Source organism: Scyliorhinus torazame, chromosome 10 (assembly GCF_047496885.1).
Source record: "Scyliorhinus torazame isolate Kashiwa2021f chromosome 10, sScyTor2.1, whole genome shotgun sequence".
In the NCBI taxonomy this organism is placed as follows: domain Eukaryota; kingdom Metazoa; phylum Chordata; class Chondrichthyes; order Carcharhiniformes; family Scyliorhinidae; genus Scyliorhinus; species Scyliorhinus torazame.
This window is the reverse complement of record NC_092716.1, coordinates 201,743,217-201,887,395: the sequence shown is the minus strand read 5'-3', so window position 1 is coordinate 201,887,395 and position 144,179 is coordinate 201,743,217. Positions and strand designations below refer to the sequence as shown.

The 144,179-nt window shown below is 47.2% G+C and overlaps 1 protein-coding gene across 4 annotated transcripts; it reads left to right on the top strand.

Annotated features, from left to right (window-relative positions):
* Positions 1 to 33,827: 33,827 nt before the first annotated feature.
* wt1a (WT1 transcription factor a) lies at positions 33,828 to 137,507 on the top strand. Of its 4 annotated transcripts, none has more exons than XM_072466263.1 (8): positions 33,828 to 34,512; positions 48,690 to 48,812; positions 52,814 to 52,916; positions 81,836 to 81,938; positions 87,397 to 87,547; positions 126,564 to 126,653; positions 129,860 to 129,943; positions 130,145 to 136,135. In XM_072466263.1, exons 1-8 carry the CDS (start codon positions 34,113 to 34,115, stop codon positions 130,237 to 130,239), a joined length of 1,149 nt encoding a protein of 382 aa, XP_072322364.1. In that variant the 5' UTR covers positions 33,828 to 34,112; the 3' UTR covers positions 130,240 to 136,135. The 4 variants fall into 4 exon arrangements, with proteins under 4 accessions (XP_072322364.1, XP_072322363.1, XP_072322362.1 ...); XM_072466262.1 differs by having other exon boundaries at positions 129,860 to 129,952; XM_072466261.1 differs by lacking the exon at positions 130,145 to 136,135 and adding an exon at positions 136,142 to 137,507 and having other exon boundaries at positions 33,829 to 34,512.
* The last annotated feature ends 6,672 nt before the right edge of the window (positions 137,508 to 144,179 follow it).

The following is a 144,179-nucleotide window of genomic DNA, read 5'->3' as shown; positions in this document are numbered from 1 at the left end:
GGGATATTACTCCCGCCACACCTCTCCAGAACCCCTCCAATGCCGGGCATGACCAAAACATATGGACATGGTTCGTCGGGCTCCCTGAACATCTTTCACATCTATCCTCTATCCCAAAGGACCTACTCAGCCTCGCCCTCGTCAAATGCGCTCTGTGAACCACCTTAAATTGTATCAGACTGAGCCTGGCACACGAGGAGGAGGTATTAACCCTACCCAGGGCATCCGCCCATAGCCCTTCCTCAATCTCCTCCCCCAGCTCCTCCTCCCATTTACCTTTCAATTCTTCTACTAGCGCTTCCCCCTCTTCTTTCATCTCTTGGTATATTTCCGACACCTTGCCCTCCCGACCCATGCCCCCGAGATCACCCTATCTTGAACTTCTTGTGCCGGGAGCAACGGAAATTCCCTCACCTGTGGCCTCACAAAAGCCCTCACCTGCATATATCTAAATGCATTCCCCGGGGGTAACTCAAATTTCTCCTCCAGTGCCCCTAGGCTCGCAAATGTCCCGTCAATGAACAGGTCCCCCATTCTTCTTATCCCCGCCCGATGCCAGCCTTGGAAACCCCCGTCCATCTTCCCCGGGACAAACCGGTGGTTACCCCTGATCGGGGACCACACCGATGCTCCCATTGCACCCCGGTGTCTTCTCCACTGGCCCCAGATCCTTAGTGTTGCCGCCACCACCGGGTTTGTGGTGTATTTTGTCGGCGAGAGCGGCAGTGGTGCCGTTACCAACGCCCCCAGGCTCGTTCCTTTACAGGATGCCATCTCCATCCTCTTCCATGCCGCCCCCTCTCCCTCCATGACCCACTTGCGGATCATCGCCACGTTTGCTGCCCAGTAGTAACTCTCTAGGTTTGGCAAAGCCAACCCTCCTCGGTCCCTGTTGCGTTCCAAGAACCCTCTCCTAACCCTCGGGGTCTTATTTGCCCACACATACCCCATAATACTCCTACCTACTCTCTTGAAAAAGCCCTTGGTGATCACGATGGGGAGGCACTGAAATACGAACAAAAACCTTGGAAGGACCACCATTTTGACCGACTGCACCCTACCCGCCAACGAGAGCGGGAGCATGTCCCATCTTTTAAAATCCTCCTCCATTTGCTCCACCACCCTCGTCAAATTCAGTTTATTTAGGGCCCCCCAACTTCTGGCTATCTGGATCCCCAGATACTGAAAACTCCTCTCCGCCCTCCTCAGCGGTAGGTCCCCTATCCCTCTTTCTTGGTCCCCTGCCTGTAATACAAAAAGCTCACTCTTCTCTACATTAAGCTTGCAGCCCGAGAACTCTCCAAACTCCTTCAGAGTCTGCATGACCGCCACCAGCCCCTCCGTTGGGTCCGCCACGTATAGCAGCAGGTCATCCACATATAGCGATACCCGATGCTCCTCTCCCCCGCGGTCTATCCCCCTCCATTTCTGAGACTTCCTAAGTGATATGGCCAAGGGTTCGATCGCCAATGCAAACAACAGGGGGGGCAGGGGGCACCCCTGTCTCGTCCCTCGGTACAGCCGAAAGTACTCCGACCTCCGCCGGTTCGTCACTACGCTCGCCACCGGGGCGCTGTAAAGGAGCTTAACCCATCTAATAAACTCTCCCCCGAACCCAAACCTGCGCAATACCTCCCAGAGGTACTCCCACTCTACTCGGTCAAAGGCTTTTTCCGCGTCCATAGCTGCCACTATCTCCGCCTGTCCCTCCTCCAATGTCATCGTTATCACGTTTAAGAGCCGCCGCACATTGGTATTTAACTGCCTGCCCTTTACGAATCCCGTTTGGTCCTCGTGAATCACCCCCGGGACACAGTCCTCAATCCTAGTGGCCAGTACCTTCGCCAATAGCTTAGCATCCACATTGAGGAGTGAAATCGGCCTGTACGATCCACATTGCAGTGGATCCTTGTCTCGCTTTAAAATCAAGGAGATTGTCGCCTCCGACATTGTCTGGGGCAGGGTTCCCTCCTCTCTTGCCTCGTTGAAGGTCCTCACTAGTAGCGGGGCCAGCAGGTCCACATATTTTCTATAGAATTCCACCGGGAACCCGTCCGGCCCCGGGGCCTTCCCCGCCTGCATGCTCCCCAAACCCTTACTCAACTCCTCCAATCCAATTGGTGCCCCCAAACCAACCGCCTCCTGCTCCTCCACCCTCGGTAACCCCAGCTGGTCCAGGAATCGCCTCATCCCCCCTTCCCCCCCTGGGGGCTGGGATCTGTACAGCTCTTCATAGAAGTCCTTGAATACCTTATTTATTTTTGTTGCACTTCGAACCGTGGCATCTTTCATTCCCCCTATTTCCCTCGCTGCCGCCCTCTTACGGAGCTGGTGCGCCAGCATCCGACTAGCCTTTTCCCCGTACTCGTAAGTCGCCCCTTGCGCCTTCCGCCACTGTGCCTCCGCCTTGCCCGTAGTCAGCAGGTCAAACACCGTCTGGAGCCGTCGCCTTTCCCCAAGTAATCTTTCCTCCGGGGCCTCTGCGTATCTCCTGTCCACTCGCAAGATCCCCCCACTAACCTCTCCCTTTCCATTCCCTCTATCTTCTCCCTATGAGCCCTGATGGAGATCAGCTCTCCCCTGATCACCGCCTTCAACGCCTCCCATACCACCCCCACTCGCACCTCCCCGTTGTCGTTGGCCTCCAAGTACCTTTCAATACACCCCCTCACCTTCCCACACACCATCTCATTGGCCAGCAGTCCCACATGCAGCCGTCACAGCGGGCGTTGATCCCTCTCCTCTCCCAGCTCCAGTTCCACCCAGTGCGGGGCATGGTCCAAAACGGCTATGGCCGAATACTCCGTCCCCTCCACCCTCGGGATGAGCGCCCTGCCCAGAACAAAGAAATCTATCCGGGAGTAAGCCTTATGCACGTGGGAGAAAAAAGAAAATTCCCTGTCCTGCGGTCTTGCAAACCTCCATGGGTCCACTCCCCCCATCTGATCCATAAACCCCCTAAGTACCTTTGCCGCCGCCGGCCTCCTTCCCGTCCTAGATCTGGAGCGGTCCAGTGCTGGGTCCAGCACCGTATTGAAGTCCCCTCCCATTATCAGTTCTCCTACCTCCAGGTCCGGAATGCGCCCCAACATGCGCTTCATAAATCCCGCATCATCCCAGTTCGGGGTGTATACATTTACCAACACCACCCACGTCCCTTGCAACCTACCACTCACCATCACATATCTCCCTCCATTATCCGCTACGATAGTCTTGGCCTCAAATGACACATGCTTTCCCACCAGAATTGCCACCCCTCTATTTTTTGCATCCAATCCCGAGTGAAATACCTGTCCTACCCATCCCTTTCTTAACCTGACCTGGTCCGCCACCTTCAGGTGTGTCTCTTGGAGCATTGCCACGTCTGCCTTCAGTCCCTTCAAGTGCGCGAATACTCGAGCCCGCTTCACCGGCCCATTCAGGCCCCTCACGTTCCACATTATCAGCCGGATTGGAGGGACTCTCACCCCCCCCCCCCCGCTGCCTGGCCATCTCCTTTTCCGGGCCAGTCCCTTGTCCGCGTCTCCCTCACTCTCCGGTCCCCCAGCCCCGGAGACCCCCGTCCCAGCCACCTCTTCTGTGTCCCGTTCTCTTTCGGCCAGTGCAGCAGCAACCCTTCCCCCCTCCCCCCCCTCCCCCCCCATCCCCCCCCGCTAGATCCCCGCCTAGCTTTTTTGCTCCCCCATATCCCTCCCGTAAGTCAGCTGACACCTGTTGACCCCGGCTTCCCCCGCCATCCCTTTAACCCCCCCCCCCCGTGTGGGAATCTCCCAATCAATGTACATTCCTTTGTTCCCCTTCCCGCCTTTTTTGCCGCGCCTGCCCCGCCCCCCATGGCGCAGCTCCTGTCGTGGCCTTGTCCCTCTCCCCCAGCCCATATGGCATTTCCTGCACGTGGTTGACCCCCTATGTACAACAACCATCATACTTCAACCCTCAAACACCCCCCTCCCACACAAACCCTCAATTAGGGTCCAATTTTTCAGCTAGTATAATGGTCCATGCCTCTTCGGGCGTTTCGAAGTAGTGGTGTTGGCCATTATGTGTAACCCACAGTCGCGCTGGCTGCAACATTCCAAATTTCACTCCTTTCCGATGCAGCACCGCTTTGGCCCGGTTGAAACCCGCTCTCCGCTTAGCGACCTCTGTGCTCCAGTCCGGGTATATTCTGATCTCCGCATTGTCCCACTTGCTGCTCCATTCCTTCTTGGCCCATTTCAGGACCCTCTCTCTCTCTGTCCGTAAACCGGTGAAATCTCACCACCATCGCCCTTGGCGGCTCTTTTGCCTTGGGCTTCCTTGCTAGCACTCGGTGCGCCCCATTCAGCTCCAGCAATCCCGGGGGGTCCTCCGCACCCATCAGCGTCCCGATCATTGTGCCCGCATATGCCGCGGCATCGGCCCCCTCCACTCCTTCTGGGAGACCCAGGATCCTCAAGTTGTTTCTCCTTGATCTGTTCTCCAGGTCTTCGAGTCTTCCCGCCCACGTCCTGTGCAGCGCCTCGTGCCGCTCCACTCTCTCCGCCAGGCCCACAAGCTCGTCATCCTTCTCACTCACTTTTTCCTGGATCTCCTGGATCTTCACCTCTTGGGCTTTCTGGGTTGCTCCAAGTCTTTCAACCATTGCCAGTATAGGCGCCACCACCTCCTTACGCAGCTCCTCGAAGCTGCACTTGATGAACTCTTTCATCTCCTCTCTGTCCGTGGGCGCCGCCATTTTGTTTTTTCCTTCTTTTTCTTCTTTCTTCTCCCGCTGCTCCAGGGCCATTTTTTTCGCCGTTTCGCTGCGGGTCCGATCCATGCAGGTCTGTAGGGGACTTTCTCCTTCCTTCCCCACGGGTTGTTTTTTTTTTTCAAGTGCCGTTGGGGCTCCGTTAGCGGGCCCAAAAGTCCGTTTTCGCGGGAGCTGCCGAATCGCGCGGCTTAGCTCTGCATCGCCGCAACCCGGAAGTCCCTGGCGTGTTTTCTGAGTAGGACGGGCCCCGGTGTCTTCAGCCAGGATGGAAGCAAAGCCCCTGAGGTGGACCTCCTGGGGAAAACAAACAAAAACATGAGGGGTCTCGTTTGTGGCCGTGCAAAGTAGGGACCTAATAGACTGGAGTGCATCGGGGAGGACCTCCTGCCAGTGGGAAACTGGGAGATTCCTGGTCCGCAGGGTCAGTAGGACGGTCTTCCAGACCATCGCGTTCTCCCTCTCCACCTTGCCCGTTTCCCCTGGGGTTATAACTGGTAGTCCTGCTCGAGGCGATGCCCTTGCTGAGCAGGTACTGACGCAGTTCGTTGCTCATGAACGACGAGCCCCGGTCACTGTGGACATAATTGGGGAAACCAAACAGGGTGAAGACACTATGTAGGGCTTTAATGACGGTGGACGTGGTCATGTCGGGGAAAGGGATTGCAAAGGGGAAGCGGGAGAACTCATCAATAATATTGAGGAAATATGTATTCCGGTTATTGGAGGGGGGGGCCCTTTGAACTCGAGACTGAGGCGCTCAAAGGGCCGGGATGCCTTCAACAGGTGGGCCTTATCTGGTCGATAAAGTGCGGTTTACATTCTGCACAGATCTGGCAGTCCCTGGTCATAGCTCCTCGGTGGAGTAGGGCAGGTTGTGGGCCTTGATATAGTGGATAAGCCGGGTGACCCCCGGCTGACAGAGGTCATCGTGGATAGCCCGTAGTCGGTCATCTTGTGCGCTGGCGCATGTGCCGCGGGACAGGACATCTGGGGGCTCGTTGAGCTTCCCAGGATGATATACTATATCATAATTATAGATGGAGAGTTCGATCCTCCACCTCAAGATCTTATCATTCTTGATTTTTTTCCCGCTGCGTTTTATCGAACATGAAGGCTACCGATTGTTGGTCGTTGACGAGGGTAAACCTCCTACCAGTGAGGTAGTGCCTCCTGTGCCGTACAGCTTCCACAATGGCTTGGGCCTCCTTTTCGACTGAGGAGTGCCGGATTTCGGAGGTGGTGAGTGTGCGCGAAAAAAACGCTACCGGTCTGCCTGCTTGATTGAGGGTAGTGGCGAGAGCGACCTCTGATGTGTTGCTCTCCACCTGAAAGGGGAAGGACTCGTCCACCGCGTGCATCGCGGCTTTGCCGATGTCTGACTTGATGCAGTTGAGGGCCTGGCGGGCCTCAGTTGCCAGTGGGAAGATGGTGGCCTTGATTAGTGGGCGGGCTTTGACGCATTGTTGGGGACCCACTGGGCATAATGTGAAAAGAACCCGAGGCACCTCTTCAGGGCCTTGGGGCAGTGGGGAAGGGGGAGTTGCAGGAGGGGGCGCATGCGGTCAGGGTCGGGTCCTAGAACCCCGTTTTCCACGACGTAGCCGAGGATGGCTAGTCTGGTTGTGCGGGAAACGCATTTCTCCTTGTTGTACGTGAGGTTTAGGGTTTGGGCGGTTTGGAGAAATCTGTGGAGGTTGGCGTCATGTTCGGTCCATTGTTCGTTGGAACACTGAAACCCCGTTTGTGACGCCAAAGGGGACCCGGAGGAAGTGGAAAAGACGGCCATCTGCCTCAACAGCCGTGTAGTGGCGGTCCTCTGGGCGGATTGGGAGCTGGTGGTATGCAGACTTCAGATCCACCGTGGAGAACACCCGGTAGTGTGCGATCTGGTTTACCATGTCTGCAAATCAGGGAAGGGGGTACGCATCGAGCTGCGTATACCGGTTAATGGTCTGGCTGTAATCTACAACCATCCGGTTCTTTTCCCTGGTCTTGACAACCACCACCTGAGCTCTCCAGGGGCTATTGCTGGCCTCGATGACCCCCTCCCGCAAGAGATGCTGGACCTCGGACCTGATAAAAGTCCTGTCCTCTATGCTATACCGCCTGCTTCTGGTGGCGACTGGTTTGCAGTCGGCGGTGAGGTTTGTGAAGAGTGGGGGAGGGTCGACTTTTAGGGTCACGAGGCTGCATATGGTGAGTGGGGGTAGGGGCCCCCCGAACTTCAGAGTTAAGCTCCTGAGGTTGCATTGCAAATCTAGTCCCAATAGGAGAGGAGCACAGAGGTCTGGGAGCACATATAATTTAAAATTGGTGTACTCGGCTCCATGTATTGCTAGGGTTGCGGTAGTGCACCCTCGGATTTGCACCAGATGGGACCCAGAGGCGAGGGAGATGGTTTGGTGCGCCGGGAAAATTGGGAGCGAGCAGAGTCTTACCATGTCCGGATGAATTAAGCTCTCTGTGCTCCCAGAGTCGAAAAGGCAAGGCGTCTCGTGTCCGTTTACCCAGACGGTCATCATGGAGCTCCGGAGGTGCTTGGGTCGCAACTGGTCCAGGGTGACGGCGCTGAATTGCGGGTAGCCGGCGTGGTCGGAGGTACTGGGGCGGTTCCGCGATGGCTGCCCTTGTTGATCGTACGCGTTGAGCGGTGTAGCAGATGGCAGCCAAGATGGCGGCCCCACTTGGACAAGCGAGATGGGCGGTGAGGAAGATGGCGCCCAAGAGGATCGCACGTGGCCGGCCGCGAGGGGGAGGATGGCCAAGATGACGGCCCCCGTGAGTCGCACGTGCTGTGAGGGCTGGAAGATGGCTGCCCCACAGATAGCACGAGGCTGATGACGCGTCTACAGGGGGCGGAGTCGGCAGACACGCTGCCACACTGCGGGGTCTGCGGGCCTGTGAGTCTGAGGATTGGGCCTGTGAGTTAGAGTTCTTGGACCTGGCCAGGCAAACTTTGGCGAAATGTCCTTTTCTCCCACAGCTGCTGCAGTTCGCGTTACGGGCCGGGCAGTGCTGCCGGGGGTGTTGGGACTGGCCGCGGAAATAGCAGGGTAGCCCCCCGTGGTGGGCGGACGGCCGCGCGGCACAGACCTGGGGTAGTCTTTGGTCGGGGGTCCACGAGGGGGTCGCGTGGTCAGCCGGGAACGCGTTAAGGCTCTGGAACGCTACTTCCAGAGAGGAGGCTAACTTTACCGTCTGATCCAGGTCCAGGGCCCCCTTTTCGAGTAGGCGCTGTCTCACATAGTTGGACAAGACGGCGAGTTCCATATGTTGAGTGGCCGTAACGGCCTCGTAGTTGCAGCTGCGTGCGAGGACTTTGAGGTAGCGTAGGTAGTCTTCCAGCGATTCCCCGGGATACTGGTGACAAGTGGTGAGGATGTGTCACGCATAGATCTCGTTCACAGGCCGTACATAGAGGCGTTCGAGCATTGCGAGGGCGTCTGCGTAGGAGGAGGCCTTGTCGAGTTGAACAGAGATTCGATGGCTCACCCATGCGTGGAGGAGGCTCAGCTTCCTACGTCGGTGATGGAAGGCGTGGCGGAGGCTGAGAGTAAGGCCTTGAAGCAGCGGAGCCAGTGCAGAAAAAATTATTTCGCCTCCGCGGCCTGCGGATTGAGTTCCAGTCAGTTAGATTTGAGGGCCGATTCCATAGTTGCGTTTAAGTTGATTAAATTGATGTGACCATCAATTCACTCGCGTCAAGAGTAGAAGTAAACCGTGGCTTTAATCAACTTAGAACAGTGCCTGCCTGCGACTGATCCAATACTGAGAACCGCCTACAGGTCGACTGCTCTTTATACCTCCCTTCAAGGGGAGGAGCCATACAGGCCCCAACATGTTCCCTTATGGATAATGCCATACAATGGCCCATAGGTGGAGCCCACAAGGGCAACAGCATAGCACAGATACAAGTACAATGGCAAAGCATGGTACAGATACAATGGTGGATTATTGGTATAATACATTCACCACAAGGGGGGTGCCCAGCATATCAGTGCAAAAGACACAGCTGAAGCATTTTCAAGCATCTACAGCCAGAAGTGCTGAGTGAATGATCCATTTTAACCTCTTTCCAAGGTCTCCAGCGCCACAGATGCCAGTATTCAGACAATTCAATTCACTCCACGTGTTATCAAGTAACAGCTGAGGACACGAGACAGTGCAATGGCTAGGGGCCCTGACAACGTTCCGGCACTAATACTGAAGACCTGTGTTCCAGAACTAGCCACGTTCCTAAGCCAAACTTCCAGTACAGCTACAACATTGGCATTTACCCAACAGTGTGGAAAATTGCCCAGGTCCACAGAAAGCAGGACAAATTCAACCCAGCCAATTACCACCCCCTTAGTCTCCTCTCGCTCATCAACAAAGTGATGAAAAGTGCCATTGCCAGTGACATCAAAGTGGCCCTTTTGCCAGGCCACTCAGCTCATGTGTGCCATGGACATTTAAATAGAAAGCAAAATCCTCAAAAGACAGTGGAAGCAGAATCTTTGAATATTTTTAATATAGAGCTAGATAGATTCTTGATTACCAAGGGGGTGAAAGGTTATCGGAGGTAGGCAGCAATATGGGGTTGAGGTTACAATCAGGTCAGCCAGGATCTTATTGAATGGCAAAGCAGGCTCAAGGGATCGAGTGGCCTACTCCTAATCCTAATATATATGTTTGTATGTTCAGATGATTAGAAGAACAGATAGGGCAGAAAGAGAGAATTTATTTTTGTTGGTGGAGGAGTCCAAGAAAAGCGGACATAGACTTCAATTTAGAATAAGATGGTCAAAGGTGATGTCCACAATCACTTCTTCACACACAATGTAATAGAAATGTGGAACAATCCTCTAAATAGCTGTTGGAGCGGGGGGGAGGGGTGCAATTAACATTTTCAAACCTGAGTTTGACAGATTTTGATTAGGCCAGGGTATTAAAGATTCTAGAACTGAGGTAGATTAATAGAGTTAAGATACAAATCAACCATGATCTAATTGAATGGTGGGATAGAGTAGACAGACTGAATGGTCTCATCCTGTTCCTTTTTCTTTTAAGCAAATTGACATACACATAAATCCCAGTGCTGAAAAAGAAACTTCTTCCATTTAAATCCTTGATATTATTGATAAATTATTTTCAATAATAAATCATTTAATAAACTCCAAATATAAACATTGTTGTTAATTAATATTAATCCTATTAATCATCATTCCAGTGATCACAACAAGCAGTTATTTTCAAAGCAGCAAGAATTTGCCTCATTAAAACGTTCCATGACGCGGAAAAACTTGAATCTTTCACATGACTTAGTCTAACAAAAAAGTGACTGCTTGGAAAAGAAAAATGGATTTTATGTAAACAATGTCTGGTGATTGCGGCATGTCATCCACAGGATAATGCACAATCAAACTGTCACTAACTTCCTGCTTCAAAAAGAGATAAATTCTTGGGAGATTCATAAAAGCTTTAGTTCAGACATGTGACCTGTTAGATGCCTCACTTCCGATGCACCTAAGAAGGTTCTTAATCGTAGATGTGAAATTTACTGCACAACTGCGACTGTGGCACATAGGAGTCCTTAGCTAAATCCTTTCTGGACTCAGATTGACGCATGGGTTTTCACATCCTGGACTGACTGTCAGACCTGCTAGCCGACTCCTAGCAGGATGTGCATCTTTGGATTTCAGTGTTATTGCAGAGTAATAATCAGTGTTTCTCTAAAACTTATGGAGAACTCTTGTATATTTTCTCTTGGGGAGTGGGGCAAGAGAGAGGCTGGGTGATCTATTTTGGGGCATTGAAATGTGGATTAGAGAGAGGGTTAGATCAAGGACTCAACTAATAAAATCCCATTATGCCCTGGAGCAGAAGGACTAGAGATGCTTGCAGGTTGAAGATTAGCAGTATACAATTCTATTTATTGGGCTAGGGTGGATAGTTGGTTGGGCAGGGGTGTGTGTTGTGGGGGTTGATGTTGTGTAAGTTGATTCGTGTAAGTATTTGGCCTGATTACAACTTTACTTGCTTGTCTTTCCTATAGGCTTGTTACTGCCTATACTGCAGCCTCTTCCACACCAGAATGGGCAGCAAAATATTAGGTGGTGTGCTCTCGTTTGCAAATGAAATTGATTATGGATGCCAAATAGCTAGGATTGTATTTTAGTTCTTCCACTATCTGTTTGCAAAATCCCTGTCTCAATTAAAGGAAGACAAGAAACTCAGTCTTACTGCCAGACAAGCCGACATCAATCATCGCAGCACCCCCCCCCCACCCGCCCCCAACCCCCCCACCTCTGGGCCATCAAACTTCTGCCACACCTGGAGAAAATTTAGTAAATTGGTTTGAGATGTCCAGCTCAAGCAGATGCAGAGATTTAAAGCTTTTTTTAAACAATAAAGTATAGATGCAGAATAATGGATACCAGGAGTAAGTTACAAGGCTGTAATTCATTTGAGATCCTGATGATATCATAAACTGTGAGCGCATCATTCAAGTGGTTCATGAATGCCAGTGGAGTCTTTTGATTGAATTATAACCTGAAAGTGGAATTAAAGACACTATTGGTGGGTAATTCATTTCATTCCTCATTCCTGTGCGTCTACTCACTGTGAAATGTGTTTCAGCTGCTTTTTTATTCTTCACGAGTTCTGTACTCACCTATTTAAATCGACGTGAGATGCCACTGTCAAATTTGTTTGCTAAGAATTATAGTGAAATCGGGTAGCTTTGAACTGGCATTTTCATTGTGAAACTCACCTCTATAACATCAGCTTACTCCAAAGTGGTATTATTCACTTGCATCTAGGCTTTACACAGGAGCTGTAAGTCTGGGGTGTACTCATGTACTCATTATACTTGATGAATGACAGAAGTGAGTTGTTTTGCTTTTACATCCTCCCGATGTCTGAAAGTGTTTTACCATCAATTACTTTCTGAAGTGTACCAACTGTTGTAATATAGGCAAATGTAGCAGCCAATTTGTGCAAAGCAAGATCCCACACGCAGAAAAAGAGATAAATGACCAGTTAATCTTTTTGGCATGGGTCCAGGATACTGCTCTTCAAAATAGTGCCACAAGGTCTTATGTGTACACCTAAACAAGCAGATGGAGTGTCTGCTTAACATCTCATCTGAAGGTTAGTACCTCAGTACATCAGTACATCATTCCTTTACTGAAGTGTCAACTTACACTGTGTGCTTCAGTTCTGGAATAGAGTTTGGACCCGTAGTCTTCGTGAATCAAATCCAAAAGTACAACCAGCCTGAAACTTGTGCTCACAAAATTGTTTGAGTACAGGTTGAGAAAAAGTTGAAAAACTTTACATTAACTTACTGGAGGGAGACTTTGCTTTACCATGCTTCACATTTTATATGAGAAACTAACGATGAACTTTAAACTCAGATAATAAGGGATATGCAGAGAATGGCACAATGTTACCTGGAGGAAGGTACAGCAGCTCCTAATGCAGGGGGCTTAAATGGCCAAAGAACCTAACTGTTTTACTGCAACTTTCAAATGGAAATCACACAGATAATCTGTGACTGAATATTAGCTGAAATTTTGGTGTGTGTATTTATTAATCATACATAAGGAAAAATAAATAAAACCAATCTATCTTGTTTACTACTTTAACATTAGGACTCATTCACACTTCCTCTTGGTTTAACCTGCTCTTTTCCGAAGGATCTTCCTTACTCCCCCTCAGACTTCTCTCAATGTAGCATCCAGTCTTGATTGTCCCAAGGGAGCAAGACACAGAGGCAGGCCTCAAGAGCAATGTCAGTCAGGGTAGGGGTTAAACCCATGCTGTTGGTTTTATTCTGCATCATACTTTAGCCATCTAGTTAACTGAGCTAATGAATTCCCCCTCAGACTGCACATTCCCTTAAAACCCCATGTTTAAGGTGATTAAATCGGCTAATTCTCTAACTTACAGGTTTTTATTTTGATGGTGTACTACGCTTTAGGAACATAGGAATGGGAGGAGACCATTTTGCCCCTCAAGTCTGTTCTGCCTTTCAATTAGATCATGACTGACCTGTGACTTAATTCCATAAAGCTGCTGTTACCTCATATCCTTTCATACCTTGGGCCAGCGAAAATCCATCAATCTCAGATTTAAAATTAACAGCATCAATTGCTGTTTGCAGAAGAGAGTTCCAAATTTCTATCACCCTTTTTGTGACAAAGTGTTTGCTCATTTCGCTCCTGAAAGGTGTGGTTCAAACTTTTTTAATTATACGTTCTAGTCCTAGACTCCCCAGTTAGTGGAAATAGTTTTTTTGACCAACGTTATGTCTTCCCCTTGACATGTTCTCCACAATACAAAAAATCAGTAGGGGAACATTTGAAAACTTAATAATAGTAGCAGGTATCAACCTTGGCTCAGTGATAGTACTTATGCCTCTGAGTCAGAAAGGCTTGAGTTCAAGCCCCATTTCAATGTTTGAGCAGAGAATCTAGGCAAGCACTTCAGTGCAGAATCAGGGAATGTTGTGCTGTCCAAGTTGCAGTTATTCTGCTGAGATGTTAACTGAGCATCTCCTCTTCTTTCTCAGATGGATGTCAAATATCACATTGTCATAATATCTACTCATGTATATAATGAGATGCAGACAGGCAGTGACTGACACATAGGATCACCAGTAATCATTCAACACAGCGCAGCCAATCACCAGACAGGACACTACCACTATAAAGCCAGAGGGCACTAGGTTTCCTGCTCACTCGGGACCCAGCTACTGAGACAGTCAGAGTCCACAAGCTAGCAAGTGCAAACACCATGCGGTAGCTAGTAAGTCTGGTCAGGCTACTACAAGGTCACTCATCAGATCAGTATAGTGTCGACCCACAGCTGAATATGTACAGCAGTTCATCTAGTTGAATAAAACAGTGTTGGATCTTCTCCTGTGTTAGACGTCTGTTTCTAACTTCCCTGCATCGAGTGCAGTCCACATCGAACCAACCTGCCTAAGACATCATGGTACCAGAGTGATATTGATCTTGACGAACCTACCTCGAGTGAATCAGCATCGACCAGCAAGCAGCCATCCAGCGAAATGGAAAACATCCAGCCTCCTCCGCAACTCCGCATCTCTGGCAACCTCGGCGCAAACTGGAAAATCTTCAAGCAAAACTTCCTCTTGTACATCGAGGCCTCCGACCTCGAGGCAGCATTGGATGCCAGGAAGATCACGCTATTTCTCTCCCCTGCGGGGGACCACGCCATCCATATCTACAATTCGCCGACGGCGAAGACAAAACTAAATTCAAAACAGTCCTGCTGAAGTTCGACAGCCACTGCGACATTGAGGTGAATGAGAGCTTTGAATGGTACATCTTCCAGCAGAGGCTTCAGGGAAGGATGAACCTTTTCAGTCCTTCTTGACCCATCTCCGCATCCTAGCGCAGTCATGTAACTATGACTCGACGGCTGATTCCATGATCCGGGATCAGATCGTTTTCGGGGTCCACTCCGACTCCCTGCGGCAGCAGCTCCTTAAAATCAAACAGTTGACCCTCTCTGTCGCTATCGAGACGTGCGTTGTCCATGAGCATGCCAAGAATCATTACTCCCACATCAGGGCTTCAGAAACCGCAAAGCTGGCCTCCCACAAGGCAGAAAGGGTGCAGGCCATTGCACAGATGCAGGGCCTGAGCATCGAGGAGAGTGGCCGTTTCACGCGCTTTTCTCGGATCCCTGCGCCTGCGCGCCACGACCGAGTGGACGATGAGACCGAAAACCCGACTGCGCAGGTGCGTACGTCGGCCGACCACACTGCGCATGCGCGATGGCGCACGGATCGCGCTGACGTCAGCGTCATGACGTGTCCAAATTGTGACTCCGCCCTCTTAAAGCGGCAATGTCCGGCAAAAGGACGCGGATATCTCCAGTGTGGCAAGCTTGGCCACTACGCAGCCCTCTGCAGATCTGCTCTACCGCTCAGCAGCTAGCGATCCCAGCTGCGGCGCAGAAGTATCCGCTCAATACAACAAGGCATGCCAGATTCTGATCCCGACAGCCCAACGGACCCTGATGCTGACTACCTCAAGTCTCCATGTCGGGTGGGCATCATAACCACACATGAGCTGGCCTCCACCACACCTGCGCAACGCCTCTCAATCCTCAATGTGAATCCCGACGACGAGTGGTGTTCTGTCCTCACAGTTAACAAGGCTCGCATCCGATTTAAATTGGACACCGGCGCGTCTGCGAACCTCATCTCACAATCCGACCTTGACACCATCCGGGCCCGACCAAGCATTCTTCCAACGGCCTGCCAGCTCCTTGTCTACAATGGCAATGCCATAGCTGCCAGAGGCTCGTGTCAACTAGGGGTATCCAACAAGGCGATCAAGGCAACGTTACGATTGGAAATCGTCAGGCCTGACAGGACGTCCCTGCTCGGTGCTCGCGCCTGCAAGCTCCTGAACCTGGTTCAGCGAGTCCACACCATGTCATCGTCACCGGCGACGGCCTCGCCCGATGGAAATTTGCACGCCGACATAGACGACATTATCACGCAGTACCACAGTGTATTCGATGGATTGGGCACGCTCCCGTACCGATACAAAATACTGCTCAAGCCGAACGCCACCCCTGTAATCCATGCACCACGCCGGGTGCCAGCGCCCCTCAAGGATCGTCTGAAAAAGCAACTACAGGACCTCCAAGATCAGGGCATCATCTCGAAGGTCACGGAGCCAACAGACTGGGTCAGCTCCATGGTCTGCGTACAAAGGCCATCAGGGGAGCTCCGCATTTGCATTGATCCCAAGGATCTAAACCGTAACATCATGTGGGAACACTACCCGATCCCAAAGCATGAAGAGTTAACCAGTGAGATGGCTCATGCCAAATTCTTCACTAAGCTGCACGCCTCCCAGGGTTTTTGGCAAATACAACTGAATGCGTCCAGTCGCAAGCTGTGCACGTTCAACACCCCGTTCGGCCGCTACTGTTACAACCGCATGCCTTTCGGTATCATATCTGCCTCTGAAGTGTTTCATCGCATCATGGAGCAGATGATGGAGGGCATCGAGGGGGTATGAGTATACGTGGACAACGTGATCATCTGGTCCACAACGCCCCAGGAACACATCACTCGCCTCAAGCAGGTCTTCTAGCGAATTCATGAACATGGTCTCCAGCTCAACAGGGCCAAGTGCTCATTTGGTCAATCTGATATAAAGCTTCTAGGCGACCACATCTCGCGGCAGGGTGTGCGGCCAGACGCCGACAAGGTCTTGGCGGAACGCCATGAAGACCCCGGAGAACAAGAAGGCGGTCCTCCGCTTCCTCAGGATGGTCAACTTTCTCGGGAAATTCATTCCCAATATGGCATCCGACACCACGGCCCTCCGCCATCTCGTCAAGAAGTCAACGGAATTCCAGTGGCTGCCCACACTTGAAGCGGAATGGTGTGAGCTGAAGGCAAAGCTCACCACAGCCCCAGTTCTAGAGTTCTTCAACCCAACCAAGGAAACCAAGATATCAACTGATGCAAGCCAGGACGGCATTGGGGCAGTGCTCCTTCAGCGAGATGACTCCTCGTCCTGGGCTCCACTGGCATATGCCTCCAGAGCCATGACGCCCACTGAACAACGGTATGCCCAGATTGAAAAGGAGTGTCTGGGTCTCCTGACAGGAATAGTCAAGTTTCATGACTATGTTTACGGCCTGCCGAAATTCACGGTGGAAACGGACCACAGGCCTCTAGTCCACATAATCCAGAAGGATTTAAATGACATGACACCTCAGTTACAGCGAATTCTTCTTCGACTCCGCTGCTATGACTTCGAATTTGTCTACACGCCAGGCAAAGAGCTGATCATTGCAAATGCCCTATCCCGGTCCATCACCTCACCGTGTGAACAAGGTGACTTCATCTGCCACATAGAAGCGCAAGTGCAATTGTGTGCCACCAACCTTCCGGCCTCTGACGAACGGGTGGTCCAAATTCGTGAGGAAACGGCCAAGGATCCTTTACTGCAGCGTGTGATGCAGCACCTTACCAATGGCTGGCAGAAGGGACAATGTCCCCAATTCTTTAATGTTAAAGACGAGCTGATGGTTGTGGAGGGAATCTTTCTGAAACTCGACAGGATCGTTATTCCTCAAAGCATGCAGGCTATGGTGCTGGGTCAACTCCATGAGGGTCACCTTGGAGTCGAGAAATGCTGACGCAGAGCTCGGGAGTCGGTTTACTGGCCGGGCATTAACCAGGATATTGACAACACGGTCCTCAACTGCCCCACCTGTCACAAGTTTCAACCGGCTCAACCCAAGGAAACACTGCAACAGCACGAGATTGTGACCTCTCCGTGGCCCAAAGTAGGTGTCGACCTTTTTCACGCCAAGGGGCGTGACTACGTACTCCTGGTCGACTACTTCTCCAATTACCCAGAAGTGGTGAAACTGTCCGATCTCACGTCAAAGGCGGTCATCAAAGCCTGCAAAGGAACGTTCGCCAGGCACGGGATACCGCTCACGGCAATGAGCGACAACAGTCCATGCTTTTACAGCCAAGAATGGTCTGATTTTGCACAGTCCTTCCGTCATGTTACCTCCAGTCCCCAATACCCGCAATCAAACGGGAAGGCCGAGAAAGGGGTCCATATTGTCAAGCGGTTGCTGTGCAAAGCTGCAGACTCAGGCTCCGACTTCAACCTGGCAATGCTGGCATACAGGGCAACCCCACTGTCCACTGGGTTGTCTCCAGCGCAGATGCTCATGAATCGCACTCTGAGGACCACAGTTCCAGCCATCCATGTTCCCGACCTTGACCACCTCACGGTACTACAAAAAATGCAGCTGTCCCGGGCCCAACAGAAGGCCACATATGATGCTCATGCCACGGATTTACCTGAGCTGGCAGCAGCTGTCCAGATGCCTGAGGGCGGTTGGTCAGCCACAGCTGTTGTTGTCAAACAAGTTGCCCTGAGGTCTTTCATTGTTCGCATGGCTGATGGCTCCCTGCTACGGCGCAACAGACGGGCATTGCGAAGCATTCCATGCCCACTACCTGACCGCAATGCTCCGCTGGCTATCATACTTCCTCCTGACGTACCCTGCCACGAGGCCACCGATCTGCCAGCGATCCTGCCGGCCCACGCGGCCACCGCAATGGCAGTGATCCCACCTCTCCACGTGCAGGCGGCTCCTGATCCACCTCTGCGGCGATCGACAAGAATTCGTCGCCTGCCACAAAGACTGAATCTGTAGACTTAACTTTTGTCAATTTTTGTGACTGAATCCATCGACTTAACTCTTGTAAATATTGCTTAGTTTGCCATGTACCTGCACTATCGACACCTTCCCATGTATATACGTTTGTTCAATCACCGTTTGTATATCGTCAGGTATATATATATATATATATATACGCACCTCAGTATTTATTTAACTCAAAAAAAAAGGGGAGATGTCATAATATCCACTCATGTATATAATGAGATGCAGACAGGCAGTGATTGACACATAGGATGACAGTAAGCATACAACACAGCACAGCCAATCACCAGATAGGACACTACCACTATAAAGCCAGAGGGCACTAGGTTTCCCGCTCTCTCGGGACCCAGCTACTGAGACAGTCAGAGTCCACGAGCTAGCAAGCGCAAACACCATGCGGTAGCTAGTAAGTCTGGTCAGGCTACTATAAGGTCACTAGTCAGATCAGTATAGTGTCGACCCACAGCTGAATATGTACAGCAGTTCATCTAGTTGAAAAGAACAGTGCTGGATCTTATCCTGTGTTAGACGTCTGTTTCTAACTTCCCTGCATCGAGTGCAGTCCACATCGAACCAACCTGCCTAACACATCACACTATTCAAAGAAGCCAGGGAGCTATCCTCAGCATGCTGGACAATATTTATCCCACAACCAATGCTGAAATAATATATGATCCGGTCATTTATCTCATTGCTGTTTTGAAAGCTTGCTGTGTGCAACTTGGTTGTCGCATTTCATATAGTTCGGCAGTGACAATGTTTCATTTAAAATAAAAGGTACTTCAATGGCTGCAAAGCACTTTGGGATGTCCTGAGGTTGTGAAAGGCTCTATATAAATGCCAGGGGCTGGTTTAGCTCAGTAGGCTAGACAATTTGTTTGTGATGCAGAGTAAGGCCAACAGCGCAGGTTCCATTCCCGTACCAGCTGAGGTTATTCATGAAGGCCCCGCCTTCTCAATCTTGCCTCTCACCTGAGGTGTGGTGATCCTCAGGTTAAATCACTACCATCAGATCTCCTCCTCAAAGGGGAATATAGCCTATGGTCATCTGGGATTATGGCTACTTTAATATTTAATGCAAGTTTTTTTTCTTTAGGTAGGAAACACTCCCTATTCTTCAGAATCAAAGAATGTAGGGAACTTTAGTTACACCTTACTTTAATTTCACAAGGTATGTACCTAATGTACCTAATATGTACCTAATATAATACTGTGGGCACCTTTTAAATTCTACATGAGAAGATTATTACTGAACTACTTTAAGCACTGAACAGCAATAATGCAGAGGGTATGTAGTAACTCATCTAGCAAAGCAGAAAACATCATCAAACCTTCTTGGATTAAGTTGATTTGTTAAAAGCACACATTGTGTTACCAATGTGCAGTCCAGCACAGAGAATTCTAAAGAACAGACTAAGATCAGTTTACATTACTGATAGATTTCAATCGTTATATTAAACCAAAGCTGGATAGCTTGCAAATACTTTTGTCAAAGGTTTATTTCATGTATTGCAGAAGATAACCAGTGAGAATGGAGGAGTTGGAGATACTTTTATAGCTGGTTTGTGGATTTGTTTGATGCTCTGAACAACAGTTCAACTACAGTCAATTCTGATATCATCTGAATCCCTAGCGTTGTGTCTCATAACAGTCTATTATTTTATATTTGACACTGTTCAAATTAAACTAATTCAAAAACTAGATATCAATTTAATGTAACAAGCAGCTTGGAAATCAGAGTCCTGTTTAATGCAGTTTTTACCTGTCGATGGGTATAAGTAAATAAATGTTGGGTTCTGTGTTAAAGGTATTAGCTTGAATCAGAAGGTCATAGGTTTGTGCTTTACTACAAAGATTTGAGCACATAAGCAAAGATAACGCCACTGGAGCACTGAGGGAGTGGTGCACTGTTGGAGCGCCATCTTTTACATGAGATCTTAAACCCTCTGTGTTGTAAAATTGCATGACAATGTTTGAAAAAGATAAGGAGATTTGTCCCTGTTTCCGGACCAACATTTAATTATCAACCAATATCATTAAAGCAGATTACCGGTCATCTATTGCTGTTTGTGAGAGTTTGCTGCGTACAATTTGGTTGCTGTGTTTCTACATTATAACAGCGTCAGGTCAGGTGTCAGATGTCTCGGTAGGAAAGCATTTCGGTGACAGTGACCACAACTGCTTGACCTTTACCATAGTCATGGAGAGGGATAGGAACACACAGTATGGGAAGGTATTTAATTGGGGGGAGGGGAAATTATACTGCTATTAGACAGGAGCTGAGGAGCATAAAGTGGGAACAATTGTTCTTGGGGAAATGCATAACAGTAATGTGGGGATTGTTTAAGGAGCACTTTCTGTGAGTGCTGAATAGTTTTGTCCCACTGAGATGAGGAAGGAATGGTAAGGTGAAGGAGCCTTGGGTGACAAGAGAAGTGGAGCTTCTAGTCAAGAGGAAGAAGGAAGTTTACGTAAGGTGGAGGAAGCAAGGATCTGACTTGGCTCTAGAGGGTTACAAGATAGCCAGGAAGGAACTCAAAAATGGACTGAGGAGAGCTAGAAGGGGGCATGAAAAAGCCCTGGCGGGAAGGATTAGGGAAAACCCCAAGGCTCACTTATGTGAGAAATAAGAGGATGATCAAAGTGAGAGTAGGGCCGATCAGGGATAGTGGAGGGAACTTGTGCCTAGAGTCTGAGGAGATGAGGGAGGCCCTCAATGAATACTTTGCTTCAATATTCACTAAAGAGAGGGACCATGTTGCTCATGAGAACAGTGTGAACCAGGTTAATAGACTCGAACAGGTTGATATTAAGAAGGAGGTTGTGCTGGAAATTTTGAAAAGCATCAGGATAGATAGGTCCCCTGGGCCTGACGGGATATACCCAACGTTACTACGGTAAGTGAGGGAGGAGATTTCTGCGTCGTTGGCAATGGTATTTGCGTCCTCACTCTCCACTGGAGTAGTACCGGCCGATCGGAGGGAGGCAAATGTTGTTCCCCTGTCAAGAAAGGTAATCGGGAAATCCCTGGGAATTACAGACCCATCAGTCTTATGTCTGTGGTGAGCAAAATATTGGAAAGGATTCTGAGAAATAGGATTTATGATTATTTATAAAAACATAGTTTGATTAAAGATAGTCGGCATAGCTTTGTGAGGGGCAGGTCATGCCTCACAAGCCTCATTGAATTCTTTGAGGATGTGACGAGACACATTGATGAAGGTCGGGCAGTGGATGTGGTGTATATGGATTTCAGTAAGGCATTTGATAAGGCTCCCCATTGTAGGCTCATTCAGAAAGTTAGGGGCATGGGATACAGGGAAATTTTGCTGTCTGGATACAGAATTGGCTGGCCGAAAGAAGACAGCAAGTAGTAGTGGATGGAAAGTATTCCGCCTGGAGGTCGGTGACCAGTGGTGTCCCGCAAGAATCTGTTCTGGGACCTCTGCTCTTTGTGGTTTTTATAAATGACTTGGATGAGGAAGTGGAAGGGTGGGTTAGTAAGTTTGCCGATGGCACGAAGGTTGGGGGAGTTGTAGATAGTGTTGAGGGTTGTTGCAGGTGACAGCAGGACATTGACAGGATGCAGAGCTGGGCTGAGAAGTGGCAGATGGAGTTCAACCTTGATAAATGTGAAGTGATTCATTTTGCAAGGTTGAATTTCAATGCTAAATACAGGCTTAAAGGCAGGATCCTTGGAAGTGTGGAGAACAGAGGGATCTTGGGGTCCACGTACATAGATCCCTCAAAGTTGCCACCCAGGTTGATAGGGTTGTTAAGAAGGCGTATGGTGTGTTGGCTTTCATTAGCAGGGGGATTGAGTTTAAGAGCTGCGAGGTTTTGCTGCAGCTTTATAAAACTCTAGTTAGACCACACTTGGAATATTGTGTCCAGTTCTGGTCGCCTCATTATAGGAAGGATGTGGATGCTTTGGAGAGGGTACAGAGGAGATTTACCAGGATGCTGCCTGGACTGGACGGCATGTCTTCTGAAGAAAGGTTGAGGGAGTTAGTGCTTTTCTCACTGGAGCGAAGAAGGCAGAGAGGTGACTTGATAGAGGTGTACAAGGTGATGAGAGGCATGGATAGAGTGGATAGCCAGAGACTTTTCCCCAGGGTGGAAATGGCTGTCACGAGGGGACATAATTTTCAGGTGATTGGAGGAAGGTATAGGGGAGATGTCAGAGGTAGGTTCTTTACACAGGGAGTGGTGGGTGTGTGGAATGCACTGCCAGCAGGGGTGGTGGAGTCAGAGTCATTCAGGACATTTAAGCGACTCTTAGACAGGCACATGGACAGCAGTAAATTGAAGGGGCGTAGGTTAGGTTGATCTTAGATTAGAATAAATGGTTGGCACAGCATCGTGGGCTGAAGAGCCTGTACTGTGCTGTACTGTTCTATGTTCTATGTTCAGTGACCATGCTTCAAAAGTGCTTAATTTGTTGTAAAGCCCTTTGAGATGCCCTGTAGTTGTGAAAGGCGCAATATAAATACCAATTATTTTCTTTGACAAATGGAGTGGCATTGTCAGAAAATGTCTGTGAATAGACCTGACAGTCTCCCTTTCAAAGGTTTTATCTTCACTGCTAGAAATATTTTTTGAGAGGAAGTTAATTTTACCGAGCAGGAGTGGCAGAAATCCTCTTGGTCCTTGCTACCAATAATGGATTTGGATTTGTTTATTGTCTCGTGTACCGAGATACAATTAAAAGTATTGTTCTATGTGCAGTCCAGGCAGATCATTCCATACATGAAAAAAAAACATGGGGCATACATAAATATACAATGCAAATACATAGACACAGGCACGGGTGAAGCATACAGGAGTGCAGTACTAGTCAGTAGAGAAGATGGCTGACACTGGCATACATCTCTGGCAATGAAAGTTGTTACTGTGGTTGGGCAGGGATGAAGAGGGCGCCATTCATTCAGGTGTCCACTTCTTTCATTGCCACTGCTATTGCTTCAGGCATTGATGCTGCTTCTATTGGTGTGAAAACAAAGTCAGGTGTTCAGACTCTCACCTCCAATATTGAGAAAACCACCTTTGTAAGCATTTTCTGATAAACTGAATAAAATAAAATTACTATGTTTAAAATAGTTTGCAAACAAAGTGCAAATTATACTTCTGCTTGCATTGTACCATAACTAAATTTCAATCGTCTGCCAAACATGAACTAATTCAGAAATTAACATCTTGTACTGCTGTGGGCAGTTTTTTTTTAAACATAGCAGATTTGTGCTCTGCGACATTCATTTAAAATGAAGGCAAGATCATTAAGATGTGGTTTTGTTAAAGTTTTTAAGATTATTAAAAGATTCAATGGGGTAGATATATGGAAAGTATTTTCTCTGAGCCCAGTACAAGTTGATAACCCTCAATACCAAGGCCCCCTACTATACTCCCTACACACACACGATTGTGTGGCAAAATTTGACTCCAACTCCATGTGCAAGTTTGCTAATGATATGATCGTAGTGGGTCGGATCTCGAACAACGATGAGTCAGAATACAGGAAGGAGATAGAGAACCTAGTGACGAAGTGTAACGACAACAATCGCTCCCTCAATGTCAGCAAAACTAAGGAGCTGGTCATTGACTTCAGGAAGCAAAGTATCGTACATACCCCTGTCAGCAACAACGGGGCCGAGGTGCATATGGTTGACAGCTTCAAATTCCTAGGTGTGCACATCACCAATAACCTGTACTGGTCCACCCACGTTGACGCTACGACCAAGAAAGCACAGCAGCACATATAATTCCTCAAGAAACTAAGGGAATTCGGCACGTCCACCTTGACTCTTAACCAATTTTTACAGATGCACCATAGAAAGCATCCTATCTGGCTGCATCACAGCCTGGTATGGCAACTGCTCGGCCCACCACCATAGGAAACTACAGAGAGTTGTGAACACAACACAGTTCATCAGACGAACCCACCTCCCATCCATTTACTCTGTCTACACCTCCCACTGCCTTGGGAAAGTGGGCAGCATCATCAAAGACTCCTCCCATGGGCAGCACGGTGGTGCAGTGGTTAGCAGTGCTGCCTCACGGCACCGAGGTCCCAGGTTCGTTCCCGGCTCTGGGTCACTGTCCGTGTGGAGCTTGCACATTCTCCCCGTGTTTGCGTGGGCTTCGCCCCCACAACCCAAAGATGTGCAGGATAAGTGGATTGGCCACGCTAAATTGCCCCTTAATTGGAAAAAATGAATTTGTACTCTAAATTTATTTTTAAAAATGACCACTCCCACCTGGGTTATTCACTCTTCCAACTTCTTCCATCGGCCAGGAGATACAAAAGTCTGAGAAAATGCACGAACGGATTCAAAAACAGCTTCTTCCCAGCTGTTCCTAGACTCCTGAATGACCCTCGTATGGACTGATCTGATCTCTTCACACATCTTCCCTACTGAGTAGTACTGCACTCCGTATGCTTCACCCATTGCCTGTGTCTATGTATTTACATTTGTATTTATGAATGTCCTATGTTTTTTAATCATGTATGGAATGGTCTGTCTCGACTGTACTCGGTAAATATGACAATAAAACTAATCCAAATAACCTTAAAATTAGAGCTAGGTTGTTCAAGGGCGACATCAGAAAGGGTAGTGGAAGTCTGCAATTCTTTCCTTCAAAAAACTGATGAGACAAAACCACTGAATATTTCAAAGCTGAGATTGGTAGACTTTTGTTAATCAACAGTATTAAAGGATACGGAACCAAGTTGGGTAAATGGTGATAGAGCTGAGCCATGATGTAACTGAAAAACAGAATAGTCTCCAGGGCTTGAATGATTTACCCCTGTTTCTGTACTCCCAGCAAGCTTTTAGGTACAGCAACAACCACAACTTGTAGTTTTATAGTATGTTAACAAAGTAAAATGTCTTCACAGGATTATCCAACAGAATTTGACATTGAGTCACATGAAATAATCAGGATGACGAAAAGCCTGGTCAAAGAGTAAGGAGCATCTTACAGAGGACATAAAGGTAGAGAAAGTTGGCGATGTTTAACAAGGGAATTCCAGACATTAGGTCCTTGGCAGCTGGAAGTCTGGCTGCCAATGGTAGAGCAATTAAAATCAGAGCTGTGCAAGGTGCCAGAATTTAGGAATGCAGGTATTGATGATTATTGTAGGACTGCAGGAGTTTACAGAGATAGGGAGGGGCACGGCTATGGACAGATTTGAAAACTAGGTTGAGAGTTGTAAAATCAAGACATTTTTCAACTAGGAGTCAATGTATGTCAGTGAATGCAGGGGTGATGGGTAAATGGTAATTGGTGCAAGTTAGAATCCAGCAAAAGAGTTTTAGATGAACTCAAGTTTATGCAGGATAGAAAATGGGAGTTCAACCATGAATGCAATGGAACAGTCAAATCCAAACTTAACAAAGTGCATGGATGAAACTTTTACCAGGGGTGTGGAAGGGAGGTCTATTTGGGTGATGTTATAGAGGTAGAAGTGAGCAACCTCAGTGCAGATGTGAAGTCAGATACTCGTCTCCAGGTCAAGTGCAGTTAGATGTATCCATCCATCACTTAAAACTGCCAGGCCTATAAACACTCATTCATTTCTTTAAAGGCGTTGTTGTGTATCAAAGTCATAACTTAAATATTGTAATAAAATTGCTTTTTTAAATCTATTGATATAAAAAAGCATAAAAATAAATGACATTTTGTATTTATTATCAAAAGCAAAGATTCCACCATAACTATTTAATCTTAACCCATAGACTATTCAAGAAAGCTAAACATACAATCTGTACACATTTTAAAAACAAATGGATGGTGGATATAGCAAACACCGATGTAATGTGATACAATCTACCATAACTATCAGGCTGGATTCAGCTAAGAAATACTTCAAATTCAATGTAGCATAAGTTCTAAGTTGTTCAAAAATAAATTGATTCTAAATTGCAATGCTTCTTCTATGCATTAAGATTGGCTCCGTGTAACCCCAGAGAGAAAACGGAGACCTACAAAGCTGATGCCAGTAGTAGGGAAAATGTTAGAACCTATAACAAAGACATGAAACCTGGACAATTACAAAATAATGATATGATTGGGCACAGTCAATGTGGATTTATGAAAAGGAAGTCATATTTGACAAACCTTTGATTTGTTTTGATTTATTATTGTCACGTGTATTAGTATACAGTGAAAAGTAGTGTTTCTTGCATGCTGTACAAACAATGCATACCATACATAGGGAAGGAAGGAGAGACTGCAGAATATAATGTTACAGTTATAGCAAGGTGCAGAGAAAAGATCAACTTAGTACGAGGTAAAAGAGTTAGAATGAAGTTTTAGAAGCAGAGAACGAGAGTAAAAGATAGAATTAGAGGGTATGCTGGGCACAGCTTGCAAGATGTCGCCTCGCTCTGGCGCCATCTTGGATTTTTTGTTGTTGGAGTCTTCTGATGATCTTACTTGTATCATAGATAAAGAAGAACCAGTGGAGGTTAGTAAACAAAATTAGAGCACGTGGAATTGGGAGTAGTATATTCCTAAGGATTGGGAATTAGTTAATAGACAGAAAACAGAATTGGAATAACTGATTCATTCTCAGGGTGGCAGGCTGTTACAAGTGGGTACCACAATGATCAATGCTTGGGGCACAGCAGGTCATAATCTATATAAATGATTTGAATGAGGGGGCCAAATGTAACATTTCCAAATTTGCTGATGACACAAAACAAGGTCATAATGTGAGTTGTGAAGAGGATGCTTCAAGGGGATTTTGAGGGGGCAAGACCAATGGCAGTTGGAATATAATGTGAATAAGTGCTAAGTTATCAACTTTGGATGAAAACATTTAAAGGTAGAGTATTTCTTCAATGGTAAGAGATTGGGACGTGTTGATGGCCTAAAGGTGTCCTTGTTCATGAGTCACTAAAAGTTGTCATGCAGATGCAGCAAGCAATTCAAAAGGCAAATGGTAAGTTGGAATTCATCACAAGGGGATTTGAGTACTGGAGTAAGGATGTCTGACTGCAATTGTGCAGAACATTGATGAGACCACACCTGGAGTATTGGGTACAGTTCCTTATCTAAGGATGAATGTACTTACCAACAGAGGTTCACCAGACAGGGATAAGGGGATTGTCTTATGAGTCAAGATTGAGGGAAATGGGCCTGTATTCTCTAGGGTCTTGAATAATGAAAGATGATCTCAGTCGAACTTACAAAATTCTAACAAGGTATAATGAGACAGATGTGGATAGGATATTTCCCCCAGATATTGAGTCCAGAGGCAATGGGCACAGTCTCAGAATAAGGGGCAGGCCATTTAAGACTGAGATTTGGAGACATTTCTTCACTCAGAGAATGATAAATCTTTGGAGTTCTTCTTTGGAGAACTTTGGAGTTATTTGCTGTGGAAGCTCAATCATTGAGCATGTTCAAGGCAGAAATCAATAGATTTCTGTATATTAATGACATCAAGTGATTTGGGGATAGTGGGGGAAAATGGCATAAAGGTAGATGACCAGCCATGATCTGTTTGAATGGTGGAGCAGGCTCAATGGGCCAAATGGTCTACTGCGCCTATTTCCTATGTTCCAATGGTAGCATTCTCAGCTGAGTCAGCCATTTGTAGATTCCTATTCTAAGTACTTGAGTATACAAATCTAGGTGGACATGCCAATGCAGTACTGGGGAAATCCTGCAGTGTTGGAAATGCATTCCTTTAGTTGGGGGATGTTTAACTAAGGCTCTGTGTTCTTGTAGTGCTGTGAAAAACATCTCAGGTCGCTATTTTAAATAAGAGCAGTTGCCAATAGTTATCCTTCAACCACCACAAGTGAAAAAGCAAATTATGTGATCATTATGGAACCTTGCCATGCACAAATTGTTCCTGTATTTCCAAAGTTAACAGCAATGGCATATCAAAAGTACTTAATTGGCTGCAAAGCACTTTGGCATTTCTTGACAGCATGAAAGATGCTATGTAAATGCAAGTCTTTATTGTGTTTTAGTGAGTACTATTCTGCCCAGAAACGATCAGGACCATAGCTGTGAATTGCATATATTCTTACTTGTGTGACAGATGAAGCAGACTGTGTTGAAATGAAGAACTTTTTCATCAGGAGGGCCTGGGGTATATCCTTTTACTTCTAACATTTGGGCTTGAACATTGCTCAGACTGAGGCAATGTGCTACTCTCTGATGCCTCTGTCCCTCTTGACCCTGTTAGTTGATTTATTGCACTTATCTCAGTGAAACTCAATCTTACTTGAATTATCCTGTGTCTGAATATCTTCATAAACAGTGTGCTGGGAAAGAATCCACCTGTAAAGTGGTTTTCAAACAGACCGGTCCTAAATCAGTGCCAATATGAAGTGGCAGCTTTTGGCGAAATGTGAAATGGTGGTTTAAAGAATCAAGTGCAATCTTGTTCATACACATCCAAACACCTAACATCACAGATAAACTGGGATTGAAATTGATCTTGAGGTAAATTGCAGATCTAACTGGACACTGTTTCATTTTTTTCCTTTTGCAGCCTCTGCCTCCCTCATTAATCCCCAGAATTCTAAACCATCGGTTTCAGTGTTGGAATTATATTGTGTCCTTCTTTAATTAAACCAGGGGATTCCGGGTTTGGAACCAAGGCCTATAGATAGAGCTAAGCTACAGGTCCGCCATGATCCAATTGAATGGTGGTAAAGGCTGGAGGGACTGAATGGCTTATTCCCATTCCTGTATAAGTTTGCTTGCTGCCTGATGCTGGGCTTCAGTAATATAAATCAGGCTTCACGCTCAACTTGCCTCTGGAGAGGAACAACCCCTCAGGGAAGGCTCACCAGCATCCCTAAGTCTGTAATGAGGTTGTATTTAACATGAACTCCAGTGCCGGTGAAAAAACTCTTGACAATGCAACTGAAGTATAATGTGCCCTAGACAGTGACGTTTTCCGTCGTGACAGACAGTGATTCGCTGTGGAATGAAGTGGGCGAATAGAGAGCTGGGAGAAACGTCTGCACTGATATGCCCCATCTGAGCCTTTGGGCGGTAACTACTGGCGAGGAACTCCGCGGACCGCACGATACTCTCTCCTGGTCTGGGCAATTGGGATTCGAACCAAATAGAAGCCAAAGGGAAGTAAATAAAGTACAATGGCAAAACACCGTGGGTGCTGGAACTCTTGAATCTGATTCCTGAAGCGTTAACTCTGGTTCTCCCCGCCCCCCCCCCCCCCCCGCCCCGCCCCGTCTTCCCCTCTCGCGCACACAGATGTTGCCCAGTATTCCCAGCAATTCCTGCTGTTGTAACATTGATACAGAACTCCCTGGTTGGAACCCATTCTCCAGTTGTTTGACTGAGGGTCGCCGAAGCTCGATTTGGGTAACCCCAGAGAGAAATGGTTGAAGTGGAGCTATTCTGCAGTTGCACTGAAAATACCAACTTTGCATCATTGGGCATTGTGATAGAGCCTGACTTTGCCACAGTCATTTGTCAAAGTCGCGAAAGGTTGCAAATTGGTACTCGGCAAACTGGACAACTTTGCATCACGCTTGACTGTCAGAGAGAGGCGCAAGTGTTGATCAAGAAGCACATAGAGAACCATGTCCATTGGCCAGAATAATCAAGCCAGCGCAGCACTGTAGCACAGCGGTCCAAATCAACTTTTTGTTTTGCTGAATAAGAACAGGAGTAGGGGATAATTACTTGTCCGGCTGTTTGATGGACAGCTTCCGGCAACAATGTGCAAATGAATAATCTTCAACGCCTTGCCCTTGGTGTGTTGTTTTTTCATTTGCCGGGTTAATGCTATTGCTGATCGGCATTGGGGGCTGCACAAATAACCAAGTTGCTGATCCGGGGGGTGGGGGAAACAACCTGCCTTAGACCACTAACCCCACCCACCGCGTGCCCTAAAATAAAGTAGCCAGGCCCACTGGAAAACCCGAATCACAACCCGAAACGAACACATTTGTCAATTTCGAAACGAAATAAAGTTCACTTCCAAAAGCAGTAAGAAGTGATTAGCGGATTCTTCCAGTCAAGAAAAGAACATGTCAATCTGCACAGAGAGGTTCAATTCTCCGCCATTAATGGCTTGTTGTACTTGTTAAAAAATATATTTATTCCTCATTCGAGTAAAGTTTGGGACGTCAGAGGAAACTCGTTATAAATATTGAAAGTTAACATACGGAATTGGGGATGGGGTTAAATAGTTAATTGAACATTTTCCAGTTAAAAGGAAAACTAGCCACTGTCCTTCTATCTCACCGAGGAAGGTGTCTATAGTCAGAGGACGTTAAGTTAGTTGCAGTGATATTGAGTGACACAGGGTAGGGAACTAGCTACATGAAGGTGATAGAAGATGGCCGGTCCTCCCAAATACCCAACAGAGGTCGGAGCGGAGGGGTGGGGGTGGGGGTGAAATTAAACGAAGAATGCTGTTTAGGAAGGGAATTGAAATGACTTGAAATGACAAACTTCGTTCAATGTTTGTGCAGTTTCATTAAAGACCCTGAAACTAATTAGCGACATTTAAACCAAAACTTCCAGACTTGGCAGGAGAGACTCGAGGATGAGGAGGGGGAGGGGGGAGGGGAGTTCAAACTGGGAACGTCCCTTCCAATGGCTTCGCGATTTCTTCCGTCTTCCGACGCGTATGCGAAATTCGCAATCTTGACAATCAACCAGTGGAGAAGCCCAGACAACAGGTCAATTTTCCGGGACGCAAGCTATTTTCATAGCTGTTACTTAACGGCAAATACACGCCAAACTCTAGCCGTTTTATCATTCCCCCAAAGTACAGAATGACTGGGGCAAACTAATTTGAATTACTAATTTACTTTGCTATTTACTAATTTATATTTACCAAGTATTTCTCTCTCCCGACACTATTTATTTCACTATGGTATTTTTGAAACATGATTACATTTAAATGCGCACCCTTGTCAAGACCAGCTTTCTGCTCTTACACCTATCTTTCAAATAAACCTCTTGACCGCACCATGATTTTCCTCTTCCTGTGAGCCCCGGTCTTAATCTTCAGTTCCATTCCCTTTTAAACTTCAAATGATTTCAAAAGTTTCTAAATGTTACTTTATAATTTGCTTATATCCCGCCCCCCCCCCTTTCTTTTGAAAGACCGGACTTTTTTTAAATTCAGAAGTTCAACTGATTAACTTCATCTGAAACTTTCGGAATGTTCAACTTTTCGTTGCAAGCGTTGCTGCCGAGAGGAAATTGTAATTTCCATACACACAAAAAAAATCCTGACCTGCACATACTCGGATACTTTTGATAAAAACATGTAACAGCTCCAACACCTGAGCAACTCCTTCCTCTCATTCCATATTTCCCTCTATTGCCTGTCTTTGAGCTCTTTCTTAAAGTGACCCTACATCGAGTCATGTTACACCTCGTAGGAACTTTGTCAAGAAACGTGCGGTGTAACTAGCTTGGGGGGGGGGGGGGTAAATCATATCAATTAAAACAAAAACGCATGTATATTCCTTCCACATTGGCAATGCCTAACTGGGTTTGAAAGTTCAGAGTTACGGCTGGAACAGAGCATATAATGACCAGAAACAAATCAATGTTTTCTTCCCCTTCATCATTTGGCGAAAAACATGATGGTCGCCTTTAGACAATAGAAAATTACATCATATATAATGTGTTATTGTGGACTATATACAAAACCACTGTGGAAAGCACATCGATATCATATATAATAAAATGTAAAGATAATATAATAAAATAAACGATGCTATTTCAAATGATTGCAGTATCCCAGTAAATATTCTTCATCTTTGCTGATTAATTGACTGTTCCCAAACTTTTCATGTGACAATTTTGAACTTCAGATATGGATATAAAGTTTCAGAACTTAAGGGATAAAAAGGAACAATGCATCATGTTATTTGAGCCGGTCTCCTACCTTTCCTGGAACATTTCCTGCTAAATGTGCTAGGAAGGCGTTGATAGTGGGATGGGAGTTGGGAGGGGAGGGGGTAGTTTTGCACAAATATTTACCATTATTCTATTTCCACCTACACACTGATACTTAGGAAATCTTAAAGATGCAATTAAACAGGGCGAAAGTTCACACGTCATCGGCCACAATCCCAAACCATCCCAGCAATTGGAAAATACAATTTGCCGTGCCGAGATTGTCATCTATGAAGCTAAGGGGGGAAATAAATGCATATATATCCATGCTTCTCAAGAGGCAGCCTGGGGTGAACAATTAATAGAATTATTTCGCACACTGTAACCGCGCGCGACTTTACTCTTCTCATGCTGGGACTTTGAAAGGATGGTGTTTGCGAATGGAACTGCGGCAATATATTTTGATCGAGTGTCATTTACAGCTCAATATATTTCAGTTTCCACATTACAAGCAAACATGTTCAGTAAATTACTGACACAGCATCTGCATTGGTCTCCCATTACTCAGAAAGAAAAGTAATTTGGCTGGTTGTAGACCTTTTCAGCAGATTAAAACTTGGAAATGAAATACTAGCAAGTTTCACAGCAACTGTTTGCTTCCAGGTCTCGCTGTGAGGTTGCCCTCCTGACATTCGCTTTACTTTAGCTTGTCACCTGCTGGAATGAAAGCAGATCTCGGCCGTCCCCAGATATATATATTTAAATAAAGCAAATTAACGAGATCGCTGCTTAACTGACCGTCGGATTCCTGGACCGTGTGAAAATTAAAAGGAAAACATGTCAGGCAAAAATTAATCGTCTGCGAGGGGAAAGTTCATTAACGTTTTAAATGGCCGTTTATGTGCCTCTCGCTGCTTTAATGGATTGCGCGGTCTGTCACTTCGGAGCTGATGTCTCTCTCCTGTTGCCCTCGTGTTTTATTTTTGTTTGCAAAGCTAATAAATTCATAGTTGTAGAATATATTTCCTGGCCGCAAATTTTACCTGGACATCCATCAGTTACCGCAGAGCGTGCGTTCATGAATAAGATGATCTGATGACATTTTGTGGACTAATATTCCCTGAAGAAGAACACTATTTCACTAGTCCGGCTATGCTGCACAACCCGTGTACAAATCAACGCCCAACTGATATCCAACTCTGTCCGGACATTAGAATGACAACCGACTCTTCTTAGAGCGCCGCTTTTTAAAATTTACGCCAGGATTTCACCCCACTCAATTTCGGTCAATTGAAGTGTTACGGCGACAGAGGCTGGACTGATTGATGGCTGAAATCAAACCGGAGATGTCACGTTTGTTTATAGTGAGGGGGGGGGGGGGGGGAATCAAGCAACCATTTAGATTCTGCCCTGGAAGGGCTGCGGCAGATTGTATTGAGAATTAAATCTCTGACAATTACTCCGATTATAAAGCAAGTGTTTTCCTGCCACCGCAAACATAGCCCCACCGCGTTCCGTTTCAAATGATTGCAATCATTTGAATCAATTTCGTTCCCATCCCACAAATATAAGTGCAGATTGCGGCTTATTCTATACTTCATTTCGACTTACTGATCTGATCCGCGGCCGTCATTATTGGAGGAAAAAAAGAGGGAAGAAAACTCTGCTTAGATTCGCACTGACGTTTTGGTTAGAGTCGAATGATAGCTACATATGGAATTAGGGATGAATTACCCCCACTTCAACCCCCTCCCCCCCCTCCCCCCCACACACACACATCACCCCCCCTCCCTCACCCCCCACCCCCACCCTCCCTCACCCCCCCCCCCCCCACACCATCCCCTCCCTCACCCCCCACCCCCAGTTTACACTCTTCTCTCGCCAACTAATCGACGGCTAAAGCACTATGGGGGGGGGGGGGGGGGGGGGTTGTTCCTGTCATGAGGGAGGACGGATCTGTGCAGAGTTTGCAGACTCCACCTCCTCCCCGTATTTGAAGCTGGGAGTCGCCAATCCGATCGGACACATGTGCCATAGTGTTGCCGCTGCTACAACACGCACATCTCGCCACCCCATTCAATTGACAGACACCCCACTCTCCCCAACAAAAGACAACACGATAACCCTTCAGACCTCTCCATTGTGAACAAGCTGGAAGTTTGACCAAGAGAGGAGACTGAGATTCGCAGCCCTTGGGAATATTGTGCTGGAGGGGTGGAACCGATTCTATTTAGCCAGGAGATAAAGAAATAAAACGATTGATTCGTTGTGGTTGAAAGAGTGTGCGGATACCATGGGTTCCGACGTGCGGGACCTGAATGCTTTGCTGCCGGCCGTCTCCACTCTGACCCCGGGGAACAGCGGCTGTGCCATGCCGGTGAGCAGCGCTCCCCAATGGGCTCCGGTGCTGGATTTTCACCCGGGGGCTTCTGCTTACAGCGCTCCCATCGGCCACCCGTCCTTCATCAAGCAAGAGCCGAGCTGGAGCGCCAGCGAGCCGCACGACGACCACCTCCTGAGCGCCTTCACCGTCCACTTCTCCGGCCAGTTCACCGGCACGGCCGGAGCCTGTCGCTACGGAGCGTTCGGGGCTCCTCCGCCCGCTCAGGCGCCTCCCAGCCAGGCGAGAATGTTCAGCAACGGCGGCTACCTCAACCATTGCATGGACACGCAACCAGCAGCCAGGAACCAGGGTAAGAGAATCACTAAACCGGGAGGGGGGGGGGATAAAACATTTCCTCCTCCACTCCCCTCCCGCAAACTTTTCAATTAAATCCGAACCCAAACTCCGTGAAAGTACAACTCGAAGCGTTAACTGTAAGTCTGTCAATAAAGAATCCTTAAAAGTGTGCTCTGGGAGGGCGGGGGGGATTTCACTTGTTAAACGTGTCTCAATCTCCACCATGGAAGTGACAAAGATATTAAACCAGGGTGGATTTATTCAGAGATATATTCCAAATGCCTTGTGTTGCAGTGATGACGGGGGGTTTAGCTCCAGCAATGTAATGGCTAATGATGTGTGTGGCAGGACATTTATTTTAAAGTTGAGATCAGCATCACACAGACCGGGAGATCCATTACAAAGTGTGTTTTGAGTGAAAAATGCAAAGAGGGTTGAAAACTCGATGTTAGAGACACACTTTGCAGTTCCTAGTCATGTCTCTCAAGACGCTTCAGGCAGCCAGTTAGTTTGTGAAGCGCCGCCACCCTCACTGGACAGGCATTGTGTACGTCCACTTCTAAAATCAGATCTGGGCACATTATTGAAAGCAAAGTCATTTTCTCAGGCCACATTCTGACGGATTGGATAGCTGTCGCCCTAACTCGGCCCACCTTGATTAATCACACTCTGAGCCGAGCATCGTTCCTTGTTTGCAGACTGTTAAAGGATTTGTCCAATTAACAGAGGACAATTAGATTGGATGGGGGGGGGGGGGGGGGGGGGGTTGAAAGTTAATTGCCAGGAAGAACAACGTCCTTGTGTGTGATTGTAAACTTCAATGAGATGTTCACTGAGTTGTCCAGACGTTTGCTATCAAAGGGAAAACAGGCAAAATATTCCTCCGTCAACGCGAAGGAGCAAATTGTGAGAGTGTTTTCTGCAGTAGCAGGAGAATTTGGGGAGAATGAACTGAATTGCCTCCTTTCTGGTCTCCCCCAGTTACGCCGTATTAAATAGTCGCCCGTGTTTCACGCCTTGGCCTGGCGGCTCGTTTCCAACGCAAAGTGGGGCAGATGGGGCGAAGTGGCATTAGCTGAAACACTGGGGTGACGGGGCAGGAAGGGCACACAGTCCCCGTTGTGTGAAAACGTGTATGTTGTATGGAGATCTAACTGGAACATCTGATGTACTTTGATTTCCTAATACACGCATTGACCTCAGACAATAGCAGCGCTTTAATGGGATTAGTCTATTAAAATAAATCTGCCCAATCTTGGCTTTTAATGCGGGACATAACCTGTCGCAGTTTGTGTTGACAGGCCAGTGCGTGAAATCAAGTCATGATTGGAAACTGCAACCAACTGAAATGGGAAATTAGTTTAAAACTTAATTTAAAAACCCAAAGCGTTAGTTTTAACGAAAGAATCTCAACCCCTGTTTGCACAGGGCCATTGGACAGTAGCGACTGCCCCATTGTGATCATTACTACATTGAAAAGCTTCCCATGTTGAAGAGAGGAGGGCGGCACCGTGACCATTAAAGGGAGTCTGTCCCCAAATAAACTGTGTATGTTGTTTCTGAAACCTTGTACACACTGTCATGGTTAATATCGGGAGGGGGGGTGTTGGATAGAGTATCTTTATCGAAATGCCGTTCGGTTTCTTTTTGAAAACTGACACATTTTGCAAATTAATCTTCCATTTTCTTTGTAAATCAATAGAAAATGTTTTTTCTTACTGAATACAATAAAAGGCGGCCTCCGTTCGCCGCTTTCAAAGGGAAAGAAATGTCCAGAATTATGATGTTTCCTTTCGCGTGAATATTGCCCTTAAATCGATCGGGGGAATCTTCCTTAGAGGAGGCCGAAATAAATAGCAAGTCATCAAGAATCTGACTTGGCTGAACGGACGTGAAAGGAAATAACACCCAGATAATTTTTGCAGTCGGCACAGCAAGGTGCAACAACTCACTGCCCAGAATCGGTGACCCCCGGATTATCTCGAACACCGGGTTCATTGAGAAATCGGGGAGCCCCCCCCCCCCCCCCCACCCCCTTAAGGAGGGATTATTGTGTATTATATGGGATTCTGGTCTGAAACGTGGATATATTGTGCAGTTATTTAGTGGCCTGCGAGTTCACAGGGGGAGACTCGCGTGGAGCAACATTGGCGGTATTGACGAGTTGGGCCGTGCAGTGTGGACTCTTGTTACAAGAGTAAGATGCAGCGTGTTGAACAGAGGAGGGGGGGGGGGGGGGACCTTTGGTGTAAACTATCTCAAGGCTGCAAGTTGAGCAGTCTGGCTAGAATTCTGATCGTGGGAAAGGCGCTACCTTGGCTCAAAGATTAATTTCTGCCAAGTCTAGGCAGAGAAATATCCAGACGGGGCATCTCAAACACCAGCTGTGCCTCTCTCAAGGAGAGTCTCCTCCATGTGCACACCGCTGGAGAGCGGACTGCCGAATTGAATTTCAGCACATGCTTATCGATTCCATTTGCTTTTTCTTTGACATCCCCGATAAGACCCTTAATTGAAAAGGACCTTAACTATCAAATATTTTGTTCAGAACCGAGAAAGGGGGGGAGTAACAAAGGGACGTTATCACATTCCAAAACCACGGGTTCCAGTAATACCGGAAGACCCGTAACCTCAACAACAACAAAAATGCGTTTGCTTTCAACAAATGTGAAGGTCATGGACTGATTCGCTATCGCCGCAAGTGAATAGCCTGTGTATTCGGTGCTGTATTTTCGAATACAATGAAGTGGGAAAAATGATGCTACAATTATTCCCCAAGCAGTAGACTAGATAAAACAGTCGTTGAAAACACACACATATGGCCACTAAACAAAGCTGTGTTGTCTATCAAACCGTGATACTTGTTGAATGATTCATTACACAGGAAGGTTCAAAAGCTCGTCTTCAACCCATTCAAGTATTATCTCCTAAAACTGCATTGTTAAATCCTGAAATACCTTTTGGGGAAAGTATCATGTCCCATTTAATCTTGGCCTGTTGCTGAGCGAAATGATGGCGAAACTTTAAGGATTATTTACCAATATAACCCCAACCCCCCGACTTTGCACATCGGATTCGCCTGCAGTGTTTGAGATAATGTCCCACCTGACATTCCAACTGGGGGTGAAAGTTGGTTTAAAAGGACGCGCCCTGGACATCACTCGTTAACCAAAGTCTGTTGAGAAACAGTGTAGTTACCTTGAATTAGGGTAGCTTGATTTTTTTAAGTCGCCAATTATTTACGTTCTATTTGAAAGGATTTTCACAGCGCGGAAATAAAAGCCATTCAATGTGTACCCGAACCACATTGGAGTGTAATCTGGTTCTCTGAGTCCAAACAAACGGTGGTAGATTTTGGTGCTGTGACGCCGATATTCTGGGATGCCCAGAAGCTCATTAATTGGTCTTGGTGAACTTCACTGTTGCTGTATATTTTTCTCATTCCGATATATACTCAATTTAATTTTAAAAAACCCATCGAAACCGGCGGAGAATTCCCGGTCGCCTATGATGGAGACTCCTGTGTTTCAGCCGGCTCAGACCGAGCGGATCTGTGCACACCTGCATTTCAAAAATGCACATCTCCGCCTCCCATGGCTTCACAACGCTGTACATCTGGAATCGTTGTTCAATCGTCTCCGGCACCCATTTACAATATTATCGTTGTGCAGCTTTGGAAATGACTTTCTCTTAGGGCCCGCAATGGGATTAGGACGATGCGGGGGGGGGGGGGGGGGGGGATTCTGATTTTAAAAAAATGTATTGCGATTAAAGTTACAAATTAATTGAGTTACTGTGGCGGGTGACAGGATCAGTTTGCGCTATAATTAGCGTTTGCAGGTAGTGCTAATAGACAGAATGAAAGCTGAATCTTAAATAAGGACTTAGCAGCCCAATATTTCGAACTGTAAATAGCCCTGGAAGATTCGCTGATAGCAGGAATCCTGCGGGCCACTGCGCTGCTTCTCCAGTTAAAGTTCATGCGCTAGGTTGAAAATATTTGGAATCGAGATTTCAAAGTAACCGTAGTGTCAACATTTAGGGATCTGAATTCTAACAAGGGGTGTTTCATGCACTCGAAATAGATTCAAGAACGAATCCAGAATGTGGGTTCTGAGAACTGATTCTATCAATGAAACCGTCCATTTAACTTTGCCACCGAAAAGTCGATTTTAACCATGTCCACATAATGTGGAATGACTGCGTGTGAAGTCTTTGCGATGTGTCTGGAAAACCCGAGTTTAGAACTCGAGACAATTGAGCCGTCTCCAATTCGCGCGAAAATGGATCAGATTGAGACTTTGAATGGACGCAAGCTGCCCGCCAGCCGATCTTATTAACGAAAGGGACACTCCTCGGGAAACAAATGATGACTTTTTAATTAGATCAGGAATCCGGTCTGTGTTTTAAAACAAAATAGTCCCGCTAATTGAAAATCGGCGTTGGAAAGGTTGATTTACGGTTCTCCAGGCTGGTGGGGTCAAACGCAGACGCGGAACTTTTTACTGTCCTTTCGGGGTTTCGCCCTCAGCCGTGTTTGTTTATTTATTTATTGATAGAGGTAATTTGTTTTCTGTGGTGGGAGGCCATTTAATTTGGTGTGGAAGTTGGGGCGCTAATTAGCCAGGGCCATGGAAACGGGAGCAGAGAAAATTCCCCCACTGCACAGCTGGAGATTGTCTTCCACGGGATAAATGTTATTAGAATAACAAACCAATAGGCACTCGACTCACGCACTATCAAAGCAACATAAGTCAAGCCTTCCTGTTGTACATGACCCATTCATTCGGTTAGAATCCATGCTCCTTTTGAGTTTCTGTTGAAACCAGTGAAAAAATGCTGGGTTTGCGGTATTTTGAGGAGTATGATTGATTTTGTTTTAGTCTATAACATGCCTCCCCAGCTAACCCGTGCGGCAGTGCTCTGGGGAGGGTTTCAATATTGCAACAGCGTGTGATCATTGCTCATTGCGATCCCCCACCTCTCATATGCGGAGCTTAGGACTTTTTAGTACCGCCGATTTAAACAATTATAAAATGTGACCTGCTTCCCAAACACTGTGGCGTTACTACCCCATGGTTGTATATGAATTGGTGATCTCCCTACCCTAAGATAGAAAGAAAGTAGACCGCGCCCGCGATGCTCAATGTGAACATTTTACTCAAATGTTTAGAAATCGGGAGATAAGTTCATTGCTGGAAAACACAAGGCGGAAAGGATGCTTCCACACGGAAATAGCCCCACTTCTTGGGAACATTCCCCTTGCTAGCTTTCCGTCCAATTTTTATTTTGCTCGCAATATTCGGAGCATCGCCCATTTTTCTTTGTTACATCAAATTAAACTTTACAGAAAATTGAGCCTGCCCCAAACCGCTTTGCGATTTACGAATGTGCAATCCCGGTTTCCCTTTCGAATATTTTCAAATACACTACTTCTTATTTCTAGAAGGGGGAAGTTAAACAAATCCGATTTTAACAAAAAGTTTACGTTTCACGAAACAGAAGTGTTCCGAAAGCAGCGCCGCAAATTGTCTTCAACTTCGCCCAGCAATAAATAGAACTTTAATGTTTTCGTTTTTAAAACAATGCAGATTCAATACTCAGCATTAACTCACATTCCACAATTTACACAGGTCCTTAAAATAACATCACTCAGCTGCAGGATTTTAAAAAAAATGCAACTTGTATTAGTGATGAGAAAATGTAATGGATAGACAGAGAGATATTAATGGGCAGTAAATTCACAATTCACCCGAAATAACCACAAATATCATGTACTGTTATATGCATATGGTGCTACATAATTATGCATTGGGAGGATTGAAATCCAGACCTGAAATGCTGCAATAGTAATTCTACTGAATAACCCCAGGGCATTCTTATTTAAAATTGTTCCCTATAACCTATTACTAGTCTTGTGTCTTTTGTTCCACGATGTTTGTTGTTCAATATAAGGCAGCAACTCAAGATTTATTAAAATGTATTGTAGTTGCATATTTGCTGAACAATTCACAATCCGATGGGACTCGGTCCATCAGTTCCGTGGAAAGAGTTAGGAATTTCGCCAGCAGCGGAGGAACAGCGCATGGAGTTTGTTTCCAGGCGCAACGATCAAACACCAACAACACATGCTCTACCCGGGCTGTTTACAACGGGCTCAGCTATTCACAACTCTGATTGATTTAACAGCACCCTTCGTGTTTTGTGAACTTCAGTGTGTATATTTTGTCCCGGTTACTTACGACGAATCTTGGCGCTCAATTTATTTCAAAAGCTCGTATGAATCCTAGCGCGCTTTCTTTTCGATTTTCTGCAGTCAATTCAGTTGGGCCTTTTATGTTTCCTGTCATCGATTTCAAATAAAATCCTCAGCCAATTCCAAACTCAAAGATGCAAAAGATCTGTAATGGTCGTACCCTGTCCCTGGATTCGTAAATTTGTGTTAATAATAAACACAAATTATGTAACAAGGATAGAGACAGAATCTCAGTGTCACCCCCACCCCCCCTCGCAGTTTTGAAACCTGAAACAAGACAGAGAGGGACAAATCACTGGACTGCAACCCTTGGATCAATTGTAAAACTACTTGGATTTGATTTACCACCGATATTATGAACATAACATTTGTGACCCAAAATGTGTAATGTTCTACAGGGGAGTGGAGGGGGGGACACAAGCATGTCTCCAGGACAGGTTTGGCCTGTTCTGCGAAGTCCCAAGCGAATCTCGCCGAAATTCTGGGATGAAATGAAGCAGCTGAGATGATGATCAGAAACGAAGCGCATTACAGATTGATCACTACGAAAGTAGAGGGCAAAAAATATCTAGTGATGTTTCTTTCCCAGAATAAAACTGGGGAATTTACCTACTGCATGCTTACTTGGGAGTTTATTTCAACGCATTCTGAAAACCATTTACTGAAAATAATAATAATGCAATAATAATATAATAATAATCTTTATTGTCACAAGTAGACCTACATTAACACCGCAATGAAGTTACTGTGAAACTCGAGTATATTAAAGAGTGGGGAAATAACTCTCTGGTATTAAGGTCGGTGTACTTAATAACGGATACTGTCAAGTTTCCAATGGCAGAAATTGTTTTAGATAGAGATAATTTAAGTCAGTTTGGTTGTAATATTTTAATTATAAGAAAACAGAGAAAGATCAAGGGTCATCTTCGGGAGTCTATTTATTGTTTCATTCTTCAGAATCTCATCCCAGTCTTCCGGATGACTGGGGTACCAGGCAGTGCAACGATGTCTCGTCATTTATACCCAGTTGCCTTCACTTCTGAGGGACTGAGTCTCTCCAATAACATTTTAACATCTGACTCATTACTTAATGCCAGATTGGAACTTGAATTCCTTCTTGTAAAAAACTTTCTTTTTTATATGGATCTAGTTTTTATTGTGCGGCGGGGTGTGGGGGGGGGGGGGGGGAGAGGGGGGGGGGAAGCTGCTGGAGCATGCTTTTACTGCAAGAGATGGCATTTAAAACAATGTTTAAACATCTCTGGAGCTCTGCGATAACTGTTGCCATTCTCTCCAATTTTGGAGATGGTTTCTGTGTTGGGTGTTAATCAGAATTGTTATGACATCCAACTCATTCCAATTTTTGCCCAAATCCTTATCTATCTTAGATATTTAACCTGAGCTCCATTAATCCGCTTCCATAACATACACTTTCAGGGTTCTGACTGTTCCATTACGCTTCTCTCTATCTGTTCTAAGCACAAATATGCTTCTGAAGACTATTAACGTAGATTAATATCACTACCTTGGAATAATAATCAATACTTCTAGCCAAACGCTGAATTATTCTATTTGTATTATTAATTGCCTTGCTACACTGTGGGAAAGGTTTTAGTGAAGATACCATGCATAAATTATTTTATTTTTTTGCTTTTATTAAAAAGGATTTTCTTCATGCCCAGTGTAACTCCTTATTAGATTGCATCAATGGGGCAAGTTGATCTTCTGATCTAAACCAATGTGTGATCTCATCAGTTTTTCCTTTTCTCACCAAATACCTGGAGACAAAATTGGATTTTGTTGTGTGAAAAAAAGTGATTTATATATTACCTAATGAGCCATTGGGTTTTGACTAAGTAAAGAATAACAGAGCGATCTGGGAGTGGAGCTGAAAGCTGTAACACAACTGAATGCCTCTGACAACATCAGTGAAGACATGAGTTCACCCCAACTAACTATGGTTTATAAATTCATCAAAACCTAAAGATTTTATTACATCTCGTCACATATTCCCAGGCAGCTATTGTTTTATGTATTTACAGGTAGCATCGGTACAAATCTCCTGGAGTGCAGACATAGGAAGAGTTATTGTGGAGCAGGAACACAGGGTTATAGGACAAATGGTTCTTTTGGCACAAGAACTATCTGAGCAGAAATATTCATGCACGCAATTCACAAACTAATTGGTGGCTGGACTTTCTATGGACATACGATAAATCATCACGAGATTACTTTGTTTCAAATAGTATTCCTGTTATGTGGACCTATCATTGATAGATAGCCTTCCACTTAAATTAATTTTATGCAGTATTAATGAGTAACCAATAACCAGGAGCAGAGCCATTTGATTGACTGATTACTTTTCTGATTTGCAATATATTTTCTCCCCATTTTACAATTGCAATTGTCGATGGGCTTCATATAGTTCAGTCTTACAGGTTAACACATTTTAGCTCGAAAGGCTGCCACCAAATTTTATCATTTTGAGTTCTTGACAAACTTCACACCAAGTTTGCTGATTGGATTCTCAGTTCTACTTATTGTCAGCAGATGGATTCTTCCACTCTGTTTTCAAGGTCAAGATATTTTTAAGCTGATGAGAGATTGAAACAAGAACTATAACACAGATTATCAAAGGGAATATAGAATATAATGCAGAAAAGCAAGATGAACAGTGACTGTGATGTACGCAAATGCAATGGACACAAAAATAAATCACCTGAGGATGTAAGCACATTACAAGGTTACATTCATAGAAACAGAACAATATGACATGGAAGGAGGTCATGCAGCCCATCATGCTAGTATTGATATTTGAAAGAGTGTTGCATTAGACCATGCCCCTGATTTTTCCAAAACAATCCTGCATTTTCCTCCTTCACGCATATATTCAATTCCTCTTTAAATGTTACAATTGGATGTGCTTCAAACACTATTTCAGGCAGCCATTCGAAATCATTACAACTTTCTGAACAAACAAAATCTCTTAATTTCCCTTCTGGTTCTTTTGCCAATTATTTTAAATGTCTTCCTGTATGTTGCTTAATGTTTACTTTGTCAAGTGTGTACATGTATGGTTCTGCTTCCAATGTTTGCCACACATGTATGGAACATGAACCTGAACATGAACGATTACTTGCTCATCATTAAAGTGCCAAGATTCTCTAAATCCTTTGGAATACCAATTTCTGCAACATAAAATGTGGTTTTGTGCATATTTAGTTTTACAAATGTAGATGTCCAGCTAGTATAATCCTGGGGTCATATTAGGAGTGGAAAAAGAAAATGGTGGCGTACCGCTATTTGTGGAACTCTAAAAACACATGCTTCTTGTGTGAAAATGCTGTGTTTATGCTCTGTGAATGTAAGTCAAACACTTCAAGGGGTGACAATTTAAACCCATAAATATACATATTACATATATAAACGACACTTTGTTTTCTATTTTCTAGTCATCTCACAGTTTTCTATCCAGTTTTCAACTCTGCTCATGTTTTCACAAACAACTAAAGTTGCAGTTTTACTACAGTGACGAATCTCAGAGCTGGATCTGCAGTGTTCAATCCTCGAGTAGCAAATTGTTGCTATATTATCCTCTGAACCTTGCACTGAGTTCCACCAGCTGGGAATTCTGCACTTGCATGTTAGACAGATATACACAGTTCTTTTCCCTAGTTGGTATTTTTTATGATACCAAGTAGCAATGGGAACATCTCATTTTTCATTACATTGACAAAAGTCAAAAGTAAAGTTATGAAGTTCCCAAGAGGTCCAATGGATTGACTAGATATGTTTACATTGAGGCTTAACATTAATTTCTTCTGAGAAACCTTAGCAGGTGTATAATTAAAGAAATTATAATGTATAAAAGTCCCAACGTTGTTGGTTCTTTAGTGATATCTCTACAGTCGCAAAACTAATACAATTACAATTATCCTTTATACTCAGCTCTTTTTGCCTTCTCTTTTTAAAATACTGACACATTGTTGCAGTAGTCTTGAAGTATTCCAATACATTAACCATTACTATGTCTTGATAGGTTTCAGTAGACTGTTCCACTATGGGACTTCACATTTGAGCTCATTCCTGTCCATATTCAACACTGATCTAAATTGTGTCACTGAACTGGGATTAGGAAATGAATGAAATGAAAATTGCTTATTGTCACAAGTAGGCTTCAATGAAGTTACTGTGAAAAGCCCCTAGTTGCCACATTCCGGCGCCTGTTTGGGGAGGATGGTACGGGAATTGAACCGTGCTGCTGGCCTGCTTGGTCTGCTTTAAAAGCCAGCAATTTAGCCCAGTGTGCTAAACCAGCCCCTAGGATCTGTACAGATTTTGTTTCTGGCCTGTTGTATTAAGGCTCTTGCAGTGCAATACTTGTGATCCAGATTAAATCAACTAATTAAATGGTCTACTGATTGATTGTGGGGCATTCCTGGTTACACAGGAATGGCAATTTACCCAATGGGCCACTGGGGAGGCCATATAATTAATTTAGATATGTTGCACAACAAAAAACAAAATTGTTGGAAATACTCAGCAGATCAGACAGCATCTGTTGAGGGAGAGCCAGAATTAACATTTCAGGACAATGAGATTTTGGGGTGTAACCATTCTTCATATCATGCCCCAGGGCAGACTTTAGTGGGTTATTTTCTAGCCTTGTGATGGCTATTCTGTTTTTAGTGATAGGAGATCTTTACTCAAGTTCACCCCCTGCCCACCTGTTGCTCTCGATTTGTTCCATATTCTTTCCTGAGTTTAGTATTTTGATAATTAGAAATATTAAAAACTTACTTTGCATCTTTTGACAAAGACCTCCCCTGAAAACCCGAGGGTGAATGTGTTATTTAATTCCGTAATTAAAACGAAAAAAAAAACAATATTTAAAATGTTAGCCATCCAGAAGTCTACAAATAAATTGGTCTACCCATCATCCAGCACTTGGTCTTTGGTGGATTAGTGAATCCAGGAGTACGTATTTTCTATTCATTTCGATCTATTTTTGAGTGTCTAATTTTCTCTTTGGTTGCTCCCCAAATTGTCTTACTCTGCCTTATCATAGTGATCATACTAAACATTCTAGGATGTGTTGAAGTTATGAAAGGTGCTGTATAAATGCAAATTCATTCTTTTGCTTTTAACCTGCCTTCTTTCCTCCCTGACTCCATCAAATCTACAAAATACTTTATTTATTTCAATTTGTCATTGCAAGTTATTGCATCTGGTGATGCCAGCTCTGCAATACAATTTTTAGGTCTCCAATCTTCCCCAAAGCCAAAGAGGAAACCTACCGCAATTGTTACTCTCAGCTCCCCAAGTGTTTTGTCTTCCTATTGTATTTGTGATTCCCCCTTCCTCCGATTTCCACCAGTAAGCGTCCATAGGACCAGGTTTGGCAATTGAATTCCCCGTCATATCCAATGTGCCCTAGCAATTGCTTCCCATTTCTGAAAATAGCCCGTCATTCAGCTAAACCTACAGTTTTCCTCACGCGAGATAGTATTTTCTTACAAGCTTCGGCAATGTCAGTAGCAATGAAACATGTACTGTGGAGGGACGGGAAATGATGCGCCATTTAACTTACATTGGTTTGATTATTTACCCATGAAATAATCTTTAGTTACCCATTTGACCACTTGAATATATACCTTGCATTCGTTTTGTGGTGCGGTTAAAACGGTATATCATCTTGCATTTGTTTTATTGTTATATCCGTCAAAATTGCCGCTAAATCGTTTTTACTTCTGTAGTTCTGAGTTCTGGCGGTTTAGCAGTTCGGTGTTCTATGTTACCAATGTGTAACTCCAATTTTGCGACAATTTATAGAAAGTATTTCAATGCCCCGGAACTAAGACCTATTCCAGCATCTCTGCCGATGGCACACTCTCAAATTGTGTGATGCATTGGCTCCGCACTTGTTCTCCCAATGTAACGTCTTTCTGATCAACAGTCAACTTTGCGTTGCCTTGTCCATTTCCTCAAACCTGTTCACCTATCCCAGTGGACTTTGCCAACCCGTTTAGCAGGATTTTTTTCAGCCAACTCTGAATCATTTCGATCACAAATGTGCATTTAGGGGTGGCGAACACCTATTCGCTGCTCTCGACTTGAACACCGAGACTGGCTACTTAGAAATCTTCATGTAAGTCACTTAATTTCAAGTAACCTTTAGTTGCCTCATTCTGAGCATTCATTCGTTGTCTATAAATAAGGTTCTTTACTTATATTTAAGCTTTATTTAGAGCGTTCATTCTGAAACTGAGTAGAAACATTTCCATTGGCATTGCCAGATAACTTTATCCAATGTACTCATTTTCTTACACCTCGTTCATATGCTGTTCTGTTTTGTTTCAACTTCCTTCCGCCTTTTATATTGGCTTTTGCCGTTCGTGGTTTCCTTCCAATGACTCATATCTCCCGTTTTTAGCATTGTCCCATCATCCTCCTTAACCACATTGGTCCTAGGCCCAAAATCCACGTTGACCGTCGCTCCCCCCACTTTCCCGACCTTCCACTTTCTGAATCTCCTTGTTATTTCTAATGGAGGGAGCGCTATTCCGTCTTTCCACGGTTATGCAGTCGAGATGGTGCAATACAAATCAAATATATAGACTCAGTTTTATAACAACGCTGGTGACTTTTTATTTATCAGTTGAACGTAAACAGTGAACATGACTGCTTCATGTAACCAAATACGTGTATTTATACAGCGCCTCATCACGTTCATGAGAAGTATCCTTCTCTGCGCTGTTGAATGGCAGTGAGAATTATTTTGTGAGGCCGAATGTAATATTCAGTCTTCAATATTCATGGACATCCTTCTGGGCTCAGTACTTTGATATTTAGAAAACAATTACATTTGCACTGCACCTTTTGGCAAAAACGTCCCCTGAAATCTGATTAGGAGTGCGATTATGACTTTAATTCTGCAATGCGGATGGAATTAAAATCTGCGCCGGTTTTAGTCCTGTGTTGAGTGAGGTAGATTTTGACTGTGTAGCATGATGCAAAATGGCGGATAGATTCAGCATTCTGTTTTCTATCTCTCACTGTTCCCCTTTGGCTTCAATGCGAGCGATGGAAATGTGTTGCGAAATCGCTATCCCTCGATTTACATCATTGAGCCGAGTCCGGGTTTAACCCACGGGGCATTTAACGTGATCAACCCACACTTCAGCATTTTGCATTTCTGTCAGGTTGAAATGTAATCCCTATCACTGGTCCGTTGGGTATAAACGATCCTGTGGTTCTATTGGACGAGGTTTTGGTATTCTGGTCAAAATGTCTCCCTCGCCCAAAGCCATTAAAAAGCACAGGTTGCGGGGACATGTCTCATTTGCTGTTTGTGTGATCTTGCTGCGCGGGAAAAAACGCTGGTTTGCATGAAAGATGTTTGGGACTCCCCAAGGAAGCGGAAGGTACTTCATAAACATGTGCAGAAGGAGGCCATTCGGCCCATCGAGTCTGAACCAACCCTCCGAAAGATTACTCCACCCAGGTCCACTACCCCGTTCACCCTGCCCTACCCCCCTAACCCAACCTGCACATCCCTGGACACCAAGGGTCAATTTATCATGGCCAATCCACCTAACCTTCACATCTTTGGACTGTGAGACTGAACCAGAGCACCAGGAGAAAACCCACGCAGACACAGGGAGAATGTGCAAACTCCACACAGTCACCTGAGACCGGAATTGGCCCGGTCCCTGAGGCAGCAGTGCTAACCACTGTGCCACCCCCATAAAAACAATTGCACCCAACGTCGGGCTCGAACTCAGGACGTTGAGATTAAAGAGGCTCATGCCATACCGACTGATCTAGCCGTTCAGGCTTAGCTAGTACTTGATTTACTAGCATTTAGGTCAGTCACTATGCATTTTATGAGCTTGTCTAACTACTTGTTGATGCAACTTTTGTGTTTGTTTCAGGTTACAGCGCTGTGGCTTTCGACGGGACTCCAGGTTATGGTCACACTCCCAGCCATCACACGCCTCAGTTCCCGAACCATGCCTTCAAACATGAAGACCCCATCAACCAGCAGAGCAGTATAGGTAACATTTTAGTACTCCAGATGTGAAAGCAAAGTTTACCTTGAAAGAAAACACCATTCCAATTGTTTCTCCAGTCTAATAATTCGAACTATTGAAATACTAATTCCTATTTTTTGCGAAAAATAGCTAGTTGCCATTGCAAAAACTTTTTTCTTAATGCAGTTTGGTTCGGGAAATAGCATCGCGATGTTTAAATGTTGCTGGAGCTGGAAGTGTGTTGGTCAGTGTTGTGTAAACATGTTTTTGAGACGCCATCAGTCAGAGTGACAAAACACTTCTAAAGGTGGGACAAACACTGATCAAATGTACCTTGCTAATGCAATTAAACGTACCACTATTATGCTTTTCAACGCCTTCAGTATTGTGACATTGGAGATCAGCAGCACCAAACGTCTAGTTTGATGAGCATATTTGCTGAAACTGTCTTAATATCGCTGAACATCCCCATTTTAGTCGATTGCAGGCAGCAGGCCGGTGTAAGATTTAACTACAGTGCGGCAAAAGAGCATAAAGTTCATGTATTTTAGTTTATGTCGAAAAATGTATACTTCTCTAATTACCCGGTGGGATATTATTGGCAGTTAGAAGCTCACTGAGCTTGCCTGAAATGTCACCGGACTGTACCTAGTGGATATGTTATTTAAATAGATGGATGGTCGTGTTAATAGAGCCCAGAGAGGAATATCGCATGGGTCTGTTCGCCATTCACATTCCAATATCCCACTGTGTAATTTCAGGGTGTGCATTTATACACTAATACACCGAGCCACCGAGCCCTTTTTTGTTAGTTTTAACTATAATAATCCATTTTTTAAACAATTTATAGCTACACTTGTTGACTCCATTGGTAAGCACAGGGACAACGTTTAATGTCTATTGAATGTCGGAGAAAACAAAAACATTTAATGTGAGTAATTGAGCAGAAAGAGCCTAATCACTTAAATCAGCGGCGGGATCCCATTTATTATCCTGTCGGATCAATATTTTTCCACGTTGGTTTGAAGACTGTCGGTGGGTGCAACTGATGTTAAGGCTGCAATAAATTATTGTGCTATCTCTGCAATTAGCTGCTTTAATGTTCAGGAGAGATCTATTGATTTTCGAACAGTCCAGACAGCGTTCGTGAGGGAACGCGTTTGGCATTATATTGTTAGAATCTGCCTTGGAATTCGTCACACTCCTTAATCCTTTCGACATTTTCATTGAACCGCCATTTTCACAAAACTGCGGTAGCAAACGTGAATGTTATATACCGTGTTAACGAGGGCAATAACCCGCCTCTCTCCCAGAGTGACATAACATAAGCTGCATTGTTAACTGCAAGCAGCGTTACCGTGTGCGGGACTTTATCATGTTGGCGGGGTCTTCTGAAAGTCAGTAAGTAGAAAAATAGGGATTTATAACCAGCATCCTATTTGCCATCCGCTGAATTCAGAAGTTCCACCTTTTATCTTTTATTTTACACCTGTTCTAACAGTGTCAAACAGCGCTGCATCTGCAGTATGTTCGTTAATTCGCCTGTGCGAGTTTTTATTTGCTCCCTGCAAGGATCGTCTGCAATAGTAGCGCCTGCTAGAAATGTGAAAGGCCTGGACAGCAGTGTCTTGTTACAGCTCTGTGGGAGTAAATGGGTTACAACAGCAAAGTACCGTCTAGGTTTGACGAGACTTCAGCGATGTAACATACTCTAACCGTAGGTTAAATGTTGCCATACACATTAGTTGACACCTTCAACTTCTCCCTTTTGGACAGTTAAAAAAAAAACCGAAAGCAGTGCCGCTTTATTACTGTTGCATATTTGGACTGGGGCAATGATTCCCTCGATCAATATAATGGAAACGTTGCGGCGAGACTTCTATCAAAAGGAGCACATTTATTTGAATATATGGACACACTTACTACCGCTTAATCTGTCTTCCAGCCTGTCTGTTAAATAATACAGCAGGGCCTTCATCACAGTGTCTCTCAAATATGCAACACTTTAATCTGAAGTCGCAATTAATTTAATAAAGAGGAAAGTTGGCAAGGGTCTCTCGCGGGCGAAGCTGCAAAAGCAGATCTAATTTCTTCAGGGCTTATTGAATTGTATTGGTGACTTTTAGGTAAAATTCCATTGCATGTTCAGCACAGGAATAGATCATTCGGTTTAGCAGGGCTATGCTGCTTTTTATGCTCCACAAGAACCCCCTTCCCCCCAACTCCATCTCACCCTATCAGTATTTCCTTCCCTGTGTAATTTTATTTTAATTAAAATTTGGCGACGGACAAATACGTAGCTGGCATACAAAACTATTGCATAATAATCAAAGCAAATACTATCTTAGAAACTAATCAGACACATCCCAATTGAGGCTCAATGCCATCTCCACAGTTATGTGAATATTATTATGTGGCCGATTCTAACTCACTGAAAACGCATTCACTTAACAGAGTTAAATCGGGTCCATATGTGTATGTATGTGAAATATATCATTTAAAGAAATGTAATTTGCTGTGATATTCTAATTCTCCCAGCGATGTGGGAACTATGGGAAGCAAAATTAGTGGACGGGATACGCATACAAATGTGTCAACTAATTTCACAAAGACAGCTAGACTGCTCTGAAAGTGGGGCAGTAACCGTGCTTAGCAAGCTCATCTTTAATAGAATCCCTACAGTGCAGAAGGAGGCCATGTGGCCCATTGAGCCTGCACCGATCTTCTGAAAGAGCACCCTACCTAGGTCCACTCCCCCGCCTAACCTGCACATCTTTGGACACAAAAGGGTAATTTTAGCATAGCCAATCCACCTAACCTGGACTGTGGGTAGAAGCCGGAGCACCCAGAGGAAACCCACTCAGACACGGGGGGAATATACAAACTCCACAGTCACCCAATGTCGTAATTGAACCTGGGTCCCTGGCGCTGTGAGGCAACAGTGCTAACCGCTGTCACCCACTTCAATAAGTTATCATTTGGTTTTACAATATTTGAACCTTGTGTAAGCACCCAACTGACATGTCAGACCGCTAACCATGGACTTTGAGTGACCAATATTAAAATATCAATGTTAGTTCATAAGATCATAAAACATAAGAGCAGGAGCGAGCCGCCGGCCATTCAGCCTATCAGCCTGGTTCTCCACTCAATAGGATCATGGATGATCTGATTGTGGCCTTAACTCCACTTTCCTGCTTGTCCCCCAATACTTCTGACTCCCTTGTCTATCGATAATCTGTTTAACTCAGCCTTAAACATATTCAATGATCCAGCCTTCACTGCTTTGGATGAGAATTCCAATGGCTAAGGACCCTCGGAGAGGCAAAATTCCTCCCCATCTCCTTCTTACATCGGAGATCCCTTATTCTTAAACTGTGAAAGATTGATTTGAATAAGTGCAGACTTTGGAAAATGTAAAATAATGTTTCCTTTGTGTGTAGCTGGTTATATACTCAATAAAAGGCAAAACAACAGCAATATTAAATGATACATGAGCTTGGGAAATTTCAAATTTATAAGATACCAGGAATCTGTACAATGGTTAGTTCAGAGATTATTGTAAGAGTTTTGGAAAATCACACAGTAGAAGAGCTGGATGGAATCTGAATAAAGGAGGTTTCTTAAACCTTTAGCCTCCACACATGGTCCTCTATGCCAAGAGGTGTAAGGCTAATCGTATTCACAATGATCATTAATCACTTGATAGTTAGTGACTGTTTCAGCTCTTGGCTTTTGTAAGAGTACATTAAAATACATCTATGTTGACTGAACCTGGACACAGATAAAGTGTAATCAAACTTGGCCAAGCTTGCTTTAATGAAGGTACTGACAATAAGAACAAAAATGTTTTGCGTGTGTTAAATCCCACTTGTGCCCAATAGAATCAAGCCCAGTGTCATGAGATATCTGGATCACATTGATGCTGCTTTAACACTGACTTTATATCATTTCATTAGCAGCTCATGCTTTACAATTGCTCGACAAGTCTAGGAATAATTTTTCATCTGTCATTTATTCTACAGGAGATCAACAGTACACAGTCCCTCCGCCAGTGTATGGCTGCCACAACTCTACAGACAATTGTGCTGGGAGTCAGGCCCTGCTGTTAAGATCCCCATACAACAGGTAACATCTCTGCACTGCACAATAATTAGTTGTCATTTATGAGAAATATTAATGGCTTATTTGTTAATGCTGTACATTATTGTACACCCTAGGGAAAACCCTAGGGGCTTTTCACGGTAACATCATTGAAGCCTACTTGTGACAATAAACGATTATTATTTTTATTATTGGGGGAGGGTACACCTCAATTAAGGATCTCACAATTTTCTGCGGGGCTCTATGATGTGCTAGAAAGTAGTCAGCAGATTACCATCATTTGCCCAGTGGGAAAGTAAGTTGGCCAACTGTGTTGTTGAAATAATATTGCCACTGCGCTCACTGGCCTACATAGGCTCCTGGTTGAGGCAACGCCTCAATTTTAAAATTCTCATCCTTCTGCTCAAATCCCTCCAAGGACCTTGCACTCCCACACACCACTTTTTCTATAACATGCTTCAACCTTATAACCCTCCAAAATCTCTGCACTTCTCCAATTCTGGTCTCTTGCACATCCCCAATTTTAATCACTCCACCCTTGTTGGCTTTGCCTTCAGCTGCCGGGTCCGAATGTTCTGGAATTCCCTCTCTAAACCTCTCCACCTCTGTCTTTTCCTTTAAGGCATTCCTTAAAATCAACCTCCTTCACCAATTGTCTGATGTGGTACCTGAAATTTTATTGAAATGTATCTGTGCCAAGACTGAGTGGATAGTTATATGAACTCACAGGTCTCTAATCTAGCACTGGGAGAGATGTTGAATCTCAGTGAACAAATAATAAAGAAAAGTACAGCACAGGAACAGGCCCTTCGGCCCTCCAAGCCTGCACCCACCATGCTGCCCGCCTAAACTAAAATCGTCTACACTTCCTGGGTTCGTATCCCTCTATTCCCATCCTATTCATGTATTTGTCAAGATGCTCCTTAAATGTCACCATCGTTCCTGCTTCCACCACCTACTCCAGCAGCGAGTTCCAGGCACCCACTGCCCTCTGTGTAAAAAACGTGCCTCGTACATCTCCTCTAAACCTTGCCCCTCGCACCTTAAACCTATGCCCCCGAGTAATTGACCCCTCTGCCCTGGGAAAAAGCCTCTGACTATCCACTCTGTCTATGCCCCTCATAATTTCGTAGACCTCGATCAGGTCACCCCTCAACCTCCGACGTTCCAGTGAGAACAACCCGAGTTTATTCAACCGCTCCTCATAGCTAATGCCCTCCATACGAGGCAACATCCTGGTAAATCTCTTCTGCACCCTCTCTAAATCCTCCACATCCTTCTGGTACTGTGGCGACCAGAATTGAACACTATACTCCAAGTGTGGCCTAACTAAGGTCCGAACAGCTGCAATATGACTTGCCAATTCTTATACTCAATGCCCTGGCCAATGAAGGCAAGCATGCCGTATGCCTTCTTGACTACCTTCTCCACCTGTGTTGCCCCTGTGTTGACCTGTGGACCTCTCCACCTAGATCTCTTTGACTTTCAATACTCTTGAGGGTTCTACCATTCACTGTATGTTCCCTACCTACCAAAATGCATTACCTCACATTTGTCCGGATTAAACTCCATCTGCCATCTCTCCACCCAAGTCTCCAAACGATCCAAATCCTGCTGATAGTCCTCATTGCTATCCGCAATTCTACCAACCTTTGTGTCGTCTGCAAACTTACTAATCAGACCAGTTACATTTTCCTCCAAATCATTTATATATACTGCGAACAGCAAAGGTCCTAGCACTGATCCCTGCGGAACACCACTAGTCACAGCCCTCCAATTAGAAAAGCATCCTTCCTTTGCTACTCTCTGCCTTCTATGACCTAGCCAGTTCTGTATCCACCTTGCCAGCTCACCCCTGATCCCGTGTGACTTCACCTTTTGTACCAGTCTACCATGAGGGACCTTGTCAAAGGCCTTACTGAAGTCCATATAGACAACATCCACTGCTCTACCTGCATCAATCATCTTTGTGACCTCTTCGAAAAACTCTATCAAGTTAGTGAGACACGACCTCCCCTTCACAAAACCATGCTGCCTCTCGCTAATACATCCATTTGCTTCTAAATGGGAGTAGATCCTGTCTCGAAGAATTCTCTCCAGTAATTTCTGTACCACTGACGTAAGGCTCACCGGCCTGTAGTTCCCGGGATTATCCTTGCTACCCTTCTTAAACAAAGGAACAACATTGGCTATTCTCCAGTCCTCCGGGACATCACCTGAAGACAGTGAGGATCCAAAGATTTCTGTCAAGGCCTCAGCAATTTCCACTCTAGCCTCCTTCAGTATTCTGGGGTAGATCCCACCAGGCCCTGGGGACTTACCTACCTTAATATTTTTCAAGATGCCCAACACCTCGTCTTTTTGGATCTCAATGTGACCCAGGCTATCTACACAGCCTTCTCCAGAACATCCACCAATTCCTTATCTTTGGTGAATACTGATGCAAAGTATTCGTTTAGTACCTCACCCATTTCCTCTGGCTCCACACATAGATTCCCTTGCCTATCCTTCAGTGGGCCAACCCTTTCCCTGGCTACCCTCTTGCTTTTTATGTACGTGTAGAAAGCCTTGGGATTTTCCTTAACCCTATTTGCCAATGACTTTTTGTGACCCCTTCTAGCCCTCCTAACTCCTTGCTTAATTTCCTTCCTACTTTCCTTATATTCCACACAGGCTTCGTCTGTTCCCAGCCTTCTAGCCCTGACAAATGCCTCCTTTTTCTTTTTGACGAGGCCTAAAATATCTCTCGTTATCCAAGGTTCCCGAAATTTGCCGTATTTATCCTTCTTCCACACAGGAACATGCTGGTCCTGAATTCCTTTCAACTGACATTTGAAAGCCTCCCACATGTCAGATGTTGATTTACCCTCAAAACATCCGCCCCCAATCTAGGTTCTTCAGTTCCCGCCTAATATTGTTATAATTAGCCTGCCCCCAATTTAGCACATTCACCCGAGGACCACTCTTATCCTTGTCCACCAGCACTTTAAAACTTACTGAGTTGCGGTGACTGTTCCCGAAATGCTCCCCTACTGAAACTTCTACCACCTGGCCGGGCTCATTCCCCAAAAGCAGGTCCAGTACAGCCGTTTCCCTAGTTGGACTATCTACATATTGTTTTAAGAAGCCCTCCTGGATGCTCCTTACAAACTCTGCCCCATCTAAGCCCCGAGCACGAAGTGAGTCCCAGTCAATACTGGGGAAGTTGAAGTCTCCCATCACAACAACCCTGTTGTTTTTACTCTTTCCCAAAATCTGTCTACCTATCTGCTCCTCTATCTCCCGCTAGCTGTTGGGAGGCCTGTAGTAAACCCCCAACATTGAGACTGCACCTTTCTTATTCCTTATCTCTACCCATATAGCCTCACTGCCCTCTGAGGTGTCCTCCCATAGTACAGCTGTGATATTCTCCCTAACCAGTAGCGCAACTCCGCCACCCCTTTTACATTCCCCTCTATCCCGCCTGAAACATCTAAATCCTGGAACGTTTAGCTGCCAATCCTGTCCTTCCCTCAACCAGACCTCTGTAATGGCAACAACATCATAGTTTCAAGTACTAATCCAAGCTCTAAGTTCATCTGCCTTACCCGTAATACTTCTTGCATTAAAACATATGCACTTTAGGCCACCAGACCCGCTGTTTTCAGCAACATCTCCCTGTCTGCTCTTCCTCAGAGCCATGCTGGCCCTTTTCCCTAGTTCTCCCTCAATGCTTTCACCTTCTGACCTATTGCTCTGGTACCCATCCCCCTGCCATACTAGTTTAAACCCTCCCGCGTGACACTAGCAAACCTCGCGGCCAGGATATTTATGCCTCTCCAGTGTAGATGCAACCCGTCCTTCTTATACAGGTCACACCTGCTTCGGAAGAGCTCCCAGTGGTCCAGATAACGGAAACCCTCCCTCCTACATCAGCTGTTTAGCCACATGTTTAGCTGCTCTTTCTTCCTATTTCTAGCCTCACTGGCACATGGCACAGGGAGTAATCCCGAGATTACAGCCCTAGAGGTCCTGTCTTTTAACTTTCTGCCTAGCTCCCTGAACTCCTGCTGCAGGACCTCATGCCACTTCCTGCCTATGTCGTTGTACCAATATGTACAATGACCTCTGCCTGTTGCCCTCCCCCTTCAGGATGCCCGCTACCCGTTCGGAGACATCCTGGACCCTAGCACCAGGGAGGCAACATACCATCCTGTAGTCTCTTTCACGTCCACAGAAGAGCCTATCTGTGTCCCTGACTATAGAGTCCCCGATGACTATTGCTCTTCTGCGCTTTGACCCTCCCTGCTGAACATCAGAGCCAGCCGTGGTGCCACTGCTCTGGCTGTTGCTGATAGGCTATCCCCCCCGGCAGTATCCAAAGGGGTATACCTGTTCGAGAGGGGGACAACCACAGGGGATTCCTGCACTGACTGCCTGCCCCTTCTGGTGGTCACCCATTTCTCTGCCTGCACCTTGGGTGTGACCACATTTATATAACTGCTATCTATGACGCTTTCTGCCACCTGCATGCTCCTAAGTGCATCCAACGGCTGCTCCAACCGAACCATGCGGTCAGTGAGGAGCTCTAGTTGGGTGCACGTTCTGCAGATGAAGCCATCCGGGAAGCTGGAAGCCTCCTGGACCTGCCACATCTCACAGTCAGAGCACTGCACCCCTCTAATTGACATTGTGTTAATTAATTAGTAAATTAAATTAAAATAATAAAAAATAAAAAAAAGTTACTGTTAGCTGTATGTTTCCTCGCACTAGATTTCTGCTATAAATGTGAAAGCTAAATACAGTACTCTCCGATCTCTGGCTTAGATACCCCCTAAATTATAATTAAGTAATTATGTTTAATTAGTTTTAAAATGTTTAATTTTTAAATTTCGTGTAGATTCCCAACCAGCCAATCAGGTCACAGCTTTACTGTGATGTCAGTTCAGTTTCCCCCCTGCACACAATTTGAAACGGTAATAAAAATAATAATCACTTACCTTCCCAGGCACTTCCCTTGTTAGTGGCCTGAACCAAGTTTTGTTTGAAAAGATTGGAATGTTTAAGGCTCTGTATAAATACAGGTTAGTGTTGTGAACCATCACTTTGTGACACATTTCCATTGATGACAGATGAAACTGATTCCTACCCCCACCACCCCCATCACTTCTACTTCTATCATGAAGTGTGTAGTGGCCAGCTGATCCATTTCCCTTTGTACTATTCTCCTTGAAAAGTTGAAACTTCCACTCAATATTTGGTAAAAACAAATAAAAGCTATTGTTAACTCACGTCCCCAAGTTACGATCCTCACCAATGTTTCCTTCGCTCCCTGCTTTTCCCATCATTTGTCAGAGTGCAATCGGCTAGACTGTGGATTCTCCATTGCAACAATACTGTTAACCGCAGCTGTGTGGTTAGTATTTGTAGGGTGAGCCGGAGCCTTGGTTTTTTTCTGGATTGATCAGAAAAGACAATTTATTAACCTTCAAAGAGTTGCGGAATGATTTCTACTGCCGACTGAGACTGGCAATTGAACTCCCACTCCTTTCAATTGTGCCCAGAATTCTGCTGTTGAAACATTGTCAAAATAGCCATCAACAGACACTGACCAAATAACTTGCAGAACTGTGTAACAGAATGTCACAGTCATGGAGTAGATGGTGGAGAGCTGATGGATTAAGAAAAAATAGCTCCTTTATGCGCATGGTGTTGTTGAGTGATGTAGTTTGGGTACGTGGTGTAGTTGAATATGACTCATTGATATTTTTTCTAGCATTTATCACTTGTAGTCATTCAGTTCAAAGACTTAAGCACAAAATCTAGGCTGACATTTCATTGCAGTATTGACTCCAACATTACTCCTATTTGCAAGAGAACTAACATTTTATACCATTTTGCATTTTAAACCCCCTTTCCGGGCCTCAGGATGTACTTCACAGCTAATGAAGTAGCTTTGAGACCGTCTAATGTAGGAAACACAGCAGCAAATTTGCACACAGCAAGCTCCCACAAACTGCAGGTTGAGAATGACCAAACCATCTGTTTTGGAGATGTTGATTGAGAGATAAATATTGACACAAGACAATGGGAAGAATTCCCTTGCTGTTCTTGAAAATAACACTTTGGAATCTTTTAAGGGCAGGCAGGGTGTAACATCTCATCTCATCTGAGCAATGGCACCTTTGAAGGTGCAGCACTGAACTTGTATACAGCACCAATATGACAGTCTAGATTTTATTTCCACACTACTAGAGTGGGACTTGAATCCACGACTGCCCAACTCGTAGGCGAGATTACTCTCCACCAAGAAACAGCCAATGGGGCCCAGTGAATTATTATGCTATTCAACTGTAATAAGTAGTTAGTTTGTTCAGTAAGAAAGTATGGCAGCCCAAGTACCAGCACAAACCTTCCCAGCCACTTGTATCAGTTGCATGCTTGGGTCAAAAAGCATGCATTCTGGTGACATTCGCTTAGTAGCAACCTCTGTAATTTTACACCCATTTTAATTAATTTATACGTTTACGTCTGTTGGCTCAACAGCTAGGCATGATTTCACACACAAAAAAAAGTATGTGTTATCATGTAAAACAACAAGCAGCTCAAGGCTGTACCATAATCTCAGGGACTGGATGACCTCTGCATAATCCACTCAAGATTCTCTTTTGTGGTTGATGATGTAATCTGAATCTCCTCAATCTACTGTTCTGGACTTTCCTTTTGAAACTTCCGCTAATGCTTGGAGTAGTTGCTTGCTCACCATGAAAACATTTTCCCAGATTTTGTAGGCAAAATTATGACAAATTTAAGGCCACTCACGGCTATTGATGTGTAAATTGTCCAGTATGTGGTAAGTAAATTATAGCTCATGAATGGTAAATGGTCACAAGTTGATGACCGATTTATGTTGCTCCAATGTTCCCCTTGTTCCCCATGAGTCTCAAGAAATTGCTGTATTTGCAAACTAATTGATCAGGAAACTCACCCCAGAAAATTAGCGTTGGAATTTAACTGAATAACTCCCTGATTAAGAACAAGATTTATATTTGTGCAATGTCAATCAACCTCTCTGACCAAGAATGGAACAATTTAATTTGTGAGGTCTCCTTCCTACAGATAGTAAGTAGATGATAGGGATTGAATACATTTTAAATCTTGCCCTACGTTTCCTTATCTCTTTCCTAAACCAATCTTTCTTTCACTCTCTTTATTTCTCTCTCTGTATGTGACTCTCATTCGCATTATTTCCCACTGTTGCTCTGCTTCTTTCTCAATTCTAAAATCTCATTGGTTAAGAAGATGGACTGCTGGTTCCATTGTCCACTGAGACCCAAAGATGTCCTGTGACCAGATTGTACACTGAACATGTTATGCCATAAAAAAATTTGTGTTGAAATGTGAGGGCAATATATTTAACTCACTGGGCACACATTGAGATGTGCTGTTTCAGCAGAATCTGCACAATTTAGAATGAGTGCATGAAAAATATGTGAAGATAAAATGAACAATGAATGTTTTTAACGGTGCTAAATTCAGTGAAATAAAATAGAAATGGGAAAGGTTAATAAAATACACATGCATCCAAAAATACTTTGAATACATGCTCCAGTTTACGTCAAGGGAAGGAGGTAATGATGTAATAGAGGAAGGAAAGGAGCTTATCAAGATGGATGATGTGTGGTACTTTATTGACCAAACGGATCCAGAAGCTATCATTGGTTGAGAGTGCACGGAATCTATAAATATGATTTGCTTGTAGTCTTGAACATAGCATCTCATCTAAGTGTTAGCTCGGGTGACCTTCCATACAGGATACAGACAGTAATACCTGGGCAGCAAGGGAATCACATTTATTAATGCTTGTTGTGGATTGTGGCCAAGGGAGAAGTGATGCTGGAAATCACAATGGAAATTAAAATAAGAATTTATGTCACTGCCTTGTTTTTTTTGAAAGAAAAAGTGATAATGTATTGTTGATCTGGTAGAAAAGTTCCCACTCAGGAAAAATAAGAGTGTGTTTGCCTGAGATGGTGAATCCAGATCATAACACTCCCTGGGTTAATCATGTCTCCATTGTTTATTCATAATCTAAGTTTGATAGTTATTCTGCCCCCCCCCCCCCCCCCCAACCACCACCACCATTACTTTGAGGAGTTTTGCGGCATTTCACTTCAGTTTTTTTTAATGAACTGTTACAGGATTAGTATCAGAGTTAGAGATATACCATTGTCAGGTAACAACATCATTAGAGCTCGGGTTACATTTAGGGATTAGGGATTTATTTTACAATCAGACGCGGAGCCAGTTTTAAAAGTTGGCGTATTCCATTGCCTCTCTGTGTAAAGTAATGGTTGCAATCAGTGCCCTTTAGTGGACGTGATTGTTTAGACTGCAAAAAGTACATTCTGCAATGAAAAGGGGTGCCCTATTGCATCTCAGATTAAATAGTACTTTTGAGAGGGAATTGGGTAACTACCTGAAGGAGCAAAACAATTACAGGGCTGTGGGAAATATCACTGGAACAGGAATAATGGATAGCAGGAATAATAGATAGCTCTTTCACATTGCTGACATAGACACAAGGGGCTGAATAGTCGTCTGTGCTTAATTTATATGTGTGTGATAGTATGTATGGATGTATGACTCCACCAGGTTGTTATTTAGAATCAATTATATAGTATATACGCATCTTACAATATGTACCTCCTCTCACATATCAAACAGAAACCATCAACTTTCTTGCTGTTTGGCTGGGCTCAACCAAGGCTTAAGCAATATGTCACACTCAGGAAGTCTCTGCCATTCTAAACGGTTTTGGAACAAATAATGATTTGGATTCAGGCCGCTGAAAACAAAAATGAAGCTGGTTTGAAACTCAAAAGATCACATTTGGACCTGGGATGAGTAGAAATATCTTTTTGTCGAAAGCAGAGAGACCAGATTGCAGGTCTAGGTCAAATTCTGATAAAGGTTCACCAGCCTTAAACGTTAACTCTTGTTTCTCTCCACAGATGCTGCCAGACCTGCTGAGTATTCCAGTATTTTCTAATTTCAGGCAACAGGCAGGGGTTAGATAAAGATAAACTATTTCCTCTGGTGGCAGGGGATACAAAACAAGAGGGCATGAACATCAAGTTGGAGTTAAGTCCTTCAGGGGTGGTATCAGGAAGGACTTCTTCGCACAAACAGCAGTGGAAATGTAGAACTCCCTCTCCCCATCCCACAAAACAAAAACAGTGATGAGACTGTGAGGCAATTGAAAATCTTGCATTGGAACTCGTAGAGTTTGGTTAGGCAAGAATATTACGGAGCTAAGATACAGATCAGATGTGGTGTAATTAAACAGCATGGTGGCACAGTGATTAGCGGCATTCTGGCGGTACTGTGGCACGGTGGTTAGCAGTGCTGCCTCACAGTGCTAGGGATGCGGATTCAATTCCAGCCTTGGGTGACTGTGTGAAGTTTGCACTGTTATGGGTCAGAGTTTAGAGAATCCCAAAGTGTATCATGGAGTTCACCTGACCCACAATTTTTAATAGAATGTGGTATGGGGAGCACACAACCCACTCTACAAGTGTGGTACTTCAGAAATGGAAAAGTTATTTTTTAAAGCAAAACAATGTTTATTCTATGAACTCAAGTTAACCTTTTTAAAACAGTGAACATCTTAGCAACCAGTAAATCAAATACACCCCCCAAAGAATACAACATTAAGTAACCTGTATGCTGTCCTTTTCACCCAGAAGACTTAACAAACCTTTAAACATAAGCACATCAGAGTTTACAGTTACTACTGAAAACACTTGATCAAGAGATAGTCCTTCATGGCAGAGAGCTCAACAACACAGCTGCTTTGGCTGACTTCAGCTGCAACACACTGTAAAAACGAAACCAAAAAGACAGACACACCCAAGCTTTTCTCAAAGTGAAACTAAAAAGCAGAACCAGAGCTCAGCTCCACCCACACTCTGACATCACTGCAGTAACATGAGCAGCTAACCATTTCCTAATGCGACATTCTCATGACCGCACGTTCTCCCCTTGTCTGCATGGGTTTTCCCCGGATGCTCTGGTTTCCTCCCACAGTCCAAAGATGTGCAGGTTAGGCGGATTGGCCATGTTAAAATTGCCGCATAGTGTACAAAGGTGTGCAGGATAGGTGGGGTTGTAGGGATCAGGCTGGGGAGTGGGCCTGGGTGGGGCACTCTTTCAGAGGGTTGGGGCAGACCTGATGGACTGAATGGCCTCCTTCTGCACTGGAGGGATTCTATACTCGAGGGGGCTGAATGGCCTCCTCCTGTTCCTGAACCGAGTGTGTGCAATGCATTAAGCCAGCACAAACTCTTTACTGTGTAATCTTTCCATTTTTGTGACATGAAAAGAAGGATCTGTCGTAGTCTGGATTAGAGCTTGGTGTATCTATGCTGCAGAGTAGTAAATTACTGCGGTGGTAATAACCCCGAGAAAGCAGGACTGTGATCAGGACATGAATTAATGATGAGCAAAAGCAGGCAGGTTGATGAGAAAAGGCTAGAGAGAACAAAAAAAACGCAATGTTTTAAATGTCAAAAAGAGAGAGGGCGAAGAAAAATCTCCTGCTGCAAATGTATCGGGCTGGCACCTCCCAATAAGAAAAAAAAGAGAATCAGAATACTGAAGGAATTAATTACAAGAGCAGTACAAGAAGAATTTGCGGAATTGCAAAGCATGTGGCACAGACCAGCACGAGGAGGCAGCTGCTAATGGGGAAAATCTCCAGGAGAGTTTAATAATTTTCAAAACAGATATGAAGGCAGCATAAAAGAAATGTAGGCAGGATAATGGATAACGCTGTCCGAAAGATACTGATATATATGCGAGGTGGAGTCTGTTTTCGCGCCAGATCATTAAAGGTGAATGGCAGCAGGGAAGGTGCACTGAATTCCAGCTGCTCCCTTGTGTTTCTCTTCGTGGAGCGGGTTGTGCTGGAGTTAAAATTGAACCGCCCCCCCTCCAACTAATGATGGAAAGGCTCGAGTGCGCGGCTATGAAAATAGCAGGTACTGTTTTCATTCATCACACCTCTTGTCGCATTTCTCTTACTTTGTCAAGCCACACAGAGAGCTCGGCCATCCATCACCAGCCACCTTGGAGTTTTCAGTTCAGGAGTTGAAAACTATCAGCACTTTTTTTCCCGCCCCCCCTCACATTTCTCATGGGTTAGTTCATTTGTCCTGCCTCTTCCACATTCCAGCATTTTAATGTTAGCCCCCCTCTCCTTAACGGTGGATTCCTCCAACAGATCACATTCTTTTCCTCTCTTAAACACGGGGGATATTTTTTTTAAAGTGAAAGCGGGTCTGTGGGCAGACTTGCAGCGCTGTGCAGCAAACCTCAAGCTCCAAGTTAAATTGAAACGGGCCGCGTCCTGGGGCTTCCTCTCTGCAGATTAAATTAGACTAGCCTATAAAAAGAGGTACAACGCGTTTTCCAGCTTCCAAAACCCCTTTAACAGCCAATTAAATTAATTTTGAAGCGTCACCACTGTTGTAATGTGGCCACCCGTTTGCTCACAGCAAGCTCCCACAAAGGGCAATAATTTGGACCGGAAACTTTGGGCGCGATTCTCCGCTCCCGCGCCGGTTGGGAGAATCGCCTGGGTCGGCAAATTTTCCCGCGGCGCCGGTCCGACGCCCTCCCGCGATTCTCCCAAGCAGCGAGAACGGCCCCGGCAAGCTCCGCGCGGCGCAGGCCGGAGAATCGCCCGAGACACCCAAAATGGCGGTTCTCTGACACCCCTGCTATTCTCAGGCCCGGATGGGCCGAGCGACCAGCCCAAAATGGTGGGTTCCCCCCGGCGCCGTCCACACCTGGTCGCTGCCGGCTGGAACAGCGCGGGAACACGGGGGGGGGGGGGGGGGTGGGCGGCCTGCGGGGGGGGGGGGGGGGGGAAGGGGGGATCCTGCACCGGGGGGGCCTGAAATGGGGTGTGGCCCTCGATCGGTGCCCACCGATCGTCGGGCCGTCCTCTCTGAAGGAGGACTTCCTTTCTTCCGCAGCCCCGCAAGATCCGTCTGACATCTTCTTGCGGGGCGGACTCGGAGAAGACGGCAACCACGCATGCGCGGGTTACCCCAGTTATGCGGCGCCGGCCGCGTCATGTATGCGGCGCCGCCTTTATGCGGCGACAAGGCCTGGCGCGTGTAAATGACGCGGCGCCGCTCCTAGCCCATTATCGGGCGCTGAATCGGTCGGGATAGGGGCTGTTTCGTGCCGTCGTGAATCTCAAAGGCGTTCACGACGACGCAAACACTCTGCCTCCATTTCGGAGAATCCCGCCCCATAGCTCGATTTCTCTCGCCACAGACGCTGCTAGACCTGCCGCGTTTATCCAGCGTTTAATGTTTTTATTTCAGATTTCCAGCACCCTGCAGCGTTTTCCTTTATATACGATAGTGCCCAGATCATTTGTTTTTTCTGATGTCGATTGGGGGGGGGGGGCGGCGGGGGGTAGTATTGACCAGGACACTGGGGGTAACAATGTTGCTCTTCAAAACATTAGTGTGGGATCTTGAAGGGTCAGACACCAGCTCAGTTCGACATCTCATCTAATCTGAAAAACAGCACCTCTAAAAATGTAGTTCTCCCTCTCAGTAGGGCACTGAAGAGTCAGCTTTATTTTTCTGCTCAAGTTTCCAGCATATTGGTCTCGAACCCACAACCTTCCAATAGTAACACACTGGGGATTTGCACAAACTATCTTGTGGTTGCAGGGTTTTATCAGGCAAATTTATAGTCATCCTTTATTTTGTGACTTCAAAATGGGTCCAGGAGAATGGAATAGTCTTATGGTTTAAGAACGCAATTTGCCATAATGAAGCCCCCCGCCTGGGTGCCAAGTTAATCTCCCAGCACTCTGACCAAGCCTCAGACCAACAACTCCTGGTGTCATTTTTCTACTTCTCGACACTATCCCTCCCTGTGTGTTTTCTCAGCAAAGTTGACAGTTCAGCAACCAATTGTGTTGAATGATGAGATCTTGTGCCATGGGTCCATACCCATGAGGAATTGGGTACAGACAGGCAAAAAGTTCATCTGACTTTAGGACTTTTACAGCTGAGAGAGAGAGAAGAATGTTGCCCCATTAGTCTGAGTGAGTTTTGAATGCAGAGTTGAAAGAACAATGTTGAAACTGACTGCTTTCTCAATGTTTTCTCATATCACGTTGCAAAAGGTGATATAAACTTGATTAACCAGCTGCTGGCTGGTCTCCACATTCTTTTCTCATTTCAGTTCTAGTCAACAGTCTATGTTGCTGCTTATTGTACATTCCCGCTGCTTGTTTTCTTTAGACCGACATACAGTTCCATGTTCTTTACTTGCATAAATCAACAACGCAAGTCAGACTCATTTGCTTTGATATTGTAGTGTCAACCATACCTAACTGGGTAACATTCTCACTTCTTGTCAGAAGGTACATGGCGGGTTCAAGCCCTACTTCTGATACAAGCTAGCTGGCACTCCGAGTGTAGTACTGAGATGGGTTGTCTTTTGACTAAAGTGTTAAACTGAAACCCCAGTCTACCCTTTCAGATGGACGTAAAAGATCCCATAGCACAGTGTTTTTCAAACTTTTTTGCCCAGGACCCATTTTTACCAACCGGCTGTCCTCCGGCACTCATGCCGACCAACGTTTGTGACCCATTCTGTCCGAACTTCACGATCCATGCCGCCCTAACTTCATGGCCCACCATTTTTGTTTACCTTGTGACAACTGAACCTGCTTCATCCTCATGATCTCACTTGCTTTGTCATCCAATGTTACATTTCTCCGAAGGACTTCAGCTGATAATATAAGTTCTCACTGCATCCGTTGAAAAAATTCAAGAGGTTTATCCTCGAATTCGCCATGCTTAGTGTTCAAATGCCTTTGATGTTTTGAGGGTTGTAATCTTTCATTTGCCAGTACTTCCCTGCATATAACACGCATGGGCTGTGCGTCCTGATTTGCATTGACACAATTAGTAAACCCATACCTCAAGAAAACTTCTTTTTACTGCTTTGTTCCTGATATCAGCTTCTTCTTAATGGATTGTTCACCAGAGGCCCTGGAGCTCAAAACCAACACTGCTGGCATCTACAAAGTGGAGAAATCTCTCTTGTGTGCAGAGCACATGACATTAATGTGACCTGATTCCTGCCGCCGATTCTGGAGAGAAGACTCCATTGATTTTCAAAAATAATCTGCTCCTGGGTCAGTGCGCTGACATCAGGAGGGGGCGGTCTGCCTCGCTGGGCTCCGGGCCTGCACACTGCTGAGGGGGCATACATGCCGGATGACCGGCATTCTGAAAGCCGGTTGCAGCTGACATTTTTAAAAGCCGGTCGTGGCCGTTGGGTACGTCTTCCCACGATTAGGAATGTCGCGACAGTTGGTCCCGCGATCCTCCCGACACCTGCCCTCAACCCTCCTGCAGGCATGACCCTGAGTTTGAAAATGACTGCCATAGCACTATTTTAATGAAGAGCAAGGGGTTGTTGCCTGTATCCAACATTTACCCCTCAGCTAACATCACTGAAAACATGATCTTCCCATTTATTGTATTGCTGTTTGTTGGAGCTTGCTATGCGAAAATTGGCTTCTGCATTTCCTACGTTACAACAGTGACTCCAATTCAAAGGTATTTAATTGGCTGCGAACCACTGTGGGACATCCTGAGGTCATGAAAGTCATAACACAATGCTTTCTTTAGGGTGTGAGCAAATCATTGCGAAGAGTTGCATTCACACCATTGCACCAATTTTTGCCGTGAAACCTTATCCACCACTTTATGACACATCAATAGACTTTGATCAGTGTTGGTTTTGGTAGGCTACAGTGCTCCACACTGAAGTTCTTCCCCCCAAATGTATCTTCTTCAAAAGCAGACAAAGAGGCAGACAGGCGACACACGCGTGCACACACACGCACACGCATTGACAGCGGGACTGCATTAACTCCAGTTGCCTTTTAAAAACATGTCAGCCAAAAAAAAAAAAGCTCTATTTTTCAAAACTACTGTGTTTGTACCCAAGAGTTCTTAATGTAATGTTAGACACTGTTATGTCTGTTCTGTAAGAAAGAAGTACATCAACCTTGACTGAGTTCCAAGATATAAAATAAAGGAAGAGGTCATCTCTGGGGAACTGTGAGAAAATTGGACATGATACAGTCTTAACGTTTTGCAACACAAGACTAAATGTGCTCCAAGAATCTACAAACATTCCCAAACAGCATTTTACTTCCCCTCCCCTCCCCCAATTAAAGAATTTAATCTTTTGCGAGTTACATTTTGACAGTAAAGTTGAAAGTAAACTGAGCAAACTGCGGCAAATATAATTCCACAGTTTATTCAGGCCAATAATGAGGATCCAGTGGAAAATTAGTTCTAGACATATCCTCATCACCGCGAAGTGAAGCCAAGGTATTTGGTTGGCTTCTCAAACTGATGGTTAAAATATACAGTGCACCGCCACCAACCCTCATTACCAGGGACATTTTATCTGAAGGAGTGATGATGTGTTTATTAAAAGTTTTCTTTGGCGTGTTAATCAGAGAAACATTGCTGAAGGCAATCTCCCAACCTAGAGGGAAAGTGTTTCAAAAGCAGAATGACTGTAATTGCATTTTATGAGCAATGTATCCTATCGTATTTGGCAGACCCACAGGAAAAATGCAATTCCCTTTCTGCAGAGTGCAGGAGCATGTCCACCAGATGTCAACAAGTTTTGCATTTTAATCCATCTGGAGGAGATCATCCTGGGTTGACGAGTAGACAATGGACTCCTGTTGGTGGACTTATAGCCGCACCAGGAAGATTAGTCATTGCAACATAAGTATGCTGACTAACAAACATTCATAGGGTTCAGGAAGGTCATTTGAATTAGTTCTGCTTATCTACACTATTACTACGGTATCAATAGCACTTTCTCTTTCTGAATTGTGGGTTCAAATGTCACTCCAGAGACATGTGAGCAAAATCTAAGCTGAGGGGAGGCTGCAGTATTGGAGGTGCCGTCTTTCAGATGCGATGTTATACCAAGATCCTCATTGTCCTCAGGATTTTAAAACATCCCATTGCAGTATTTTGACGAGCAGAGAATTTGTCCTGGTTTTCTAGGCCGATTACATGCCCCTCATACACCACCTAAAAAATAGTACGCTGGTGTTTGGGAACTCGTGTGCAAATTGCCTGTCCCATTTCCTACGTACAACAATGATTGCACTTCATGTGTACCTTGTTGGCTATGAAGCACTTTGGAACATTCAGAGGTCATGAACGTCACTATATAAATGCAAGTTATTTTTCTCACTATTCAAAATCAGATCATTTCGGAATTTTTATGTCACTCAGAATTTAATACAGCAGCTTTATAATCTGAAGTACCTTTTCATAGATAGAGAGGTTTAATTTCCTTCAGCAATGCACTGATTAAATTGTTCATTTGAAGTTCCTTTTCTCTCCATGTTAATACAGCAACCTATTTATTCTTTGTGTGCTAATTTGGGAGTGATAATGAAAGGCTTTGCCTCATTAATTCTCTCATGAATGTCCCAAACTGTTTCTTTTACAATGAGTTACATTGCACAGCTTCATAGAATGTGATATAGCAGCCATTTCACGTATAGAAAGGCATGACAAACTTTAAGTGGTTGAATTGGCCTCGACACCAGGTGAACTTCCTGCTCCTTTTTTAATATCTCTTACACTCACATATGCCACAGGTACAGGGAGGCAGGTCTCAGTTTAACATCGCAATTGATTTATAGTATCTCTGTCAATGCAGCATTCCCTCAACGATTCACCTTCAGCCTAGGTTATGTTAAATTATATTGATTAAAACTGTTAAACTGTGTTGGAGCGTTCTAGAGGTGGAGGATATCAGAGAATTAGGACAAGGAAGGATTTGAACACATGAATGAGCATTTAAAAATCGCGATGTTTCACAGTCCTTCCATTCATTTAATTGGTTAAGCAGATATTCTGTTATCACCGTTCACCAGGGTTGCAGAAACTCTCTTGCCATCACTGCACCAGTATGAGATCATGCTTCTAGGCCAAACAAATATTGGCTGAAGGATGCAGGAAAATGTCTAACTAACTGGGCAGGCTCCAGCAAATTCCAACTAATATTCTGTTGTTAACATAAAGGTAATCTGATGTTACTTAAAGAATTATTCAGCAAGCGTCAAGATTTAGGGGCTGAATGGTGACCATGAATGGAACAGGTTGTCAAAAAAAACCATCTGGTTCACGAATGCCCTTCAGCTAAAGAAATCTGCCATCCTTACTTGGTCAGACATAAATGTGACTTCAGACTGATAGCGACTTTTAATGCCCTCTGACATGGTTGAATAGGCTTAGCAAGCCACTCAGCTCTACAGTGATGGACAATAAATGCTGCTCTTTCCAGCGATACCCACATCCTACTAATTAATTTGAAAACAAATCAGAAGGGTTTTTGCAGGAAATATTACTCATTAATACTGCTACTCTTGGATGTACTTTTGTCGGTTTGGCAATTGTGTAGATAGAACAAGGTATCCAGTTTTAAACGTGTAATCTGGTGTGACCCAAGTAAATTGCCATATGAAAAGCTAGATTTACATCACAGAGCTGAATTTTCATAAATGTGCTCCCAGCATAGAAAAATATATTAGGGGAAATTGTATGGATTTAAATTGTGAAGCACACCTGCCAATGCCCTGGGTTCCTGGCAAGAATGTGTGATTGTAAAATTTGCCCTGCTTTCTTTGAATTTCAGCGGGCAATATAACATACAAGACCAAAGATCACCACAAAAAATGTACAGTCGGAAAGATGCACCTGAATGGATCAGACATTTAAAAATAAGCCATTACAGAAAATGAAGTTTTTTTTGAAGTGTAGTCACCATTGTGATGTAGGAAACATAGCAGCCAGTTTGTAAACAGGAACGTCCTAATCCGCAATAGGGGAACAAGCAAATAATCTGATGAAAGTGGTGATTGAAGATTATATTTTAGTTTCATGCTCTGCCCTTTTTCAAACATTGAACTTTTGCACCCATTTGCAATGGCAGACAGGGTCTTGGATTAACACCTCATCCAAAAGGCAGAACATACCTTTCAGTATGGCACTGGAGTGTCAGCTAAGGTTACATGCTGAAGTTTCTAGAGTGGGGCTTGAACCCATAACCTTCTGCTTGCCTGGCAAGGGTGTTACCGTCTGAGCTACAAATGAGAAACTGGCACAATGTTATGCATTAGGGAATTAATAGAAAGCAACGGTCACTTCTGGTGCCGGAAGAGCCAGGTGGAGTGGGCAGCCCAGGAGGCAGTGAAACAAGCATACCAATTGATGATAATCAGGTTCACTCCCTTTCTGGGTGTGAATATGATTACTTCTCCAGTGGCGGTTGGGGGGAGGGGGTGGGGGCGGGGAAGAGATCATTCTGAGGTCTCCCCAGCACAAATCCTGTTATGGCCCTCTTGTGAGAGTTGGCGGCCACAATGGGATATGCGCCTACGGTGAACGGACCGAGAAGGAACAGTAGCACCATCACCTTCTCAGGGAAATTGAGATGGGGAATAAATATTGCCATTGCTTTGGCATAACCCAAGGTCATACATTTTAAAATGACTGACTGCATTCAAAAAAGATTATCCCAGGAAGCGAATGCACAGCGACCAAGGACGACAGAAGCTAGAATTATTCTCCTTGAGCGGAGAAAGTTAAGGCTGAATTGATAAAGCTGTTTACAATCCTGAGGGGTTTTAATAGAGTAAATAAGGAGAAGCTGTTTACAGTGGCAGAAAGATTGGTAATCAGAGGATGGCGATCAAAAGTAATAAAAAACAAAACGTGCTGGAAACACTTGGCATGTCTGCCGCAAAGATTGTGGGGGGAGAGTTCCTGGGCCCGTTCACCAAGAGCGCAGTTCCCATTATGGCTGATACTCTTGCGAGAGGGCCATAACGGGATTTGTGCCGGGGAGATCTCAGGATGTGGGGCGGGATTTTCTGTTCCAGAACTGTGTGTTTCTCGGTGGTGTGCATACCACTGGCGGCGAGATTCTCTCTTCCTACCACTTGTCAACGGGATTTCCCATTGACACCACCACACGCCGCTGGGAAACCTGCAGGCAGGGGTACGCTGCCATTGGGAAAAGAGAATCCCAACGGCCGGAAAATGCCAGCTAAAATCTTCCCTGCCCCCTGCTGGTGATGTAATCAGGTTCACGCCCAGTGAGGTTGTGAACCTGATTACCATCAATTTGGATGCATTAACGCCATATCTTCCGGCGGTGTCAAATGATACCCATCACGCTGGCAGGAATCACTACTGCTCTCCAGCAGTCTGGATGACCACACCGGGGGTGCAGAGTCCAGTGTATCTCCTGGATGCCAACCTCTCCACTACCGGAGGGCGGGGCTAGGAGTGGGCCTCCAGGGAACCCTGGCGGGTTCCCACTATGTGGGGATGGTGGTGGGGTGGGCACTGAAGTCCCAATGTCAACTGTCAACAGTAGTGTGGTTTTGGAGGGGGGGGGGGGGTGCCTTTTCTTTCACTTTGAGTTCACAGTGCCCTTTTCCTATCTCTGTAGATTTGAGGACCCGCCCCGCTCGAGTGATGGTGCAAAACACACGCTCCCTGATTTTTTGGGGACAAAGTGACAGAAGATCTGGAGAGAAAATCTGGCTGTTTCTCTGGGACGAAACACGCTGGTTTTCAGTCAGAACCTGACACTACCATTTTTGGGGGAAATTCAGCCCGATAACTCTGTTTCTCTGTCTGCAAATGCTGCCCCACTTGCTGAGAGCTTCTGGTGTTTTCTGTTTTTATTTCAGATTTCCAGCATCTGCAGTATTTTGTTTTTGTATGAGGGATTTAAGGTGGCAAGGCATGAGCAACCACATCCTCGGAGATACGAGGGCGCCTCAGGCATTGCTTTTCGCACATCTCTACACGAGCATTGCTGGCGATACATCCATCGTTGGGCCATTGTGCGCTTTTGCAGTGGTTCATGTTCATCAGACCTTCTAGAGGTCTTGCTACCACTTGTTGCTCTAGCCCTTGCTCCTCCTGGCCCTGTACCAACCAGTGATGGCCTCCCTTCTCCTCATCTGGATGTATGAACAAATTGAACTGATACATTTAATGAGCATGCCCCTTAAAGGTTTACCACCTTCTCAAAGCCAGCATTCCAGGGCTAAGCCCTTCGCCTGACTGCCATCTAGACATGGTATCCGCACCCCAACCTTCCAGGTAAATGACATCCTAGAGGACCAGAAATGGTTGTTCCTGCCTTGCATATATGTCTGCATATGGAGACATTGCGCTGTGAGCAGGGTGATGAGAGCCATGTGCAAGAAGCCTCCATATGACATTATTCTGCTTGTCTCTACTACTCTCTAGACTCTATAGAGACCATTTCCTTGGCAGCATAGAAACGCTAACCGAATGAGCCCTTATTATAAGTTTGGAGTCACGAGTTGGCTGCCATCCACCAGCTGTGTCCCTTGGAGATATTCCACTCCCTCCCTTCATCCCTGCCTCTGACTGAAGCCAATGGCCAATATAGGGCTCCACTCTAAACCAATGGCACAAAATGAATGGCAGCTCTGCATCTTGCTAGCATCCCGATGTTATGAGACCCATGTGTCAGGAACAACCCTGCTGCAATGTGGACTTCTCCATAGAAAGGAGAACACAACTGAGTGTGGCTGACATCCAGTTGCCACATAATTATTAGGGTGTCCCTTTAGTTGGTCACTTGTGCTGACCTTGAAATCCACCCACCCAAAAAGACCATCCTCTCACTTCAAGGGATCACACTGACTGATTAACTGTGTGGTCAAGGTCAGATTGGAAAAATGGTATGTGTTACCTTTCAAACTCAATCCACCATCGTCTATCTTTCCCATCGCTCACAAACTGCCTCTATCACCCTATATTCACCCAATATCACCATTCCTTTCGCTCTGTCACCCATTACCCTGGACCCTATCATGATCCACCTCCTTCTCTCTCCTTATATCCAATGCCCATTGCCATCCCCATGCCTACCCTGACCTTGCCCCCTCCCATTATCTCAGTCATCTGTCTAGTCCCACTCTGTAACCACCCTACCTACACCCCCTGCAGCCTTTGCCAGCTTTCCTTGTCATTCTTGGAGCAGCATTTGCTCCCAGCACTTGAGTGAAGTTATGTGAGGTCTCCAAGAAGGAAAAAGCAACATCCCAAAGTTGTGGAAGAGGTGAAGCTCGCCAGATGTACACCACTTATATAAAGTCATAAAACTGAACATTCTGACTTCTCACTGGTAGGGATCTTAATTTGGAGGACAAACTTAATTATGGCGAGGTGACCTTTTAGTTAGAACACATGAGATGCTGATGATTGCAAATGGGGTTCCCAACATTGTTCACCAGGAAACCCAACCTGCCTTTAAGCCATCAACATCGGGGGAAAAAAATTCCAAACTCATTTTCGGTTGGTGAAAACTGACATTTTCAATCACGCCAAATTAATTGCCTCCGCCTGCCATGATTCCTGTCACTGGAGGGAGCGGAAAATTCTGCCCCTTGTCTTTTTTGCCAATCATTTTAATTTTTGTGTCCTTTAGTCGCCAATCTTCCTGCCAGTGGTATTGGTTTTTCTTTATTTACTCTGTCAAACCCCTCACAGTTTTCATAGAATCATAGAATTTACAGTGCAGAAGGAGGCCATTCGGCCCATCAAGTCTGCACCGGCTCTTGGAAAGAACACCCTACCCAAGGTCCACACCTCCACCCTATCCCCATAACCCAGTAATCCCACCCAACACTAAGGGCAATTTTGGACACTAAGGGCAATTTATCATGGCCAATCCACCTAACCCGCATATCTTTGGACTGTGGGAGGAAACCGGAGCACCCGGAGGAAACCCACGCACACACGGGGAGGATGTGCAGACTCCACACAGACAGTGACCCAAGCCGGAATCGAACCTGGGACCCTGGAGCTGTGAAGCATTTGTGCTATCCACACTGCTACCGTGCTGCCCTTGTTTTGGACTATACCTTTATTAAGTCATAGCTTACTTAAGATTCTTGGCTGTTAGGAGAATATGTGTAAGATTACTCGGAATGCTATGATCTACTTACGTGGAAACCCTATACACTCAATAAGCTATAAATAGTTGGTGACCACACCTCACCGCAACCCTTCCTCTGCAGCCTGAAAAGAATGAATGCTTATCCACACTATTTGGGAGTCCACATGCTGCTTAGGCTCTGATGTCATAAAATGTGACATCGCTCTTTGAAGGAAAAGAATGGATGGACAGCTGCCACTCAGAGGTGAGAGTAAATTTTGTGACATTTGCACTCCCTGTGGAGAGCCTGACCCACCAGAAATACAGAGGTGGGAAATGAATACTGCCATAAGAGTTAATTCATAAAATTGACCCGATGGCCAATATGAAATAACCATGGCTAATAACATAGCTGTGCATCGCTGATACTCCAGTAGGCAACACGGCCATCATTGAGCAGATAAATTGGTGCTGGGGCAAAGCTTCAGATGCTTAGGCTGCCCTGGGAGGTGCAACTTATATTGACATGCATGTTATGGATTTAGGTGAGGAGCAACAGTTGTGTGTGGATGGATGGCCTCCCTTTGAATTAGACAATCTTTATCTGAGACTAATCCTGACATATCTGCATCAACTCAGGACTCTACTGGTGAACCTGTGGCCTTGTTGTTCTTTTTAGTAGGTGCACAGATAGCATTCAGTTTTGCAGAACTGCTACTTACTTGGGTTTCAATTGGTGGCTTTTCAAGTCTGTAATTCCATTCATGACAATAGCAAAGGTCATGACCTAATTTGACTATCTGCCTGAACAAAGAACAAAGAAAAGTACAGCACAGGAACAGGCCCTTCGGCCCTCCAAGCCTGCGCCGACCATGCTGCCCGTCTAAACTAAAATCTTCTACACTTCCGGGGTCCGTATCCCTCTATTCCCATGTATTTGTCAAAATGCCCCTTAAATGTCACTATTGTCCCTGCTTCCACCACCTCCTGCGGCAGCGAGTTCCAGCCACCCACTACCCTCTGTGTAAAACATTTGCCTCATACATCACCTTAAACCTTGCCCCTCGCACCTTAAACCTATAGCCCCTCGCACCTTAAACCTTAAAGCCTGCATGAACACAAAACACTGTATTGATGAAATGTTTGAATCACGTTTGTCTGTATCTGTTTCCCAAGCTTGTTCAAACTAGCCTGGATCATTTCTTGGACTTCAAAGAATATCATAGAATCATCATAGAATTTACAATGCAGAAGGAGGCCATTCGACCCAATGGGTCTGCACCGGCCCTTGGAAAGAGCACTCTATTTAAGCCCATCCCCGTAACCCAGCAACCCCACCTAACATTTGGACATTAAGGCGCAATTTAGCATAGCCAATCCACCTAACCTGCACATCTTTGGACTGCGGGAGGAAACTGGAGCACCCGGAGGAAACCCACGTAGACACAGGGAGAAAGTGTAAACTCCACACAGACAGTCACCCAAGGCCGAAATTGAACCTGGGACCCTGGAGCTGTGAGGCAGCAGTGCTAACCACTGTGGGACTTTTGTTGGGGGATGGTTACGCTACCATATCAATAGCAATTCATACACCACTGGTATTAGGTCTTTGTACAAAGGAGACTGAGTATATACATAATCATTTAGCTCACTTTACTGCACCACACTATGTTGTTGTGTTCACGTAGGTACTATTTGCACATCATAGTTTGTGTTAAAAACCTTTCCGTTGGAAAGCTGGCAGACTGAGACCTGTACCTTTAACAGAGACAGTGCAGGAGGGCAGCCAACAAGCTGTAGCAATGATCTGAACCTGCAGATAGTTCATCAACCCCCACCTCTCATGTTCAGTATTGACACTTATTCCTTTGGAAATTCATGTTGAAGACCACTTGATTCTCTTTGTCAAGAGAGCAGATGGGAGATTAAGACATTCAAATAGAATTGAGGAAGAAATTTACAGTTACACCATGTAAAATTTTGTTCTGAAGAGGGCAGTTATTACCTTAAAATAATTCCTTGACATAACTGGTAGGCTTCAACATTTCAGGCCACACACTTTGGCCATTACCTGAAGGAGTGACTGAAACAGGTCAAAGAGATAGTTGTATATAGTGGAGTATGGGCGGGATCTTCTGATTTGACAGACTATTGTGCCTGTAATAGGTCAGTTCATGTCAATATTCTTGCTGCTGATTGGTCGACTGTGTAGAATGGATGGTAATGTGTTTCTTGAGTCAGGGTGACCATGGGCTGGGCTGAGACGTGTCAGATGGAGTTCAACCTAGATAAATGTGAAGTGATTCATTTTGCAAGGTCGAATTTGAATGCTGAATACAGTGTTAAAGGCAGGATCCTTGGAAGTGTGGAGGAACAGAGGGATCTTGGGGTCCACGTACATAGATCCCTCAAAGTTGCCACCCATGTTGATACGGTTGTTAAGAAGGCGTATGGTGTGTTGGCTGTCATTAACAGGGGGATTGAGTTTAAGAGCCACGAGGTTTTGCTGCAGCTTTATAAAACCCTGGTTAGACCACACTTGGAATATTGCGGCCAGTTCTGGTCGCCTCATTATAGGAAGGACGTGGATGCTTTGGAGACGATACAGAGGAGATTTACCAGGATGCTGCCTGGACTGGAGGCATGTCTTATGAAGAAAGTTTGAAGGAGCTAGGGCTTTTCTCACTGCAGCGAAGAAGGAAGAGAGGTGACTTGATAGAGGTGTACAAGGTGATGAGACATGGATAGAGTGGATAGCCAGAGACCTTTCCCCAGAGTGGTCATTAGGGACATTTAAGCTACGCTTGGTCAGGCACATGGACAGCAGTAAATTGAAGGGGTGTAGGTTAGGTTGATCTTAGATTAGGATAAATGGTTGGCACAACATTGTGGGCCGAAGGGCCTGTACTGTGCTGTGCTGTTCTATGTTCTATGTCACGAATGAAGAGCCTTTGGTCTTGGGGGGAACAGTGCGGTGTTGGTAGATCTCCACATGTCTTGTATGCCAGTGTGTGATGGATGTGATCAGTTTAGAATTGGGCTTTTGGATGTGCTTGTTATTAAGTTGAGCGTATTTGACAATAATTCACTTGTCCAATTCACTATATTTGAAGGAGACTTGATGCTCTTTCAATCTAGTATGTAGAATGTGACCTGTTTATCCAATGTAGACAAGTCCACAATTGTATGGTATGCTGTAAATTCCTGTTTATTGTAAGATGGTTTCTTGTCTTTGTGAGTATGGAATTTGGAGTTAAGTATTTTAGATGCTGTGTGTTGGACTTCTAGATCTGACGACTTGAGTATACATTGTGATCTGTGCGAGGTGGAACTGATGTACAGAGGTTGACTCATGTCTTAGTGGAAGTAGTTATAGAGCATGTAATTGGTGGGCATGTGTTAATATTGTGGGAAGGGAATCCATAGAATTGAAGTGTGGACTTAATATTGTAGATTTTCTTATCACGGAAAAAGTAGGCCCTTTTAATAAGAGTTGGAAAACAACTGGAGGGTGGAGATTTGATGGAAAGATCGATAATTCAGATATCTGTCAGTATGAGTTGTCTTATAATAGTCTTGATGTAATGTTGTGTCACTATGAAATGTGCTGATGAGACCATTGAGAAATGATATATGGTTGAGTTGTGTATTGTTGTTACATCAACAACTTGCATTTATACAATTAAACACTGGATACAATTGCTTATCAGTACATTGATTGCATATATGAAACAAATAATAAATATATTGCATGTGGTAGTCCTCAGTGACTATCAAGTTTTTTTATTACATGCAAGGCAGCAACAAAATGCCAAGAGGGAATTCCATAACTTTGGCCAAAGCCTTCATCATCAATATTGACATGGCTAAATTGGCGGGGAATGTTGACATTGCAATTTACAGTGGTAAATGTTGATGCAAAAGAGTAGCCAGAAATTGTGACAATAGGAATTAAGGTGTGTGAAAGGAATTACATGTGTTAAGAAAAACTCCAATTAGGAATTCAGCAGAAACCTCTTTACGTAGAGAGTGGTTAGAAAGTGGAGCGAAGCTAAATACACAGATGAGGGAGAAAGGAATAGAGGGTTAAGCTTATAGGCTTACATTCAATAACTAGAGGATACAGACCTTAGATATTAGACAAAGGAATCTGGGGTGGATGAGGAGAATTTATTTTGCGCAGCAAGTTATATGATCTGAAATTGGAGATACACCTTAGATCTCGATGTACCTTTGAAGCCTGGGAAAATTCTCCAAAAATGGGTGCGTGACTCATACGAGTATAAAAGTGAAGGGTTGGCATAGGTTTTGGTGGTTGCCATCTTTGATGTTCACGATGCAGCGTTTGCCCTGTGGGGGCGTGTCTTAAACTCCTGCGCATCTTTGCAACACAGACCATAACATCTGCTTGAACCCTTACACCCAGTTATAAGGTACTGGTAAGTAAAAAATCCATTTGTGGGGTGGAAAATTGAGGTTGACCACTAATGTCATGGCTGAAAAGGGGGTCAATTTATAAGTCGAGTATATGCAGAAACATGATTTTTGGAGCTGAAAAATTGGGGTTGTTTTATATACCAGATTGTCTCATGTGTTCAACGGTATTTGAAGCAATACAAATTGCTGAGCTACAAGGAAAAATTTGACTAATTGGAGAGCTCTTTCAAACGGCCAGTACAGGCCCAATGGGCTGAATGGCCTCCTCTTGTGCTGCATGATTCTATGATCTAGTTTGTGAATCTACCCAGGCTCTTACTTTGATTGTACACATGTAAATGGTCAAAGGAGTGAGCAATAAACTTAAGTCATGGTAAGGTTACTGCTTTCAAAGAAAGAAAATTAGTTCAGACAGATTATATTACATGCATAAATTGACGGATGAAGCTCTGTGACAGCCCATCATTTAATTCATATTTAAAAATCCTTGGGGATTAGAATCAATAGCTGATTATAACTCACGTTCAATTTTAATGCATGATGCAGAGCCTGGAATGATTTTGACAGCAGTAGATTTAGAGGGTGATGCAAGCTGCATGTCTGTGAATGTTACTGCATAAATGAGAAATGCCTGAGCCTATACAATGATTGCAAACTGCTGGCTAGAAAACAGCTGTTTTCATATGTCAGATTTTCCTTCTCCGTAAAATAAAAATGCTACTTACTGTTAAAATTTGCAGTTCCTACGACTTTCAAGCTGCCTGCAGTCAATTTTCTATACAATGTAAAGCAGTTGCTTTTCAGCAGGTTTGATCACTGCTGTGATTCTTTAGGTGTGATAGGTTAATCCAATGTGAATTATGCATCTTCGCCAATAGAAAAGATTGTTAAATCTGCAATGCTGAAAGAGGACTGAATTGTGGTGCAAGTACTGAGCTTCCCGTTTTTGGAACATTCGTGGTCCCAAGAGTTTCCTCTCTGTGTTTTGCATTCTTAACCTGTTCTTTACACAGCACCCAGAGGAAATCTAACGCATTGTGGAGGCAGGATTTAATGCTGCATCAAGGCCTTACCTGGTAGCCTTCCACTGCAGGCCCCCTCCCAACATCCACCTATCCACCTTCCAACCACTCCTCAACCCCCGCCCCCCCCCCCTCCCCCCAACCTCACCTCCCAACTCCGGCATCTTAGAGAACACATCAAACAAGAAATAAATGCTGAAGGAGCTTTTGTATTAAAGCAGACCCTCTCTTCTTGTTCACCGATTCATTCTGCTAAATAATGGTGCACATATGACCATCACAAATGGCATAGGTGCACAAAGAAATGGTAAAGAAAAAGGTGCTCTCCAAAAATTGAAGGATAAAAGAAAGACGTGCATTGACATTGCTCCTTTTATGAGTGCAGGACATCCCAATGCACTTTACCGCCACTGATGCACATATTTGATGTTTAATCAGCCTTGTAGGAAATGCGACAGCTAATTTGTGCATAGCAAGGTTCCACAAAAGGGCATTGTGACATAGACCAAATAATCTGTTCATTGATGTTGGTTGAGGGACAAATGTTAGCCAGGGCACCAGAGAGAACCTTGTGCTCATCTTTTTTGAAATGGTGTTATGGTATCTTTTACATCCACCTGAGAGGGTGAATGGGGCCTTGATTTAACATCTCATACAAAAGAGAACACTGGAATGTCAATGCAGATTTTGTGCTTAAGTCATTGAAGATATTTTGATCCAACAACCCTCTCACACAGAGGCCAGATTGCCATCCACTGAGGTATAGGTGACATCCACTGAGGTATAGGTGACATCTAAGGCAATTGAAACCTCTTAAATGATTTTTAATAAAGTTGTGTGCACATCACAAGTAATCCTGCATATTTCCCAAATTGGAAAAAACAGCATCTATTTGGGTATGGTAGCTTTATGGCCATAGTGCTAGAATAGTAATCTAAAGTAGAGGGAGTTCAAAGCTCACATTAAGCAAGTGATGAAATCAAATCCAATAAATTTAATATTTTATGGACTGACACCTGAAAAACTTATGGAATATTTGTAAAATCGTGTGTGCTGTGTTGACATAAAAGATCCCATGATTTTATTTGAAGACGAGTTAGGGAGTTCTCCCTGGCGTCCTGGCCTATATTCATCTTGCAACCAATATCTCTAAAACAGATTATCTGGTCAATTATCACATTTCTGTTGTGGGAGCTTGCCATGTGCCAATTGGCTGTCGTATTTCCCTACAGAACAATAGTAACTAGGTTAGCCCAACACTTTGGCCTAACAATGCTTTGGGAAGTCCTGAGATAAATCTTTATCTTTATCTTTAAAATGTAAGTATTTTTTCTTTACGTTGTGTATGTTCAATTGTTAAGGTAATAAATGCCAATGAGCTTTCAAACACTATTGACAATTATTCTGTTCTTATTGCCCTTACAGCCACGCTACAGGATACGAGACTGACAATCACAATGCTCCAATGTTGTACAGCTGCAGCACGCAGTACAGAATACACACACACGGAGTGTTCAGAGGGCTTCAGGTGAGTATTGCCAATGTTCCTTTTTTTCTGCACAAGTGTCTGTTATAGTCTTTAAAGAAACCTTTAAAAACCTTTGCACCTGATCCTGGAAAAGCTGACTGTGGCCGGCCTGAAAGTCGACTGGACTACAAGGACCACTTATGGTTCTAATTTGGGTCTTTCTCAACACTATAGGAGCAGGGGAAAAGAGATTCTGTTTTGCATCAACAGATTTCCAAAAAATGTGGATTCGACACTCATTCTATCATTCGCTTAAGACAGACTGAAAACCAGTCAAGGTGGCAACAATTAGAAGATTTGCCTTCAGCTCTGTCTCCTGCATACTTTTGAGGAATTGGCAGAATAATTTCAATCTGTACAGATTTTATCTGCATTTGTAGTACCTGATATTAATCATTCTAATATCTTATCAGTGAAACTTTGCTCTCTGATATCTCACACCCACTGATAAAACGTGTTATTTATGGTTTCCTCTGTCACAGAGAGATCATGATTAATGCCCTCATCATATAGCATGCTGCTATCTATGTACCATTTCGCTCAAAAGAAACTGCAAATACAAACAGATTGACCCTAGTGACACTTTAGAATTTCCTTCTTCACTTTCCCAAACAGATAGTGTTTCAGGCCCCACAGATGAGCTCTATGAATATGAATATTTTAACAACACTTAATAAGCTAGAATCATCGAGGTTATATCCTGCAAGGTAATCATTTGTTGTAAAGTTGAGTTCTTTAAAACAGATACTGTTTTCTTTGGAACAAAGGAGGCTGATGAGGATATTTAATTGAGGTGGATAAATTTATGTGGGACCTAGTTAGGGTGGATAGGAAGGATCTATTTACATTAGCAGTGAGACCAATAACCAGGGAGGCATAGATTTTAAGTAATTGGCAGAAGGATTACAGGAGTAATTTTTCACCCAGAGAATTCACTGCCTGATAGAACCACAGAGACAGAAAATCCCATCACATTTAAAAATACTTGGATATGCACTTGAGGTGCTGTAAAATTACAGGGCTTCAGACAAGAACTGGAAGTTGAAATTAGGTTGGATAATTATTTTTCAGCTGGCGCAGACACCCTGGACCAAATGGCCTCCTTCAGCTTTTAAATAGTGTTGCAAACAAAAAGCAAAAGGCCCCTTCTTCCGTCCTCATCCACCATTCATTTCAGTTATTTCTCATCCCCTTTTAATGGCCTCCCGTGGAATGTGCCACTTTCCAACCGAAGATGAAGACAGATGTTTTGGTCTTAGAAAGTTGACAGGTCGTCCAATTTTCCCTCCCCTTGGCTAAGGTTAGTACCTCACTGTGAGGAGGGCTGTGGGCTTGAACCTACTTACTACTTTATCCCACACTCCTCAGGTAATCCAACACAGTTTCTATGTGGTGAAACTTCATACTATCACTCTCAATTGATCAGCAAGCCAGTGACTTTCTCAGTGCCTTGTTCGGTTAGAAGAAATGCTGTGGTTTTTGTCTGTTTTCTCTAACAGGTCCAAAAGTTTGACAGACCTGGGCATGTTATGTCACAATTGCTAGTGGTAGGTGACAGGGGTACAGAATGGAAGTGCTACCTGTTTAAATGAATAGAAGCACTAATGCACTTTAGATTTTACCTCCGTGATTACAACTGTCACAGAAGTATTGCTACATTATGACAACACAAAAGGGAATGAAATTCCATGGAGAGAAATGTAACATCATGCGAATCAGCAATTAAGGGAGGCAGTGGCGTAGTGGCATTTCGCTGGGCTAGTTATCCAGAGATCCAGAGCCATGTTCTGAGGACCTGGGTTCAAATCCCGCCACTGCAGATGGTGAAATTTGAATTCAATTTTTAAAAATCTGGAATTAAAAGTCTAAAGATGACCATGAAGTCATGACGTTAAAAACCCATCTGATTCACTAATGTCCTTTAGGGAAGGAAATCTGTTGTCCTTACCTGGTCTGGCCTACATGTGACTCCAGCTCCACAGCAATGTGGTTGACTCTTAAATGCCCTCAAGGATGGGCAATAAATGCTGGCCCAGCCAGCAATGCCCGTATTCCATGAACAAATTTAAAATATATATTCTATGTCCACCAGCATTGAACTAAACAATGCATGATACCACAATTCCACTTCCCCTTGAAGTTACGAAAGGATGTCATTACCTAGGAATCCATTTCACATCTGGGGATGGTGAAATTTGAATACAATAAAAATCTGGGATTAAAAGTCTAAGGATGACCACAAAAGCAGTGTCGATTGTTGTAAAGACCAAACTGCCCTTTAGGGAAGGAAATCAGCCATCCTTTCCTGGTCTCCATGTGACTCCAGTCCCACAGTTGACTCTTTAAAAAAAAATATTTTATTCAGACATTTTCATAAAAAACAAACCGAAGCAGAAGTAAAATTATACAACTTTATAAATAATCAATACCCACTCCCCCCCGCTCCCCAATTATGGCCCCTCCTCCTGACCTGCCTTCCCCATTTTAAGCCCCTCACCCCTCCCTCCCTCCCCTTTTGCTGACTCTTCAATTCTTCTTAAATAAGTCAATGAATGGCTTCCACCTCTGAGCAAACCAATCAACCGACCCCCTCAGGATGAACTTGACTTTCTCCAGTCTTAGGGATTCTGACAGATCACTCACTCACACCCACGCTTTCGGCTGCTCCGAGTCCCTCCACCCAAGCAAAGTCCGTCTCTGAGCTATCAAGAAATCGGCTTCTCTCGCCACTTGGACTCCCGGATCTTCCGACACCCCAAATATTGCTACCTATGGACTCGGGGCCATCTTTACCCCCAACATCTTGGACATTACTTCGGACATGCCCAAAACATGTGGACATGATTCGCGGGACTACCCACGGACCGCCCCACCTATCATCTACTCCCTCAAAAATCCTACTCATCCGCGCTACCATCATATGCGCTCTGTGAATTACTTTAAACTATATAAGGCTTAACCTTGCATACGACGAGGACGCATTCACCTGCGCAGGGCCTCCACCCACGTCCTGGCCTCCACCTCCCACGTTCTGGCCGCCACCTCCCAACCCAGCCCCTCCTCCCACTTCCACTTTATATCCCCCACCGGGGCACCCTCCCAATCCTGCAGCTCCTTGTAGACCTCAGACATCTCCCCCTCCCCTATGTCCCCCTTCGACAGCACCTTGTATTGCAACCCCAAGGGCAGTAACCCAGGAAAAGAGGGCATCTCTCTCTTCACAAAATCCCAAACCTGCAAGTACCTGAAACCATTCCTCCTGAGCAGCTTATACTCTTCCTCCAGGTCCTCTAATTTCGCAAAACTACCCCCTGCAAACAGATCCGCGAATCGCTCAATCCCTGCCGCGTGGCGCCGGTGCTAGACATTCACCGGTAGTGGAATCGGTGCTGGTGCGGCACCGGTTTTCCTGATGTAGAAGTCCACGGATTCTCCGTTGGCATCAACATTTAGTCGCAGAAACAGAGAATCCAGTCCAGGTACTGTGGCTATAAGAGCAGGTCAGATGCTGGGAATTCTTTAGAGAGTAATTTACCTCCTGACTCCCCAAAGCCTGTTCACTATCTACAAGGCACAACTCATGGAATCACAACTGATGGAATATATGGATGAGTGCAGCTCCAAAAAAATTAAGAAGCTTGACAGCACCCAGGACAAAGCAATCAACTTGACTGGCATCTCATCTACCATCTTCAACACTCATTCCCACCACCCCTATGCAGCTGTGTGTACCATTTTCAAGACGCACTAAAGCAACCCATCAAGACTTCTCCGACTGCACCTTCCAAACATGCAACCTCTACCACCTAGAGAGACAGGGGAAGCAGATACATGGGGATACTACCACCTGTAATTTCCCCTCTCAGCCACACAGCATCCTGACTTGGAACTAAACCACTGTTCCTTCACTGTTGCTGGGTCAAAATCCTGAACTCCCTCCCTAACAGCACTGTGGGTGCACCTACACTACATTGGCTGCAGCAGTTCAAGAAGTAGCTCGCCACCACCGCCTTCTCGCGGGCAATTAACAATGGGCAATAAATGCTGCCCGAGTCAGTGATGCCCATATCCCTTGAAGGAATGAAAATAAGTAATTGACTGCACTCATTGTGCACCTCCTCAGATGACAGACCTTACCAAAAATCAAATGCAGATGTCTCAAGAACTCAAGTACATGTCACTATTCATAAACCTGCAGAAATAGATTTTGCTTATGTGAGATTATGATCATTATCTTTAGGACAGAGAAGGTTAAGGGGAGATTTGATAGAGGTATTCAAAACCATGAGGGGTTTTGATGGAGTAACTACATTGAAGTATTCCCACTTACAGGAGGTCGAATCACCAAAGGACAGAGACAGAGATTCATGATTATTGGCACCCAGAGGCGAAATGAGGAGAAAAACCTTTACATAACTTATGTCAGGAATACAGGGCGGGATTCTCCCAGCCCTGGGCCGGGCCAGAGAATCACCGCGACCGGGTCACGTCGCCCCGGCACCGGCACGCGATTCTGAGAATCGATACCATTGGCGCCGGCGTGGTTGGCGCGGCGCCGGTCAGGGGCCGCTGTACGCGGCTGGCCCGCCGATTCTCCGGCCCGGATGGGCCGAGCGGCCGCAGTTAAAACGCTGAGTCCCGCCGGCGCTGTCCACACCTGCTCGCAGCCGGCGGGAACTCTGTGTGCAAGGGTTGGGTGGTGGCCAGTGAGGGGGTGTTCCGACCCCACCGATCGGTGAGCCTGCCTCTCTGTCCCCAGGCCTCTTTTCCTACGCGCCGGCCCCTGTAGTCCTGTGCCATGTTGTGTCGGGGCCGGCGCATTCAAGGAGGCCACCGTGCATGTGCGCGTTGGTGCTGGCACCACTGCGCATGCGCGGATCGCACGGCGCACAGTCCATGCCGGGATCAGCAGCTGGAGCGCCGCGAACCGCTCCAGCGCTGTGCTGGCCCCCTGTAGGGGCCAGAATTACTCCTGGCAGCGGCCCGTTCATGCCGTCGTAAAACGCGACGGCGTTTACGACGGCGTGGACACTCTGCCATGGGATGGGAGAATCCCGCCCACAATGCCTGAAAGAAGAGCGGAAGATTTGCTAGAATCCAAATTGGAATTTGATAAATACTTGAAAGGGAAAAAAATATTTAGAGCTCTGGAGAAAGAGCAGGGGGAGGGGGGGGCACTGATCAGATACCTCTTTCAAAGAGATAGCACAGGCACAATGGGCCAAATGGCCTCCTTATGCACTGTTGTATTCTCTGAATCTATGACAAAGGGTTAGTCATGCCCCAACTGAATATTTGCTTCAAATAGAAATGGAAGTTCGCTCAGTGGTTTGGAATTCTATGATATGCCGAATTATATATACCATGATTGATTTTATTTCAAATGTAAAGGCGAGGCGAAAAATTGCTAGCTACACCAATGCTGGTCTAATCTTGGTGTGTGTGCTTATTATTTCAGGATGTTCGGAGGGTCCCGGGTGTGGCACCAACCATTGTCAGAGCAAATACTGAAGCCAATGAAAAGCGTCCATTCATGTGCCCCTACCCTGGGTGTAACAAACGCTACTTCAAGCTCTCCCACCTGCAAATGCATAGCAGAAAACACACAGGTATTGGCAGCGTGGCGTTTGCATATTGAGTTGGTCTCTATAATTTACCAGGCACCAAAAACGTGTTGAATTAAGTTGTGGGGATATGTGTGGCAAATGCACCAAACAGCTTTTGAACTTGTTCCTCCCCAAAAGGGTGGGATGGGGTCCTGGAGACGACGAGGGAAGATGGAGTTGGTAGTTTGGGGAGGAATTTGGTTAAATTCCATTCGGACAGTGGGACTGGCTCTTCCAGCTAAAGGGCTTAGTGGAAGCTCCTTGAGGCTGACCCAATGTGAAACAGGCTGGCGCCTCACAACCATGGTCACCTCTTCACTGAAATTTAACTGCAATCGGCTGCACACGCCATTGGTTGGAAACCCAAAGGTCAATATTGGCTCCCTTCAGGGGCAGAAGAATTTCCAAACATCGATCCTATATTTTCCGGCTTAGATCCTGCACCCCCTCAACCACGGTACAGATTAAAGGAGTGTTCTGTATCTACCTTTCAATGTCATTCCATCTCACTGCCTCCTTTCGAGGCTCCAGCCTAGGTTTCTCCAATCTATCTTTGTGATCACAGTCCTTGAGTGCTGCCGATCTGTCCGGTGACTTATGGCTGCACAAATTTGATGACTGCCTTGTTTCTCAGGAGCCAAGAGGGGACTCACTGTCAGCCGTGGTTCACGTGGTAGCACCCACTTCTGAGTCAGAATGCTGTGGGTTCAAGGCCAGCTCCAGCGATTTGAAAACAACCAAGAAATCTAGACTGATGCTTCAGACAGTACTAAGGGAATCCTACGCTGTTGAATAAGAGATTGAACCAAAACCCCCTCAGTTCTCTGAAGTAGATATGAAAGATCCCATGACTTATTTTAAACAAAATCAAGGGCGTTTTCCCCAGAGTTCTGGCCAATATTTATCCTTCAATGACCATCACTAAAATGAAACAGATTGAGCATTATCACATTTCTGTTTTGTGGGAGCTAGCAAATTGACTGCATCGTATGCCCACACTATAACTTCAAAAGTACTTAATAGCCGTAAATTGCTTTGGGACATTCTGAGGTTATGTAAAGCACTATATAAATGCAAGTTTTTATTTTCAGTACTCAAGATGTGTTCTGACCAAGATACAGCACAGTTTGAACATGATATTAAAGGCAATATACTACAGATGCTGGAAATAAAAACAAAAAAACTAGCAGGTCTGGCAGCGTCTGTGAAGAGACAAATGGTTAACGTTTCAAGTCTCTATGACCCTTCTTCAGATATTAACTTTAAAAAAATTAATTTATGGAATATGGGCGACGCTGGTTATACCAGTATTTATTGCCTATCCCTACTTGCCCTTTAGAAGGTGATGGTCAGTTGCCTTCTTGAACCACTGCAGTCTTTGAGGTATAGGTACACTCACTGTGCTGTTAGGGAGGGAGTTCCAGGATGTTATCCAAGCGACAGTGAAGGAACGGCGATATATTTCCAAATTAGGGTGGTGAGTGACTTGGAGGGGAACATCCAGGTGGTGGGGTTCCCAGGTATCTGCTGCTTGGGCGGCACGGTAGCAGTGGTTAGCACTGTTGCTTCACAGCACCAGATCCCAATTTTGATTCCCGGCTTGGCTCACTGACTGCGGAGTCTGCACGTTCTCCCCGTGTCTGCGTGGGTTTCCTCTGGGTGCTCTGATTTCCTCCCACAAGTCCTGAAAGACGTGCTATTAGGTGAATTGGACATTCTGAATTCTCCCTCTGTGTACCCGAACAGGTGCCGGAATACGGCGACTAGGGGCTTTTCACAGGAACTTCATTGCAGTGTTAATATAAGCCTACTTGTGACAATAAATATTATTATTATATTATTATTATGTCCTTCTGGATGGTAGTGGTCATGGGTTTGGAAGGTGCTGTCTAAGGAACCCTGGTGAGTTCCTGCAGTGCATCTTGTAAATGGTACACACAGCTGCCGCTGTTTGTCAGTAGTGGAGGGTTTGAATAATTGTGGAAGAGGAAGCAATCAAGTGGACTGCTTTGTCCTGGATGGTGTCAAGCTTCTTGTGTTGTTGGAGCTGCACTCATCCAGGCAAGTGGAGAGTATTCCATTACACTCCTGACTTGTGCCTTGTAGATGGTAGACAGACTTTGGGGGGTCAGGAGGTGAGTTACTCGCAGTAGGATTCATAGCCTTTGACCTGCCCTGGTAGCCACATTATTAATATGGCTAGTCCAGTTCAGTTTCTGATCAATGGTAACCCCCAGGATGTTGATTGTGGGGGATTCAGCAATGATAATGCCATTGAATGTCAAGGGGTGGTGGTTAGCTCCACTCTTGTAGGAGATGGTCATGGCAATTATGTGGCGCGAATGTAACTTGCCACTTGTCAGCCCAAGCCTGGATATATCCAGGTCTTGCTGCAATTGGACACAGACTGTTTCATTATTTGAGGAGTCGTGAATGGTGCTGAACATTGTACATTGTGCAGTCATCCGCAAACATCCCCACTTCTGACCTTATGATGGAAGGGAGGTCATTGATGAAGCAGCTGAAGATGGTTGGGTCAAGGACACTACCCTGAGGAACTCCTGCAGTGATGTCCTGGAGTTGAGATGATTGACCTATAACCACCAAAGTCATCTTCCTTTGTGTCAGGTATGGCTCCAACCAATGGTGAGTTTTTCCCATGATTCCCATTGACCCCTGTTTAGCTCGGGCTCCTTGATCCCATACTCAATCAAATGCTGCCTTGATGTCAAGGGCAGTCACTCTCACCTCACCTCTGGCATTCAGCTCTTTTGTCCATGTTTGAACCAAGGCTGTAATGAGGTCAGGAGCTGAGTGACCCTGGCGGAACCCAAACTGAGTGAGCAGATTACTGCTGAGTAAGTGCTGCTTGATAGCACTGTTGATGACTCCTTCCATCACTTTTTTGATGATAGAGAGTAGACAGATAGGGTGGTAATTGGCTGGGTTGGATTTGTCCTGTTTCTTGTGTACAGGGCACACCTGGGCAATTGTCCACATTGCCGGGTGGATGCCAGTGTTGTAGCTGTACTGGAACAGCTTGGCTACGGGTGCAGCTAGTTCTGGAGCACAAATCTTCAGTACTGTTGTCGGGATCTTGTCAGGGCCCATAGTCTTTGCAGTATCCAGTGCCTTCAGCCATTTCTTGATTTCACGTAGAGTGAATCATATTGGCTGAAGACTGACATCTGTGATGGTGGGGACCTCCGGGGAGCCCAAGATGGATCATCCACTCGGCACTTCTGGCTGAAGATTGTTGCGAATGCTTCAGCCTTGTCTTTTGCACATATGTGCTGGGGTCTTCCATTATTGAGGGTGGGGAAATTGTGGAGCCTTCTCCTCCAGTGAGTTGTTTAATTGTCCACCACCTTTCATGGCTGGATGTGGCAGGACTACAGAGCTTGGATCTGATGCATTCATTGTGCAATCGCTTAGCTCTATTACTTGCTGCTTATGCTGTTTGGCACAAAAGTAATCCTGTGTTGTAGCTTCACCAGGTTGACACCGCATTTTTCGGTATGCCTAATGTTCCTCCTGGCATGCTCTCCTGCACTCTTCATTGAACCAGGGTTGATTCCCTGGCTTAGTGGTAATAGTAGAGTGGGGGATATGAAATGATAATTGCTTCTTTTTACAAGTAGACTTCAGTGAAGTTATTGTGCAAAGCCCCTAGTCGCTACATTCCGCCACCTGTTCGGGGAGGCTGGTACGGGAATTGAACCGTGCTGCTGGACTGCCTTGTTCTGCTTTAAAAGCCAGCTATTCAGCCCAGTGTGCTAAACCAGCCCCAGATATGCCGGGCCATGTGGTTGCAGATTCTGGTTGAATACAATTCTGCTGCTTCTGATGGCCCACAGTGCCTCATGGATGCCCATTTATTGATCTGTTTGAAGTCTATCTCATTTAGCATGACGGTAGTGCCACACAACACAATGGAGGGTATCCTCAATGTGAAGACGGGACTTTGTTTCCAAAAAGACTGTGCGGTGGTCACTTCTACAGATACTGTCATGGCCAGATGCATCTGCAGCAGACAGGTTGGTGAGGATAAGGTCAAGTATGTTTAACCCTCTTGTTGGTTCCCTCACCACCTGCTAAATTCCCAGTCGAGCAGCTATGTTCTTTAGGACCCAGCCAACACATTGTGTGGTGGTACTCCTGAGCCACTCTTGGTGATGGACATTGAAGTCCCACACCCAGAGCATAGTCTGCGCCTTTGAAACCCTCAGTGCTTCCTCAAAGTGGTGTTCAACATGGAGGAGTAAATATTCATCAGCTGATGGTGGCCAGTAGATGGTAATGAGCAGGAGATTACCATGTACCCATTTTTAACCTGAAGCCATGAGACTTCATGTGGTCCAGAGTCGATGTTGAGGAATCCCAGAGCAACTCGCTCTTACCTGTATACCACTGTGCTGCGCCACCTCAGCTGGGTCCGTCCTGCCAGTGAGACAGGACATACCCAGGAAGTCAGGCTGTTGCTTAACTAGTCTGTGAGGCAGCTCTCCCAACTTTGGCACAAGCCCCCAGATGTTAGTAAGAAACACTTTGCAGGGTCGACAGGGCTGGGTTTGCTGTTGTCGTTTCTGGTGCGTGGTTCAATGCCGGGTGGTCTGTCCGGTTTCATTAATTTTTTGTGTTTTTGTAGCGGTTGAATACAACTGAGTGGCTTGCTTGGCCATTTCAGAGGGTATTTAAGAGTCAACCACATTGCTGTGGGTCTGGAATCACATGTAGGCCAGGCAAGGATGGCAGATTTCCTCTCCTAAAGGACACTAATGAACCAGATGTGTTTTTACGATGATTGGCAATGATTTCATGGTCATTTTTAGACTTTTAATTCCATATTTCATCTGCCGTGGTGGGATTTGTTCCCAGGTCCCCAGTTCATTATCCTGGGTCTCTGGATTACTAATTCAGCGACAATACCACTATGCCACCACCTCTCCTGCTCAAACGTTAACTTTGTTACTTTCTCTACTGATGCTGCCAGACCTGCTGAGTTTTCCCAGCATTTTCTGTTCAGTTTGAACATTATTTCTTTTGTTGATTGCTCTTCTACATTGATTGGAGATGTCAAACATCAGGGGCGTCATTCTCCGCCCAGCGGGTGGGAGAATGGCCGTTGGCCGCAGTGAATCCCGCCCCCGCCGGTTGCCGAAGTCTCCGGCACCGGATATTCGGCGGGGGCGGGAATCGGGCCGCGCCGGTTGGCGGGCACCCCCGCTGGATTCTCCGGCCCGGATGGGCCGAAGTCCCGCCGATAAATTGCCTGTCCCGCCGGTGTGGATTAAACCACCTTTTGAACGGCGGGACAAGGCGGCGCAGGCGGGGTCCTGGGGGGGGCGCGGGGCGATCTGACCCCGGGGGGGGGTGCCCCCACGATGGCCTGGCCCGCGATCGGGGCCCACCGATGCGCGGGCGGGCCTGTGCCGCGGGGGCAATCTTTCCCTTCCGCCTCCGCCACGGTCTCCACCATGGCGGAGGCGGAAGAGACTCCCTCCGCTGCGCATGCGCGGGAAACTGTCAGCGGCCGCTGACGCTCCCGCGCATGTGCCGCCCCGACATGTCATTTCCGCGCCAGCTGGCGGGGCAACAAAGGCCGTTTCCGCCAGCTGGCGGGGCGGAAATTCCTCCGGCGTCGGCCTAGCCCCTCAATGTTGGGGCTCGGCCCCCAAAGATGCGGAGCATTCTGCACCTTTGGGGCGGCGCGATGCCTGTCTGATTGGCGCCGTTTTGGGCGCCAGTCGGCGGACATCGCGCCGTTTCGGGAGAATTTCGCCCCAGAGGTCAGATTCTTTGTTCTGGGTACTAAGTGCTCCTGTCAGCGGAGACTTGCTACTCATCTCCATTGGTGTTAGGAACAGTGCCCATTTGGGATTCCCTTTCCTTCACCATGCTAATTTATGCATGGAGGAGAGCTTGTTGGCGGCCCAATACCAAGGTCCGGTGGAGGGCCCCTAAACAAGGCAAATCCTGGCCCCTCCCACCCCTGACATGTAGGGGCACCGTACGCCTCCACCACATGAATAACAGTACACACGCATGAGAGTGACCCAAACCACCCCATACTGACCCCACCCGGCCCCATCATCAGACCTCCCAAGGTCCTCATCAGACCCCCCCCATTAGAAACCCCCCATCAGAGGCCCCCAACAGAGACCACCATCAGTCACCCCTGCCTGAAAACTGAAGAGCAGTCCAGGCAGTGGAGTGAAAAACCATTGCATTTTAATTTACCTGTCCTCAGACAAAAGTATTTGAAGCAGCAGCTGTTACAAATGTCAGACCATAAGTCTATAAGATATAGGAGCAGAATTAAGCCATTCAGCCCATCGAGTCCGCTCTGCCATTCTATCATGGCTGATATGTTTCTCACCCCCCTTTTTTCTGCTTTCTCCCTATAACCCCTGATCCTCTTATTAATAAAGAACCTATCTATCTCTGTCTTGAAGACACTCAGTGTTTTGGCCTCCACAGACTTCTGCAATAATGAGTTCCACAGATTCACCACCCTCTAGTTGAAGAAATTCCTCCTCGTCTCTGTTTTAAACGATTGTCCCTTCAGTCTGAGGCTGTGCTCTCGGGTTCTAGTTTCTCCTACTCATGGAAACACCCTCTCCACGTCCACTCTATCTAGGCCTCTCAGTATTCTGTAAGTTTCAATGAGATCCCCCTCCTCATCCTTCTAAACTCCATCGAGTGTAGACCCGGAGTCCTCAACCACTCCTCATACGACAAGCCCTTCATTCCCAGCATCATTCTTGTGAACCTCCTCTTGGCCCCCTCCAAAGCCAGCACATCCTTCCTTAAATACGGGGCCCAAAACTGCTTACAATATTCCAAATGGGGTTTGACAGAGCCGTATACAGCTTCAGCAGTATTCTAGCCCTCTCGAAATGAACACACACATTGCTTACTGCCAGCTGAACCTTAAGAGAATCCTGAACTAGGACTCACAAGTCCTTTTGTGCTTCTGATTTCCGAAGCCGTTCGCCATTTAGAAAATAGTCTATGGGCGGGATTCTCCGACCCCCTGCCGGGTCAGAGAATCGCTGGGGGGGCGGCGTGAATCCCGCCCCTGCCGGCTGCCGAATTCTCTGGCGCTGGGGATTTGGCATGGGCGGGAATGGCGCTGCGCCGGTTAGCGGCCGCTAGCAGCGACCCCCCGGCGATTCTCTGGCCCGCGATGGGCCGAGTGGCCACCTGTTTTCGGCCAGTCCCGCCGGCGTATATTACACCAGGTATTTGCCGGCGGGTCCTGGCTACGCGGGCGGCCTCCAGGGTCCTCGGGGGTGGGGGGGTGGGGCGCGGGGAATCTGGCCCCGGGAGGTGCCCCCCCGGTGGCCTGGCCTGCGATCGGGGCCCACCAATCCGCGGGCGGGCCTGTGCCGTGAGGGCACTCTATTCTTCCGCTTCGGCCGCTGTGGTCCTCTGCCATGGCCGACGCGGAGATGATCCCCCCTGCGCACCTTTGGGGCGGCCCGATGCCGGAGTGGTTCACGCCACTCCTCGGCGCCGGAGTTGCCCGCCCCGCCGATTCCCGCAGAATCCCGCCCGATGTCTCTATTCTACCTACCAAAGTGCATAACCGTATCCTTTTCCACATTGTATTCCATCTGCCACTTCTTTGCTCACTCTCCTAGCCTGTCCAAGTCCTTCTGGTTCTTCAATATCACTTGTTCCTCTACATATCTTTGTATCATCTGCAACAATGCCCTCAGTTCCTTCTTCCAGATCGTTAATGTATATCGTGATTAATTGTGGTCCCAACACTGACCCCTCTGGAACACCACTAGTCACCAGCTGCTATCCTGAAAAAGACCCCTTTATCCCACTCTCTGCCTTCTGCCAGTCAGCCAATCCTCTATCCATGCCAGTACCTTGCCCCTAGGACCATGGGCTCTTATGTTATTTAGCAGCCTCCTGTATGACACCTTGTCAAAAGCCTTCTGGAAATCCAAATAAATCGCATCCACTGCTTCTCCTTTGTCTAACCTCCTCGTCACCTCTGCAAAGAATTCTTTTTTAAAATAAATTTAGAGTACCCAATTCATTTTTTCCAATTAAGGGAAAATTTTGCGTGGCCAATCTACCTACCCTGTACTTCTTTGGGTTGTGGGGGTGAGACCCACGTAAACACAGGTCAAATGTGCAAATTCCACATGGACAGTGACCCAGGGCTGGGATTGAACCTGGGCCCTCGGGGCCGTGAGGCAGCAGTGCTAACTACTGCGCCACCCTGTTGCCTCTCTTCAAAGAATTCTAACAGATTTGTCAGGCGTGACCGCCCCTTGACAAAGCTGTGCTGACTCAGCCCTATTTTCCTGCGCACTTGCAAGTACCCTGCAATCCCATCCTTGATAATGGACTCTAAGATCTTACCAACGATCAAAGTCAGGCTAACCGGCCTATAATTTCCCATCTTCTGCCTCCCTCCCTTCTTAAACAGAGGTGTACATTAGCCATTTTCCAGTCCTCTGGGAAACGCCCCTCACTCCAGTGATTCCTGAAAGATCACCACCAATGCCTCCACAAACTTGTCAGCTATCTCCTTCAGAACCGTGAGGTAATTTATCCACTTTCAGACCGTTGAGCTTCCCCAGCACCTTCTCCTTCGTGATGGCCACTACACTCACTTTTGTTTCCTATTACTACTTCTCCAGCCTCATTTTCTAATGGTCCAATGTCCATTCTCGTCTCTCTCTTACCTTTTATATGTCGAAAAAACCTCTTCTCTCCACAGCCACCTCCCCCCCCCCCCCACTGCCACCCCTCCCCCCACCACCCCTCCCGCGCCCCCATTTCTTTTTTAGTTGTTTTCTGCTCGCTTTTAAAGGCTTCCCAATCCTCTGGCTTCCCACTGATCCTCACCACATTTTCTGTTTTTTCTTTTGCTTTCACGCTGTCCCTGACTTCCCCTGTCAGCCATTGTTGCCTTGCCCTCCCCTTAGCATGTTTCCTCTTCCTTCGGATGAATTTCTGTTGTGCCTCTTGAATAACTCTCCAAAACCCCTGCCATTGCTGTTCCACCATCTTCCCTGCTAGGCTCCCCTTCTAATCAACTCTAACCAGCCCCTCCCTCATGTCTTTGCAGTTACCCTTATTTAATTGTAATACCGTTGCATCTGATTCCAGCTTCTCTCTCCAACTGCACAGTGAATTCTATCATATTGTGGTCACTGCACCCGAAGGGTTCCTTCACCTTCAGTTCCCTAATCAGGTCTGCCTCATTGCACATTACCAAATCCAGAATTGCCTGTTCCCTAGTGGGCTCTACCAGAAGCTGCTCCAAAAAAAATCATCTCTTAGACATTCCACAAATTCCTTTTCTTGGGATCTGCTACCAACCTGATTTTCCAAGTCCACCTGCATATAATAATAATAATCTTTATTAGTGTCGTAAGTAGGACTACATTAACACTGCAATGAAGTTACTGTAAAAATCCCCCAATCACCACACTCTGACACCTGTTCGGGTACACTGAGGGAGAATTCAGAATATCCATTTCACCTAACAAGCACGTTTTTCGGGACTTGTGATAGGAAACTGGAGCACTTGGAGGAAACCCACGCAGACACGGGGAGACGTGTAGACTCCACATAGACAGTAACCCAAACCGAGAATTTAATCCAGGTCCCTGCCGCTGTGAAGCAACAGTTCTAACCACTGTGCTACCATGCCGCCCATTGAAGTCTCCCATGATTATTGTAATATTGTTTTCTGATATGCTTTTTCTATCTCGTGATTTATTTTCTGCCCCGTATCCCACTGCTAGGGGGCAGGTTACATAACTCCCATCAAGGTCTTTTTGCCTTTGCAATTCCTCAAATTGACCACACAGATTCTACGTCTTGCGACCCTATATCGCTTCTTGCTATCGATTTAATGTCAGTTTTTACTAACAAGGCAATCTTGCCTCCTTTGGCCATTTGCCCATCTACCTTTCCTTTCGATAGGATACATACCTTCGATATTTAGATCCCAGACCCGATCCCCTTGCAGCCACGTCTCTGTGATCCCCACAACAATTTCAATGTGCTGTAAAAGCTCATTTACCTTGTTTCGTATACTGCACACATTTCGGTACAACATCCTCAGTCCTGTGTTGACCCCCCCCCCCCCCCCCCCCCCCCTTCTCATAGCTGTTCCCTTATCTGCTGTGCCTAAAGTTAGATTCCTGCTGCTTTCCATACACTCGGTTTTATTACTTACTCTGGAAACTTTATTCACCTCTCCTGAGCCCTCTGTCCCTTTAAGTAGATTAAAGTCCACATCATTAACCTGTACTCCTACCTTCCCCTTTAATTTTGATTTTCTAATTTTCCATACAACTGAACTCTCCCACCTACTATTTAGTTTAAAGTCCTATCACAGCCCTAGTTATGCGATTCGCCAGGATTCTGGTCCCAGCATGATGCAGGTACAGATTGTTCCATCAGAACAGCTCCCTCCTTCCCCAGTACTTGTGCCAATGTCCCATGAATTTGAACCGATTTTTCCCACATCAACCTTTCAGCCACGCACTGACATCTTTAATCTTATTCAGCCAATTAGCTCATATCTCGGTAATAACAGGGAGATTATTACATTTTTGGTTCTGCTTTTCAATTTAGCCTCGAGCTATTCATATTCCTTCAGCAAAACTATCCTTGCTCTACCTATGATGTTGGTGCCTACAAGGACCAGGACACCTGGATCTTTACCCTCCCATTCCAGGTTCCTCTGCAGCGCAGATGAGGTATCTGAACCCGAGCACCAGATATGCAACTCAACCTTCAGGACTCTCGATCCTGGTCACAGAGAACAGTGTCTATGCCCCTAACTATACTATCCCCGATTAAGGCAACATTTCTTTCTCTCCCCCCACCTGAATGGCTCCCCATACCATGGTGCTGTGGTCAGTTTGCTCATTCTCCCCACAGTCCCCGCTCTGATCCACACAGGGAGCAAGACAAGGACAAGGGCTGAGGCTGTTTTGACCCTACCTCCTGAATCCCTCTACCTACCTTACTCACTCATGTCCCTGACCACTGGCTGAATTCAAGGTAGTTAATCTAAGCGGTGTGACTGCCTCTTGAAACACAACATCCAGGTAACTCTCCCCCTCCCTGATGTGTGCAGCATCCAAAGCTCAGACTCCAGCTCATCAATTGTGAGCTGAAATTCCTCAAGCAACCAACACTTGCTACAGATGTGATTATGAGGAACCACAATGGGATCTACTGCTTCCCACGTCATGCAGGTACAACACATCACCTGGCCCTGTATCTCTATTTTATTTAATTAGCTTTTAATTTAATTTTTTTTTAAAATTCCAGCTGGTTTTTAGCCTTTCTAATCTGTAAAATATTTCTATTTTTACCTTTAATCTGAAAGAATTTATAGTTGGTAATGCAAATTAGCAGTTACTTACCAGACAATGAACTTACCGTTTCCTATGATGTCTCTTCTGGATTGATTTTCAAACTCAACCCGCGGCCCAGAGGTGCCCTCTCAGCACCCGCTCTTTTTAAATCTCTGTGTGATAAGTGATAAAAGTAATAAAGACTTACTGACCGTACCCATTACTTACCAATCAGCTCTCTTCCTTGTAGCCTTTATTACTGCAGTAGGGCTATACCACTCTGAAGATTTTAAAGTTTCAAAGTAAGGAGAAAAAGCAAAAAGCACCTCTTCCTGCTCTGCATTGAATTCCCACTCTGTATCAAATTCTCAATAACCACATTCACTCTGGCTTTGTCTCACTCAGGAAGTGTCTTCTCTCCCACTGCTCATGCGCAAAATGCAACGGCTTCCTTGAGAAGTCAATGGCTTCCTCAAAAGCCAAGTGCACCTCAAAGGGTTTCAAATTGCTTGACAGAGTAATACATTGCATTGGCCAGTGATTGAACGTTTTATTACTCCAGAGACTGCTGCTGGGTGGATTGTTATCTATCTTTTCCTTCACATTTGAATGCATCTGAAGCACCATGGGCGCGATTCTCCACTCCCACTCCGGTTGGGAGAATCGCCTGGGCCGCCAAAATTTCCTGGGACGCCGGTCCGACGCCTTCCCGCGATTGTCCCAAGCGGCGGGAACGGCCCGGTCGGGTTTCGCGGGCCGCAGGCCAGAGAATCGCCGGAGACACCCAAAATGGCGATTCTCCGGCGCCCCCGCGATTCTGAGGCCTGGGTGGGCCGAGCGGCCAGGCCAAAACGGCGGGTTCCCCCCGGCGCCATCCACACCTGGTCGCTGCAGTCGTGGGCCGTGCGTGAACGCTGGGGGGGCGGCCTGTGGGGGGGCGAGGGGGAATCCTGCACCGGGCTTTACCTGGAATGTGGGGTGCCCACCGATCGACGGGCCGTCCTCTCTGAAGGAGGACCTCCTTCCTTCCGCGGCCCCGCAAGATCCGTCCCCCATCTTCTTGCGGGGCGGACTTAGAGAGGACGGCCGCGTCAGGTATGCGGCGCCGCTTTTACGCGGGCGACAAGGCCTGGCTCGCGTAGATGACACAGCCCCGATCCTGGCCCATTGTCAGGGCCTGAATCGGTCGGGACCGGGGCCGTTCCGCGCCGTCGTGAACCTCAACGGCGTTCACGACGGCGCGCCCACTTCGGCGTGGGAGTGGAGAATCCCGCCCCATGCTTTGATGCTAACCACTATGTTTCTAAACACTCTTGTTATGATTTACAGTCCTTCACCACATTGAAAGCAGCTAAGTGCTTTCACTTTTTTCAGTGCATAATGGCGGTCATCAGTGCATAACAGGGGTGGAGACTTGGGCTTCCTGCCCGTTAATCAGATCCAAATAGAGCAATTCACCAATTTGCATTCTCCCACCGTAGCTCGCTGCCACCACCGGGGGGGGGGGGGGAGGTGGGGGGGGGGGGGGGGGGGGGGGGGAGACACTGGAGCATCAAAACGGAGTGCCAATCCCGTTGTCGCCATTGGGCAATGGACAATCCACCCCCAGGCCTTCAAAAATTCTTATATCTTTTTCAACTTTACCGATAACTATTTCAACAACATTTATGAAGTGCTTGTACTGCTCATTCATTTCTTTGTAGGCCTAGTCCATATTAAACTTATCTGCCATTTACCTCTAATGTGTGGCCAATTTAAAAGTTTCCAGGCTACTTCCTAATCTCATTTCATCCATGAACTTTACCACCAGATTACTTCCAATTAGAAATTAGAAACAGTCGGAATAACAAAAACAATTCCTGGCCCACCACTCAACAATGAGCCCCCCCCCCCCCCCCCCCCACCCCACCTCCCTCATAAAAAACATGTGTTGTAATTTACAACGCTTGTTTGGGGGATCACCAATAAAAATAAAAATCATATTTCCAAAAATACAGCATCTCAAGGACAAGGTGACATCAGAACTAACTTCAGCTTATATTCCTCGGCTGCAACACTCGAGTTGTAAATCTATCCCAGTGTTCTAAGTAAAATATGTTATGGTTGTATGATAATATCTCCATAAAGCAATTCACGAGTGACAAAGGTAGAAGTGAGTTATGATTGCCTCTTGAATGGAGATATTTATCCAGGGCTGTTTCCAGCATATGGATGATTTGGGACATATTACCTTGAAATCCAAATTTCCTATTTGAAATTTTGCCAAATGTTAAAAAAACTTATGGCCATTAATGGTTTAAATGCCTGGTAATTATAAAATCCCAAACTCCTAACCCCAAAGGAAGCCTTATTTATTGTATTATATGGTTGGCCAAGAGCTATCCTTTCTGTACTTGGTACAGGAGGATCGTTGTTTTTTTTTATTGGTAAAGCATGCTCTTGCTGTGAACAACAACTTAAATCTAAAATCACAGTCATACAGAAGAAAATCAAACAATTTTCTATCATAATGAGCACAATTTTCTCGATGAGAATCAGCGGCTGCAATGATGATGAACCCTGGGGAGACTAGGAGATCACTGTCTGCAACTGGAATAAGAACTCCAGTGGGAAATACAAATAACCTTGCTGACAAGCTAAAAATACTATATTTATCGGTTTCAAAGAAAAATATCTGGTGGTGAGGGTGACATTCAATTGAGGGTGATATTCATAAGTCCTTGTTTTCGTAATTATATAAAGGGGGTTTCTTCTATCCACTATGTGTAGTAAAATCATAAACACATTTATAAATGCATTTATGATTTCACAGTGCACAGTTAAACAAGTGGGGCGAGATTCTCCAAAATGGAGGCAGAGTGTTTGCGCCGTCGTGAACGCCGTCGAGGTTCACGACGGCGCGAAACGGCCCCTATCCCGACCGATTCAGGGCCCGATAATGGGCTAGGAGCGGCGCCGCATCATTTACGCGCACCAGGGCCGCATACATGGCGCGGCCGGCGCCGCATAACTGGCGTCACCCGCGCATGCGTGTTTGCCGTCTTCTCCGAGTCCGCCCCGCAAGAAGATGTCTGACTGATCTTGCGGGGCTGCGGAAGAAAGGAGGTCCTCCTTCAGAGAGCCCGGCCCGACGATCGGTGGGCACCGATCGCGGGCCAGACCTCATTTGAGGCCCCCCCGGTGCAGGATCCCCCCTCGCCCCCCCGCAGGCTGCCCCCGCCCCCCACCCCCAGCATTCCCGCGCTGTTCCCGCCGGCAGCGACCAGGTGTGGACGGCACCGGGGGAACCCGCCGTTTTGGGCAGGCCGCTCGGCCCATTCGGGCCGGAGAATCGCGGGGGTACCGGTGAATTGCCATTCTGGCTGTCTCGGGCGATTCACTGTAGTCGATTGTGCCGATCTGGCCACTTCCGTGAATCGTGGGAGGGCGTCAGACCGGCATCATGGGAAAATTTGGCGACCCAGGCGATTCGCCCAACCGGCACGGGAGCGGAGAATCGCGCCCGTGATTTATGATATCATCTAAATGGCTCAAGACCATTCCAGCCTTGTAAAGCACTCAGACGTTTTTGTCTATGTTGCATGCATTGGAAAGATACAAATGTAAATTTGCATGCAATCTACTGCAAATTAAAATGTGATTACACTCTTCTATAAATCACTGTGAATCACTATTATTCTGCAATTGTGATGCTATAGCAGGCAATTATTCCCTTTTGGTAATGCCACCTGTTTTATTCTTAACCGTCTGTGCATCCTTTGAGGCAGCTGCCATTGTAAGTAAAAAGCTGGCAAACTCTAAAGCTGACAGTGGTTAAAACTGTAGCTTCATGCCCATTCCGCTTAGTTGCACACTTCCGATACGTTAACAGTCTAAAAGGCCATACTATTAACAAATTACAAATCTCGAGTCAGGTTGTGCTTATATCTAGTTCTGGGTGACTGTCCAATAATGTCATGGCCATAGATAGGGTACAAAAGAAATCCATTATGATGATACGGTGGCACAGTGGTTAGCACTGATGCCTCACAGCGCCGGGAACCTGGGTTCAGTTCTGGCCTTGGGTGATTATCTGTGTGGAATTTGCTCTGGGTGCTCTGGTTTCCTCGCACAGTCCAAAGATGTGCAGGTTAGGTGGATTGGCCATGCTAAATTGCCCTTTGGTATCCAAAGATGTGTAGGTTAGGTGGGGTAATGGGGACAGGGCGAGGGAGTGGGCCTAAGTAAGGTGCTCTTTCAGAGTCGGTGCAGACTCGATGGGCCGAAGGGCCATCTTCTGTACTGTAGAGATTCTTCTTCTTCTGTACTGTAGAGATTCTATAATACCAGAGATGAGAAAGTTTTGTCATGAAGAAGAGCTAGAAAAGTTGGAAGATTTTTTACTAGACTAGGGAAGATTAAGAGCAAATTTTATAGAGAGGGTCAACATTATGAAACATTCTGATAAATACAATAGAGATATTTTTATTTCCTTTGGTCACAGAGTTGCTAACTAGAAAACATAAATGTAAAATGACCTAACAAGGGAAGGCGAGGGTAGGGGTTAGGAGATTTTGTTTTGTAAGCAGAGGATTGTTTGAACATGAATACCCTGCCAGAAATTTGAAAACAATTTTGGTGTCAATTAAAACGAACAGAACTGGCAGCATCTACCAAGAGATTGGTCCACTGAGTCTTAGAACTTAGCAGCTGTGTGATCTTCTTGTGCCCTTGGTCCCCTCCTAGTATATCTGCTATCGTGGGTGTATTCAATGAAGTGTTTCACCATGCACCCGGAAGACTTGGATTTGAACAGTTCCAGAAAGTGATGAGTTTATGGGAATGTTTTTCCACACGCTACTGGCATTTCCTCTTGAAGCTGTCAGAACAACATTCCACAATGAGTTATTTGTGACTTTTGACCATTCTCAAGCCAATGTTTATTTTTAATTTTAACTGCAAAGGATGATTAGTCCTCCTTTTGCTCAAGTTGTTTTCATTTTTCTTTTACAAAACTGATCTTACAAATAGAATGGCTGTTGCAACAAGATACTCTGCTGGCTTAACGTCCATGCTGTTTATGTAGGTTCTGTGTTTAGACGAGTCTGCACATTTTACAGTACCATTACTCTGACTCCAGTGGCACTATATTGTAATTAGAATTGTCGTAATGAGTACCTTTACGAGCTAGAAAATATATGATTGAAAAGCCTTTGTTCACAGATGCTGCAAAATGAAAGCTTTGGTTTCATGTTTTATGAAAAAAAAATGATAAAGTAAATTGGGGAAATATATTTCCACTGGCCCAGTGAGTAGAGGACATTCACTTAACATCATTACTATAGAAATAAGGGAGAGTTTAGGAGGACTTTTTTTAAGTAAAGAAGCTTTAGGAATTGGAATGTTTTATCAGAAATATAACTATTGATAATAGTTCATGATTCAAATCGTGGAGAAATTTGCATCTTGACAGTTCCAGGGAAATTTGGTATTCTTTACATTGACTGTGGAACAAAATCATCACATTTCTGTATTAGGTTGAACACCTCAACTGGACCCAGTCGCACTTGCATTGCCCATTATGTTTTCTTCTTGGGCTTTGAGGTCTTGGTCTTGCTCTCTGTGCGCCTGTGCACAAACACCATTTCCGCTCCCAAGGCCACAATGAAATAAATCAGCATAAATAGAGTCTAATCCGGTCACATTACTGAACATAAATGAAAATACATTCAATATATGAAAAATAAACCACATAGGTCTGGGACAACTGAAACACTTGACTTGATAAACCCCTCCACTCCCCTGCCGTGGTCCCACACCACTCGTAATGGATTGTCACAATGTCTGATCCATTGAGACAATCTCCATGCAAATTGAAAAATTTCATTTACCAGTAAAGATTGCATTGCACAGCTTTCAATTGTTATTAGCATAGTCTAACATGATTTCAGCTCCTTAGAAGAAAAACCTTTCATACCCTCAGGATGTTCCAAAGTGCTTCAACAAACCAATGCCATAGCATACAAGGCTACGGGCAAAGTGCTGGAAAATGGGATTATAGTAGATAGGTGCTTGATGGCCATGTAGACATGATGGGCTGAAGGGCCCTTTTCCATGCTGTAAAACCTCTATGACTCTTAGTACGTTTTGATGTGTAGTCACTGAATATAATTTGTAAGTAATGGCTCGCTGAAGGCTAATTTGATTGGATAAATGGACTTGATTCCCATTAAATAAAGCTTCCAGAAAATTGATGTTTGGAGTGCCAATTTTTCAGGCACTATGTGGCATACTAAAGACCCACAGTGGTAGGGCAGACAGTGCATGTGCATTGCTGCCCAGAGACAAGCGAACATGGTGAAGCCACAACATAGGACTATTGGCATGCTGCACAGTGGAAACAGCAGGTGATAGACAGAGCTAAGCAATCCCACAACAAACAGATCAGATCAAAGCACTGAAGCCCTGCCACAGCCAGTTGTAAATGTGTTGGTGGACAATTAAACAACTAACCAAAGGAGGAGGCTCCTCAATAATAGGGAATGCAGCATGACAGTGCAAAAGACAAGGCTGAAGCATTTTCTAAAATATTTCTTTAATCTCCTCCTTTTTCACATTTTCTTCCAAATTTACACCCACCAACAAACAATAATCAGTAACAAATATGTCAATCCCCATATCAATAACAACGATCCCATCCGCCCACCAAACCCAAAACATTTGCCCACATGTTCACATAAATGACAAAAAGGAATCAGGAATCACCCATGGCCACCATTAACACCCATCGCCCCCCCTCCCCAAACTAATGTTCGATGTTATCCAGTTCTTGAAAGTGCATAATGAATAATGCCCATGAATTGTAGAACCCTTCTATCCTTCCCCTCAGTTCAAACTTAACCTTCTCAAGAGTCAAGAATTCCAACAGATCCCCCCGCCACGCCAGGGCCCAGGGTGTAGAGGTTGCTCTCCAACCCATCAGGATTCGCCTTTGGGCGATCAACGAGGCGAAGGCTATAACATCTGCCTCCGCACCCATTTCCAACCCTGGCTGGTCTGACACCCCGAATATGGCCTCCCGGGGTTCCGGGTCCAGTTTCACGTGCACCACTTTAGAAATTATCCTAAAAACCTCCTTCCAGTAATCCTCTAGCTTTGGACAGGTCCAAAATATATGAACGTGATTAGCGGGGCCCCCCCCGCAACGTTCACACACATCTTCTACTCCTTCAAAGAATCGGCTCATCTTCGCCCTCGTGAGGTGTGCTCTGTATACCACCTTCAGCTGTATCAGCTCCAACCTCGCGCACGAAGTGGAGGCATTCACTCTCCGGAGCACCTCACGCCAGATCCCCTCCTCCATATCCTCTATCAACTCTTCCTCCCACTTTACTTTGATCCCTTCCAGTGGTGCCTTCTCCTCTTCCAAAATAGCTCCGTAAACCGCTGACACTACCCCCTTCTCCAGTCCCCCTGTCGTCAGCACCTCCTCCAGCAATGTGGAGGCCGGCTCCTCCGGGAAGTTCTGTATCTCCTTTCTGGCAAAATCTCGAACCTGCATGTATCTAAACATTTCCCCCTGCTCCAGCCCATACTTTGCTTCCAGCTCCTTCAATCCTGCAAACCGATCCCTAAGAAACAAATCTTTCAGTGTCTTAATCCCCTTCTCCTCCCATTTCCAAAAATTTCCATCCCACCTCCCTGGCTCAAATCTGTGTCTCCCCCGAATCGGCATTTCCCTTGACCCTGCCCCCAACAACCCCCTGCACAAACTCTCCTCCATTCTGATCCACTGGGGATCAACCCCTCTTACCCAGCTCCGCACCTTCTCCACATTCGCCGCCCAGTAGTAATACATCAGGTTCGGAAGACCCACAACCCCTGGCAGCCTTCCCCTCTGTAGTAGCACCTTTCTAACTCTGGCCACCTTCCCTCCCCATATGAATGACGCAATCCTTCCCTCAATCTCTCTGAAAAAAGCCTTTGGCGGGAAAATCGGCAGGCATTGAAAAATAAACAGAAATCGTGGCCACACGTTCATTTTAACCGCCTGTACCCGACCCGCCAGTGACAGAGGGAGACCATCCCACCTTGCCAGATCAGCTTTCACTCTCCCCACCAAACTAGAAATGTTGTACCTACGGAGCCTCCCCCACTCCCGGGCAACCTGCACCCCCAGGTATCTAAAGTGAGTCCCTGCCCTACGGAATGGCAGCCCCCCCACCCCTGCCCCCACACCCAGCCGAGATACCACAAAATACCCACTCTGTCTAGATTCAGCTTGTACCCTGAGAAAGACCCAAACACTCGAAGCAGCTCCAATACTCCCCCTATCGACACACTCGGTTCCGACACGTATAACAGCAAGTCATCGGCATGTAAGGACACCGTATGCTCTATCCCCAACCCGCACTATTCCTTTCCACACCCCCAAACTTCTTAATGCGATGGCCAACAGCTCAATCGCGAGTGCAAACAGCAGGGGGGACATAGGACATCCCTGCCTAGTCCCATGGTGGAGAGAAAAGTATCTCGAGCTGATGTTATTTGTGCGGACACTCGCCCTCGGCTCCTTATATAGTAGCTTTACCCAGTTCACAAATCGTGGTCCAATCCCAAACCGCTCCAGAACTGCCATCAAGAACCCCCATTCTACCCGGTCGAATGCCTTCTCAGCGTCCAATGCCACAACCACTTCGGTTTCTTTCCCCTCTGCCGGCGCCATAACGACGTTCAAAACCCTCCTAATGTTCGAAAACAGCTGCCTCCCTCTCACGAACCCTGTTTGATCTTCACCTATCACCTTTGGGAGGCACTCCTCCAGCCTACCCGCCAGTACCTTCGCCAATACTTTTGCGCCCACATTCAGAGGTGATATGGGCCTATGCGACCCACACTCCGCCGGATCCTTATTTTTTTTAGCAACAGGGAAATCGATACCCCAAAGTTTGTGGCAACACCCCCTTCCCTATCACCTCTTCTAACATCCCCACCATCAGGGGTGCCATCTTATCATTGAATTTTTTATAATATTCCACCGGAAACCCATCCGGCCCTGCCACCTTCCCCGACTGCATCCTCCCAATCGCATCCTTTATCTCCTGCTCCACTATCGCTCCTTCTAATGTAGCCCTGTCCCCCTCCCTAACCTCGGGTACTCCAGCCCATCTAGAAATTCCTGCATCTCACAATCTCCCCCAGGTGGCTCTGACCTGTACAACCTCTCATAAAATTCCTCAAAAACCTTGTTAATCAGATCCGGAGCCACCGCCAACTTCCCTGCCCTATCCCTCACCTGCACAATTACCCTTGCCGCTGCTTCCCTCCGGAGCTGACCTGCTAACATACTCCTTATCTCCATGTTCGTAAACTGCACCCCTTGCTCGTCTCAGTTGGTGCACAGCCTTCCTGGTAGATAGTCGGTCAAAGCTCTCTTGTAGTTCCTTCCTCTTTTCCAGCTTTGCTGGGTCCCCATCCTCTGCATACCTCCTATCTACCTCCAACATCTCATCTATTATCCTCTGCCGCTCCAACCTCTCCTCTTTGTCCACCCTGGCCTTAAATGAAATCACCTCCCCCTCACCACCACCTTTAGAGCCTCCCAGACGACCGTCTTCGACACTCACCTGTACAGTTGAAACCTACATATTCTTTAATTACCTTTTCAATCTTGTCACAGAACACCTGGTCCCCCAAAAGTCCCACATCTAATTTCCACCCAGGCATCTGCGCTACCCCCTTCTCCATCACCATATCCACCCAATGCGGAGCATGATCTGACACTACAATTGCCGAGTATTCCGACCCCTTAACCCCAGCCAGCAAAGCCTTCCCCACCATGAAAAAGTCGATCCGCAAATTTACCTTATGGACGGCTGAGAAAAAAAGAGTACTCCCATTCCCTTGGGTGCAGAAACTTCCAAGGGTCCACCCCGCCATTTCCACCATCCAGCCAACGCCTTCGCCCCCCCTGATGGGACCAGCGAGCACGGCCTTGACCTGTCCAACCTTGGCTCCTGCACCAAGTTCCAGTCCCCCCCCCCCCCACTATCAGTTCGTGTGTGTCCAAGTCGGGGATGGTCCCAAACACCTTCTTTGCGAATCCCACATCGTCCCAATTGGGGCAGTATACACTTAACAGCGCCACTAACCTCCCCTCCAGCCCCCCTGTCACAATCACATATCTACCCCCCTGATCTGCCTCCACCTTCTCCATCTGGAAGCGTACTCTTTTGCTGACCATTACTGCTACCCCTCGAGCCCTTCCGTCAAGTCCAGAGTGAAAGACCTGGCTAACCCAGCACTTTTTAAGTCTCACAAGGTCCTTCACCCTCAAGTGAGTCTCCTGCAGCATTGCTACATCGACTTTCAAACTTTTAAGATGCGCAAGCACCCTTGACCTCTTGACCGGACCTCCTATCCCCCTCACGTTCCACGTGACTATTCTAACTGGCGGTCTCTCACCCCCCCACTTCTTATCCACCATCATCATACCACAGGGCCCTGTCCCATGAGCCTGACCCGCCCCTATCTATTACTAATATCGAACCCTTTCCCCCCCTCCCAAAAACACCCCCTGCAGTTGCTGAAGCATTTTCAACCATCTTCAGCTAGAAGTGTTGAGTGGATGATGCATCTTGACTTTCACCTGAGGTCTTGATTAATGTAAATTCCAGTCTTCAGCCAATTCAATTCACTCCACGTTATATCAAGAAATGGCAAAAGGCATTGGATACTCCAAAGGCAGCGGCACTTATACAGCAATTAAAAAATATATATATCTTTATTCAAACAAGATTTACATTATAACCAAAAAACAATACAACAAATCCCAACCCCATACCAAAAGTACACCCACCATCTCCCCTCCTCGCTCACACTCCCATAGGCAAATCAGAACTTTAATAAATAATAAAAATACAACCCCCCCCCCCCTCCCCCCCCCAGCTGACTGTAATCTGTTCCCTGAAAAAGGAGATAAAAGGCTGCCATCTGAGTAGAACCCTTCCACTGACCCCCTCATGATGTACTTGATCTTCTCAAGGTGCAAAAGTTTATCAGGTCCTCCAATCAAGCCGAGGCCTCAGGCTGCACCGGGGGCCTCCAACCAAGCAGAACATCGCCTCTGGGCTATTAGCAAGGCGAAGTCTAGGATATCTACCCTCACCCCGTCTGCAGCACCAGCTAGTCCAATACTCCAAAAATGATCACCAGCAGGCATGGCTCTAGCTGACATTGTACCAAAAAAGGAGACTCAGAAAGTAACAAGCTTGGGGCAAGACCAAAACATGTGTGTGTGATTCGCCGCCTCCGAGAGCACCGCTCACATCTATCCTTCATCCCCGGGAAGAACCCACTCATACGTGCCCTAGTCAAGTTTGCACCACCTTGAACTGGATCAGACTTAACCTCGCCCATGAGGAGGTGAAGTTGACCGTGTAAAGAGCCTCACTCCACACTCCCCCCTCAAAGACCAAGCCCAGCTCACCTTCCCACTACCTCCTGACTTCCTCCAATGATCCCTGCTCTGTCACCAACATCTGCCACAAGACATCCAAAATCTTGCCCTCCCCAAACTCGGCCAAGGGCAGGTCCATAAGCGAAGGCGATGGTACCAGGGGAAATGAAGGAAGGTCCATGCTTAAAAAATCGTGCACCTGAAAGTACCTCAATATATTCCCTCTTGGGAGTTGGGACTCCTCTGGCAACTTGTCTAGGCCGGCGAATCCATCTTCCAGAAACATGCCTTAAACCTCTCCAATCTCTCCCTCTCCAACCCCTCCCTCTCCCAGGCCATAAATGATGAATCTAAGCCAGACGGCACAAACTTATGGTTCCTGCAAATTGGAGCCAGCAGTGACATGGAACCCAGTTTAAAATGCTGCCTAAATCCCAAAAGTGTCTGTCACCTCCGGGCTCAAAGAGAATCCAGCAGAAGAAAACGGGAGTGGTACAGTAACCAGGGCTCCCAGACCTGACCCGACGCACAAAACCTACTCCCTCCACCCCCATATAGCGTCCTGATCCTTGAATCACCCTCGCACCGTATCTATATTTGCCGCCCAGTAATATCATTTGAAAAAAAATTAATTTGAGTACCCGATTAATTTTTTCCAATTAAGAGGCAATTTAAAAATGTTTTTTAAAAATAATCATTATTGTCACAAGTAGGCTTACACTTCAATGAAGTTACTGTGAAAAGCCCCTAGTCGCCACATTCCGGCACCTGTTTGGGTACACAGAGGGAGAATTCAGAATGTCCAATTCACCTAACAGCACGTCTTTCAGGACTTGTGGGAGGAAACAGGAGCACCCGGAGGAAACCCACGCAGACACAGGGAGAACGTGCAGACTCCACTGTGCTACCATGCTTGCTAACCACTGTGCTACCGTTTAGTGTGGCCAATCCACCTACCCTGCACATCTTTGGGTTGTGGGGGCGAAACTCACGCAAACACGGGGAAAATGTGCAAACTCCACATGGACAGTGACCTGGGGCCGGGATCGAACATGGGACCTCAGCGCCGTGAGGCAGTAGTGCTATCCACTGCACCACCGTGTTGCCCGCCCAGTAGTATCATAACAGATTAGGTAGTGCCAACTGCATTAACCGAACACAGCTCATGATCTCCACTGGCCCTATTGGCGTCTCCAACTCCTATCTTCTCCCCTGCTCCAACTCCGGAAAGGTCAAACTATCCGGAAATTGCTTCATTGATGAACCCTCCTCTGGGGTCTCTGACTACTACTTCCATGAACACCAATAACTCCTTTGCCACCCCTGATGGGCTCAGAGACTTGGGACTCGACCTATCCAACCTCGGATCCAGAACACAATTGAAGTCCCCCCCCCCCCCCCCCCCGCCCCCCCCATATTTAGCGGATGTGAATCAAGATCTGGGGTAGATGCCTTATTAATGAATGCTGTGGTATCCCAGTTCGGTGCATACACATTGACAAAAACCACCGGCGTGCCCACCAATGACCCACCGATGATTACGTACCTCCCCCCCTGGGTCTCCTAATATATTAACCGCCAGAAAAAGCCACCCTCTTATTAATCAACAGTGGTCCCCCGCACCCTACAATCGAAACCCGAGTGATATACCTGCCCCATCCAGCCCTTCCACAACCTTGTTTGATCCTTGATTCTCAAATGGGTCTCCTGTAGAAAAAACACATCCACCTTCAAACTTCTCAAGTGCGCCACACCCAGGACCTATTTACTGGGCCATTTAAGCCCCTCACATTCCAAGTTATCAATCGGACAGGGTTGGACAGCCTTGGAACCCCCCAGATCCCTGACCCAAGATCAGCCATATCCACCTTGCGAGGCAATTCAGCAATACCCAACTTGCTCCAGGCCCACGCAATATGGCCACCACTTTCCATCATCTAGCCAGTCCAAAAATAAAAGAACCGTCCCTGTCAGCAGTCCCTGTCACCACTACCCCCTCAGCCTCACCACACCCCAAAAATCAAACAACCAACAAATGAACAAAAGCGCACCCCCCCCCCACCCCCCCCCACCCAAACAGAACAGAAGCAAAAGTCTAAGCTCATTGCCTTAAAAAAAAAACCTGCATGGTGACAAGCTGCAGACATCTCCCCTTCTCTGCTCCCGTTAACTTGCTATACTGCGAGCAGGATGACCCCCGCACAGGGTAGATATCAATGTCAACTAAGCAGCATATCAATGATCAGCCCCCCCGGCCAGACAAAACTTTAATACAGAACACTAGAGCAAAATCATCACTCAACCTCCCCACCCCCCAAATAAAACTCCAACAGTACAATATACAAACTCCAACTTCACCCAGAAAAAACACCCACCAACAACCCCTAGCCCTCTCCCACATTACAAAAATTCCATAAAAATACAAATACTTAACAATGAACAAACCACAAACTCCATCGTCCTTATGCATTTTAGTTCACCCCCAGTCCGTGCTTCTTGACAAACTCATTCGCACCAAAGTAGTCCCCGTCCTTGAAAGTCACCCAAAGACAAGCCGGGTACACCACACCAAACCTCATGGTGCTCTTGTACAGCAGGGCCTTGGCCTTGTTACGTGCTACAGGCCTTCTTGCCAGCTCTGCCCAATATCTTGGTATATTCTGATTGCATGGCCATTCCATCTGCAGTCTCAATGGTCCTTCGCCCATTGTGGTGCCTGTGGTGGCTCCCCAGATCTGGGTTTCTGCCTCTGCGACCAATGAGCCTGGTCCAACTCAGGAGGGGTCAGAAAGACGCCCCCACTCCCACCAACTTTCCGAGCATTTGAAACATATAGGGCGGCATTCTCCGACCTCCCGCCAGGCCGGAGAATCACCGGGGGGCGGCGTGAATCCCGCCCCGTGCCGGCTACCGGATTCTCCGGCGCCGGTTTTTCGGTGGGGGCGGGAATCGCATCATGCTGGTCGGGGGCTGTTGGCAGTGGCCCCCACGGCGATTCGCCGCTCCGCGATGGGCCGAGTGGCTGCCCGTTTTCGGCCAGTCCCGCCGGCGTAAATCAAACAAGGTCCTTACCGGCGGGACCTGGCTCTGCAGGCGGCTTGCGGAGTCCTTGGGGGGGGGGCGCGGGGGGATCTGGTCCCGGGGGGGGGGAACCCTCATGTGGCCTGACCCGCGATCAGGGCCCACCGATCTGCGGGCGGGCCTATGCTGTGTGGGCACTCTTTCCCTCCGCGCCGGCCGCTATAATGGTCTGCCATCGCCGGAGCGGAGAAGAAACCCACTGCACATGCGCTGGGATCACGCAAGAACACGCTAGCGCTCCCGCGCATGCGGCAACTCGCGCCAGCCGGCGGAGGACCTTCGGCACCGGATGGTGCGGTGCAAACCCGGCCGGCGCCGGCCTAGCCGGAGGAGTCCGCACCTTCTGGGTGGCCCGACGCCGGAGTGGTTCACATGACTCCTCGCCGCCGGTACGGCCCGCCCTGCCGGATACCGGAGAATCCCGGCCATAGTCTGTGGAATTTGAAAGCTCCAGGCCCCACGGCAGCCCAATGATTCTTAAGTTCTGCCACCTGGAGCGGTTCTCCAGATCATCCACCTTGGCTCTTAGCACTCTACGCTCCTCATCCAACAACGCCATCACTGCCTCCAGAGAGGCAATCCAATCATTATGGTCAGAGAGTGCCACCTCCACCTTCTGTATCGTTGCCCCTTCTACCTCCGCCGATCCATCTTTTCCATGGCCACCCGAATTGGGGCCAAAGCCCCTCCATTACCTTCTCCAGATCCGCAGCGACTGCTTCTTAAATCTGTCATTCAAGAATCTGAACTATGTCTCAGTCGACCACTGAAGGGCCAACGATATAGCCCTGTTTCCCCTTGCTGAGGCTCAAGGAACTTTTAAATCCGACGATGATCTCTTGCCCGAATTCTGTCTTGTGTTATATTTACCAGACATTACTCATATGAGGGGTTCTTATCCCATCAAACTTCTCCAATTTCCTCCAAACGATTGCCATAAACCGGGTAAAAAGGGTCACAAACAAAGTAACCTGATGGGAGCCACCGTGTGTGCGACTGTTCATCACATAGCTATCACCGGAAGTCCGGCACTTACCACAGCAATAAACTGTTCATGGCTGCTCAGTTTGGGTTTTGTCAGGGGCACTCAGCTCCTGACCTTATTACAGACCGGATCTAAACATGGACAAAAGAGCTGAACTCAAGAGTAGGTGAGGTGAGAGTGACTGCCCTTAACATCAAGGTAGCATTTTTCCAAATGTGGCCTCAAGGAGCCCTAGCAAAACTGAAGTCAATGGAAATCGGAGGAAATCTCTCCACTGGTTGGATTCATATCTACCACAAAGGAAGATTGTTGTGCTTGTTGGGGTCAATCATCTCAGTCCCAGATCATCACGGCAGGAGTTTCTCATTGAAGTGTTCTTGGCCCAATCATTTTCAGCTGCTTCATTAATGACCTTCCCTCCATCGTAAGGGCAGAAGTGGGGATGCACCATTAGTGGACTCCTCAGATATATAAATAGCCTGTGTCCATATGCAACAAAACATGGACAGAATTTGGGGGTAGGCTAATAAGTGGCAAATAACATTCATGTCAAACAAGTACTAGTCAATGACCATCATGTCAAACATGTACTAGCCAATGACCATCTCCAACAAGGGAGAATCTAATATGTCCCCTTGACATTTGGTGGCATTGCCATCACTGAATCTCCCACTATCAACATCTTGGACATTACCATTGACCAGAAACTGAACTGGACCAGCCGTGGGGCAGCACGGTAGCATTGTGGATAGCACAATTGCTTCACAGCTCCAGGGTCCCAGGTTCGAATCCGGCTTGGGTCACTGTCTGTGCGGAGTCTGCACATCCTCCCCGTGTGTGCATGGGTTTCCTCCGGGTGCTCCGGTTTCCTCCCACAGTCCAAAGATGTGCAGGTTAGGTGGATTGGCCATGATAAATTGCCCTTAGTGTCCAAAAATTGCCCTTAGTGTTGGGTGGGGTTACTGGGTTATGGGGATAGGGTGGGGTGTTGACCTTGGATAGGGTGCTCTTTCCAAGAGCCGGTGCAGACTCGATGGGCCAAATGGCCTCCTTCTGCACTGCAAATTCTATGATGATTCTATGATGATATCAATACTGTGGTGAGAGGCTGCGCAATCTATGATGAGTAACTCACCTGACTCCTAAAAGCCTGTCTATCATCCAGAAGTCAAGAGAGATGGAATACTCTCCATTTGTCTCTGGGGTGCAGCTCCAATGCCACTCGAGAAGCTCGAGGTCATCCAGATATTACATCCCACTTGACTGGCACCCATAGAATCGCTACATAGAATTCCTACAGTGCAGAAGCAGGCCATTTGACCCATCAAGTTTGCACCAACCCTCTGAAAGAGCACATTACCGAGGCCCACTTCCCCGCCCTATCCCTGTAACCCCACCTAACCTGCGCATCTTTAGACATTAAGGGTAATTTTATAATGGCCTATCAACCTAACCTGCACATCTTTAGATTGTGGGAGGAAACTGGAGCACCCGGAGGAACCCCACACAGATACAGGGAGGAAATGCAAACTCCACACAGACAGTCACCCAAGGCTGTAATTGAATCTGGGTTCCTGGCGCTGTGAGGCAGCAGTGCTAACTACTATCCACCCTATCCACTACCATAAACATTCACTCCTTCCACTATCAATACACAGTGGCAAAAGTGTATACCATGTACAAAATACACTACAGCAACATGACAAGCCTCCTTCAACAGCACCTTCCAAACCCCTGGCCTCAACCACCGAGAAGGACATGGACAACAAATGCATAGGAACACTGCCACTGGTAAGTTCCCTCAAAGCCACACACACAATCCTGGCTTGGAGCTATAATACCATTCTTTCACTGTCTCTGGGTCAAAATGCTAGAAGTCCCTTCTCGACAGCAGTACCGAAAACACATGGACTGCAGTGGTTCAAGAAGGCAGTACACCGCCACCTTCTTAAGGGCAATTCGGGATTGGAAACAATGCTGGCCTAGCTAGTGATACCCACATCCTGTGAAAGAATAACAAGCATAGGGTAAACATAACGAAGAGATAGCCTTTACACATGCTTGATCCAAATAAGGGGTCAAATGCCTGCTTGAAGTTTCCAGCTCCAACAGTGGCTTTCCCCAGGGCATCCAGTGTCATCACGGGCTACACACTGGGAAAGATACCCTGGAGAATTCCTGCCAACCAGACCGATATGTAACTGAGTTGAATGAGGAGCAAGAGTATGTCCACCAGTCCCATATTAAAGAATACAGTCACTGCACCCCACCTACATTTCCCCACATTAAAGGAACCAATTACCACCCTAAATCAATGTTTCATCTATTTTTTCTTTAGTGTGTGGCCTGTTTGTTTCAATGTGCATTCTCTCTAAAATGTCTGCATGATTGCGCACGGACATCTCTTTAGAGGGAACAATGTTTGTGCAGTATGATTTGAATTACTGTGCAGCCGTGCATCCATGCAGCCAAGAGGGAACATTGTTCAAGGACCCAATTGTTCTCTATTCTTTTTCTATGTCATGAAACCTGTTTGTTTCACTCTGTGGCTCTTTCAAGAATGCTGCCTAGTTTTGCGCCTGTGTATCTAATAGGAAATGTTGCCAGTGTGCAGTCTGTTGCATAAAAGCAGCTTTGAGAAATACGGGGCGAAATTCTCCGTTATCGGCGGAAAGTCCGCCGATCGGCGCAAAAAACGGCGCAAATCCCACTTGCGTCACGTCATAAAAATGGGTCGATAGTCTGCGGCCCGAAATGGGCTAGCAGCGACGTAACGGGATCCGCGCTTGCGCAGTGGTTCACGCCGTGCAGCGTCATACGCGCTGCACGGCGTGACGGCTCATAAGGCCGCGCAGCTCCCCCCCACCCGACCAGAACACCCGACCGCAACACCCGACTGGATGGCTGGCCGCCGCTCAGCCCCGAGGTTCGAGTCACGCGATGTGGAGGCGCTCCTGGACGCGGTGGAGCAGAGGAGGGACGCCCTGTATCCCGGGCACGGCCGCAGAGTTGCCCCACGCCACAGCCGGCGTCTGTGGAGGGAAGTGGCAGAGGCCGTCACCGCTGTGGCCCTGACACCACGGACAGGCACCCAGTGCCACAAGAAGGTGAACGACCTCGTCAGAGCAGGCAGGGTGAGCCTCCCCATATCCCCCCTCCCACATATCCCCCTCCCCCATATCCCCCCTCCCCCATATCACCCGTCCCCCTTATCCCCCCTCCCCCATATCCCCCCCTCCCCCACATCCCCCCTCCCCCATATCCCCCCTCCCCCATATCCCCCATCTCCCCCCTCCCCATATCCCCCCTCCCCATATCCCCCCTCCCCCATATCCCCCTCCCCCATATCCCCCCCCATATCCCCCCTCCCCCATATTACCCCTCCCCCATATCCCCCCTCCCCCGTATCCCCCTCCCCATATCCCCCCTCCCCATATCCCCCCCCTCCCCCATATCCCCCCTCCCCCATATCCCCCCTCCCCCATATCCCCCATATCCCCCCTCCCCCATATCCCCCATACCCCCCTCCCCATATCCCCCTCCCCCATATCCCCCTCCCCATATCCCCCCTCCCCCATATCCCCCCTCCCCCATATCCCCCTCCCCATATCCCCCCTCCCCCATATCCCCCCTCCCCCATATCCCCCATATCCCCCCTCTCCCATATCCCCCATATCCCCCTCCCCCATATCCCCCCTCCCCCATATCCCCCCTCCCCCATATCCCCCCTCCCCATATCCCCCCCTCCCCCATATCCCCCCTCCAACATATCCCCCCTCCCCATATCCCCCCTCCCCCATATCCCCCATATCCTCCCTCCCCCATATCCCCCCTCCCCCATATCCCCCATATCCCCAAGTGAATCAAGCCCTAACCTTAACTTCTGCAATGCACGCGCAACCGATGGCGTGCATTCATATACCTGCCTAACACTGTTGCCTTTTACCCCTGCCACCACCCCCCCCCCCCACAGGAGAAGCGCGCACACAACAATAGGGAGCATGTGAGGACTGGAGGAGGGCCCGCTAATGAGAGGCCACTGACCGTACACGAGGAAAGGGCCCTGGAACTGGCTGGCGGACCTGAGGACCGGGAGGTTGCTGATGCAGAGGTCGGGGGCCCACGAGCAAGTGAGCCACCAACAGCCCGTCCCCATATTCCCCCTCCCCTATATCCCCCTCCCCCGTATCACCTGATCACTGCCTGATGTCTAAGCATGCATGCTTCATTGTGTATCGCAGGACCAAACGTCCAGGCACCCATCCCCGCAGATGCACACCGCCCGCAGGATGCCCCTCGGAGACCACAGGAGACGGAGAGACCCGCACCCTCCAGCATGCGACGCCCGCAGGATGCCCCTCGGAGACCACGGGAGACGGAGAGACCCGGACCCTCCAGCATGCGACACCCGCAGGATGCCCCTCGGAGACCACGGGAGACGGAGAGACCCGGACCCTCCAGCATGCGACGCCCGCAGGATGCCCCTCGCACACCACGGGAGACGGAGAGACCTGGAGCAACAGGGAGACGACACCCCCGTCACGTGCGGGAGCGACCACCCAGCGATGAGGGGGGCAGCCACAGGCCCCCGTCACATCCGAGCCAGGACACCACTACCCAGGACACCACTATCCAGGACACCCCTACCCGGGACACCACTACCCGGGACAGCACTACCCAGGACACCCCTACCCGGGACAGCACTACCCGGGACAGCACTACCTGGGACAGCACTACCCAGGACACCCTACCCGGGAAGACGAAATACCGGACAGTGACTCAGAGTGGATGGGTGGAGACGAACCCCCACCCCAAAGTGCCATGGAGTCAGAGTGGGACGAAGAGCACGACACAACGCCACTGCTGTCACCAACACCCTCCACCATCGCAGAAACACTCACCACGGTTGGGCACTTTAGTGATGAGGCGTCTGGTACACTCACTGGTGCGCACAACACAGCCGCCCCGGTACAGCAGGTGGAGGTAGGAGCAGCAGAGGGACCGGGCGGTCGGAGGGCAGCCCAGGCCAAGCGAACATCTGCCGCCCAGATGGATCCCGGGTTCCTGCAGTTACCACACCCACACATAGATCCGATGCAACCACCGATACGGAGACGAGCGAATAGGGTGACGGGTGGCTTGCGGCGGCTGCGGTCGCAGGTGGAGGAGTCCACCCGCGTCCAGGAGCTGGGAGTGGTCCTGGTCATGCGTGCCACCCAGGCTGACACCGCACGGGTGGCGTCCGCGGTGGAGGCAATGGGTGCGACGGTGTCAGACATGGGGAACGGTTTGCGAGGCCTGGGGCCTTCCGTGCAGGCGGCGTCTGTGGCCCAGGAAATGGCTGCCCTCTCACAGGAGGCCATGAGCCAGCGCCAGATGGCAGAGGCGCTCAACGCCATAGCCCAGTCTCAGCAGGCCATGGCCCAGTCTCAGCAGGCCATAGCCCAGTCTCTGCAGGCCATGGCCCAGTCTCAGCAGGCCATCGCTGAGGGCATTGGCGCCAGTGGCCATGTGCGAGCCGGCGTCGCACTGTCACAGACAGGGTTTGACAACCCCCTGGGCTCCATGGCTGCAAACCTGCAGACCCCTGTCGATACCAGCACGGGCCTCCAGGACTGGCAGCGCCAGATGTCGGGGGCGCGTCGGATGGCCAGTCCGTTCGCATCCCCCACCCATGTAGAGGCCTGGGGGCCATCGGGCACCCCGAGGGAGGAGGAGGTGGTGTGGTCCGTCCCGGCTCCCTCTGTAGGGGAGGTCCCGGTACACCGCGACACCTCGGACTCCCCCCCTTCCGTCCCAGGTGCATCGGGTGGGCAACGGGCAGGACAGGCTGGCAGCTCGCCATCCCAGTCGCCCGGGCCGCAGCCTGGCCCATCTAGGCCAGGACGCCCCAGGAAACGGCCGCCAAAGGGATCCAGTGTCAGAGGGCAGGAATCACGGGAGTCCACCTCCAGTTCTGCTGTACCGTCTGGGGAACCACGTAGACGTAGTCAAAGGGCCCGTAAGGCCAAACAATTAGACACTGAGTAAGTTGGCACGGGTGCAGGGCACAGATGAGTTTTAGGGGCTAGGGCACGTGCATGAACTCCTTTGGTTATTAAAGTCAATGTTACACCTACCGAAGCTGCCTTTGTGCTCTGTCCAAAGTGTGCGGGCGTGTCATGTACGTTGAGCGCAAGTGTGTGTGTGATGGGTGGTCTTACCTCAGCCCCAGGTGAGTCTGCCCCCTTCTCCCTGGGCCGCCATCAACATCCCCCGGGCAGAGGACGGGACCGGGCGCTGCAGTGTCACAGCCGCATGCAGGGATGGTCCGGGTGGATGGTGGTACTGTGGCCATGGGTCAGACATAGTCCAACGATGTAGAGCCAGGAGCTCATCGCAGGGCGGGTTGTCACCATCCTCCATGGCCTGCGATAGACACGCGTCCACCCGCAACTGGGTGAGCCCGGCCCGTTGTGCCACCGGTGGATCGGCAATTGGGGGGGGGGGCTGGTGTGCACGCGGGTGGGGTGTGTGGGGTTGGGGAGGGGGGTGAGGGTGCTGGGTGGGTGGATGGGTGGGTGGTGTGGGTGGTCGGCTGTTGCCATGGTGTGCGGTCTGTGGCCATACTACCCGATTCCCACGCCCATCTAGTCAGTGAAGCGGGCGGCTATCAGTCTGTCCCGTGCCCGCTGGGCCAGCCGGTAACGGTGGACAGCCACCCGCCTGTGTCTACCCCGTCTGCCCTGACCATTGCCCCCATCCCCCTCATCTGGGGAGGACTGCGCCTCTTCCTGCTGCTCCTCCACTCCGCCCTCCTCTGCCTGCGGCACATCGCCCCTCTGCTAGGCTATGCTGTGCAGGACGCAGCACACCACAATGATGCGGCCGACCCTATCTGACCGATACTGGAGGGCGCCCCCAGAGAGGTCCAGGCACCTGAAACGCATCTTCAGCACGCCAAAGCACCTCTCGATCACTCCCCTTGTCGCTACATGGGCATCATTGTAGCGGTTCTCCGCCTCATTGCGTGGCCTCCGTATAGGCGTCATCAGCCACGATCGCAATGGGTAGCCCCTGTCGCCCAGCAACCAGCCCCTCAGCCGGGGATGGCGTCCCTCGTACATGCCGGGGATGGATGACCGCGACAACATGAATGAGTCGTGTACACTGCCTGGGTGACGGGCGCAGACGTGCAGGATCATCATGCGGTGGTCGCAGACCACCTGTACGTTCATCGAATAGGTCCCCTTCCTATTAGTGAACACGGCCCTGTTATCTGCAGGTGGCCGCACGGCGACGTGCATCCCATCGATCGCGCCCTGGACCATGGGGAACCCGGCAACGGCAGAGAAGCCCACGACCCGGGCATCTTGGCTGGCCCGGTCCACGGGGAAGCGGATGTAGCGGTGCGCCATGGCATAAAGGGCATCTGCCACTGCCCGGATGCACCGGTGCACCGATGTCTGCGATATGCCGGACAGGTCCCCACTCGGTGCCTGGAATGACCCCGTTGCATAAAAGTTCAGGGCCACCTTAACCTTGATGGACACGAGGAGAGGGTGTCCCCCGCCAGTGCCACGCGGTGACAGGTGTGCCAGCAGGTGGCAGATGTGTGCCACGGTTTCCCGGCTCATCCGGAGTCTCCTCCTGCATTCCCGGTCCGTGAGGTCCTGGTATGACTGCCGGGGCCGGTACACACGGGGCGCCCTCGGGTGCCTCCGTTGCCGTGGGGCCGCGCCGTCCTCCTCCCCCTCCTCGTCCTGTCGGTCAGGTGTCCCTCCAGCCTGGGCGGCTGCCGCCTGCCCCTCTGCGGCAGCCTGCGCCGCCTCTCTGGCACGCTCCTCCTCCTACTCCTCCTCATCCAGGACAACATAGACATGAGCGGCTGCCACCACGGCAGCCAACATCGCTGGGTGGTCTGAAAACATGACGGCCTGGTGGGGGGGGGGGAACGACGACATGTCATCATTGCCCATATCCCCTCCTCCCCCCAGCCAGGTGGCATGGACCGCATGGGTCCAACTGTTGGAGACTGGCACCTGGCCAGGTGGACCAACTCATTTGCCCTCCCATCACCCTCCTCGGCACGGACCCCCTCCCCAACCTCCACCCCGGCACGGACCCCCCCCAACCTCCACCCCAGCACGGACCCCCCCCCCCCCCAACCTCCACCCCGGCACGGACCCCCTCCCCAACCTCCACCCCGGCACGGACCCCCCCCCCCAACCTCCACCCCAGCACGGACCCCCTCCCCAACCTCCACCCCAGCACGGACCCCCCCCAACCTCCACCCCAGCACGGACCCCCCCCCAACCTCCACCCCGGCACGGACCCCCCCCCCAAGCTCCACCCCGGCACGGACCCCCTCCCCAACCTCCACCCCAGCACGGACCCCCCCAACCCCCAACCTCCACCCCAGCACGGACCCCCCCCCCCAACCTCCACCCCAGCACGGACCCCCCCCCCAACCTCCACCCCAGCACGGACCCCCCCCCCAACCTCCACCCCGGCACGGACCCCCTCCCCAACCTCCACCCCAGCACGGACCCCCCCCAACCCCCAACCTCCACCCCAGCACGGACCCCCCCCCCAACCTCCACCCCGGCACGGACCCCCCCCCCAACCTCCACCCCGGCACGGACCCCCTCCCCAACCTCCACCCCAGCACGGACCCCCCCCAACCCCCAACCTCCACCCCAGCACGGACCCCCCCCCCAACCTCCACCCCGGCACGGACCCCCCCCCCAACCTCCACCCTGGCACAGACACCCCCCCCAACCTCCACCCCGGCACGGACCCCCTCCCCAACCTCCACCCCAGCACGGACCCCCCCCAACCCCCAACCTCCACCCCAGCACAGACCCCCCCCCAACCTCCACCCCGGCACGGACCCCCCCCCCCAACCTCTACCCCGGCACGGACCCCCTCCCCAACCTCCACCCCAGCACGGACCCCCCCAACCCCCAACCTCCACCCCAGCACGGACCCCCCCCCCAACCTCCATCCCGGCATGGGCCCCCCCCCAACCCCCAACCTCCACCCCGGCACAGACCCCCTCCCGGCACTCCCCCGGAGCCCAGCCTACTCTAACCACCGCCCCCCCCCCCCCCCCCGCTGCACACACACACACACACAAGCCGAGACACACCTCTCCTCACGCAATCAGTCTGCGGCCACGCCATTTCCTGCCCAGAGCCAACCCCCCAGGCCGTCACTCACCTCCTCGCTGGTCGGCGTGAGCCTGGAGCACCGGGTCACGCCGATGAAAAGGAGGTTTGATTCACGTCGACGTGAACGGTCATCACGTCGACGGGACTTGGGCCCATCCGGAAGGGAGATTATCGGCAGGCCGAAAATCGGCTGCCTTGCGCAGACCCGTGACATTCTCCGCGGTAGCGGCGCCATTAACGCCCCGCCGACTTTTCTCCCTTCGGAGACTTCGGCGGGGGCGGGGGCGGGATTCACGGCGGCCAACGGCCATTCTCCGACCCGGCGGGGGGTCGGAGAATGACGCCCACTTTCTCCTGACCTTGCATTAAAGAATCCAATTAGTGCTCCTGTCCTGACAGTAAAGGATTGCACACGACTGTTCCTCTCCACTTTGACCACACCAGATCCAACCTGCAATTGCCCTCCACCCAAACCCCTCCGCTGAAGTTCGAGAAGCACACGTTGAATCAGGCACAGACTGAAATGTGACTGATTGACAACACAAGCATCACTAAGGGGGCAATTTGTCTTTTTAAGTAATATCCCTTTGTATGATCGTGGAAGTGGATGAGAGGAAAGTGTCCTGGGACCTCAGCTTTAGTTTAAATTACATTGGACTTTCTGACGATGTCTTTAGAAATGCAGTGGGCTCAAATAAAACAGAATAAATTCTTCAGAATGATCCCCTCAGTGATTTGGTTTGAAGTAGCTGTCATGAATTGATGTGCTTGAAGATGATGGCAGCATTTAGGAATTATTCTAGTTTGGATGCTTTGGCTTCCTATTTTGGATTTGGCCAAAACATCATTTGGCTATGAAAATTATGATGTCCTACTTTTTTATACGCCTTTTGAATTGAGTCTATATCAGAATTTATAGTACCAATACGAAAATAGAGGCATTGGAATATAGAAACAGGAGTATTCCATTCAGCCCCTCGTGCCGCCTCCACTGTTCAATTAAATCATGGCTTAATCCCTACCGCAATTCCATTTACCTGCATTAGCTCCCTATCCCTTAATACAGTACACCGATCAAAAATCTCATGGCTCATTTGTTTCTTAACCAAAATGTTATTTAAAAAGTATCACCTGATCCCCATAATAACAACACTTCTCTTGAATCTGCCTGGGGATTTGGAAATTATGCTCTCCTTGATGTTGCTTCTCTGAAATTGACCTGCAATTGACATTCCATGGCTGCAAAAACTCATCAGAAAAGGCTGAAGCTTGAAGAGAAAGTTGTTCAAGGATGAAGACTGCAGTAAGCAGATGTCAGGTTGTCTTGAGATATAGCTCACGATAGCCAAGCATAACATCTGACACAACCCGAGCCAGATGTTTTAAAACATGACTACTTAAATAATTCTTTTAAGGAAGAACATATATTATCTTACAAATTTTAATTCAATCCAATGTCCCTTTGCTTCATTCTGATCTCTAAAACATATGGCTTTATGCTGCAATATTAACGATACATATTAATTCAGATAGCTTTATACACAAACATTTTTGAACAATAGTTTTCTTTTTAAACAAAATTATTTTATTTGTTGTTGTATTTTACTGCAAGGATTTGTTATAATATGTCAAAGACTAACTCTTGCCCCAGAGATTATTTCCTGCAAAGAACTGCAACTCCTGGGGGAGCTTCTGTGGTCAGGGTTTAATTGACCATTTTCAGCACCAGTGGCAGATGCCGCAGACTACACAAAATCAATTAAGCTGAATCGACACTGAAATGTTACATGACCTCAAACCCTTGGGTAATTCATACAGTCAGTTCTGCTAACTGTTTTCCCTAGTCGCCGAAACATACGGCTGCCATTTTGCATGTTTTTACAATCAAGCGGACTCGGCCAAACCCTTAACTCTTCATGGACCACCATGAGGATTAGTCGAAGTGAATAACATTGATGGCTTTCAGGAGAAGCTAGATAAGTACGCGATAGAGAAAGGAACAGAGGAGTAGGCTGATTGAGTTAGATGAAGTAAGGTGGCAGGGGGCTCATGAGGTGCATGAATATTGGAATAGACCATCTGGCTGAACGACTTGTTTCTGTGCTGTAGACTTGAAATGATTCTGTGCATGAATCTGTGGGGGAGAGGTTTGCATTTATATAAAGCCTTTAATGACCACAGCATGATCCCAAAGTGCTTTGTAACTAATGAAGTGCTTTTGAAGTGCGTCTCTTGGAATGTGGGAAACATGACATCCAATGTTAAGCACAGCAAGGTCCCATAAATAGCGACCGGATAATCTGTTTTAGTCATAATGGCCAAGCCAACAGGGAGAACTCCCATGCTCTTCTGCAAAAATAGTTATGTGGGATCTTTCGCATCCACCTGAGAGGGGAGATGGGCCTTGGTTTATTTCTTTATCTGAAAAGTGACATACCTCAGCAGTGCAGCACTCTGCTCGTTCTGCACTGAAATGCTAGCCTAGATCATGTGCTCACGTACCTGCAGTTAGCCTTGACCCCACAAGCTCCTATTTAAGAGGTAAATGCCCTTCCAACTGAACATTGCCTGTCACATAACAGTGGTCAAAATGCAGTAGCAGATTCTTTTTTAGTACTCTGTTCTAGCAATTGTTATGAAGCACATGGATGCATCTACAAGGGAATGTGCTTTTAAATGAATGCTCCCACCTCAGTTTGCTTATATCATAGAATCATAGAGTTTTACAGCACAAAAAAAATGCCCTTTAGCCCATTGTGTCTGTGCCGGCTACCAAGCATCTGCCTATTCTAATACCACTTTCCAGCACTTGTCTCTAGTCTTGTATGCTATGGCATTTCATGTGCTCATCTAAATGTTTCTTAAAAGTTGTGATGGTTCCCTTTTGTATCCCAAGCTGCTGATACTATCCGACCTTGGTACTCAGATGGCATTACTAATATGTTTAAATGGGGAATGGTAATGTTTGGTAATGACAAACCTGATGCACGACTATTTTCTTTTCCTGTCCAATAAGGTGAGAAGCCTTATCAATGCGACTTTAAGGACTGTGGCCGACGATTCTCCCGTTCAGATCAACTCAAACGACACCAGAGAAGACACACTGGTAAGAATGAATTGTCATTAATAATGTTGGACTAAGGATGTAAATACGTTCAGAGAAGGTTTACCAGGCTAAGATCTGGAATGGGTGAGTTGTCTTATGAGGAAAGGTTGGACAGGCTCAGCTTGTATCCGCTGGAGTTTGGAGGAGTAAGAAGTGACCTAACTGAAACATATAGGGCAGGATTCTCCGCTGCCCGATGCCGATATTGTAATTGGCAAGCAGGCGGAGAATCCCTTCCGACGACCAAATTGGGGGCGGCGCCAGTTTAATCATAGTAATCATAGATTTTACAGTGCAGAAGGAGGCCATTCGGCCCATCGAGTCTGCACCGGCTCTTGGAAAGAGCACCCTACCCAAGGTCAACACCTCCACCCTATCCCCATAACCCAGTAACCCCACCCAACACTAAGGGCAATTTTGGACACTAAGGGCAAATTTATCATGGCCAATCCACCTAACCTGCACATCTTTGGACTGTGGGAGGAAACCAGAGCATCCGGAGGAAACCCACGCACACACGGGGAGGATGTGCAGACTCCACACAGACAGTGACCCAAGCCGGAATCTAACCTGGGACTCTGGAGCTGTGAAGCAATTGTGCTATCCACAATGCTACCGTACTGCCCACTTTAAAGTCAGTTTTCAAATCTCCGCACCCTCCGAAATAGCATTCTCGCGTTGTGCGCCGCACGCCGTTGGAATAGCATTGGCGTGTCATCGGAAAGCCCTCCCCCAATACTCCGTCCTCGATGGGTCGAGTTCCCAACCGCGCTGTTGATGTGTGGTCTGAGTGGTTGGGAAACCGGCGTGGTGTCCAGTGCCGCCAGTGGGCCGGGAGCCATGCTGTGGGGGGGGGGGGGGGGCTTTCGTGAGGGCTGGGGGGACTGCTATGGGGTGGCCAGGGGTTTTCCTGTGGGGCCGCATTTTGCAGGTCGAGTCCGCGCACGGCCGGCGCCATGTTGTATGGCACGACCGCTGCAGACATCGTAAAACGCCACAGTTCCCACGCCGGCTTCAGCACTTAGCTGTAGAAACGGAGAATCCAGATCATAGTTCATAGAATTTACAGTGCAGAAGGAGGCCATTCAGCCCATCGAGTCTGCACCGGCTCTTGGAAAGAGCACCCTACGCAAGGTCCACACCTCCACCTTATCCCCATAACCCAGTAACCCCACCCAACACTAAAGGCAATTTTGGACACTAAGGGCAATTTAGCATGGCCAATCCACCTAACCTGCACATCTTTGGACTGTGGGAGGAAACCGGAGCACCCGGAGGAAACCCACGCACACACGGGGAGAATGTGCAGACTCCGCACAGACAGTGACCCAAGCCGGGAATCGAACCTGGGACCCTGGAGCTGTGAAGCAATTGTGCTATCCACAATGCTACCGTGCTGCCCCTGAGGGGTTAAGACAGGGTGGATGTGGATAGGGTATTTGATCTTGTGCGAGAATCTAGAACTAGGGGGACCACGGTTTAAAACAGAGATTAGGAGAAATGTTTTCATTCAGAGGTTTGTGAATTTTCGAAACTGTCTTCCTTAAAAGGTTGTGGAAGCAGAGACCTGGATTCAACCGATTAAAAACTAAGTGCTACCATCAGTGGGAAAATGGCGTGTTTCCTGCTGGCATTGGCAGCGCTGCTCAGGTGGAATTCAATGTCACTTCAAAGCTTTTTGGGCCAGATGAAGGTAAATGTCTTCACTTTGAAGTGTTGGAAACCTTTAAAGTGCTTTCTTCACATTCAATTCATGGCCTGTGAAATTGAATGTAAACAATGCAGTTCAAAGCTTTCAGACTTCTCGGCATGCCCAACTGCTTGAAAAAGTTAAAGGGGAATTTAATTGAATATGAAAAAAACACTTCAAAGGTTTCCAAGACATCAAAGGGAAGACCTATACTTTCATCAGTCATATCTTTGAACTTGACATGCTGGGAGAGACATCAAAGGGTTTCAAAGCTACAGAGGCAAGACTTTCCACACGACCCCCATCCCGGGAAAGACCCTGGACTTGAGCCCCTCCAGCCCATCCCAAGCATCCACTTCCCCTGAAGGACCTCCTTTGGAACCCTGGAGGTAAGTATAGAGATGGTGCTCACACCCTTGGTCACCCTCGGAGTCCACAGCACCTGGTTCTTATTTGTCAGGACCAGGAGAGATTGGCACCAGTGGGACTTCCAGCTGGAGGGCAGTGGGGTGGGGGTGGGGTAGGGGGGGGGAGTGAAGCATACTAGGAGGCCAGAGCATCTGACCTCAAATCCAGTAATTATATTTAAATTAATGTTGTTCAGCTGTAATCAGGTTCTCGCCTGCTGTGGGTGAGAACTTCATTAGGCCAGGTTCAGTGGGCTGGGAGACTCGCAACGGGTTTGACCCCTGGCGAAAAACCCAACTTGGCCCTCTTGCCCGATTTAATGAGCCATCGCAAATCCCGGCTGGCGCTGGGGTCCCCGGGAGAATCGCCCCCTCAGCAGCGAGTCAACATTCACACCAGGTGACAATGTATTCCAGAGGCTCAATACTTTCTGTTCATGATCATTTCCAGTGGGGTGGGATGTACAGACCATATAAGTTTGAAAGTGTATGGAGTGCACAGGCCAATCCCAATGTATGCCTGTATGCAGAATGTTAACCACAGTGAGAATGTTATTTTGCCTTTCCTCTGACCGACATGTGTTTTTCTATTTATTCATGAGATATGAGCATTACTGGCAAAGCCAACATTTATTTTCCATCCCTAATTGTTCTTGAGAAAGTGGTGGTGAGCTGACTTCTTGATTGCCTGCAGCCCATGTGGTCGAGGTACAACAATATTGCTATTAGTAAGGGAATGTTAGGATTTTGACCCATCAATAAGAAAACAACAGTGACATATTTTCAAGTCAGGATTATGAGTCACGTGAAGAGGAACTTGCATGTGGTAGTGTTCCCATGTGCCTACTGCCCTTGTTCTTCTTGGTGGATGAGGTCACGGGTTTGGGCGATGCTGTGGAAGGTGCCTTGTTGAGTTGCTGCAGTGCATCTTGTACATGGTACAGGCTGCTGCTGCTGTACATCAATGGTGAAAGGAGTGAATGGTTAAGGTGGCATATTACAATCATTTTTTCCTTGGCTGTTAAACCCTTTAGCGCCTTTTCTCTTTACTGTACGTTTGTGTATACCAAGTTGGACAACTTGATTTGAATTTTGTTTTTCTTCCTTAGGGGTAAAACCATTCCAGTGTAAAACATGTCAGCGTAAATTCTCCCGCTCCGACCATTTAAAGACTCACACCCGAACTCATACAGGTAAAACAAGTGCGTAAACTTTTTTTTTGACATTTTACTTTCTTAGACGCGGATTTTAATATTTTAACAGCTAATATTCACTGCTGCTATTGTAATACGTGAACCCTTTGAGCACTGATTGTTCGTTTAAAAAAAAAGGATAATTCTTAAGTGAGGTTTCTTTCGAATTTTATCACCAATTTCCCTTTATTCTCCCCACAGGAGCTGCTGGCCGAAACGCAGCCTCCTTGAACTGGGAGGGCAGGATGGTTGGGCCTGCGGACTTCTCCATGACCACCATCAATGCCACTCCATGAAGGGCCAACAGAGAAGTGTGCTTATAGCAAGGGGGGAGAGAGATATTTGCCAGCTTTTGGTTTATTTAAACACCCAACTCCCCCGCCCCTGCTGGTTTTTCACACAACAGAGAATCTTGTCGTAGCTTTTGACACTCTGTTTGGTAAACCAAGCAAATACTAAAATGAAACTGCCTCCAATTGAGGCTGGCGGGATTCATCAGCAGTCTAACCATAATCATCAAAACCTTAAGAGATCAGATTTTCCGCAATAAGCATTTTTAGGGTTAAGTAGAATTTATCAGATCTGCCAATCTTCAGGCCAAGTTACTGAAACATGTAGAAGTTCTGTTTGCCTAAGATCAGAGTGTTTGGGAGAGATTGGCAAGATCCCAGGCTTAGGGACCCCGTAAACATTTTCAAGGATAGTGCTGGAGTTAAACCAGTTAACTGAGCAAGCTCCCTTGTGGCAGGAGCACTCAGTCCTATCACACCAATTTCCCTTCGGCGATGCTTTGCAGGATTATCTGAGTTCAGTTCAAAGAATCCAAGGCCCTGAAGGTAAGACCACTTCTTCAGGTTCCATAAAGATGCCCTATTGGTTGGTCAATCATCAGCCATGCTTCAGAGTGCAACTTAGTTTGGGTTGTTGAATGTTTGGGTCTATCACAGATGGTTGACTTGCTTATGAACTTTCCATCTATTGTCAAGTCACCTTGGCCCCAGAGAGACCCAGCTTATCTTCTCCTGCCCCTTCTCACCCCCTCTCCAAGTAGGATAAGAATTCTTCTGAGGAACCAAAAGTTATTTTTCACAATTTTCAGAGAATAGAATCATAGAATTTTGTTCTTGTTTCATAAATATAAATATTCTCTGCATAAATGTATCTTTGACTATCTTTATATTACATCAACATAGTCCTCAAAGGGTTAAATTCTGTTCCAATTTTAACTGCACAATGATTTGTGAAATATCAAATGTCTTTAATTTGATATATGGCACTTGCCCTTTTTTTGTCAGCATTTCTATCGCAACATCTGCAAAATGTTTAGTTTCAGTCTAATATATAAAACTTACTATTCAGGTATGGCAGGACTTTAAAAGTTATGTGATTCATGGGCAGCTTGACTATAACATTTCTCATTCAACACACAAAGTAAAAATGTCCATTACGACCCAACACCTCTACCAGAGAACTGACCAGAACGATAGTGAGCCTTTTACTATCCTTAGATGTCACTATCATGTGAGGTGTAAAATGAACATTCCACCCAATCCTATGTGTGGTTTCCATCCAGTGAGTTCAGTTAAAATGGTTCCCTTGGTCTGTAAAATATAATTGAAAAGCAAATCTGTGAATATCATTTGTGAGTTGAGGATAGAAACTCCTGTTGGTGGTCATCATGTGAAAGCTTAATAGATTCGGATAAAATTCCTCTTGCCGGCATTTTAATGGCAGCGCTAATCTGTTTAGGACACAATAACTGGGTGAACAAGATTGCTAAGATAGTGGCAAAGACACAATAATATACCAACACTAATTCTTTTGCTTTAAAAGTTCTACACTATAAATTACTTACAAAGTGCAATTATTGAGGTTATGCTGTGGCTTAAGGCATTGGGCATCAAAAATTATTTCATATCCTAATTTTACTAAATGTTAACTCCATATCTGGAAGTGTCACTCAGAAAGCTGTGGGTTGGTTGGTGTTGAAGATTGAACAGCTGCTGCACTGGTGCTCTTCTTGGGTTATAGCGGAGATGACATGCTGGTGCAGAGGGAAAGGCATTTGAATCTGCATCTAGCTGTACTACATTTGACCCACAGGAGTTGGATCATGGCACCGAGTCCCTTGAAATAGAAGCTGTTGCATTCTCCTGTACTAATATCCACCATCTTCAACACAAAAAAAATGAAAATCACATTATGTTCCAAAGGAAGAAATCAGAATTCTGTTCTTTGCATTACCTATTTCCTCTTACCTCTCTGGATACAGTGATGTGAACTGTCCGTCTCAAAGGTTGTATGCCAGTCCACAATGAGTGTAATTTTGTAAAGCAAAAGGGCACTGCCATGGAAGAGTGTGGGGGAAATCTTGTTTTTAATCTTTCCAAATCAGCAAGTTTTTGAAAAGTCTAGGAAGACAACTTCCTTATTTATGATGATTTGACATTTTTAGTAAGAAAAATGAAGACATCTCTGGAAATATTAATGCAAGCTGTTTGTCCTGTTAACATTTTTGCTGCCGTTTTGGAAACTCCCATCTTAGTTAGATTTTAATCCTTCCAGGGAAACTCTGTGACCCGGCATCCCAAGCTCCCTACCCCCCTGTAAAAGTGATGCTTGCAATGGGCCAATTTCTGGGAATGGCTGGCATGCATCTCAGGACTTTCTGGAGACTTATATTAATGGACTGAAAACCAGAAGCCCAGCACCGCTAGAGCACTCAGGATCTTCCAAAATGCTGTTAGTGAGAGCCATTCCCCTAGGGAGCATCAGGTCACAAAATCTGACTGCAGTAACATAGAATTAAATAATTTGACAGCACAGAAGGAGGAACTTCTGCCCATCGTGCCTATTTAAAAACAAATATTTCACAGGATGTGGGCACCACTGGCAAGGCCAACATTTTTATTGTCCATCCCTAATTGCCCTTGTGAAGATGGTTGTGGGTCACCTCCCTGAACCACTGCAGTCCATGTGGTGTGTTGATTCTACGCTAGAGCTATCCAACTAGTCCTGCTCCCTGCTCTTTCACTCTAACTCTGCAAATTTTACCCATCAGGTATTTATCCAATTCCCTTTTGAGTGTTACTGCTGAATTTTCTTCCACCACCCTTTCAAGTATGCAGCCCGTATTGTAACAACTCGCTGCATAAATTTGATCTTCCTCATCTTTTCTCTGATTCTTTTAATGGTCATCTTAAGCTTGTATCCCCTGGTTACTGACCTGTCCAATTGTGGAAACAGTTTCTCATTATTTACTGTGTCAAAACCATTCATGAATTTGAACTCCTCCATCAAACCTCCCCCTAAAATTCTCTGCTCTAAGGAGAACAAAGCTAGATTCTACATTTACTCGACATGACTGAAGCCCCTCATCCCTGGTACCATTCTGGTAAATCTCTTCTGCATCCTCTCCAAGTCCTTACCATAATTTCAACAAATTAAATGGCACACGACTAGCCTTATTTAGATTCTTAGCAGAGCTGGATTTGGAGCGATGGTGTAGAATCTGGGCAGTCTATCTTCAAAATTGCATTGGGAGCAGTTCAGAGAAAGAGGAAGGATGATTCATGGATCTAAGGCTCTGAATTATGAGAACAAGTTCAGAGCAGTGAACTTTGTTTGTCTGGAAGACAGATTGAGGGGGTGATGTGATTCAGATCTTTAAATTGCTGAGAGATGTGTGTAGGTGTAACTTGGGCTGTGAATGCAAACTAAAGGGAATTTAGAAGGTTAAAAATGAAGAGAAATTAGAAGAATTTGTTCCCCATTGAGTTGTGGAGGCATGCAACAAATTTACAACATAAGAACAAAGGGACATTAAGAAACAAAGTTGGCCATTCAGCCCATTCAATTAGGTCCTGGCTGATCCAAACCTTAACTTCAATTTAGCTCCATAATCCTTGATGCCTTACAAAACAGAAATCTAGTGATCGCAGTCATAAAAGCTCCAATTTTCTTTTGTGCAAGGAGTTTCAGATTTCTACAAGCCTTTGAATGAAAAGATCCTTCTTGATTTTGCCCCTGAATGTTTTAGTTCTAATTTCAAGATTATGCCCCATTGTTCTTGATTCCCTATCAGAAGGAATGGTTTCTTTATTTGTACTCTTTTATATCCTTACATTAATTTTAACCACCTCAATCAGATCGCCCCTAAATCTCCTATATTCAAGGGAATATGATCCACGTTTATGCAGCCCGTATTCATAACTTCCAGCGCTAAGGACTGTGGAAGGAGGCTGTGCCCATCACATCTCTGCTGGTTCTTTACTGGAGGAATTAATTGCTCTAAGTGCTGTCCATAGCCTCGTACATTTTGTGTATTTATCTCAATTTATCTCATTTTCTCAAACAGGGCAGTGGCTTCTGCCTATGCTCTTCGCAATGCCAAAATGTTATCCCAATGAGACATGTTAAGCCAAAGAATGTGTCCGTCCCATCCACCCCACCACGTCACTGATTCCCTATCCAGAAGGAATAGTCTTTAGTTATTTCTTAAAATCTACTCAGCCTTCTGCTTGTATGGAAATAGTCACAGGATGTATCCCCCTAATTATAGTTCCCCATCTCAGACTCCATTCTCCAGCCACAGCTAGTTGAATTAATTAACATCATCAGAAAAGAACTTGATAGACATCTGGGGCGAAATTCTCCGTAATCGGCGCAATGTCTGCCGACTGGCGCCAAAAACGGCGCAAATCAGTCCGGCATCGCGCCGCCCCAAAGGTGCGGAATCCTCCGCATTTTGAGCGGCCGAGCACTAACCTTGAGGGGCTAGGCCCGCGCTGGACTGATTTCTGCCCCGCCAGCTGGCGGGAAAGGTCTTTGGTGCCCCGCCAGCTGGCGCGGAAATGACATTGCCGGGCGGCGCATGCGCGGGAGCGCCAGCGGCCGCTCACGGCATCCCCGTGCATGCGCAGTGGAGGGGGTCTCTTCCGCCTCCGCCATGGTGGACACCGTGGCGAAGGCGGAAGGAAAAGAGTGCCCCCACAGCGCAGGCCCACCTGCGGATCGGTGGGCCCCGATCGCGGGCCAGGCCACCGTGGGGGCACCCCCGGGGCAAGATCGCCCCGCGCCTCCCCCAGGACCCCGGAGCCCGCCCGCGCCGCCTTGTCCCGCTGGTAAGAGAGGTGGTTTAATCCACGCCGGCGGGACAGGCATTCTAGCAGCGGGACTTCGGCCCATCCGGGCCGGAGAATCGCCGGGGGGGGCCCGCCAACCGGCGCGGCGCGATTCCTGCCCCCGCTGAATATCCAGTACCGGAGAATTCGGCAACCGGCAGGGGCGGGATTCACGCAGCCCCCGGCGATTCTCCGACCCTGGTTGAGAATTAATTGGAGTTTACCCAGGGAGAAGGCCAGGGATGGGCACTAGGTAAGTTGTTTATTTGGAGAGTCAGCACAGCCAAGACAGGCCAAATAGCCTCCTGTGCTGTAACCATTCTGTGATTTACAGAGATAGGTATAGGCCAAGATGCTAAGATCACCTTTTGGACATGATAAAATTCAAGGTAGGGATAGAGGAGGGAAAGAACAGGCCAGGTTGAATAGTAGTCATGTCTGGTTGTCGAATATGTTGTGGAATTTGCATTACGGTTTCAGTATATTATGGAATTTTATATAATAATAAACCATGAACCTTTTATCATCACTTTCCCTCAGGTGATTTAATGGATTGGGTGGAATCTGTGATGGGGGCAAATTATAAATGGACAGGGGCAGTAACAGGCTTGATGGACAGAATGGTCTTTTCTCATTTCCCTCCTTTCCTATACAGGCACTCACTTCTAAAAATCTTGACATTCCATGAAAATGGTGTAATGGTGACAACAAAAGAGAATGACCCATTCTAAACACTTGTCCAACTCATGACATTGATCCTCTCTTCCCTTATCTCTTCCCCTTGTAAGCTAATGAATAATGACACCAACTACACAAACAGTGAAAAAGCAATTTTGTGATAAGGCGTAATCCTTGCAATAAGTGAATATCCACAAACAAAAAACAAACTGTGAGGGGGCTCCCCATGAATTAAAACAAAAAGTCCTGCAGAAACCAATCAAAGAAGAAAAATATATCACAAGTAGATCAAAACGCTAATAGATCTAATCCTTAATAAATCATGTTTAAGTAATATCAGCGACGGTACCTCTCTTGTAAAAATAATAAAAGTTCATTAGGGCTGCTGTTTTAACAGGTGAAAAGCCCTTTAGCTGTAGGTGGCCAAACTGTCAGAAGAAGTTTGCCAGGTCCGATGAACTGGTTCGCCATCATAACATGCACCAGAGAAACCTGACCAAGCTTCAGCTCACTCTGTAAAAGGTGAACAGGACCGCAACGAGCTCAAAGAAAAGGTGATGACACACATTGCTGGGGAAGTCTGCTTTCTTCTGTTCACCCCTCTAAATGTTCAGCAGTTCACAGGTTAACGGGACAGAGTCAATGCCCACATTTCTATGCCTACCTGATGCATTACGCCTCTTCTTCCCATTCGTTGTCCGAGCCAGGGTTGCCAACTCTGCTGCGATGTATTCCTGGAGGGTTCGATACCTCTCACCTTCCAACTACAAACCTCAATCAACAATCTAACCAAACAGCCTCCTTATTTCCCTCTTCTACCTGCTTTCAACTAAAAAAGACAAAAGTGTTGAAAGTAAACAAAGCACACTTTCTGTCGTGTCTCCATACGATTTAACTCCTGGGCTCTTTAGATCAGGGTCCAAGAAATTCCTGGAAGCACCAGGACAATCTTGGAAGGTTGGCAACCTTGGTCTGAGTGCGTAAGAAGAGGTGGATTCAAAGCATGTGGCCATTGTTTATGGAAATCAGTGGCAAGACACTGCACATAGGGCTGTGGTGGTGCTGTCTGAGTCATTGTACTTGTATCGTGTGACAGTCCAGTAATACACCACTCTACTCCTTTGTAAATATTGTAGATATGGGACCTGTTGGAATTGAATACTACTGTATTTCATTTGTCTTTTTAAAAATGGAAATCCAAATGTGTAACCATGTAACATGCAGCCACTGAAAATAAGTTAAAGATGGCGGACATGCAGGTGGGCATTTAATCTATCAGGTTAACTTTTATTTTAGATCCTACAGTAGATTCACAGAGGAAAGATTAGATGGGAAAATGATGTTGTTCATTCATATGGAGTGTACTTAACCAGATTATTTTAAGGGAGAGGTGAGGTTAACCAGCAACACTTTACAAAATACTCTTGTTTCGAAATTGTACACGATGTACCGAAAGGCCATGCTGGCTATGTGGCTGATTAGTTGTAATGTTAACAGACGTAGTTAAAAGAGAGAAGGCTGGTCCACAACTACCATTAACCATTCCTCTTGAAAATAAGTAACTTAATGACTTTCAGAAATCTTCAAGTATTATGTGTGAAGAAATCTTTTTAGTGTAATGGATTGTACTGTACCCAATGTTTCTTTGTTCATCTATTTTCTGCTACCAGCTGGAAATTATTATGTATATATCTGATAATGTATTGCTGTTCTCAAAAATAGGAGGGTTATTAAAAGTAGAGAATAAACAGAAGAAATAGGTACTTCTCAGAGTCTGGTTCGTTTGCTTTTACTGTGCAATAATAACACTGAAAATGTAAGCAACATTCTTTCTCCCCACCTCAGTCCACCCCCTCCTCCACTGCGTTCTTTTTTAAAAAATATATATTTATTCAAATTTTCAACAAAACCGCCCCCCCCCCCAACAAGAAAAAAGAAACAAAAACACAACAATCAGAAATTATACATTGGATTTCCCCCATATACAATAACCCCCCATATAACATTTAAAAGCACAAATAGGGGAAAAAAAACACCTTCACCCAAACACCACCCCAAAAGAACCCTCCCCCCCCTCCCACGCGCCCCCCCCCCCCCCCACCCTTGGGCTGCTGCTGCTGCTGACCTCCTCCTAACGCTCCGCGAGATAGTCTAGGAACGGTTGCCACCGCCTGGAGAACCCTTGCACAGACCCTCGCAAGGCAAACTTTATCCTCTCCAGCTTGATGAACCCTGCCATGTCACTGATCCAAGCTTCCACACTAGGGGGCTTCGCATCTTTCCACAGTAACGAAATCCTCCGCCGGGCTACCAGGGACGCAAAGGCCAGAATACCGGCCTCTTTCGCCTCCTGCACTCCCGGCTCGTCCGATATCCCAAATAATGCCAATCCCCAGCTCGGCTTGACCCGGGTGTTCACCACCTTGGACATAGTCCTCGCAAAACCCCTCCAAAACCCATCCAGCGCCGGGCACGACCAGAACATATGGACGTGATTTGCCGGGCTCCCTGAGCACCTCCCACTTCTGTCCTCCACCCCAAAGAACCTACTCAACCTCGCCCCTGTCATATGCACTCTGTGAGTAACTTTGAACTGTATTAGGCTGAGCCTGGTGCAAGAGGAGGAAGAATTAACCCTACTCAGGGCATCAGCCCACAGACCCTCATCTATCTCCTCCCCAAGCTCCTCCTCCCACTTGCCCTTTAACTCCTCCACCGAGGCCGCCTCCTCTTCCTTCAGCTCCTGGTAAATCGCCAAAACCTTGCCTTCTCCAACCCATACACCCGAAATCACCCTGTTCTGAATCCCACGTGCCGGAAGCAGCGGGAATTCCCTCACCTGCCGCCTCACTTGCACGTACCTGAAATCGTTTCCCGGGGGGTAGCCCAAACTTCTCCTCCAGCGCCCCTAGGCTCGCAAACGTCCCATCGATGAACAGGTCCCCTATTCTTCTAATCCCTGCCCGATGCCAGCTCCGAAACCCCCCATTCATCCTTCCCGGAGCGAACTGATGATTCTCCCGAATCGGTGACCAAACCGAGGCTCCCACCTCGCCCCTGTGTCGCCTCCACTGCCCCCAGATCTTCAGCGTCGCCGCCACCACCGGACCCGTGGTGTACCTCGTCGGCGAGAGCGGCAACGGTGCCGTCACCAGCGCCCTCAGGCTTGCGCCCACACAGGATGCCATCTCTAGCCTCTTCCACGCCACCCCCTCTCCCTCCATTACCCACTTAGGGATCATCGCCACATTGGCAGCCCAATAATAGCCACACAAATTCGGCAGCGCCAGCCCCTCCGTCCCTGCTACGCTCCAGAAACACTCTCTTCACCCTTGGGGTATTATTCGCCCACACAAATCCCATGATGCTCCTGCTTACCTGTTTAAAAAAGGCCTTGGGGATCAAAATGGGAAGGCACTGGAACACAAAGAGGAACCGTCATTTTGTCCGACTGCACCCTACCCGCTAGTGAGAGTGGCAGCATATCCCATCTTTTAAAATCCTCCTCCATCTGCTCCACCAACCACGTCAAATTGAGCTTATGCAGGGCCCCCCAGCTTCTAGCTACTAGGATCCTAAGGTACCGGATGCTCCTTTCCGCCCTCTTCAGCGGTAGCTCGTCTGTCCCCCTTCCCTGGTCCCCTGAATGCACCACAAAGAGCTCACTCTTCCCTACGTTGAGTTTATACCCCGAAAAGTCCCCAAACTCCCTAAGGATCCGCATGACCTCCGCCATCCCCTCCACTGGATCTGCCACATACAACAACAGGTCGTCGGCATACAACGACACCCGGTGTTCCTCTCCCCCCCGGACCAGTCCCCTGGACTCACTCAGTGCCATGGCCAGCGGCTCAATTGCCAGTGCAAACAACAGAGGGGATAAGGGGCACCCCTACCTCGTCCCCCAGTACAGCCGAAAGTACTCCGACCTCCGCCAGTTCGTAGCCACACTCGCCACCGGGACTTTATATTGCAGCCTGACCCAACTGATGAACCCCTCCCCGAACCCAAACCTCCACAACACTTCCCAAAGATACTCCCACTCCACCCGATCAAAGGCCTTCTCCACGTCCATAGCTGCCACTACCTCCCCTTCCCCCTCCACCGAGGGCATCATAATCGCATTGAGGAGCCTCCGCGCATTTGTATTTAGCTGCCTACCCTTCACAAATCCTGTCTGGTCCTCATAAATCACCCCCGGGACACAGTCCTCAATTCTCGTAGCCAGCACCTTCGCCAGCAACTTAGCGTCAACATTGAGGAGCGAGATCGGTCTATACGACCCACATTGCAATGGATCCTTGTCCCGCTTCAAGATCAAAGAAATCAGCGCCCGGGACATTGTTGGGGGCAAGGTCCCCCTCCCTCGCCTTATTAAAAGTCCTCACTAGCAACGGGCCCAGCAGGTCCACGTATTTCCTGTAAAATTCAACCGGGAACCCATCTGGCCCCCGGGGCCTTCCCCGCCTGCAAGCTCTCCAATCCTTTAACCAGCTCCTCCAGCCCAATCGGCGCTCCCAAACCAGCCACCTCCTCCTCCTCCACCCTCGGGAACCTCAGCTGATCCAGGAATCGTCGCATCCCCTCCTCCCCCGCTTGGGGCTCAGACCTGTACAGATCCCCATAGGAGTCCCTAAATACCTCGTTTATTCTCACCGCACTCCGCACCGTATTCCCCCCTCTATCCTTGACTCCACCAATCTCCCTCGCTGCCTCCGTCTTACAAAGCTGATGTGCCAGCATCCGACTCGCCTTCTCCCCATACTCATACGCCGCCCCCTGCGCTTTCCTCCATTGTGCCTCTGCTTTCCCCGTGGTCAACAGGTCGAATTCCGTCTGGAGGTTCCGTCGCTCCCTAAGTAGCCTCTCCTCGGGGGCCTCTGCATACCTCCTGTCCACCCTTAAAATCTCCTCCACCAACCTCTCCCTCTCCCTCCCCTCTCTCTTCTCCCTGTGGGCTCTAATGGAGATTAGCTCTCCCCTGACCACCGCCTTCAACGCCTCCCAAACTACTCCCACCTGCACCTCCCCGTTGTCATTGGCCTCCAAGTATCTTTCGATACACCCCCGCACCCGCCCGCACACCCCTTCATCCGCCAACAGTTCCACATCAAGGCGCCACAGCGGGCGCTGGTCCCTCTTATCCCCCAACTCCAGCTCCACCCAATGCGGGGCGTGGTCCGAGGTGGCTATGGCCAAATATTCCGGTGCCTCCACTTTCGGGATTAACGCCCTACTCAAAATGAAAAAGTCTATCCGGGAGTAGACTCTATGGATGTGGGAAAAGAAGGAAAATTCCCTGGCCTGCGGCCTGGCAAACCTCCATGGATCCACTCCCCCCATCTGGTCCATAAACCCCCTAAGCACCTTCGCCGCAGCCGGCCTCTTATCCGTCCTGGACCGAGAACGGTCCAGTGCTGGGCCCAGCACCGTGTTGAAGTCCCCCCCCCCCCGCATTATCAAGCTTCCTACCTCCAGATCCGGAATCCAGCATGTGTTTCATAAATCCGGCATCATCCCAATTCGGGGCATATAGGTTAACCAGTACCACCCGCACCCCCTGCAACCTACCACTCACCATCACATATCGACCTCCGTTATCCACTACAATATTCAATGCCTCGAACGTCACCCGTTTCCCCACCAGTATTGCAACCCCTCTGTTCTTCGCATCCAGCCCTGAATGAAAGACCTGCCCTCCCCACCCCTTTCTCAGCCTAACCTGATCTGCCACCTTCAGATGTGTCTCCTGGAGCATAACCACGTCTGCCTTCTGTCCCTTTAAGTGCGCGAACACCCGGCCCTCTTGACCGGCCTGTTCAGGCCCCTCACATTCCAAGTTTATCAGCCGGATCGGGGGGCTACTCCCCCGCCCCGCCCCGCCCCCCCCCCCCCCCCCCCCCCCCGGCTAGCTATCTCCTTTTCTAGGCCAGCCACATGCCCACGCCTCCCGCACCCTCCAGTCCCCCAGGTGGCGGACTCCCGCCCCGACTACCTCTCCTACTTCCAGCTCTCCTTTGGCCAATGCAGCAGCAACCCAGTTCCCCCCCCCCCCCAGATCCTCATCTAGCCATTTTGCTCCCCCCATGACAATCCCGTAAGTCAGCTGACTCCTGCTGACCCCAGCCTCTCCTGACATTCCATCGGCCACCCAGTGTGAGAATCCCCCCACCCCTTAGCAGTCAGTGTGCGCTCCTCTCCAGCACCGCCCTCCCCCCCCCCGCCCCCATCCTTCCCTAATGCGGGAAAAAGCCCGTGCTTTCCTGAGCCGGCCCCGCCCCCTCTGGCGCAGCCCCTTTTTGCGGCCTTCCCCCAACTCCCCATCCTCGGGCCTCCACCCCCCCCTCTTTATCCACGGGGCCCTGCCCCTCCAACACCGACGCCCACACTCTCCCACAGCCCCCACATCAAATCCATTCACCCATCCCCACCCAGCACCAAAACAAAAAGAACATTCCCCAAACGCAGTAAACACAGTAAACATCCCCCCACGACAAACCCTCAGTTTGAGTCCAACTTTTCAGTCTGGATAAAGTTCCATGCCTCATCAGGCGTTTCAAAATAGTGATGACGATCTTGGAACGTGACCCACAATCGCGCTGGCTGCAGCATTCAGAACTTCATCCCATTCCGATGGAGCACCGCCTTAGCCCGGTTGAAACCAGCCCTCTTCTTCGCCACCTCCGCACTCCAGTCCTGGTAAATTCGGATCTCCGTGTTCTCCCACCTGCTGCTCCGCTCTTTTTTGGCCCACCTCAGGACACACTCTCTGTCCATAAAGCGGTGGAACCTCACCGCTACAGCCCTTGGCGGCTCGTTGGCTTTGGGTCTCCTTGCCAGGACCCGATGAGCCCCATCCAGCTCCAGGGGCCTCAGGAAGCTCCCGCGCCCATCAGCAAATTGAGCATCGTGCTCATGTATGCCCCGGCATCGGGCCCCTCCACTCCTTCAGGGAGACCCAGAATCCGAAGATTCTTCCTCCTCGACCTATTCTCCAGGTCCTCAAATTTTTCCACCCACCTCTTGTGCAGCGCCTCGTGCGCCTCCACCTTCACCGCCAGGCCCAAGATCTCATCCTCGTTCTCCAAGACTTTTTGCCGCACCTCCCGGATCGCCGCCCCTTGGGCCTTCTGGGTCTCCACAAGCTTCTCAATCGACGCCTTCATTGGCACCAGCATTTCTGTCCTCAGCTCCTCGAAGCAGCGTATAAGAAACTCCTGCTGCTCCTGCGACCACTGCACCCACGCTGCTTGGTCTCCACCTGCCGCCATCTTGCTTTTCCTCCCTCGCAATTTCCGCTGAACCAGGATCACTTTTTTAACCGCTCCATTCCTGGTCCAATCCATATACAGTCGGGGGGACCTTGCTGTCACCTTCCCACACTGGAAGTCGTCGAACAATTACCGTTGGGGCCCCTCTGAAGAGCCCAAAAGTCCGTTCCCGGCGGGAGCTGCCAAACGTGCGACCTACCTAGGCATAGCCGCAACCGGAAGTCCCCTCCACTGTGTTCTTAATTAAAGATGACCATAAAGGAGAAAAGTGATAGAGATCCCCCAGCTGTTTTACTTCATGGTTACTGCCCTATTTCCAGTCCCTTGTTGTTTGAATGCCACCCTGCTTTGCTAACTACTCCCAATTCTGGCCAATACTAGAACGCTCTCTCTTCTGGTATGGGCAGGGATCTGCTCACCTCACACAAATCAAATTGACAAAATGTGCCAGTGTAGCAATATTTTGTGTGGAATCCCCTATGGAGACGATGGGGTCTCAGCTGGCAGCTGGAGAGCTACAGAGCCCCTTGTTGCCTTTTCTTGGGAAGGCCTGTGCATTTTGTTCCATTCAGGCATTTGACAGGCACTGGTGGGCCTTCCTCTGGTGTCAAGGGCCCCAGGGACACAAAGCCCCACCCTTCGAGGCCGGCAGCTCCACTGGGGAGGCGATAACTACTACCAGTATGACATGCTTAATGATCGCCGCTGTATCCCAGGCTAAAGGTGAGTGATGGCGGGAGATGGTTGTGGAAGGGGGGGGTGGGGGGTCAGTCATAATAATAATAATCTTTATTGTCACAAGTCGGCTTACATTAACACTACATTGAAGTTACTGTAAAAATCCCCGAGTCACCACATTCCGGCGCCTGTTCGGGAGAATTTAGAATATCCAATTCACCTAACAGCACATCTTTCGGGACCTGTGGGAGGAAACCGGAGCACCCGGAAGAAACCCACCCAGACACAGAGAGAACGTGCAGACTCCTCACAGACAGTGGCCCAAGCCAGGAATCGAACCTGGGACCCTGGAGCTGTGAAGCAACAGTGCTACCCACTGTGCTACCATGCCGCCCCTAGTGTGTTGGTTCCCCTTCCCGATGCTGGGCCCTTTGATCAGGCACTGAGTGTTATTAGACGAGGAGCTCCCCCAGGAGCCCGAGAACA

Excerpts from the sequence above, each read along its gene's own strand:
- wt1a (XM_072466260.1), top strand. The coding sequence starts at position 34,113 with ATGGGTTCCGACGTGCGGGACCTGAATGCTTTGCTGCCGGCCGTCTCC. Across the intron at positions 48,813-52,813 it reads CAACCAGCAGAGCAGTATAG|GAGATCAACAGTACACAGTC; the intron begins GTAACATTTTAG and ends TTTATTCTACAG. Across the intron at positions 87,548-126,563 it reads GCATAGCAGAAAACACACAG|GTGAGAAGCCTTATCAATGC; the intron begins GTATTGGCAGCG and ends CTGTCCAATAAG.